Source organism: Cibotium barometz, chromosome 6, assembly GCF_041138505.1.
Source record: "Cibotium barometz isolate CiBa-2024 chromosome 6, ASM4113850v1, whole genome shotgun sequence".
NCBI classification, from domain to species: Eukaryota; Viridiplantae; Streptophyta; class Polypodiopsida; order Cyatheales; family Cibotiaceae; genus Cibotium; species Cibotium barometz.
Window position 1 is genome coordinate 54,757,969 of NC_141051.1, and position 144,179 is coordinate 54,902,147.

The window sequence follows — 144,179 nt, forward strand, 5'->3', positions numbered from 1 at the left end:
CGGTGGCTGGTGGTGCCCCGTTCGTGGTAGTTTTTCCAAGTTTGCGAGGTGGAAGAGCTATAGAGGTAGGTTCTTTCTTCTTTTTTTCACCTCACATCCTTCTGGTGCCCCCACTGAGGAGTTGCTCAGGATTTGTGTGACTGAGGAGTGGCTCTTTCCAGACATTGTTTATCTGAGGAGTTGCTCAGAGATTGTGTGACTGAGGATTGCTCAGGGATTTCTCTTACGAGGGTGTATGCCCCAGAGTGAGAGATTGAAGGAAGGTGTTTTTGGGTTTTTGCTTGGGATTGGAAGTGAAGTTTGGGGATTAAGATGATGGCTTACCCAGAGTTTTATGGTGGTCCGAATGAGGATGTGGCGGACTTCTTGGAAAGGATGGAGGTTGCATGTATAAGCAACCATATTAATGAGCAGACACAGGTGTTGCGGCTGTTGAGCATCTGTTTGAAAGGAGATGCAAGGATCTGGTACAGGGCTTATGAGGAGTCATTGAGGGATGCTGTTCCACGCATTGAGATGACTGAGGATGGACTGAAGACAGCACTTAGCAACAGGTTCAAGAAGGTAGAAGACCCCGAGAAGGTTTGGCATGAGGTGCAAGCTCTGACACAAGGTGAGTTTGAATCAATAGATGATTATATGAAGAAATTTTCTTTGCTATGGGAGACTCTATGCAGGGCTTTGGGAGAAGACCAGGTACCGCCTGATATGATGAAGAAGAACAAGTTTGTAGCTGGACTTAAGAGGAGTATTCACTGGAAAGTGGAATTGAAGAAGCCCAGGTCTTTTGAGGATGCGGTAGAAATTGCTAAATCAAAAGATTGGAAACTGCAGCGGATGAATCAGCTGGGGATGATTCCAGTTTTAGCACAGCCGGAGATTCGTAGAGTGGAAGCTACACCCATGAATGCAGTGATTGAGAGGATGAAGCCCACTGAAGCCCAAGCTATGCAGATGGTGCCTCAAGCTAGTCAGGGAGTACCTATGGTTCCTGCAGGTTCTGATGAGGGTTGCGACAGGATATGAAACAGATGGTTGATCTTATGAAGAATTTGAGCTTGAATTTGATGGGAAGTACAGGTGGTGGACGTGGTAGAGGCCGTGGTAATAATCATGAAGGGGGAGATGGACAAGCAGGGTATGGACGTGGTCGCGGTAGGGGCCGTCATTTCATTCCTACATGCTGGAACTGTGGTGAGCTTGGTCATCTGAGTACAGATTGTGATAAGCCTCAACGAATGGGTGGTGATATGTACCCATTACCTTCACAGCTACCTGACAGGTCAAATGATTATGGTATTGATATCAGGGATCAAGCAGGTCCGAGTGGAATTACAGCTGAAGAGAAGGGAAAAACTAAGGTGATAGATGTAGTCACCCTTGAGAAGATGAAGGAGGCAGAAGCTGACGTGATGCCCTTGGGAAAACGGATGCCACAGGAAAGGGAAAGCAAGGATGCTGCAGGGCCCAGCAAGAAGAAAGGTAAAGTGAAGGAAGGAGAGGATGTGAAGGTCAAGCAGAAGAGGAAGCCTCGTAAGAAGTTTCAGGTAACTGATTTTCCACTAGGGGGTGGGCAGGATAGCTATAGTTTGCAGGAGGATATGGCTGAAAGGAAGGCTAACATTACTTTTGGGCAATTGATAGAGTTAGCTCCTAATTTGAAGCGTCAGTGGAAAAGACTTGTGAACCCGAGAGAGAAGGAGCCTGCCAAAGGGATAGTGACTGTTCTATCTGTTCAGGAGTTACCTGACATATGTCCTGTGGTGAATGTGTGGTATAAAGGGAAGAATCTGGGAGAGGCATACATAGATGGTGGAGCACAGATTTGTGTGATCACATTGGCAGCTGTGGAGAGGCTTGGTCTTGACTTCACTGAAGCGTCTGGATTTCGTATTCGGCTGGCTAATCATCAGAAAGTCAAATGTTTAGGTATGGTTAAGGAATTAGAATTGGAAGCTTTTGATGTGAAGGTGCTTGTAGATTGTCATGTTATGCCTGCAGGAATGGGTGCATTCCCCATCATTCTGGGAAGACCATGGCTGAGAGCGGTGAAGGCTGTGCAGGATTGGAGAAAAGGGGTTATTACTCTGTATGACAGGAGAGGAGATAAGAAGCAGTTTAATATGGATAACCAGAAGCCTGTTCATGATGAAGAGGGAAGTGAAGCTGATTCGAGTGATGACACGACCAACACTACTAGCGAGGGAACAGAGGATACTTCATCGAGTGAGGAGGATGCAGAGATGGATGCCCTGGTTATTGATGAGGAAGTGCTTGGTGACGAGGTTGCTGAACAGGAAGAGGCTATACATGAGGAATGCGAAGAGGTACAAGTGAATCCCGAGCAAAGGTATGCCTGTGATGTGAAAGAGTTTGTTTTTAAGGCTTTGGATAATAAACCTGTGTGGGATGAGTGGGAAATAGACAGTCTACAGGATGATGAGCCTGAGTTGGAGCTGGATGACCAGATGTGTATTAATGTTAAGAAAGCCATGACCAGAATTGAGGCTATGAAGGAAGAGAAGCAACAGAAGATTTTGAATGATGCTGCTGCTATAGATGAGACTATGGATGCTGTAGTGGATGAATTTCTTGGTGGCTTTGATGAAGATGAGGATACAGGAACTGAGGTGGATGCTTTGGCAATGGTGCCTGTTGAAGGGGAGTTTGTTTTGCCTGTGGTAGCTGGTTTTGATGGTGAGGCTTCTTATATGGATGGACAGGAAAATATTATGGCACAACAGGTCTTTTTTGATGAAGCTTTCATCAGTTTTTACCCTTAGCAGGAGTTGCTGCACTGGTTCTCCGATATTGGTGTTGACCGTATCAGGGATATTGGGATTGAGATGAGGCAGGATGGTGTGTATGTCAGGAGCTTTGTCTCCAGAAGTTCTTGTGATATGTTGTGGGATATGGGATGGAAGATTATGCCTGGGGAGGATGACAGAGTTTCTTGGATCACCTGGAATAGAGATGTGTTGGTTACACTGTATGATGCTCAGAGGATTGACGGAGGGAAACGTGGTCATATGCTTTCTGCTGATCATAAATGATTCAGCAAGCTAGGGGTTGGGCAAAGTATGTCAGGCTAAAATCTGAAAGGGTTTTTTGGTCAGTGTACATATGGTGCGTGTGGTGTGCGAATAAACTTTGCCCTGAATGCCCTGGCAAGTGTACAGGCTGAGTGGTTTGGCAGAAAGTTGGTTTATGCATGTGTTTATTTTCCGGAGCAGACGCTGGAGATCTGGAGTTTTCATGGCAATAATGTGGTGTGCGGATGGTTGCTAAAAGCAGAACACCAACTGGGAAATTGACGGATTTAGTATGATGATGATGCTGATCATGGGGTTGTGGGTACCTCTCGCATTTATTTGGAAGCTGTGTGGGCACCGTATTTCCTGGAAAAGAAAGGAGAAGGAGAGTCTTTTGGCATTAGTGTGGCCATAATTATGTGGTTGGAGGCTTTTTAAAAAATAAAATAAAATAATAATCCACATGGCCAATTTGTAAAAGGCCACATGGAATAGCGAGGAGGCGGCCAGCTTGCTTCGAGAAGGTGGTGGAGAGCTGATGGGCGCTCTGAAAAAAGGAAGGGGAGGCCTATTGTAGAAGAGCAGAGTTGGGCAGAGAGAGAGGAAAAAGCTTGAGAGGCTCTGTGGAAGCCGCCTTGTGTGTATGAGGCGCTGCAGAAAAGGGGTCGAGGCCTTGCAGAAAAGAGACGCCAGTGGGCAAGGTGAGGCAGCCTGGTGTGTGTGTGAAGGGAGGTGTAGGCGAGGGCAGAGGCCTTGCAGGAAAGAGACGCCAGGAAGAACGTGGGGTTGTCGCCTTGCTGACAGTGAAGAGCGTGAGGTGCAGGCGAGTGGCTGCCTTTTGTGTGTGGGGGCCTCATATGGTTGGGCGTGAGGCGCTGCAGGTGGGAGACCAGAGGCGAGCTGGGGCCGCTGGGTGTATAGAGGTCGTGTCGCAGAGAGGGGCTGGACCACCTCAATAGGCAAGCGCTGGAGTGATAAAGAGGCGTGTGACCACACAGGCACAGAGCGAAGGACAGAGGTGCTGGCGAGTGCAGAGTCGGGAGCTGAGGGTCGCCTTTGGCTCAGAGATTGAAGCTGCGGGAGGCAGAGAGAAGGCTGCCTTGGTCGACTGGGTGCAAGCGCTTGCTGCAGGCATAAGAAGGAGAGCCAGCGCGTGTGAGCCAGCAGGCCTCCGTGTTCTGAAGCAGCTGGGACGAGTAGCAACGAAGAGAGAGCGTCCGTGTGGGTGAAGGTGACAGGGTGTTCTGCAGATGCGAGAAAGGAGAGCCGCCTAGCTTGAAAGGTGTGGTTTGTTGTGTGTATTGGCTGAAGGCGTTGAGCTGGCCGTGTGAGAGCCAGTGAAAACATTGGCGGGTCTTAAAGGTGACGGCGCCAAGTGTACGAGGGGACAGGCAAAGTGGAGGCCTTGTGAGAAAGTGATCGTCTTGTCATGGTGATTGAAGCAGCAAGGGAGGGCTGCTGTTAGGAAGGGATTGAGAAGATGTGGCTTGGGCTAGATATCTGAGGATGCTGCGGTGAGCAGTGGTTCGTGGTGAAGAGGTTGTGCAAGGCTCTGGTGGTTGGTGAAGCTGCTGGTCACGACATACAGAGAGTGGGAGCTGCTGAGTGAAGGTTAGCTGGTGTGGGCGCCTTCTGGTGAGAGTAGCTGGTCTTGTGTGGGCGGTGATTGCAGGCAATGCGTGGATGCCAACCAGAGAGGGAGCCTTGGGTTTTTGTGTGTGTTGGATGCAGAAGTGGTGCTGATGTGTGGGCTGGAGACAGTGGGGCTCGCCTACGACAATTGGCAGGTAGCAGCAGACAGAGAGTAGCCAGGCTACAGAGGAAGTGAAGAAGGGTGGCTGGTGTGGGCGCCCTCTAGAGATTACAGGGACCGGGAGACAGAGGCTTGGTCGTCAGACGCAAGGGTGTATTCCCTTGGCAGTAAATCCTGGCCAGAGTCCTGGTCTTTGGTGTATTTGCTGAGTTTGTACATGGTTCATACTGTATATGTTTTTTGCTGAATGATCATCTGTCCTTCGTGGTTCTGAGCTGTCTTATGGTGTGGGTGGGTGGCGAATGTTGAGAGAGTGTTCCAGCCGGTGGCTGGTGGTGCCCCGTTCATGGTAGTTTTTCCAAGTTTGCGAGGTGGAAGAGCTATAGAGGTAGGTTCTTTCTTCTTTTTTTCACCTCACACCATGCTCCCCAGTCGTCTTGTACTCTTCTCTCTGATGACTGGCTTTTCGCACACGTCAGCTACCTGCTGGCTTGTATGCTGTCTGCTCCAGCGCCTTCCAGGCGATTCTCCTGAGCCTCCCAGCTCTGCAGCATCTAAGCGACCTTCTGCACAAGGCCGGCTTCTCTCCTTGTCCGCTCCTCTCCACACGGCGAACTCCAGCAGCCACACTCTCCCAGCTTCACACACCCCAGTGCCTCAGAGAATCCCCCCTTCTTTCTGCAACAACACCCGGCGGCTTCCTCTTCTTTTTACTGCGCCGACTCACCAGCCTTTCTCTATGCTTTGCCAGCCTTCTGTACTGTGCGCTGGCAGCCCTCTCAAACCTCCACGCACACCACCTTTTTATGGCCACGTTATCCATCATTTTATTTATTTTATTTTGAAAAAAAAGGCCACCATGTTCCTTTCCACACCAAATGCCCAAGGTAACTTTGGCCCCTCATTACCTTTTTTCTGCCCATGCCCACATACCTCTTCAAATAGCAACCTTGAGTGCCCGCTTATCCTTGGAGACGCATACACATATCCAGACATCCGAGGAGCTGACATCATCTCCATCATCTGACCTCGCACTGGACAAGCTGTACATGCTCACATCAATACATTCACTCTGTACACCTGACAATACTCTCAAAAGCAAAACTTCACACACGCTATGTACATGTATGTACACACTATCAGCCTCTATTTTTGTCCACACATATTTAGCAACCCCCTACTTCTGCTGAGACATTCATGTCCAACAGCTGTACAAACAGGGATGAAATATTCAGATTTTCCTCTGTACCTTCCACATCCTCCTGACATGCATCACAAGCTTCCTGATCTTCTTCTTTCACGGCTAACATCAATCGAGCAAAATATTTCTTCAGTCGTAAACCATTCACTCTCCTTTTATGCTTCTTTCCATTCAAATCAGCAAGCTGATAACTCCCATTATCAAATTTTCTCTCAACTTTATACGGACCTTCCCACTTTGTCTGGAATGCAGTATGAAAAGTGCTATCCAGCTTGCTATTATACCTGAGAACCAGATCACCCTCTTCAATTTCTTTCTGCTCCACCTTCTCATTCTCTCTCTCTTGTCTTTTCAATTGCATAGCTGCATAGTGATCAAATGCTAGCTCTCTGTCCAGCTGAACTATTTGCAAAGCCAGTAATCTTTCTCTATAACAATTAATAGGCTCATGCCCTTCTTCAATCAAAAACTTCAATGCTGGAATTTCCACATCAATAGGCATGAGTGCTTCTTTCCCATAAACTAAATGAAAGGGTGAGAATTGTGTACCAGATTTTACTGCAACTCTGTATGCCCATAGTACACGATTCATCTCTGTATCCCAATTCTTGATATGGCCTTCTATCATTTTGGTTATCATCAGCTTAAATTCACCATTGAATCTTTCATTCAAGCCATTGCATTGAGGGTGATAAGGAGTGGAGTACTTGTGGTTGATATTCAATCTTCTGCATAAATGGTCAACTACCTCTCCTCTAAATTCAGGTCCATTATCTGATAGTATCTCCAGAGGAATACCAAATCTGCAGCATATATATTCATACACAAAATCAGCCACCTCTTTACTATCCACTCTCTTCACTGCCTTCACTTCTGCCCATTTTGATAAGTAATCCACTGCAGTAAGCACATAACACTTTCCTCTGGCTGTCCTGGGAAATGGTCCAACTGCATCCACTCCCCATCTTTCAAAAATGTCATATACCAGCATAATATTTCTCGGCTCCATTTTAAGATTCTCTTCCCCATTCTCTGGCACTCATGGCAAGACCTGCACCAGTGCTGAATATCCTTCTGGATGGAAGGCCATACATAACCCTCCAGTAATATCTTCTGTAAGGTGATCTTAAATGCATAATGACCCCCACATGCTCCCTCATGATTTGAAGATAGAATATAATAAATCTCTTCCCTCCAGGGAATTCTCCTCAATACCTGATCAGCTCCTTGCATGTATAATTCATCTCCAATCATGACATAATGCTTACTTTTTCTGATAAAATGATACTTTTGACCTTTTTTGAGCTCCTCAGGCAAGCGACCTGAGAGTAAGTAATCCACCACTCTCGACAGGTATTCCCTCCCTCTGTATAATGGCTCTTCGATTTTTGCAATTACTGGATCCTGATTAATTGCCTCCTGAGCCAACTCATGTGCCATATGATTGTCCTCTCGCCGCACATGTTGAATACTCCATGCTGTAAATTGATGTAACAACCTTCTAACATCAGCCAGACATTCTTTTAATCTCGGATTCTTTGCTCGCCAGCTACCCAAGACCTGCTTTACTACTAATAGAGAATCTCCCTTTATGATTAGCTTTTGAATTTTCTGCTTTAAAGCAGCCTGCAACCCTTGAAACAATGCTGTGTATTCAGCCTCATTGTTACTTTCAGCTTCCAGATGTATTCCATTCATTTAGAATCAGCACGCCTTCTGAATCCTGGATTATATATCCCCCGGTGGCCTGATGTATACTCCTTTTATACGAACCATCAAAGAATAAAACATGAGCTCCAGGAATGATAATATGTTCCTCTTTTTCTATCTTTGAATCCACTTCCTTCACCAGTATTGGGCCATCTTTGTATGTTAGAAGATCTGCCAGAGTTGCCTTGCAAGTATCTTCAATCAAAAATGAGAAATCATACTCTTGAAGCTCCACTAACCATCGCATCATACCTTTTGAGAGTGAAGTTCCATTCACCAGCTGAGGGAGTAAAGTATAATTTGTCAGCACCACAAATGGTTTCATCAGGAGATATGACCTGAATTTCCTGCAGGCATACACCAGACTTGACAAAACCAATTCAGCCTCAGTATATTTCCTCTCTGCATCTGTCTTCACTCTACTTGCATAATACACAGGCTTCATATATCTGGATTCATCTCCTCTCTGCATTAAGATTGCTCCAACTACATCCGGACCAAAAGATGGATTCACATAAAAGACCTGAGAGAAATCCGGAGCTTTTACACTGGAAATACCTCCCAATACCTCCTTCACTTTCTCAAACACTTCCTCGCATTCTTCATTCCATTGCAATGGTTCTTTCTTCATAGCCTGCTGAAGAGGATAAAGCAGTTGAGACATTAAAGGAACAAATCTTGCCATATATTTTACCTTCTGGACAAAAGTTTGCAGCTGCCTGGATGTTGATGGTGCAGATAATAAGACAAGAGCTTTTATCTTCTCTGGATCAGGCTCAATTCCATTCTGAGATATCATATGCCCCAACAGCTTCACCTTTGAATGTCCTAAATGACATTTCTTTGGATTGAGCTGTCCACCTGCATCATCCATTTTAGAAAATACTTGCTCCAATTTATTACCATGCTCTTTTTGAGAACTATACACACATATATCATCCAAAAAAGCTCTCACAAAATGATCTGTAAGAGGTGCAAGTACTCTATCAGTGTTCCTCTGATACCACGAGGGTGCATTTTTCAAACCAAATGGTACTACTCGGTAACAGAAGCAACCCCATGGTGTAATGATTGTGGTTTTAGCCTGATCTTCCTCAGCAATTGAGATCTGAAAATACCCAGAGAAACCATCGCATAGACTATACCTCTCATATCCAGCTACCCTGTCCAAAATATCATCAATGAACGGCAGAGGATAGTGATTGCTTTTTGTTGCAGCATTCAGAGGTTTGTAATCAATACAGACTCTCCAACCACCTGTATGCTTTGGAGTGAAGACCACTGGATTTGCCCAGTCTGAGTGATCTACTGGATAAATTAACCCTGCTTTTAACAACTTACTCAGCTCCTCTCTTAATACAGGCAATAGTTCTCTATTTATCCTCCTCAGTTTCTGAAACACTGGCCTCACACCCTCTTTTAATACTATAGGCATTGGCTCACATTTGAATCCTCGGATCTCTTCATATGAAGTAATGAACAAATGAGGGAATTTATGTATTACCTTCATATACTCTTCTTTCTCCACTGGCTGCAATTTAGGATTCAGCATTCCCTGTAACAGCTTCTCTTTCTCTGCACTGGGTGATGGAGGCTGCATCAGACTGTCCATATCTTCAAGCCTGCTCTCCTCTTCCTTCTTTATCTCCTCTTCAGCTTGCATGACATGCTCATTTTCTTCCTTCATTATAAATGATACCTGGCTCTCATCATCAGAAGTAGAACTCTCTTCTTCAGTTTCACTATCTGTATACTCACTGTGAGGTGAAAAAAAGAAAGAAATACCTGCCTCTATAGCTCTTCCACCTCCCAAACTTGGAAAAACTACCACGAACGGGGCACCACCAGCCACCGGCTGGAACAATTCTCTCACTCACCACCCAACCCACGCCAGACTAACAGCAAAAACAAGGGCACCGTAGACCAAGCAAACACCCAGCAATATACTCCCAGATCAAAACATTTTACAAGCTTCTCTCGACACAGAAGCCTTACTCACACAACCATAAACAAAACACTCAGGCCTGTCAGCCGAGGATACACCACATCCCTGATCACCACGAAATCCACTCGCCTGCCTGCTGTACCAATCACACCAGAATGAACCCGGCCACTCTCACTCCAGAAGGCGCCCACACCAGCTAACCCTCGAGTCCTCTGCGACCCATCACTTCTGCAATGTGTCGTCAGCAGCAGCTACACCATCATCTCTCTCTCACTGTCTCTGTGCTGACCCTCTGCCAGCTTCACAACAAACCCAGGCAGCTTATCTGCCTTGCTACCGGCCCACCACCAAGCAGCAACACTTCTCTGTCTCTGCCTCACTCGGCACCCACTCTGTCCTCTGTCCACTGTCCTAGGCGGTCCACACCAGCCGCCTTTTCAATGCAGCTTATCTGCTCCTCACTTCACAGGCTAGCAGCTCCCTTTGATGCCAGCACCCGTCTCGTTCCCACAGGCAGCGCCCCACCAGCCTCTGCCTTCTCTCCTCGCCCCTGATATCTGCACACTCCCAGCAGCATCACCTTCGAGGCGGCTCCACACTTCACACGCCCACTAGGCTCTCTCCTCTTCACACGTTGTCCACACTTCACACTCTTCTTACCTTGCGCCCATCGCCGTCTTCTCTCATACGGGAGGTCTCCTCTGTGTGTGTCCTGCAGCTGCGCCCACAGTCCATAGGCTCACCAGCCCGTCCACTCACGCTGGCAGCCTGTCAACCCACTCCAGTCACCACCACCAACCTCACCAGTTTCCTTTCATCTCTGCGCACGGGAGGGCCCCACCACTGCTGCACTGACCAGCTGCGTTCCAAAACCCACCAGCTTCTCTAGCCCGTCAGCCTTTGCCACAACGGCGTCTCCAGCTGCTGCACGATCTTCACACTGTAACGTCGGCTCACACACCAGCGTTGCCCCCCAGGTCTGTCAACTGCAGCTACGCTGCCTGAGAACCCACGCCTCTACACGATCACCTTTGCACCGCTGCAGTGCCTCTCTGCTGGCGGACCACCGGAGAGCCCCCCACACAACAATACGGCCGACGCCTTTTCTTCATCTGCAGGCTCCGCCAGCTCGACACCTTCGCCACCCTTCCAGAATGTAGCGTTGGCAGCATAGTAAAGCTCCACGCCTACTCTACTTTTTTTGGCCATTTAATATTATATATATATATTATCTTGCCTAAGATGGCCACTCCCCCATCTTTCACACCAAATGCCCAATACCTTGGCCCCATCATCAATTGTTTGCCCATGCCTTCGTACTCATTCCAAATGCAGCTTCTAGTGCCCACCTTTTTCCTTTGGGACGCCCACACACTTCAAGACGACCATCGAAGAGCTGGAACCACCTGCATACCGCTCACCGGACAAGCCTGCAACAAACCCAAATCAAATGCTGTCCACACTGAACACCTGGCCAGGCATTTCACGGCCAAATTCTTACACACGCCACGCATTTATATGTGCTAGAGCATTCATGCTCAGCAGCAAAAGACAATTCCAGTAATCATCCACCAGGATCAAAAGGGAACATCTCCTCACCATCCCATTCCCCAGCATCTGTTAAACACCATGGCTGCATCACTGCACACCAAACATCCACCATATGCATCAGAAAATCATTCACGTCCACTTCACCCACAACCAACCTCCCTGTCCTCAAAACCCGTGGCATTCCAGCATTAAGCATCCCATCCATCAACACCTGTGAAGGCCAGGTTCCAGCATCTTGACCCTTCTCCACACCAAAATGCAGATCCTCTCCATCAGCAGTGTCCACCAGCACTTCCAGCTCTTGTACTTCAGGCATCCCTTCACAACCATACACCTCAACTAGCTCAGAATCCTTGTCATCCATGCACTTTGCTTTCAGCATTTCAGCAATCCGCAAAGAAGCCTTTGCCACACTCTCAGCCATATCAGCATCCATCTCCACCTCTGGCTCCTGCTCATCCAGGCTAGCAATTTCCCAGATATCATCCTCAAGCACAACACTGACCTCACAACGCTCTTTATCAGCCAAATCTTCATGCATACCTTTTTCAGTGTTGCCAACCCCCCTGGTATCATCGTCCAAAGACTCCTCAGCACCTAATCCATCCACATCATCCATACCTTTCATTGCAGGTACCATACCATCATCCAGCTGTCCCAGAAAATCCATAATAATAAGATCTTCCTCCACGCTCTCCACATCCGCATCCATCTTCACTTCATCACAAGTCTCTACCCCATCCTCCTCCCTTGTAGAATCTGGCAAAAAATCATCCTCAAAGCACCCTGTATCCAGCTTCTCTTCTTTATCATCAGCCAATCCCAAGGCATCATCCTCTTTACTTCCCTGTGCATGCATGTCATCCAGATCCCTGTCATGAATAGTCACGCCCAAATTCAAAGAAGAATCCACTGGCAACTCCTTATCTTCACTTTTCTCCTTCACCTGCTTCTTATCCACCTGCACATGCTTTTCAAACTTTGGAAAAAAATCAGAAGGCATATAAAACATTCCCCTCTGTACCTGTATCGGCCTTTGAGGCTCCTGTCTAATCAAGCTTTGCATAGGACTCTTACCCACCTCAACCAGATTCACCTGCTTATCCCTCACAGACACAACACCTTCATGCGGATAAATTCCCATCTCCATCTGCTTCAAAACCTTGCCTTCCTTCTCCCTAGCAATCCTGACAGCATCATCAAATGACCTGGGATTCTTTAACTCAACCCTGACCCTCAAATGGGGTAGCAAACCATCAATAAACAAGCTCTTCTTCAGAAACATTGGAGGAACTTCCTGCTTCAATGTCATACACCACTTACTCCACAAACATGTAAATACCTGCACAAAATCATCCAGTGATTGCCCATGTACCTGCTTCAAGATGCTCAGCTCCTGCCAAAGTACACTAGAATCCTCCACTTGCTGAAATCGCTCCAAAAGCCCTTCTTTTAACCTGTCCAAGGTCAAAACACCAGCATCCTGTGCTTCAAAACCCTTGAGCCAGCTTCGGGCATCTCCCTTCAAGAAAATCTTCATCAATCTCAAAACCTGCTCTTCATCTGTGACATGGTTGCTAATGCATGCCAGCTCCATCTGCTCCAAAAAATCAACCACATCTTCACCCTTCCGGCCATGAAACTCCGGATAAGACCACATCATGACAACTTGTACGATCCCTGAGCTCTCCTCAGTGGAACACACGCCCTTCTAGGCAAAGAACAACGCCAGAGCCACTCCTCAGCTGACACAATCCTTGAGAAATCCTCAGTGGGGGCACCAGAAGGATGTGAGGTGAAAAAAAGAAAGAAATACCTGCCTCTATAGCTCTTCCACCTCCCAAACTTGGAAAAACTACCACGAACGGGGCACCACCAGCCACCGGCTGGAACAATTCTCTCACTCACCACCCAACCCACGCCAGACTAACAGCAAAAACAAGGGCACCGTAGACCAAGCAAACACCCAGCAATATACTCCCAGATCAAAACATTTTACAAGCTTCTCTCGACACAGAAGCCGTACTCACACAACCATAAACAAAACACTCAGGCCTGTCAGCCGAGGATACACCACATCCCTGATCACCACGAAATCCACTCGCCTGCCTGCTGTACCAATCACACCAGAATGAACCCGGCCACTCTCACTCCAGAAGGCGCCCACACCAGCTAACCCTCGAGTCCTCTGCGACCCATCACTTCTGCAATGTGTCGTCAGCAGCAGCTACACCATCATCTCTCTCTCACTGTCTCTGTGCTGACCCTCTGCCAGCTTCACAACAAACCTAGGCAGCTTATCTGCCTTGCTACCGGCCCACCACCAAGCAGCAACACTTCTCTGTCTCTGCCTCACTCGGCACCCACTCTGTCCTCTGTCCACTGTCCTAGGCGGTCCACACCAGCCGCCTTTTCAATGCAGCTTATCTGCTCCTCACTTCACAGGCTAGCAGCTCCCTTTGATGCCAGCACTTGTCTCGTTCCCACAGGCAGCGCCCCACCAGCCTCTGCCTTCTCTCCTCGCCCCTGATATCTGCACACTCCCAGCAGCATCACCTTCGAGGCGGCTCCACACTTCACACGCCCACTAGGCTCTCTCCTCTTCACACGTCCACACTTCACACTCTTCTTACCTTGCGCCCATCGCCGTCTTCTCTCATACGGGAGGTCTCCTCTGTGTGTGTCCTGCAGCTGCGCCCACAGTCCATAGGCTCACCAGCCCGTCCACTCACGCTGGCAGCCTGTCAACCCACTCCAGTCACCACCGCCAACCTCACCAGTTTCCTTTCATCTCTGCGCACGGGAGGGCCCCACCACTGCTGCACTGACCAGCTGCGTTCCAAAACCCACCAGCTTCTCTAGCCCGTCAGCCTTTGCCACAACGGCGTCTCCAGCTGCTGCACGATCTTCACACTGTAACGTCGGCTCACACACCAGCGTTGCCCCCCAGGTCTGTCAACTGCAGCTACGCTGCCTGAGAACCCACGCCTCTACACGATCACCTTTGCACAGCTGCAGTGCCTCTCTGCTGGCGGACCACCGGAGAGCCCCCCACACAACAATACGGCCGACGCCTTTTCTTCATCTGCAGGCTCCGCCAGCTCGACACCTTCGCCACCCTTCCAGAATGTAGCGTTGGCAGCATAGTAAAGCTCCACGCCTACTCTACTTTTTTTGGCCATTTAATATTATATATATATATTATCTTGCCTAAGATGGCCACTCCCCCATCTTTCACACCAAATGCCCAATCCCTTGGCCCCATCATCAATTGTTTGCCCATGCCTTCGTACTCATTCCAAATGCAGCTTCTAGTGCCCACCTTTTTCCTTTGGGACGCCCACACACTTCAAGACGACCATCGAAGAGCTGGAACCACCTGCATACCGCTCACCGGACAAGCCTGCAACAAACCCAAATCAAATGCTGTCCACACTGAACACCTGGCCAGGCATTTCACGGCCAAATTCTTACACACGCCACGCATTTATATGTACACTGACCAAAAAGACGTCTCAGAAAAACGCCTGACACTCACCAACACTTGTTTCTTCAGACTCACTCTTCATTTCCCGCTTACTACTCATATTGAACTTCCTGGCTCTTCCTCTCCTATTATGTACTGTTATAGTTCCCCTTTTCCAATTTTGGATGGCACCCACCTGTCTGAGCCAAGGTCTACCCAAAATCAGTGGATAAGCTCCTAAACCAGCAGGCATAATATGGCAATTTATATTGCAAACCACACCAAAAGCAGTCACTGGCACTTCTGTGCATATACCCAGACACTTCACTTTTGCATGATTTGCCAGACGGAGTCTAAAATTTGAACTAGCATTCAGCTTCAACCCTAATCTCTCCATACAGGACTGAGTCATCACACTGATTTGTGCACCGCCATCAACATATGCTTCTCCAACACTCACACTTCCACACCAGGCATCAACTGATGGACAAATATCAGGAAGGTCTTCCACAGACATGAGCTCCATTTCGCCTTGTGTGGGTTCCTGCTCATTTACCTTCCTTGGATTTGCCAACTTCTTCCACTCTCTCTTAAGCTTCGGACACAATCCAAGCAATTGGGCAAATGTTATATTGGCTACCCTTCCCTTTAAATCTCCCATCAATGTATACTCCTCCTGACCTTGACCAATATGCAAATCTGAAGTTTTATAATGTCTCCTTGGCTTCCTCTTCTTCTTCTCTGGTTGAGGGCTTATATCAAATTGGACATGCTTACCTTTCTTAGAAGATGGTTCAGGTTCTGCCATTGTACTCCTTGTCCTCTTTGCCACAGGCATAATCTCTGGAATGGTCTCCACTCCTATCAAGCTGAGAGCCGGTCCTTTCCCTTTATCTTTCCATTTGACTCCACTGGTAGAGGGTTGATTTGGATCTTTTACTTCAACACTATGATCCCCCGATCTATCATTAGTCCTCTGCATCACAGGATATATTCCACCACCTGCTCTGGGCGGTTTGTCACATTGAGGGCTGATATGTCCCCGCTCCCCACAGTTCCAGCATTGGACATTACTCAAATAGTAGCCCCGTCCTCTCCCTGTTCCTCCCATGTTCCCTTCACCTGTTGACATATTATCCCTTCTATTATTTGGTGCACCTCGGCTTCTTCCCTTTCCACCTGCTTCCATCCAATTCAAACTTAGAGACTTCATGAGCTCCACTGCATCATGTATGTCCCTCTTCAAAGTGTCCTCCTGTTCTGGAACAACAGCAGCTTCCCTTTTAGGATGTATACTCTCAATCTCTGGCATCTTCACAAACTTCTTCGACTCTTCCTGTATTCCCATCTGCCTCAAACACTTCACCTTCCACTCCTTTTCTCGAGCTACTCTGACAGCCTCCTCAAAGCTATCCAGGTTCTTCAGCTCCACCTTCAGACGGAGGGTTGGCTCTAGACCAGCCACAAACCGGTCTATCTTTATCATCTGCGGGGGTACTTCAGGAATCAGAGCCTCACACCATAGACTCCACAGTCTACCAAACTCTATCAGGTACTGATCCACATCCTGACCATCCTTCTGCTGAATGTTACACAACTCCTTCCACACCTCATTTGGACTCCTCACTCGGGCAAACTGTGCCAAGAATGCAGCTCTGACTACACGGTACTCAGGATCCTGCTGATGAATGTTCCTGTGTGTATTCACAAACATCTGTAACCATGTTTTCGCATCACCCTGCAAGAAATAAGCCAAAATCTGAGAAAGGATCTCCGGGGTTGCCCTGTCTTTCATCAAAGCTGTAAATTCCATCTTCTCCAGAAACCTAACTGCACTCTCCTGTGGCAATCCCCAATACTCCGGAAAATCTTGAGCCATCTTTCCAACCTTCTTCACACAGCCCTGTTCTCTTTCACAAACCAGAGGAAATCTGCTCCTCTGTGGAGGCACCAAAAAGTGATGGCACGAAAGCGGTAAAGCTCTTTACACCCTTATAGGATGCCACACTTCCACACACGCATATAAACACACCAGAACACCAGACCAAAAGCATGAACAAAATTTATATTTCAGATTTGGCTGTCACAACTCGTACCCAAACGTACAAGGAAACAAAAGAACTCTCTGGCATCACCAAACACCAGCCACAACTAATCAAGAAAATTTACAACTCTGGCCTGAGTCTCCAGAAGAAGTAGAAATCCACAAAAAAAACCACACACACACTCTCTCTCTCTGGCTCACTGTGCCTGCAGACCACCAGCCCATGTACCTTCGTTACTATCATCAGGGTGCTTCACTCGTTCACCTTCACTTCACTGTGTACATAGCTCACACTAGCCCAAGCTTTTCCTTTGTAATTAACACCTTCAGCCCCTCTCTTTGGTTACCAGCTATCACACAAGGCTTTCTCTACTATTTGTTGCTCCAGCCCTTTACCTTACAGCCGGCGCCTTCTACACTTGCAGCCTCTTCTCTCCTCGGTGTCCACTCTAACTACTCTGCAGTCGCCTGTCTGTAGCTGTCCCCCCACAAGGCGACACATTGGCTCCTTCAGCTGCTGCACCTGGGCGGCTCCCACACGCCAACGCTCTCCACCATGTATCACCAGCTGCGCCTAGTCCCTTCACGACAGTCGCCAGCTTTCATGTATAAACTCGCTCCAGAGCCGTCAGCTTGTCAGCCCAGTTGACCACAGCGGCTTCTGTGCTCTCTACACCTCTTCAGCGGGGGCTCCAGCTTCTGTACAACAGCCACATATGCAGCCCGTTGGCTCTAGTCGCTAGCCACAGCTGTGCGCAAGACATTGCTTCCACTAAACCCAGGCTGCACACGCCCCAGTGCCTCTTCCTAGCGCTATGTGCTGCTAGCCATGCTCCCCAGTCGTCTTGTACTCTTCTCTCTGATGACTGGCTTTTCGCACACGTCAGCTACCTGCTGGCTTGTATGCTGTCTGCTCCAGCGCCTTCCAAGCGATTCTCCTGAGCCTCCCAGCTCTGCAGCATCTAAGCGACCTTCTGCACAAGGCCGGCTTCTCTCCTTGTCCGCTCCTCTCCACACGGCGAACTCCAGCAGCCACACTCTCCCAGCTTCACACACCCCAGTGCCTCAGAGAATCCCCCCTTCTTTCTGCAACAACACCCGGCGGCTTCCTCTTCTTTTTACTGCGCCGACTCACCAGCCTTTCTCTATGCTTTGCCAGCCTTCTGTACTGTGCGCTGGCAGCCCTCTCAAACCTCCACGCACACCACCTTTTTATGGCCACGTTATCCATCATTTTATTTATTTTATTTTGAAAAAAAAGGCCACCATGTTCCTTTCCACACCAAATGCCCAAGGTAACTTTGGCCCCTCCTTCAAATAGCAACCTTGAGTGCCCGCTTATCCTTGGAGATGCATACACATATCCAGACATCCGAGCAGCTGACATCATCTCCATCATCTGACCTCGCACTGGACAAGCTGTACATGCTCACATCAATACATTCACTCTGTACACCTGACAATACTCTCAAAAGCAAAACTTCACACACGCTATGTACATGTATGTACACACTATCAGCCTCTATTTTTGTCCACACACCATGTCCACTTCTGCTGGAAAGATGGTATCAATTTCCTCAGGATGTAGGGACAACCCTTCACAAAAACCGGCCTCTGGAGAAGGTGGTAGAGGAAGGAGTGCTTCCTCACTAAAATATGGCATTGGTTCTATGGAAAGGTTAAGCAGACAATTTCGATTTTGGAACTACGCAATATAGGTACTCATATTGATCCAATATTGACATGTTGAGGCTTGGGGAAGGAGGGCTTGCAAGATCGGTGGTTGCAAGTCATTTAAGCTTGTATCCCTCCATTGTTGTGCTTGAACCTCCTCAGGTAATCTACGTTGATTTGGTCCTCTCTCTGGTATTCTCACATTAAGAAGATTATGGCGTTGGGGTGTAATTCCCACAATTTGCTTCATTAAGCCCGTGCCATATCGTCTAAAGTAAGAGCGGCATATCCAACAAATATGTGAAGCTTTGCCTAATACGAGTCGTGCACACTCTTGACAATGTGGAAATGGGTGATGCTGTTGATAGAATAACGTGACAAAGTGATGCCCACAGCAATTTTCACCTAAGGGAGCGTAGAAGTACCTAGAATGAGTTTGAAACAGCACTATAACCCCCGCGATGACCAGGTCGAGTACTATCAGGGTCAATGCATGGTGGACATGTATCTCGCCAAATATCCATCAGGAGTTATCTGGACGTAGAACAATGAAATTTAGAACACTCATATCCATCATTACACTTCCAATAAAAAACAAGATTATCTCAAAAAGAACACAATCCTCTAAAGGCATAAGGAACCACATTATTCAAACATTGATTTACCAAAGAGCTTCAATTGTAGTGTTAATGCCTTATCTTTGGTTTTAGGTATATTCTTTTTAAGAGGTGGGAATTTTAGCAATTGTCTTGGAATTTGAGCAAGATAAGAGGATTTAGGTATTGAAATGCTAGAATCTATGCTCAAATGAGACTCATTTGGACTTGTCTTAGGTACACAAGTTGATGGTGGAATTGTGTAACAAGGAGAAATTGGGACAACCGGTGTTTCAATACATGTTTTAGGAAGATCAATACAAGTAGATTTGTAGGTGCTATCACAGCCACCTATCCTATCTTGAAGAGTTTGTGTTGATTTCTTTTGCACCCACTGATATGGAAAATCAAGGGTGGCTCTTGGAATCTTTCTGAAACACTCTTTTATCCCTAGCAAACCATGGCATTTTGGAAGCCAAATTGCTGTTGCACCCTCATAATAGCCTTGTGCTTTAAGAACATGTTTTGGGACCCAACGAGTAACAATCTGAGGTTTAGGCTTGGAAAAGATGTGCTTCTTAAGAGGCTTAGCAACTGGACTAGATGGTACAAGTTTGTACGCATCTTTGGGTAGCCAAATTGATAATTCCTTCTTGCCTGGCCTTCTTTGAGCAGCAACTAGAGTAGTTGGAACATGCCAGCCATGGCCCTCACTTGAGTACTCATCCATTATCCACATCATTTATTTTGGAGCTTCAAGAGCAGATTTTGAGAGTGGGTTGTGTAAGGTAGAAACATTACCCTTTTGACACGATAAAGCTCGTGGAGTAGCAGATCCCAAGATGCAATCAGAATCAATTTGCAACTTGTATTGTCTATTCTTCCAATCTAATGAGCAATTGGTAGCACTTAACCACGATCGACCGAGAACAGCCTCTACTACTACCTTGGACTTACGTGCCACATAAAAGGACACTGACATCTGGTGATCCTGAATGGACATCATAATGACACATTTTCCCTCTATAGGGTTATCTTCACCTGAGAAGCTTCGTAAGTCGACAGGAATTTGCACAAGTGTTGGTTGTCCCAAGGCTTTCCATGTGTCAAACGAGAGAACATTATAATCTGCACCAGAGTCAATTAAGGCAGAGACAAAGTAGGTAGTCTCTTGAAGATGAAGGCACACTTGAATATTGAAAGGATCGACATATGGTTCATCAGTAGCCAACTGTATGGCCAACATAGAAGCTTTGCGACGCTCCTTGGCTTTTGCAACTCTAGCTTTAGCCTCCTCTTGAGCCTGACGTTTAAGTAGGTCAAGTGCTTCTTTCCGTGTTTTTGCAGCATGCATTTGTTGAAGCATGGCTTCAGTTAATGGTTCATTGTATTTCTTGAGACGACTTCCATTAATGAAGTTAGGCATTTGCTCACCTTCTAGTGTCTCTAAACGCACTGCACCACTTGGAGTCAGATCATTAATCACGAACGGTCCTAGGCCACGTTTCTTGAGCTTTCTCTTATGCTTCTTAAGTGTGTACAAGAGCACAAGGTCCACTTTTTTGAATCGGCCAGTTGTTACATTTCTATCATACCATTGCTTCTGTCTCCTCTTCTCGGCATACATCCCCATTACCGCCAATAAGCGAGTCTCATCAAGCTTTTCCAATTCGTCAACGCGTTGTGAAAGCTCATGACCAGTCCAATCCAATTGTTTAGCTACTCGTAGAGTAGGTACAAGAAATTCAATGGAAAGAATTGCATCTAGCCCAAAAGCAAGCTCAAATGGGATTGTGCCCACAGATGTTTTATAGGCTGTCCTATATGCCCAAAGAACTGAGTGTAACTTTTGCTCCCAATCAGTCCTATGTCCCTCAACAATCTTTGTTAGTGCTGTGCAGAGAACCTTGTTAGTACTCTCAGCTTGTCCATTGGTCTGGGGATGATAGGGTGCAGAACGCTTGTGAATTACCATAAATTCTTGAAGCAAAAACTCTATGGCCTCATTCACAAAGTGCACACATTGATCACTAACGATCTCAATAGGTAAGCCATAGCATGTAAACACGTACTCATACAGGAACTTGGCTGTGGTTCTGGCATCATTTTTGACTGTTGCCTTTGCCTCTACCCATTTGGTCAAATAGTCAGTTGCGATTATAATATATTCAGCATGCGTGTGACGAGCTGGAGGTTTAATGGGACCGACAAAATCAATACCCCATTTTGCAAAAGCACGTGTGCTTAACATAGGCCGCAATGGCATATTGTCCTTTGTGATGGGAGGTTTGGTCCTCTGATAATCGTCACAACGTTTTACATATTCTTCAGCATCCATTTGTAAGGTTGGCCACCAAAGCCCAGACCACCTAATCAACTTAGCTGTGGTATTGCCCGAAAAGTGTCCACCCCCAACACCTGCATGTGCATGAGTTAAGATTTTCAAATAGTCAGCTTCACATACACACATGCGTAAGTTGCCATCCTTGCCCCTCTTGTAGAGTTGGCCCTCTATCAGCATATAGTTTGCCCCTTCAACTTTAATAGCATGCTTTCGATGTTTAGGAATTTTTTGATCCGTATGACCATGCTGAAGATAGTCCACAATATACTTACTCCAACTTGGTGTAGTTGAAATTTGGAATAATGTGACATTATGAATTGGCTGTCGAATTTGACATGAAGCACAGTTACGAACAAATGTTTCAGCATCCGCATGCATGGTAGGCCACCATTGTCCATCCTGAGATATACGTCGCACACAAGTAGTAGCTGATGCATGGATTCCATTGATACCTGCATGTGCCCATTCCAAGATTTCTTCATATTGGTCAGGGTTAGGTATAAGCCGCAACACTCCATCATTACCCTGACGATATAATCTTCCTGAGATTAACTTGAACGGTCGCCATAGGTCCACATTAGGACCCGCTAGTTGTATCTGCCCACTTGTCAAAATTTCTAAAATGGATTCAGACCATCTAGGAGCTGTCTCTACAAGGAAAAGTGTTGAATCTAACATATCATCATCCACACCCACAGGAGCTTCGCCAGAGGTGATTCGAGACAAATGATCTGCCCTAAGATGAGTTGTTCCTTTTCGAACTGCCACTTCAAAATCAAACTCAAGAAGGATGATAAACCACCTCACAATCCTTCCGATTGCGCAAGGCTTATTTACCAAATATAGCATTATTCACATTGCTTACACAAATATTGCTTCTATTTTGGTCCAGTGCACTATGTTCAATGCTATATGGTGTGAAGGTAAGCATTTTCGAACACAAAGAATTGATGAAAAGAGGAATACACAAGATTGCGGTGTCATAAGTAGCTTTGAGGGAGCTAATGGAAAAACGGATGATTATTGTGGCACAATCCAAGACATATTTAGGCTTGACTTTCGTCGCTTCTTTGTGTATGTTTTGGATGTCAAATGGCAAATGAATGTGGTGGAAAAAGGGCCTTATGCAACGATAAAACGCCATGCAAGTGGCTATGTAACTATTGACTCTACAAAGTTTTGGCAAACAAAGAAAGATAGGCTCGTATTGCCACAACAATGTGAGCACGTATGCATTTTTTTACTAATGGCTCCTGTACATAGTAGGATCCTCCAAGATCTCTCCTGAATCTGCACTCAACTTGCCATTCTGATCCAATGGCACAGAAATAGGCTTACAGCCTGTCATACCATACTTGGACAACATGTCCAAGCCATACTGTCTCTGCAGTAATCCAATACCATGTGGTGACCTAATCACCTCAATGCCCAAGAAATATCTGAGCTCCCCCAGATCCTTCATCTCGAACTTCTGTCTAAGCAAGATCTTTACATCAAAGATCTCTGCATCATGGTCCCCCGTAATGATCAAGTCATCTACATAGATGACAACAAGCACAACCCCTCTATCACCATGTCTCACGTACAATGAGAAATCTGCATTGGCTACATGAAAGCCAATAGTGACAAGATATTCAGAAATCTTGTCAGACCATGCTCTTGGTGCTTGCTTTAAGCCATACAAGGCTTTCTTCAACCTGCAAACATGCTCGGGGTGACCCACATCCTCATAACCAGGTGGCTGCAACATATACACCTCTTCTTGCAAATCCCCATGCAAGAATGCATTCTTTACATCCATCTGATGTAAAGACCATTGCTTTGACGCAGCCACTGCTATCACAACTCTCACCGTTGCCATCTTGGCAACTGGGCTGAAAGTTTCCTCATAATCAATCCCATATGTCTGCGCATATCCTTTGGCTACCAATCTAGCCTTGTACCTGGTTATGCTTCCATCACTGTTATGTTTAACTTTGTACACCCACTTGCATCCAATGGCTTTCTTGCCTTCAGGCAATTGCACTAAATCCCAAGTTTCATTTCCATATAGTGCATCCATCTCCTCATCCATAGCTTTCTCCCAACACACATTTCCAACAGCCTCATCAATGCATGTGGGCTCTACAACCTGCACAACTTTTGCCATATATGCATAATGATGTGCCACATAACCATCATATGTAAATCTCTGCACAGGGTTCTTCACTCTCCCTGATCTTCGCAGCTTCTCATTCATGGCTTCCATAGCCTTCTTTACACCAGGTGTTCTCATAGCTGGGATCCCAAGCTCCTCATCAAGACTCATATCTGAGCCACTAGACTCTCCATCAACATGAGAATGCCCTGCAGAAATGTCAGGCATACCAAGGGGCTCAACCACTTTCTCTTTTCCTTTACGTGATGTACTAATCACATTTGCAGGGCTGGTATTATGACGCAGCCTGCCACTCCATGGTCTATCAATAGACCCACTAGATGAGGACTCTCCTGGTCCACTCAAAGACTGTGATTGCTGACCTGCATTCTGTGCAACCACACTTCCACTCACATCAGCCCCAATAGCTTCTTTTTCAGCAGCATACCAACTGCTCATCTCATCAAAGACAACATCCCTGCTTACCCTCAACTCACGTGTAGCAGGGTTATAACACCTGTATCCCTTTCGCTCAAGGGAATATCCAATAAACACACATTTTTCAGCTTTCGGATCCAGCTTAGTTCTCAGCTCATCTGGCACATGCACATATGCAATGCATCCAAAAACTTTCAGATGAGACAAATCTGGTTTTTTGCCAGTAAACCTCTCCTCTGGAGTTACATCATGTATGGCTGCAGTTGGAGTCCTGTTCATGATGTATACTGCTGTAGAAACAGCCTCAGCCCAATAGCAATGCGGCATATTTTTCTCTTCCATCAATGCCCGCGCAATCTCAGCAATGTGCCTGTTTTTCCGCTCAGCAACTCCATTTTGCTGCGGAGTGTATCTGCATGTATACTGTCTCCGAATTCCATTCTTCTTCAAAAATTCAGAGAACTCATTGGAGAAGTACTCTCCCCCTCCATCTGACCTTAGGCACTTTACATATTTCCCTGTTTGCTTTTCAACCAAAACTCTGAAATTCTGAAAGTGAGTGAACACCTCACTCTTCTCCTTCATGAAATATACCCATACTTTTCTTGTGTGGTCATCAATGAAAGTGACATAGTACCTGCAGCCTCCCATAGACACGGTCTTCGTAGGACCCCATACATCTGAATGCACAACATCTAGTGCATTTCTGCTCACATATCTGTTACGTGGAAACACATGCTTTGTTTGCTTCCCAAATTGGCATGCTTCACATATTTTCTGCATACCTTCCACCTTAAATTTAGGCAGCCCTTCTACGATTCCTTTTGTCTGCATAGACTTCAATCTCTGAACATTTACATGTCCAATTCTTTTATGCCATATGTCTGTGTCTGCAACAACTCCTGAACCATTTGCAAACATCGCAGCACTCATTTCAGGCATGTCTACATCCAACGTAAACATTCTGCCCACTCTGTTGCCTTTTGCAACCAACTTGCACTTGTCTTTGAAATCTTCAACATAACACCCATCAGGGTTAAACCGAACCTGCAAACCCTGCTCAATCATCTGGCCAACTGAAACCAGATTCTTTGTTATGTTCGGTACATGAAGTACATCTGCAAGGTACTTCACTTTGCCATCCTGCATAGATAATGGCACATCTCCAACGTGGGCAATTGGATGAGCAGTGTCATCCCCTGTTTCCACAAAACCTGGTCTTTCCGGGTTCTTCATCTCCTTGAACCACTCCCCATGACTCGTCATGTGGTTCGAAGCGCCTGAGTCCACATACCATACATTATCTTTTTGTGCTGCATCAACATTTTCAGACATGGCATTTACAACATGCTGCATAACAAACAACCTTTCATTGTCCTCATTATTTCTGCTTGAGGATGCATAGTTGTTTTGCTGCACTTTCCCATTTTGCATGTCAGCCTGTTTCTTATAACATTCTGATTGCACATGTCCTGGCTTACCACAATAGTAGCATTCACGTGCATCATTATATTGCCTTTGCCAATTTCCACGGCCTCTTTGACTCCCCCTGCCTCTGAATCTGCCTCTTCCACCTGCGTGTTGTTGTTGTTGTTGATTCTGGGACTGTTGTTGTTGCTGCTGCTGCTGGCCATAATTCTGATTACCTGTTCGGCCACCTCCTTGACCGCGTCCACGGCCTCCTCTACCTCGTCCTCTTCCTAAACTCGTGTAGAAGGCCTGTTGCTCTGAACTGTTTTTGCTTTGTGAAGACTTTTGATCTTCACCCAAGTTCTTCTCTTCGATAATCAGCATAGACACCAAATCTGTAAAGTTGGGAATGTTTTTCCGAGTCTGAATAGACGTCTTGAACGCCTTGTATTATGGCCCGAGACCACGTAGACAGACCTCCACCTTGTCATCATCATCTACTGACACACCAATAGATGCAAGGGATTCAACAATGCCCTTTATCTTCAACGCATAGTCATTCACAGACATGCTCTTTTTCTCCACAGTATGAAGTTCATTCTTCAACTGTATCTTACGTGCCTTGGTATTTGTTTCATACAGCTTTACCAAGGTGTCCCACGCCTCCTTGGGGGACTTGGCATCCTGAATGTGCCCAATCATGGTGTCCTGTATACTAATGGAAAGCCAATACATTACTTTCCTGGCTCCTTGATTCCAGTCTTTAAACTCTTTCACATCTGCAGCAGTCGGATTTATATCCGGTATCTCCGGTGCCTCTTCATGCTCACCTTCAATGTAGTCCCAATAGCCTTTTCCCATCAGGAAATTAGTCAGCCTGAACCTCCAAGCATGGAAGTTATTCTTGTCCAGCTTCTCAGCCACAATCTGTGTTATGCCATCATTAGACATCTTGCCAAACACACAATTTTACCAAAAACTGCACTCTGGTTTTTCTGCACAAATGCTGTATTTTCTGCACAGCGGTACTGTAGTACTCTCAAATGTCACAACCAGTGACTTCAATGCACATACATACACCCAATGGCAACTGTAGACCTCTTTGCAGCACCCACAGTGTCTGCACAGTCAATCTGTCTTCCTGCAGTTCTTAAAACAGAGTTCTGCAGAGAATCGGTGACTTACCCGCAGTGCTCGAAATCGCCTGCTTTCTGAAAAACGGAGGTCCAGACGCGCCCGAAACGCGTTTTCGGCCCGAAAATTGGAGTCCGAAGGACTGTATAGTTGCCCTGTAGCTTCACTCCCGCGAAGAAAGCTCCTCAATCGGAGATTGTTTGCCGGTGCCTCCCGTAGAGCTCCCGACAAGGGTGTAGTCACCAACACAATAGGGAAGAGTAGTTGTAGCTCTTACCCTCGTACCGCTTCTTGTGGTTCTCTTGCTTGCAGCTCAGCCCTTAGCACGAACCAGGCTCTGATACCATGAAAAGATGCAGGGGGGAAGAGAGCTTGAGCTCTTGCAAGCACACACACACACTCACAAAACCCTAATAGAGAACACACAAGGTGAGAGGCTGAAAATCTTCTTCTTCTCTACTCAACACTCAACACACCATATACAAGATAAGAGTACACACAATATGAAAGGTACTCAACCAATACATACACGGGTTCTCTATAGTGTGAACCCGACTAAATGAGCTGGCGCTATAACTATGCCAGTCTCTAGAATGGCTGTCACACAGCCTGTCATCCCACTGGCCGCATATCACCCAAGATCTCACCAACCATGCCAGTGGTGTAAGTGCGGGGCCTATCCCCCAGGCGGGTCATCAGTGTCCACCGCCTCACTAGAGCTCGATATCTCAACATAATGATATATACTGTAATGTACTATGAGATGGTTTAAAGAAAATAGTTTTTAATTTTGTAAAGGAATTTAGTTTTTCTTCATAAAGCGTGTATTGATGCGTGTATAATTGCGTGTATATACACGCGCTGGTAGATGCCAATATACATGCGAATTAAAATGCCAAAATACACGCGCTCGATACTATTCAAATACATGCACGACCATACACGCGCCCGTAATTTATCGCGTGTATGAAACGCGTGTATGGCAGCATTGTCTTGTAGTGGCCCTTCCCTCTTTCTAGAGGATTGGTGGCCACTCTTGTCTCAAACAAGAGTAGAACCCTCAAACCATCAAGCCAAAGGAAAGCTCTCAAATTATCAATGTAAGTTGGAGATTCTTCTCTTTTAAATTCTTTTTATGGTTTTTTTATGATTTTTATCTTCTCTACATTGCAAATGATGTTATGTCTCATTACAAAAGGCATTTCCCTCTCTTCTCTAGTAAATCCAACCATTCTTTATCCTAGATGAATGATTAATGAATAAAATCAAGTTTTTCATAATATTCCTCTTAAATAAGTAGAAAAATGTTACTTTAGAATGATTTAAATACTCTTGGTACATTTCTAATTAATTTAATAGACTTAAAAATTAAAAAATGGTCAGCCATACAAAGGAGGTTATGGTAAAATTTTTCAAAAATTTAGGAATAAGTATTATCTTTCATTATTCTAAAAGAGTAATCCTTATGGTTTCTATATTCTAAAGTGTCATTTTCATGCATAGAAGATATATTTTGATTATTTGTATAAAAAAAAATTAGTTTTATTATAAAAGTATTACTTTCATTATATTTGATTTTCATGCATAGAAGTATACATAAAAGATTATTTTTTTTAATTATAAAAGTGTTACCTTTATCAGTATGCATAAAAGATTTTTTTAAATTATAAAAGTGTTACTTTTATCATATTTGATTTTCATGCATAGAAGTATGCATAAAAGATTTTTTTATTATAAAAGTGTTACTTTTATCATATTTGATTTTTATGCATAAAAGTATGCATAAAAGATTTTTTTTCTTAATATAAAAGTGTTATTTTTATCATATTTGATTTTCATGCATAGAAGTATTCATAAAAGATTATTTTTTTATATAAAAGTATTACTTTTATCATATTTGCTTTTCATGCATAGAAGTATGCATAAAAGATTTTTTTATTATTATAAAAGTGTTACTTTCATCATAAGTGATTTGTATGCATAAACATATGTATAAAATATATTTTTTTATATTCAAAGTGTGATTTTCATCATAAATGGTTTAAAAGATATTTTTTTATATTAAAAGTGTGATTTTCATCATAAATGATTTTTATGCATAAATGGGTGCATAAAAGATATTTTTTTATATTAAAAGTGTGATTTTCATCACATAAATGGTTTTTATGCATAAATGGGTGCATAAAAGATAACTTTTTATTAAAAGAGTGATTTTCATCATAAATGATTTGTATGCATAAAAGAAATTCTTCATGTTAAAAGAGTGATTTTCATCATAAATGATTTTTTATGATGATAAAAGTGTGACTTTCATCAGAATCGGATTTTATACATAATTAGATGCATATAGAATTCTTTATAAATTAAATAAGGGTTCTCCTTAATCCTCTATTTAATTTTCGCAAATTAGAAAAATGAATCAGTAGATAATCTGTGAGAAGAAATTCTACCGTTTCATATTCACTAAGATGGTAATCAGAAAATTCAATTAAACTATCGAAGTCGAAGATTGAGATAAATGATTATTTTATTCCTCAATCATAAGAAATTCATGTTTTACAAATTCGTAAGTAAATATTTGTTCGAATGAAATTTAGAAAAAGAGAAATTGAAATAGTACCTTTCAAGAAAGATAGTTTAGGAAGAACCTTTCCAAACCCAAACTCTGATTCTGACTATTGACCAAGACCTAATTCCTTCGTCAATGACGATGTGCTCAGTTCAAGAAAAATGCACTCAAAACACTCACCGAATCTGAAACTAAGTTAAGACTTTTGATTTGGATCTGAGGATCAAGTTGATGAAAAATAGGTAGAGGAAGAGGAGACACACATACAGGAGCAGACCCTAATGTATTAGTCAAACCCTAACCAATAGAGGGAAGCCATGTCCCATCTCACACAATTCATAAAGCCATAATCCAAAAGCTACAACACACTACTTGTGTTGTGTCTCTTGATCCAAAAAATGGGTAGTGTTCAGGGTGCTCTGTTTCATCCCTTGTATTTCTTGATTTGTGTTTAGTTTGAAAGTGACATTTCATATATTGTTAGGATTTATGAAGAACAAGCTATATGCCAAGATTCAGGTTTGTTACAGTTGTATAGGTGTGTTTTTGAGCTTAATCAATGTGCCTATTTGCGAATTTTGTGGATTGTGGACCATTTGAGGTCTAGTTGATCTTAAGTGCTTTTGATGACCTCATTCTTTTCAACTTGGGATGAGGTAAGGTGTACATGTTCAAGGGTTGTGAAATAGAGGCTTGAATGGTTACTTGGGGGTTTAACTAAATAAGGGTCAATTATAGTGTTGAGGATAGGGAATCCTAAATTGGCCACCACTTGGTCAGGCCTTATTATATCTAGTGAGTAAGCCATACACCACGGGGAGAATCACACGATGGTTGCTTCTACTCCTAGAATTTGACTTTATGATCTTAATGAGAAAAGAAACACAACATGTCTTAGCAGATCATATGTCTAGAATTCTAAACGGAGAACCTGAATTGGCATTGACAAGACCTCCTAGATGTAGGTTTATTCAAAATTGATATGGTACCTGCATTAGGGAAATTTTGAGGTCATTTTTTTGCCCTGTAAGGAAGTTTGACCAGAATATTCTCGCAAAAATTGGGCACAAGGTAAAATTTTTACAAGTGATCTCAAAATTTGTCCGACCTTGCATTTTTAGAACCTACTCATCAAGAGCTTTCCGATGATATATGGCGTGCTTGGGTATCGAGATTGGACGGGCTAAGATTCCCACAAGATGCTTTTATGCTCTCAAAAGATTCCATCTTGTGGGAATCTTAGCCCGTCCAATCTCGATACCCAAGCACGCCATATATCATCGGAAAGCTCTTGATGAGTAGGTTCTAAAAATGCAAGGTCCGACAAATTTTGAGATCATTTGTAAAAATTTTACCTTGTGCCCAATTTTTGCGAGAATATTCTGGTCAAACCTCCTTACAAGGCAGAAAAAATGACCTCAAAATTCCCCTAATGTGTGGAGCGAGGAAATATCAGAGTACCTAGCTCATGGTTTTCCACAAGGTCACCCTTTGAAAGATAAGATACGTAGGTTTATTAAGCTGGTGGTCGCACCATATCAATTGATTATGAGAGAAACATATAAGCTGAGCAAAGATGATATCCTTTAGGAGATGTGTGCAAGAAGATGAGCTTGTCACACAATATTAGAAGAAGCACACTCGGGAATAACCAGAGTACATTTTGCTGGAATTAGCCAAAATTTTCCCAGTGTTCTCAAGAGAGAAAGGGGACGATGTAGATATACATGTAAGGAGGTTTGAGCAGTATTGGAAAGTGGCCAGACCTCAGGATGTGGAAGATCTAGAGCTGAGTGAAATTCAAAGAGATGCTTTCATGAACACCTTCAAAGACAGAGCCACAGAGTAGGTATCAAGATACCAAGAAAACCATTTCAAGACCTATGAAGACGTCATAACTGCTCTTCTAGGCATATTCCATAAGATAAAGTCTACAACTCAACTCTATGTGATAAAATGAGAGAACTCCAACAAGAAGACATGGATGTTGAAGTCTATGCAAAAAAAACTTTTGAGTTTGAGGCAGAGAGTGGCGGAACAAACCCGATCCTTAATGTAAATAGTTGCATATTGGTTGATCCAAGGGCTTAATTCGGACATCCATGTAGCGGAAACTGAAGAGGAGTTTGAGCAACTGGTCAATTCGACCAAGAAAAGTGTCACATGAACTGAGAGGATGATTCAAGAAACACCTTAGAGGACACTTTAGTGGCAGTGAAGAAAAAGAAGGACAAAAAGAAGAAAACCATGAAGGCAAAAATGAACCCCAAACAACTTGTGCTGCTGCTTGGAGGTGAAGCAATTGATGCAAGAGATGAAAAAGAGCAAAAGCTCAGAATTCCATAAAAATGTGTTCTTCTCTCAATGCAAACACGAAGGCCACCTCAAGGAGGAATGCAGAGTGCGACCAACATGTACCATTTGTAGCATGTAAAATCAAAGTACATGGAACTATAGGTACAACATAAAAAATAGAGCTCCCATGGTGAACAACATGTAAGGAGAGGAAAGAAGACCCTCAAGAATGGGAAGTTATGGGTGAAGAGGCCGTAGAAATTACTCAAGAAGAAGAAGCCACGGACATGTCGATGGTTCTACCACCTTCACATGCTACGATTGTCAATAGCTTGGGCACACTAGGGCGGAATGTGCCATGAAGAAAAACCATGATGAAGAAAGATAGGAAAAATGGATGTAACTGAAACAAAATCCACCAAGTGCTAACATGATGTAGCCGGATGACCTACAGATAGAGGTTCAACAAATCTTGGCACTCACAAGGGCTAAAGCAAATGAATATGGTGTAGTAATAACTCTACTAGATAATCAAGACTCACCCAAAGCCCGCAAGGTAGCTGTGGACTAGGAACAACAAGAGAAGGTGATGATTCAAACCACTAAGGAAATATAAAGAAGGAAATGTAAGCAAAAGGAGGATGGCTCATGTGAAGTTATCACAAATGTCCCAGAAGCGAGTAGAAATCTACACAAGATGCATGCAAAGAACAACAATGAAATATGCTTAGAAGAAAGCAAGAAGAACGCTGATTAGTTTTGCAAACCAATATAGTATCAATGCTACTGGTGGATAGATAGGTTTTGTTGAGACAAGTGCGAGACTTATGTCCAAGATTTAAGGCTAAAATCTTGATGGCAGGCATTGAAGGACTAAGCAAGGAATTGAAACACTTAGACGAAGAAGAAACCCTAGAATGCAAGCTGAGGAACCCCTAGCATCTAGAGATGATAAAGTGGCCAAAGTCATAATCCAATTGAACCACATGTTCATCAATGATGCAATAGTGGATAGTGGATCCATAGTAAATGTCATTACTGAGGAAACTGCAGTGGGATTGGGTCTCAAATGGGACCCATTCCATTCAACATAGGAATGGCAGATAATAGAATGGTGGTTCCTAAAGGAATTATAAAAAATATCCAAATGAAAATTAAACAAGTAGACTTCAAGGTCAACTTGGTGTTCATAACCACTGAAAACCACAGTGGGTCTTACCCCGTGTTATTGGAAAGGCCGTGGTTGAGACATGGCAAATTAAAGTAGGACTAGCGAAGAAACAGAATCTCTATTAGAAAGGGGAAACGAAAAGTTCATGTTGATTTTTTTGATGTAAGGGGATCAATAACACCTATCAAAGGCTAGTTAATGCAAAGACATTTAATATGTCAAAAGGCTTTAATGATGATGAAGAAGATGAATACTCCGTGAACATCCCGACCTAGTGCCCTTGTACATGTTACATGCCCTTGTACATGTTACATGTATATAAAGTGATGGGGCACTTTGCGGAAGCAAAAGATAAAAACGTGAAAGAAGCAACCAAAGAAATGAAGAAAAAATAATCAAATTCCGAAAAACCAAAGGGCTCAAGTGGAACAAAACTGAGCAAAACCATGTAAAAGAAAGCCTTGGAATTGGTCTGAATCTAGAGCAAGAGGAAGAAATGCAAGAGATTTGTGATTGGGTGCAAAAACAAAAACATAACTAAAAGGAAAATGCTGTAAAAGTTAGCTGAGGCAAAATACAAGAGGTGAATCAGGGAAATAAAAAACAAGAAAAGCCTGTGAAGATTCCCCTTAACTGGATTGGAACTATTGACTTGAGACTTTGATGACGCATCGACATTCCTTTGTTGATCGATAGGTCCATGCTCAAAGAGATTCAAACTATCAACCCTCGGATTTGAAGTTTTGTCCTCTATCCAATTGATCTACAGGCACAAGTTGACCTTACAAACCGCAAAGAGGCTAGTAAAATCTAACGCAATGCTTAGAAGGTCATAAAATCAAACCAGACTTCGCTAGAAAATGAACATGAAGTGTTAAAAGCAGTTTTCTTGGTGGCTGGCTTTGACCTTCACAATCCAAAGACAAATCTCTGGGTCCCAAAGAAAAAGCATGCATATTATCTCGCAATGCTACATATTGACTATTATTGGTGCTAGGTAAGGAGTTTCAGTTTTGGGTTGAAAGCGTCACTTTTTGAAATATCTCGATAGTCTAGAACTTGAAGAAAAATTCAAGCAAGAATTGTTGTCCTTACTGAAATAATACCAAGAACGCTTTTCTTGGTCATATGAGAACATGGAGGGGATTGACCCTAAATTCTTCTAGCACAACATTAATTTAAGAGAGAAAGAGCCATACCAGTCAGACAGCACATGTACATAATGAACCCTAACTATGCCAAACAAGTCAAAAAAGTCATAGACTACTAAGAGTAGGTTTCATTGTGCCAGTAGAGAAAGCAGTTTTTTGAATATCCCCAATTGTGGTAGTACCTAAAAAGAGCATGAAGATCAGAATATGGGTGGACTACCACAAGCTGAATGCCGCAACTACCTCGGATCCCTTTCCACTTCCAAAAGCGAGTCATGAAAATGTTAACAAGTGCAATAGGCTTTCTTGATTTTTCACTTGTCCTAAATATTGATCAATTTTACAATCTTTTGGAGACATTAAAGAGAAATGTTTTTATCACTAGTCCTAAATATTGATCAATTTTACAATCTTTTGGAGACATTAAAGAGAAATGTTTTTATAACATTTACAAAATAAGCATAGTTGTAAACTTCTTTTAAAAAATGTATATATTGCTAATTTAAAGGTGAAAAAATTTCCACTTTTCATGTCAAATAACAAAATGGAAAAAACAAGGTCAATACAAGATCTAATATTCTTTAAAACTACTAATAATTCACGCATGCCTATGTAATGTATAATACATTATTTACTTAGAATTGCAAAGTTATACTTTATCTTCTCCAAAAAATTAAGTAGCTTCATCCCAATCATTGCAATTCATCCTAATCATTAAATTAGAGCATATATTTGATGTTAAGATAAGTAGGTATATGGAGTCCATGGACATAGAAGAGGCTTATTGAAAGAAACGATTTCTCTCCATTTAGATAGAAAACCAACGATCCAAACGATCAAATTTTAAACTGTATTGAGCACTCCAATTTATCACTTTACTTTATTTTGATCTAACAGTTTGATTTAGAGTTATAATCTTTGTAAAAACATAATTTTTAGTTTGTAATAGTTAGATTTTGAGCCATAAAAATGACAACAGCTGTCGTAAATTTAATGTAATTGGCTCTGGGTAGGAGTAGACTAATAGTGCATAAACACTATTAACCTTTTACAAAGGAGGAGGCTTCTATTTATAGGAAAAAGTGAGCCTCTAACCAAGCAAATTGATTCTAGAATTTTCTAGATCAGTTTGGTCATTTTTTGACCATTTTTAGGTCTTTTTGGATCTAGTTGAAACAGGAGAGAGGAGAGATGAAAATATCTCATTATTTTTTAGTTTAAAACTCCTCCACACATGTGAAATAGGTGCCTCCTGTTGAAAAATAGGTAGAGGGAGAGAAGACACACACACAGGAGCAAACCCTAATGTATATTGCAAACCCTAACCATAGAGGGAAGCCATCTCCCTTCTCACACAATGCATAAAGCCATAATCCATAATACACACAACACACTATGAGTTGTGTCCACACACATCTAACCCTAGCTAATGTCCACTCACTATGACCAGCTGGACGTGGTCATTTATGTCTCACACATGTTCCTACCTAACATGCCAGCACATAACATAGCTGGCTCACACTGACATCGAGCTTAAATCTCAATAGCCCCTCTCAAGCTCATAATGTACTGCCATAAATAAAGATGTAGATGAGCTTGGGATATCAAAGCTCTCAACACTCCCCCTCAAGCTCATCCCATGTACTCCCAACATAGTACAGAAGTACTCAAACTTCTCCCTGCTAAGTGGCTTTGTAAAGATGTCTGCCACCTGCTCATCAGTCTTCACATATTGTAGATTAATTGTACCATCCAGCACTTTCTCTCTGACAAAATGATAATGGACCTCTACTGCTCATGTTGTCACAATGAATGACAACTTTGCCATCAATAGGCTCACCCAAATCTGCCAAGAGACTTTTCAACCATATTCCTTCACAAGTAGCAATGGCTGCACCCCTGTATTCAGCCTCTGTACTAGATAAAGCAACTGTAGGTTGCTTCTTGCTACTCCAACTCACCACGGCACTTCCAAGTGTAAAGGCATAACCACTAGTAGACCTCCTGTCATATGAGCTACCTGCCCAATCAGCATCTGTGTAGCCATGTATATCCAAGCCTTTACCACTCTCATAAATAAGACCATAATGTGCAGTGGTCTTTACATATCGCATAATGCATCTCACTGCATCCAAATGAGGTTTTCTGGGGCTCTGCATAAACTGGGTTAGTTGCCCCACAGCATAACTCGAATCCGGGCGTGTGATAGTCATGTAAATGAGACTACCAACCATCTTTCTGTACATAGATGGATCATCCAACTCCTCACCAAAATCAGCCCGCAACTTCACATTCTGCTCCAAAGGTGTACTCATAGGCTTACACCCTGTCATGCCATATTTTGCCAGCATATCCAATACATATTGGCGTTGCACTAACCATGTACCTGCATGGTCTTTGATCACTTCAATTCCAAGAAAGTATCTCAACTCACCCAAATCTTTCATGTCAAATTGCCCACTCAGAGCTTTCTTGACATGCATCACATCTGTACCATGATCACCTGTGATAATCAAGTCATCCACATAGATGACATATAGAACAATCCCGTGATCTGTTTTCTTCACATAGAGTGAAGAATCTGCTGTAGAAATCTGAAATCCAAGAGAGATAAGATATCTGATCATCTTATCACTCCAAGCACGAGGTGCTTGCTTCAAACCATATAATGCCTTTTTCAATCTGCATACATGAGTGGGATATTTTGGGTGTACATACCCTTCTGGCTGTGCCATATACACTTCTTCTTATAGATCACCATTTAGAAATGCATTTTTCACATCCATTTGATGCATTTCCCAACCATTTGCTGCAGCCATAGCAATGACTGCTCTCACTGTTCCCATCTTTGCCACTGGACTAAATGTTTCATCATAGTCCAAGCCTTGGGTTTGTGCATAACCCTTAGCTACCAATCTTGCTTTATGTCGCTCAATGGAACCATCTGCTCACTTGCACTTCACTTTGTAAACCCATTTATAACCAATGACATTTTTGTCCTGTGGTAATGCAACCAAATCCCATGTGTCATTATGAACCAATGCATTCATCTCAACATCCATTGCCGTCTCCCATACATGCTTTCCAATAGCTTCTGTAAAGCATGTAGGTTCCACATGCTTTACCAAAGAAGTCATATATGCATAATGCATAGCAAAATCTCGATATGTCAACCTGTCAACTGGATATCTGACCCTTTGGGATCTTCGCGATGCATGCGGATCACTCTGAACACCTGTCACTCTAGCATGTGGTGGCACATATCTATCCTGCCTTGCACCAGGTATGCGTAAAACGGGTATACCAAGTTCCTCATCCAAACTCTCTGAACTTGATGACTCATAACCTGTAATTCCAATTCCTTCGACCTTCTTCTTGCCTTTATCCATAGCACTACTCCCAGTGCTCACACTCTCATGCCTCAAACGTCCTGACCATGGACGTACAGTACTACTCTCAGCTTCTGCTCTGCTCTGCTGGCCCAGACATAGTAGCAGAACTAGAACTTGCTTGTGGCAAGTTCACATGCACATCAGCTTCAAGTGTCTCAATGACACCCTCATCCTTTGCTTTGTACACCAACTAGCAAGCTCATCAAACACCACATCTCGTGAGATAACAACTTGCCTAGTTTGTGGATTATAACATTTGTATGCCTTACGATCCTGTGCATATCCAACAAATACACATTTTTCTGCCTTAGGATCCAACTTCCTCCTTCTCTCGTCAGGCACATGTACATAAGCTATGCATCCAAAAACTTTGAGGTGTCCAATGTCTGGCCTAAAACCTATAAGCCGTATCTCTGGCATACTTCCATGTATGGCTGCTGTGGGTGTCTTATTCAATACATACATTGCAGTAGCACAGCAGTAGCACAAGCTTCTGCCCAATAATAATCTGGCATGCTCTTTTCATTGAGCATTGCCCTAGCCACTTCACAAATGACTCTATTCTTTCTCTCAGCCACACCATTTTGCTGAGGTGTATACCTGCAAGTCCATTGCCTTCTTATACCATGCTTCCTCAAGAAATGCTCAAAAGCATTTGAGGTGTATTCACCACCTCCATCTGTCCTCAAACATTTAATCCATGAGCCATATTGCTTTTCTGCAAAAGCTTTGAAATCCATAAACTTTTCCAACACTTCACTTTTCTCTCTGAGAAAGTATATCCATGTCATTCTGCTGAAATCATCAATGAATGTCACATAATATAAATTGCCTTTCATAGATGGGTTTTGTGCAAGACCCCATACATTACTATGTACTATCTCAAGTGGCCTGCTACTCATATTTCCTTCTCTAGGAAACTGCAACCTTTCCTGCTTTCCAAACTGATAGGCTTCACAAACATGCATATTCCCATCATACTTGAATCTAGGTAGCCCACTAACAATGTCTCTTGCCTGCATGTTCTTTAACCTTTGTATATTGACATGTCCAATCCTCTTATGCTACATATCAATGTCTTGTACCACATTTCTGCTTTTAGAGAACATGGTTGATTTTAACTCAAGAATCCTAGCATCCAGCTTAAACAACCTGCCTTCTTTCTTGCCTTTAGCAATGACTCTACATCCATGTTTGAAATCCTCAACGAAGCAACCATGCTCATTGAAACGAACCTGTAATCCCCGTTCCACCATTTGACCAACTGAGGCCAAGCTTTTTGTGATAGAAGGCACATACAATACATCTGACATAGATTTTGTTTGACCATTGTGCATAACATGTGTAATGTCATATCAACTCCATTTTTTTCGGAGGTTGTATATATAAAATCTACTCTTCAAGATCTTCCCATTCATATATAACATGACAGGGTTTGGACATGACCCATGGAAGATAGACAAAAAGTAGGTTCAAAAGTGATGATGTGGACCATTTTTATCGTAGCCTTTAAACTCGATCTTTAGGAAAATGGTATATATTGAGCTTAGCACCTCCAAATGTTTCGGAGTTTGAAACTATAAGATCTACTTTTCATGATATTTCTAATGATATGTCATATCATGGGGTTTTAACATAAGGTAAGAAATGTTCACCCGACCCCCATTTTCAAGGTAAAAAGATGACAAAAAATCCCTTAGGGGGCCCAAAAAAGAGCCCAAATTTCCCCTAATGAATCTTGGAGATCCTAAGGAAGCACCAACGCTTTACAAAGAAGAGCAAGTGCACTTTCTCTGCTGCTGCTGGCCATGTAGAATACTTGGGATTCATAGTATCTAAAGACGGGATTTCTCCTAACTCTGCAAAAATCCAAGTAGTTGTGGAGTGGTCAAAGCCCAAAACAGTGAAAGAAGTCAGAGGATTCTTGGGACTAACCGGATGGTATAGAATCTTCATACCCAAGTATGCTCAGATAGCATCCCCTTTGACTAACCTTCTCAATAAGAGCACCCTATTCTAGTGGACTGGTATGTGTCAGAGTGCTTTTGGCAAGCTAAAAATAGCTTTAGCACAACCAACCCTATTCTAAAATTGCTAGATTTTTCCTTACCCTTTGAGGTAGTGAAAGATGCTCGTGGTTTTTCCCTAGGTGGTGCACTTATGCAGGAAGGTCATGTAGTAGCCTATGAATCCAGAAAGCTGATAACACATGAGAGAAATTATGCCATCCATGACTTGGAGTTACTCTCAGTAGTTTATGCTCTGAAGTTGTGGAGACATTACTCTTGGGATAGAGATTCACCTCGGTGATGATAGATTATCAAAGTTTGAAGTGGATCTTCACCCAAAGGGATCTCAACATGCGTCAAAGAAGGTGGATGTAGACCCTGCAGGAATTTGACTTTGAGATAAAGTACCGACCAGGGAAAGAAAATGTGGTAGCCGATGCACTTAGTGGAAAGCCTCCTTATTTGCAATTACATTGGTGTCAAATCCATTGATCAGTGAAGAAAGAGAGAAAATCATGTACGACAGATTCTTTGCCCCCATTGCTACCCTACTGATGCAGGAAAGCAAGACGCCTCAAGGAATGAGTCAAGTTCTTGGTGGGTACAAAATGCATGAAGGATGCATGTATTACAATAATCGGTTGTGCATTCTTAATGATGAGGAAACAAAAGGAAAAATTTTGAGGGGAAGCCCATGATAGCCCGATAGCTGGACATCGAGGGTTCATAAAGACCTACATGTCTGAAGTGGATCTTCACCCAAAGGGATCTCAACATGCATCAAAGAAGGTGGATATAGATCGTGCAGGAATCTGACTTTAAGATAAGATACCGACCAGGGAAAGATAATGTGATAGCCGATGCACTCAGTAGGAAATCCTCCTTACTTGTAATTATATTGGTGTCAAATCCATTGATCAGTGAAGAAAGAGAGAAAATCATGCAAGACAGATTCTTTGCCCCCATTGCTACCCTACTGATGGTGGCAGGAAAGCAAGACTCCTCAGGAAATGAGTCAAGTTCTTGGGTACAAAATGGACAAAGGATGCATGTATTACAATAATTGACTGTGCATTCCTAATGATGAGGAAACAAAGGGAAAAATTCAGAGGGGAAGCCCATAATAGCCCGATAGCTGGACATCTAGGGTTCATAAAGGCCTACATGTCTGAAGAGCTTCTTCTGGTGGCCGCCGCGACTCAAAAGGGATGTACTCAATCATGTACATCAGTGCTTGACATGTCAAAGAGTCAAGGCAGAAAGGGTTAAAATGTCAGGTAAGCTGTATCCCTTAGACATTCCATAGATGAAGTGCGAATATATCAGTATGGATTTTGTTATTGGATTACCGTTAGTGAAATCAATTACAACTCCATTTTTGTGGTAGTTGACAGATTGACCAAGGTTTCTCATCTGATTCCAGTAAAAGAAACCTACTTTTGTAGTGGATGTTGCCAGAGTCTTCCACAAGGAGCTTTTTAGACTGCATGGCTTACCTAGAAGAATAGTGAGCGACAGAGATTCTAAGTTCACATCAAGCTTCTGGACTGCATTCTTTGAAGTAATAGGAACTTCCTTAGATCTTAGTACAGCTTATCATCCAGAGACCGATGGCCATACTAAAAGAGTGAACTAGGTAGTTGAAGATATTGTTTGGTCATGCTGCGGTAAAGAGCCCAACAAGTGGCTAAGCTACTTACATCTAGTGGAGTTTGCTTACAATGCCTCTTATCACCAAAGTATCAAGATGACTCCATTCAAAGCTCTGTATGACAAGATTGACTCACGCCATCAACATGGTCCGACCCATTGATCATGGTCAAAATGTCCAGACAGATGCTTGATGATATGGAGCAGCAAATGTAGGCAATCTGCAAAGATATTAAAGCTGCCCATGATAGACAAAAGCAATATGCTGACAAGAAGAGATCGGAGAGAGTGTTTGAAGAAGCAGATATGGTTTTCATTCATGTATAACCCAAGAGAAGTTCTTTATCTCTCTAGGGAAGTACAAAAATCTATCTCCAAGATACTGTGGGTCGTACGCCATCACTAAGAAAATAGGAGATCTAGCTTATGAACTTCTGCCTCCCCATCTCAAGGTACATAATGTATTCCATGTCAGTTTACTTAAAAAGTATGTACCTAGCCCAAGCCACTTGCTTGATGATGAACAATTGATTTCTCCGAGTCAAGGCCAGATGGTACTCCAACCTAAAGAAATCCTTGACGTTTGAGAGAAGGTACTCAGGAGCAAAGTCCTCAGAGAATTTTTGCTCAAGTGCAAGTTTTTCCCTTAGAGGATGCCACTTGGGAGAAAGAAGAAGAGTTAGTAAAGGATTATCCCCACTTTGCGAGATGAGGACATCTCATTTTTCAAGTGGGAGACGATGTAAGATTACCTCAGCCCTGAATAATGTATAAGCTTCAACCTCAATCGTCTGTAATCATCCCCTATTTCAGAATGCAAGAAAATATTATTTTCCCTTGTTTTGGCCCAGAGAGAGGTAATTCAGAATTGAGATATTTTTGGATACAAAATTTCTCCTAATATCTAAGATGAATTCCTGAAACAAAATTCCAAAATAAACTTTCCAATGTGCATTAGGAATTAATTGAATATGTGTATTGAGGGCCTTAGCCTAACGGGTTTAAGCATGATAGAGTGGGAATACTTTTGGCAAAACGAGTACTATACTTTTTCACTAATCCATCTTTGATATTGCAACCTTTATCTCTATAAACACTTAAATGACATGCATGTCATGGTTAAAAAAAAGGTGGGAAAGGCATTTAGTGCCTACTAGACGTTTATAGAAAATTTTCAAATTTCTTTGTGGACTCATGCACCTAGCTTCCTGCCAAGGATCAGTCGCCCGCCAAGGATCAATGACCTTAGCTCAATTGGAGTTTCACTCACAGGTGTCCTTTGTTGCATGTTTTCTTAGCCTCTCCCCAATGCCTCCCAAGAACGCACAGAGTTACCTCAGGTATGGGACACCATCGCCTACATAGTGCGATACCCGCTAGAGCTTCTCTGTGCTTTCTTATGACCCTTTTCCGGGCTTGAATCCATCTCTCCAGGTGAAATTTCTTTTTATATAACCCTTCTAAGTTGTACTTTTGCAGGTTCAATGGCACCCAAGTAGGGGAAGGAGACTGACTCGGGAAAAGTGGCAAACGACTTTGCATATTGGCTGAAGGAGAAGCCAAAATTGAATCCAAAACTTAGCAAGTGGATGGTCGAAACCTGGGGTCAGGTCTAGAAGCACAGTAGGAGGGGATATAGTGTACAGTCTTTGTGGCCTAAGTGGAGAGAATAGATTTTGGAAATCTACTTTGGCATCCACCACACATTCCATCATGAACAAGGAGGTCGGGGCTGCCTTGGTGTGTACATTTGATCGGCACAAGCACGAGGTTCGAATTGATTGGGCATCCTTTTCTTACCCACAGGGAAAGTTGGGCCCATACGTCAATGAGTGAGGAGGCAAGCATAGTCATGGAGGATGTGAAGCCTTGCATTGTGCAAGGAGCCGAGTCTTGGAAGGACATTGAAGTCGTCCCTTGTAGTTCAAAAGACAAGGCCATGGTTGCAACATGGATAGTTGCATTGAAGGAGGGCATAGCAAGAGCTAAGGGTGAGTTGGTTTCTGCTATTAAGGAGGAGAAAGAGGCCTATAAGGTTCTTCGCACACTAGAGGGCTGTCAAGCTTACATTCTTGGGAAGATTTCTCAATTGGAAGTGAAGAAACATGATATTTTTATAGATCATTAAGTGTCTAGAAAGCCTGACCCCATGGAGGTCTGCATCATCCTTTCACAGGATGATTCTTTGTGGTGAAGCTTGGCCAAAGATCTGTTGGAAATTGAGGGTCGATTTGTTGAGATCTTTGCAAGGTGCCATGGATAGATAGTTTCAAGGAGACACAAGGAAGAGGTGTTGTTCAAGGAGACACAAGGAAGAGGTGTTGTTAAAGCTCAATTCATGCATGGTCAATCTTCAGCAAGTACAACAACGCATATCTTCATCCGGAATGAGGTGCGTCAACCCCACTCCTGTCAAGCATCCTAACATAGTGGAGCTCATCACTTTGACCATGGAGAGGTATGTGCAGCAAAATCCTTATTCTGGAATTATGTTTGGTTTTTTTGATATCCAAGTTGTTTATTCCTCTAACACTAGTGTGTTGCCTTTGCCTATGTAGATGCGCTTAGAGAAGAATCTGCTAGATTTTGTGACCATGCCCTACTATCACACTTACCACATGTTTTGCACATGTATGTGCTTCAACAAAAGCAAAGCTTGCCATTGTTGCTCGGGTGGAGACAATGAGGTGTCAGAGGCATGGTTGATAGCCATGGGCTTCGGTAAACCATGTAGTAGTCCTCCCTTGAAGACAAATACTCCCTTTACCCTCCACTATATGTTAGTTATGTCCTCATTACTTTCTGTACATTATGTTATATGATTTTGGAACTACTGGTTTGCTTTTGCTTTTTGTTTGGCACAAGTAGTAGCATGTCCTCCCCTAAGCTATGTTCAGAACTCTGTTGCAGCATTAGTCTACTTGGATACTATGGTTCTATTTCCTACTCTATGTCAATAGCATGTAGTTTGTGTACTTTGCAATCTTGACCAATACTTTTGTAGCATTGGGATGCTTTTTGAATACTATGGTTCTATGTCCTACTCTATGTCAATAGCATGTAGTTTGTGTACTTTGCACTCTTAGTACTTTTGCAATATTGGGATGCTTCTTGGATACTATGGTTCTATGTCCCACTCTATGTCAATAGCATGTAGTTTGTGTACTTTGCACTCTTGGTACTTTTGAAGTATTAGTAAATCATAGGAAGTACTTGGATACTATGGTTCTATGTCCTATTCTATGTCAATAGCATGTAGTTTGTGTACTACTATGGTTCTATGTCCTATTCTATGTCAATAGCATGTAGTTTGTGTACTTTGCACTCTTGGTAATTTTGCAGTATTGAGTACTATGCATCTTGAAGTCAAGTACAGGAAGTACTTGGACATTCTTTGATCTAATGCAGTCTACTAAAGGAAGTACTTCGATACTATGGTTGTATGTCTTGTGCTATGTCACTAACATGTACTTTGTGAAGTAATTCTCTTGTACTTTGAGAGTATTGGTATGTTGTAGTATCGGCATGTGCTTAGCTCTAGTATGTTTAATACTATGTGTACTATCACACAACTACAAGAAGTACTTGGAATACTATGGTTCTATGTCCTATATATGTCAATACTATGTCCTTTTTGTACTTTAAGCTCTTTGTTATTTGGCAGTATTGGTATGCCAATGGCACTAGTTTGGTGTAGTACTTGCACGTCCTCAACTCAAGTATGTTTAGTACTACTATATGTGTACTATGTGAGTATTTTGTACACTGTGTACAGTACTGTGTGAGGACTATGTATGTACTGTGTTGTGTGGGGGGGCTCCACAAGCAAGGTAGGGTCTCTGAAGGAAATGGAGTAATGACTATTGTATTAGTACTATTCACAATACTATGTGAGTATTGTATTGTACACAGTACTGTGTGAATACTATACACAATACAATATGAGTACGGTGAGGATGTGTTCATCTCGTTAATAGCATGACCGAAAGCATGACTGATGTAAGGTAATCTGGGAAGAAAATACGGGCTTCACAAGTCAATTTGACAAGGATACCCTATTGCAACAAGTCAAGAAGCAAGCTGAGACCTACAACAAGTAGAATAAGGTGAACCAGGTTGAAGGCACCCCTTCAAAGGCTGAAGTTACCCCAACCTGGAAGTCTCGACGGTTGAGTGGGGAATCAGAGGAGTTGCAAACTCTAGGTGTGAGTCACCTTTACTTGAGTGTTTTCTTTACTATAAGTCACCTTTACTTGAGTGTTTGGTCTCTGATTCCCACATGTGTTTTCTTTGAATGTGCTTAGAAGACCTGAATAGTCTGAGGTCTAAGCACTGGTTGGTAGCGCTTAAAGAGGCACTTGCTGGTGAGAAGGTTGCTTTTGCAGGTAATGAGGATCCTAGCAAAGGTATGGTTGTGTTATTTGGGTTGACATGTTTGTGTTTTGGTAGTCTAGGTTGCAAGGGTGAAACATGTATGTGCATTGCACGTCACGCAGAAGGGGAAGGTAAAGTGTCGCCAGCCTATTGTGGATGAGGATCTTGGCAAGGGCGTTGTGGCTGTTGTCTGACATTATGAAGCTTGGGGGGGGAGATGTTGCTAACAATGACATGGAGGGCCCTGCTCTCCAGATGATGCTGACAAGGACATGGAGGGCCCTACTACAGGGGAGCATGCAGTCAATGGTATGTATCTCTTGTGTAAAGCGAACCACAGACTTGGGAATGGGTAGATAGGAGTTGCGATGTAAATATATCTTAGTCAATCATAGGAAGTGGGGTCCTCGATACCATAGTAGGGTTTAGGGAATGTGCACTGTCATTTTGCATGTGTGTGTTATCTTGATGGTCCATGTTATGTGCAATTTTGGTGGAAGAGAATAATGATGCCCCACTATAAGATTTTTTGGCAACATCGAAGAGGAGAGGGAAAAGAGCCCAATCCAATAAGCCCCATAAAAAACCAAAGCTTTAATGATTTTTGTAACCGTTTGCCAACCAACAATGCAGTTGGTCTTTTGTTGTAATCCAATTTTCTGAATGAATTTTAATTCTTTTCATGAACTTGGGAGCATGACTTCTATCTAATTGTCTTTTTGTCTATGAGCAGAGCTATGTGGGTTGTCTCCTGTATTTAGACCTTTTTTTTTCAAACTAAGATTTAGTGCCATTTTTAGCAAACTAAGACTTAGTGCCTTTTTTTTGCAAACTAAGACTTAGTGCCTTTTTTGCAAACTGAGACAGTGCTTTTTTTAGTAAGTGTTGAAAAAGCTGTCATACCAGTCATTAAACTGGCAGTTTTGGATTTGAATGGCATGTTGATTAAGCGGTGTCATTTCCATATCAACAAGGTGTCGTTCTTTGGTTGCACATGATCTAGGCAAGTATAGAGTTGTGTTGAGACCTGGAATCTGCACATTCTTGAGGGAGATATTAGGCTTGTTCTGTGTAGCCATACGGTCCTTAATAGCAAGAAATCTCTATCCTATGATTCAATTGATAGCCAAAGAATATGAACACAAGGGAGGTTTAGATGTCCCTCCATTTTCTTTTCTTTATTCACAAGAGGCATGTGTGCAGAGGTTGCCACCACGGGGGTCGCAATCTAAACCAATTTTCCTAAAGCCCTTCAGTAGGATCACTTTTTTAGGTTTTGACCCTTTTCAAATGTTGCTCATAGATGACTCTCTATAAAAAGCAGATTTGAATCCACTGATGTATTTTGCCCATGCCATGGGAAGGTGATCCAAGGGACACTACCTTGTTGCAACGACTATTGCCATATCTGAAAAGGCTTGTAGAGTTTGGTGGGATCGTTCTTGACTTTGTGCAGTGTGCTACTCACAAAAGCACGATCATGCTTAGTCCCATATGGAGTCCATGGCCATAGAAGAGGTTTATTGAAAGCAAAGATCTCTCTAGATTTAGATAGAGATCCAATGATCTAAATGGTCAAATTTTAGATGGTAGTGAGTACTAGAATTTATCACTTTACTTTATTTTGATCTAAAAGTTTCATTTTGAGTTATACTCTTTGTAAAAACATAGTTTTTAGTTTATACCAGTTAGATTTTTGAGCCATGAAAGTGACAATTGTTGCTGCTTTGGAAAATTGTTAAAAATTTAGATTCGGATTCTGGAATCCAAAATTTTGTGACAGACTAAAATTTCCAACCGAAAAAAGATAAATTTTGGTCCATAATAATTTTACTTCTATTACTCAAAAAATTTAGTCTGTTGGTGGAAAATATTTTTGTCGACGGAATTTTTTTCGTTGTGATGAAAACAATTTTCGTCGATGCGAATTTTCGTTGACACTTGGATTCTAGAATCCGAATTTTCGACGATGGATTTAAATTTCCATTGATGGGAAAAATTTCATTGTTGAGAGAATCCAAATTCTCATCAATGAAGATTTTTCTATCGATGGAAAAATTTTCATCTAAAATTCTGTCAATGGAAGTTTTTTCCATCGATGGAAAAAAATTATGTCGTTCCATCGATGAGAATTTGGAATCCAAATTCTCGTAATTTTTGTCTCAACGGATTGTAATTTCAGTCAAAATTTAGATTTGATCGATTGAAATTTTCATTGATGAAAATTTGGATTCCAGAATCCAAGTGGATTTTGGAATCCAAATTGTCATCAATGGAATTTTTTTAACATCGATGCAGATTTTTTTCCTGTCTCGATGGCTTTTTTCCCACATCGATGGACTAAATTTTTCGTCTAATAAAAGTTAAATTTATGTTCATTATGGTCAAAAATTTGTCTTTTTGGATGGAAATTTCATAGTCAGGATAGAAACGTGAGTTTTTTCGATTCCAGATTCCACTTTGCCAACAAAGAGTGGATTCTAGAATCCAAATTTTCATCAAATTTTCAGTACAACAACTGTTGTCAATTTCATGGTTCAAAATGTAACTGTTATAAATTATAAATTTTATTTTTGCAAAGATTATAACTCTAAATCGAGCTATTAGCTTTTTTAGTAGCAGAATGGGCCTAGCATCTCCCTACATTTCTAGTTATAAAAGCGCTGCTATTTTTACTACTACACCCTCATTATGTTGTAGTTATAAAAGTGCTGCTATTTTTACTACTACACCCTGATTATGTTGTAGTGCTAATTTTGGTTAAATTAGATGAGTAGAGATTGATTTCTCTAAAAAGTCTAGAGGCTATGTAGAAGCATAGGAAGGCATGGCATGATAGAAATATCAACACATGTTAGTTTAAAGAACGAGATCTAGTGTTATTCTATGATAGTAGATATTATAAGTTTCCAGGTAAGATAAAAATTAGATGGTTAATAGGATGTTTTAGAGTCTTAGAAGTGTTTTTTCATGGTTCTTTGAGCATAGATGATGATTTCCAATAAGACAATGACTCGTTTAGGCTTAATAGGTTGAGAGTGAAGCATTATGTAGCATAGGAATGGAGATAGTTAGGGTATTGATGAAAAGTGTAGGGTATTAAAGGTATAGGTTACATAGGTCATTTTACTAATTATTATACCAGTTTATTGTTGGATCTAGTTTGATAGATTTTACATGGAGTGATACCAATGCACCGGTGTTGTTGGATGGAAACAATTTAGAGGAGTATCATCAGGTATGTTTTTTGAATCCTCCTTTACAGACCCATTTTGAGTACCTATATGCATTTAGGAGTGAGAACTATTGTGGTGAGTTTTTTTCATTTGTTTTTATTGTAGTTGCATCTTGTCATGCTGCATCATATAGTGTGTTGGTGATAATGTAAGATTTGTTTTAGCTTCTATGGTACTAGTTTAATTAGGTGGATGGGAGAAGTGACACGAGCAAGACATGATGTATACATTGTTTTTAGGCCAGCTAGAGGTATTTATCTCAATATAGGATTGAGGTATGTGAGCAGGATATAGAGCACTCAAGAAATGCACAAGTTTATGAGCTCACTACTCCTTCTACTAGATTCTTCTGCCTCAGGTGTGTTTTTATGCGGGAGACTTTATAGATAGTAGAGATGAAGGTGATGTTTTAGCTGATTTGCCTCTAATTAGCATGTCTTTTCATAGTTTCGTAGTGTTAGTGCCTCTTACTTTATAGGATAGAGTGTATGCTTTGATACAAAGGCATGGCAGGAAGTGGAAGCTAAAACTCGGACCGATTTGTTTTTAGTTGATGTTGATCTCAAGATGACGTGGGTAACTACCATCTAGAGCTTACTAAGGAGGAGCTATTGAGGTGATGTAAGTTTTTTTCGGTTAATGTGTGTAAGTGGGTTTTTTTGTATTTTTAGGTTTTCTCTATTACAAAAAACACAAAAGAGAATTTTTAAAAAAATAACATTTAAAAAAACAGTCTAGGACTACCTTGTTTGGTGTAGTTGTGGCACTAATGAAACAGGTTCCAAGTTGGAAGTGTGAAGAATGTTGTGTGAGAGGAGTTGAAAGGGAAGTGAAGACGAAGAAAGGAAGTTTTGCAATGATGTAAATGATCACATGTCTGAAACCTATCTTTTATTAATAGTTTTGAATTAATGTGTTATTTTAAATGTTGATTAATTTGAGTGGTTATGCATGACTATGTGATGATTGTCATCAGTAGTTTATGTTCCTTGCTAGTTTTCTAGTTAGATGCGTGCTAGAACTTGACTCTTCTTGGGAGCTAATGGTTGGTTCAGACGAGATTGTTGTTGCTACTACGTTGTTACCTTTTTTTTCAGACGAGTGCTCATGGAATAGTCTCATTCTTTGGTTAGATTTTATTTGAGGTGTCTCTTCGGAGTACGGTAAGATATTGAGACAGTCTGGGGCGGGCAACAAGAGGAGCGGCCTCTAAGCATTCCTCAAGGCTCTCGTGTTGCTCAATGGGCTTGGAGCACAACACAAACATAAGAACCCCAAAACCACACACTCAACAAGAAAAGGAGCACCACCTAGTTATGTGTGTGAACTAGGACACCAAAGATTTTTCCTTATAGCCAATCAATACAAGCTAATCATATACATCAATCAAAAGGCACACACACCCTCAACAAACACTCATAACATATGATATTGTGTGTGGACGAGACTAGCATAACACAAATAGATGCACACCAAACTTGGAGAAGAGCTTAGAGGGAAAATATAAACTTGATTTTGTTGTCGGTATGCACATGGTCTTAAGGTTACGGGATCCCTCTCACCATACAACCCTCTTACCATGGATTGAAAGGCAACAAATCAAAAACAGGCCCTCAAGCCGCCAAGCATAAAATCACACCACAAAATACAAGGAGTAAATTTACCTTAAATCAAACATCCACCGCTTTGCTAAATAAATTTTGGAGATGTAGGAGTCGTTGCACCCAAACTACTAATCTTATTTATGCAACAAAGGCAAGATATAATTATGATAGGGAGTATGGCATCATTCAAGCCCTCACAATGACATAACTAGCTTCAAGCTTCTCTATGCAATCAAAGGTATTGATGTATAGAGAGAGCTCACAAATTCACTATCTCCTTACACACTAGAGTTGGGAGTGGTGTACAATGTATGTAATCCCCCTTCTCACAAGGAATGGAGGGGTTCTATTTATAGGTTTGAGAAGCCCCAATTAGGATTAAGCCTAATCAATTTTATTATGAGAAATCATAGATTATAGATTTTTTATTTTGGAATGAGAGTGGGCCTCTTCTTATCCCTTGAGTCACATGGATGTGGGCTCAAGGTGAGAGAATTATTGAAGATGAGAGGAAAGTGTGGTGTAGAGGTTTGAGAAAATAACTCCTAGTAATGCCTACTCAAAAAGTAGTAGAGTGGGTGCTTATTTACATATGTTAGTGGTTAGTAGTTAGTTAGTAATCACTATAAAAGATTAGTACAATGTACAAATGGGTGAGAATGGCTGAGAGGTTTAGTGAGAGGAGTAAAGATTTGGAAAGATCCTTTGTGTGTTGAAAGCTCGAAGAAGCTTGGATTCACCCATGTGTAGATCTTTAAGTTAACCACCGGTCTCCTTCTTGCATTCGACACCACAAAAGTTGATTAAGGTGAAGAACATGGGGAGTTTTGTAGATGGAAACCCCATATTTTCAGAGGTTAATATGATACATTCATGCTGAATTTTTATGTATTTTTTGATATTGAAAAAATAATTTAGTAATATGGAAGTAGTAGAGAGAGAAATGGAGATGAGGTATGGGTGTAGAGTAGATATGAGAGAAAATGGAGATGGAAGGAGAGGGCAAAGGTGGAGAGGGTGAGAGAGGACATGAAGTTTGCAGGTTTTATGGAGTCAGAAAGTAATGAGTAAGTGTGTAGGTGATGAATGTGTAAGGGAGCTGAGAAGAGACTAGGTGTACCTTGCCAAAAAGTGGGCAGACTGGGGTCCAATAAAAAATTCATATCTCACCGCCATCAGCTCCAAAAATTCTCCAAAAATTTGAGCATATTTGTGAGCTCCTGAGCTAGCTTTTGTCACTTGATGAACAGTCCAAATTTGGAGTGGAGGCAGGCGCAAAAAACTCAGCAGAATCATGTATTTTCTAAATTTTCAAAATCTTTGTGTGGGTCCCCATTGGTGGAATTTCTTGATAGCTCCAAGAGTGAGCCCCCCAATACATCATACCCTGACCTTAGAGACTCAAGTGTATGTGGACACTTACATGGAGGAGATTTTTTCCATTTTATAAAGATATAATAAGAAAAAAAACAAGCTAGTACTTTAACTAGTCAACATATCATGACAATATGGTTATTATGATAGGAAAATAAAATAAACAAAGAGATCTAATTGTGAATAAAAATACCAAAATAAAATACACAAAAATAATTGATATATGAAAAAGTATTTAATGAAAATATTTAAAATATTTAATAGTAAAAAATATATACAAAAATACTAAACTATGGAAGTCAAAAGGGAGGGAGACCCTCATATTTTAGGGTAGATGAGAGAATAAAAGATGAAATAGTCTAAGGGAAAAAGTGATTTGGATAGTAGGCTTTCTACACGGTGTGGGTAGAAATGTGAGGGCATAGGATTTACTTATGCATGGTGAAGTTGAAGCATATGTACAATGATGGTCCAAAAGTATTATGAAGAAAGAATAATAATAATAATAATTAATAAATAAAATATACTTGGGTTTTTTAATACACACACCTAATGAAGTATTTACATATTGGAGAAAATAGAGACCCCCATATTTAGGCCCTTATATGAAATGAAATATTTACACAAAATGGGCCGTAATAATTTTATTTATTTTTGATGAGTAGCTAGCAAAAAACTATTTTTTTAATAATATAAAAAATATATAGAAGATATGGGTAAAGTCCCTAACGTACACATGCCTATTTACAGTGAAAAGGTATTTATGACAAAGAGTTTATGTGATTTTCCTTGGCCGAGGTAGCTCCTTGTGGCAATGTGGATAGTCGAAAAAATGGCTATCATTTAGCCCTCCCCCTAGATGATGGTATATTCATGTACATCATCTAGTAGGCCTTCTAAAGCAAGTGGTGTAATGTGGTTCTCTTATCTTTCTTATGTTCCTCGTATTTTGCACCACAGACATTACTCAACCACAGAACTTACATGCCCTTTTATCTCCTTTTTGTGGGTGCTTTTGTGAGTCTATCGGTAGAATGGGACTCAAGTATGGCTTGAGTCTGTAGCCATTAACCTTCTTAGAATGTTCTTTGCCATCCAAATCCATGAGCTAATAATAGCTAGAGTTGAAAACCTTCTTTGACAATGTATGGTGCCTGCCATCTAGTTTCAAACTTGGCATCAAACTGGTTACAAGTCGATTGTCATACTTTAGCACAAGATCTCCTTCTTTGATGCCCTTGCCTTTGAAAGTTGCATTGAACTTCTCCGTTGCTTGTATGGCTTTTCTTCTATAACACTCGTATGCAACTTCTCTTTTCCACTCTAGCTCAACTAAAGTGAGAAGTTGATCCACCCATGCATCTTGATCTCCTAGTCCACCTTTTCCATGTAGTCGCATTGTTGGAATGTTGAGCTCAATAGGCTGCAATGCTTCTTGACCATAAACCAAGTGAAAGGACGTAAACCCCGTTGCTTCTCGGTAGGTAGTCCGGTATGCCCATAGTGCTCCATCACAAGGAACTCGTCCTCCCAAAGCCTTGTTCTCCACCATCTTCCTTATGATTCCTGCAATGACACCATTAGCCTTCTCTACTAACCCATTTGATTGGGGATAGTAGGGTGTGCTATGACGATGTGAAACATGAAGCACTTCACAAACTTCGGTGAGCAAACCTTTTCTAAAACCTGGACCATTTTCAGAAACAATCTCCAAGGGTGTGCCAAATCTGCAACATATATGAGTGTAAACAAATTTGCTTACAGTCTTTCCATTTACCCTTGCCACACTTTGAGCCTCCACCCACCTAGCCATGTAGTCTATGGCCACTAAGATGTACAATTTTCCATTTTTAGTTCTAGGTAGTAGACCCATAGCATCAATGCTCCATTTTTCAAATGGACCACTTGCAATGACTAATTGGCGTGGACCATGTAGCAACCTCTTATTACCATTGACTTGGCAGTTATGACAGCTCTTACACCAATGTTGGACATCCACATGTAAGCTTGGCCAAACATACCCAGCAAGCAAAATCTTTTTCACAATTAGTTCTTGAGCAAAATGGCCACCACATGCTTCTTCATGCAAACCTTCTAAAATGGCTGGAATCTCCTTGGTTGTTGGTACTCTTCTACACACTTGATCTTTTCCTCTTTGGTAGAGGGCACCTTCTAAGAACAAGAAAGAACTTGCCCTCTTCATGAGCCTCCTCTTTTGTGCCCTTGTGAAGTCTTGTGGTAATTCACCTTCCAAGATGTAGCTCGCTATGGGAGCCAATGTCTCCATTCCTTGGTACCGTGGTTGCTTAATAGCCACTGCAGCCAAGACTACTTGCATTTCCTTCTTAACACATGCAACAGCTTGTTGTGCAAGTAGATCAGCATCCTCATTTTGTTTCCTAGGAATATGATACAATTGCACCTCCTCAAATTGATTAAACAACCTACGGATAGCATGAACCTTTTGCCTTAATCTTTCATTCTTGCATGCCCAAATGCCTAAAATTTTTCTTACAATAAGAAGTGCATCCCCTTTTACCAGGAGATGTTGTATCCCTTGATTGATGCACACCTTCAAGCCATGAAGTAGTATGTCGTACTCTGCTTCATTGTTGGCAGTAGAACTTGGCAAGTTGACCTTCTCCTTCATAACCACCTCTCCATTTGGGTTGAGCCCTCCCCCTGCTTTACCTGTGGCTTTTCTAAAAACTCCATCAAAGAACAAAGTGAATGCATTAGGTATAGTTTTGGGTGGTGGCAATGGTAGGGTCTTTACTTCAGGCACCTTAATCTCCTTTTCATGCACTCTATAAGTGAGATCTAGAAGTGAGAATCCCTGCCAATTGTGCACGCACACTATCTTCTACCTTGAAAGAGTGTTGGAATTCTTGCAATTCCATAACCCACTTTGTGATTCTAGTGCTGATAGTCATTTGAGAAGACACCCAAGGAAACAAATTTTCTACAGTGAGAATTAAACAAGGTTTTGGTAACAAGTAGGATCAAAATTTTCTCACTGGAGATGAGAGCAAGCATCATGAGTTCCACTTCCGTGTAGCCTTTCTCCAAGACATTCATGACCTACTAACAAAGTAGATGGGCCGCATCCTAGTATTGTGGGGACCTTGCTGTAACAAAACTGCACCCACTGTTCCTTTCCAACACTAGAGCTAACAAAGAAAGTGTACTCCCAACAAGGAGGCATGAGTGTTGGTAGCTCTGACAAAATGACTTTAATGTTACAAAATTACTCCTCAAGCTCATTAGACCATGCAAACTCTACTTGTTGAGTCAATTTTTGCAAGGGGTGAAGTAACTCTGAGGCTAAGTGAATGAAGTAACTCTGAGGCTAAGTGAATGAAGCATGACATGTACTTCACCTTTTGAATGAATGAGATGGCCTCCTTGTTGAGACTCTTTGGAGGTGGTAGGTTGATAAGAGCCTTTGCCTTTGTAGGATCCACCTCAATGCCTTTGGAAGAAACCTTATGACCAAGCAAGATTACTTCATCCTCACCAATATGACATTTGTCGGGATTGAGTTGGCCCCCCATGTCATAGAGTTTCTTCAAGCCTTCTTCCACCCTCTGCACATGCAATGACTTAGAGCTATAGATGCAAAAATCATCTATGAACACTCTAATGGATTTCCCAAAGAATGCTTGAAACACCATGTTCATGAAACGTTGAAATGTCGCTAGAGCATTGGTCAAACCAAATGGCATGACTCTGAAAGCATAACAACCCCAAGGAGTGATGAAGGTTGTTTTCAATTGATCCTCCAATGCAATCCCAATTTGAAAGTAACCCGAGTAGCCATCACATATCGTATACTTCTCATGACCTGCTACCTCATTTAGGATCTCATCTTGAAATGGGAGAGGAAAGTGATCCCTTTTTGTCGTGGAGGACGATAGTCTACACACACCCTCCATTTGCTGTTCTTCTTGGGAGTGACCACGACGGGAGAGACCCACTCTAAATTTTCTACCGGATATATGAACCCCGCTGCTAGAAGCTTCCTCACCTCTTTGAGTAGTGCTTGCTCCTTGATGACTCCTAGTCTTCGTAGCTTTTGTGCCTTAGGTTTGGCTTCTGGCTTTAGCTCGTCTTGTGTTGAATGGCCTCTACGCCATGCACATCTGTGTAATCTTTAGCAAAAAACCTAGGAAATTTCCTTAGTACACATTTAAACTCCTCTCCTTCCTCCGATGTAAGCTTTTTTGAGAGCATAGCATCAAACATTTCTTCATCATGCACAATTTGGTCTTCTTGAGAGCCTACCTCCTCCAAAACTTGACAGGGTGTCTCTTTGTCTTTTGCTCTGAATCTTACCCCCATGACCTTAATGGAAGACTCCTCTTCCATAGTGCTACTGCTGCTTTCTTCCTCTGAGGTGTCATCGGTCCAATCCTCCTCTGTTTCACCTTGAGAAGATTCTTCATTTATCTCCTCTCGTCGTTGCTCCTTCATGTCAAGATAATCTTCTTACGATTTTCATTCCTACAAATTAACTTTCCATTTTCCCAATCCTGCAAAGCTCGCATTCTCATTAGCCATGGTCTACCTAGGATAAATGGATAACCACTTCCCTTGGTAGACATAACATAAAAGTCAACAACCTTCTTAATGCCAAAAACTTCCACAGAAACATTCTTACAAATCCCAAGCACTTTGCTTTGCTATTGTTTACCATTTTCACCTTAATTTTAGGTGTTTCATGAATATGCATGCCTAGTCTTTGTATAAGGTCCTCTGTCATGATGCAAATTTTTGCGCACCCCCATCTACTAGACCCTTCTTAACTAGTCTTCCCTTGATGTAGCAATCTAATATAGGTGTAATGTCCTCATCCATCTCGACTTGTGAAATTTTTACAACAGGCACATTCTCTTTTGTTTTTCTCCTAGTGCTCATCACGGACTTTGTTAATTCTCTCCTAACTTGTGGACATAAGGCTAGAAATTGAGGCCACGAGATATCAAGACCCTTACCTCTCATGTCTTCCAAAAGGTTGTATGGAGCCATACCATGTCCAAGGGGGAAATCTTGGAAGTTTATATACGACGTTGTCTCCTCTTGACTTTCTTGTTTTCCTTCACTTTCTTTCCTCGTCCATGGTCACTTTGTGATGCCACACCCTCCTTTTTCTTCTCTTTTCCACTCCTTCGTTTGACACCATTTGCTTCAATGTCTACCTCCTTGGCCTTTGTTACCTCTACCACATGTACATTTGGGTCCGGAAAGGGCAGCATTCCTTCCACTCCTCATGTAGGTGGTCTTGTTGCATTGGACCTCTGCAAAATCATCGGTTGTTGTTGACTATTGCCTTCACCTGCATTCATCACTAGATAATTCATGTTAGGCTTCCTTGGCTCCCCATGAGGCCAAGGACAATTATACATCCCATGCCCTGACTCTCTGCAATTCCAACATTGCAAGAGTCGCCTAGGTCGTGGCTCTCATTCTTCAACCCTTTTGGCTTGGCCCTTCTGTAAAGTGGATAGACAAGCTATTTAAAGACTCATTTAGCTTTTATATCACCTCGACTGTGACCTCAGGTAATTCTCTACAAGTGCAAGACTGTACCTCTTCCCTAGGCTTTGAATCATCAAAGATAAAGCCCCCCCTAGCATACACCTCATCTTTCGGCATTTCTTGGTAGCCCTAGCCTGAGCAACATCAAATGTTGTGGGCTCTCCTGACTCTACTTGCAATTTTAGTAATGGATACATCCCTGCAATAAATCTCTCCTTCTTCAAGAATTCTGCACCATCTCCAGGGTTAGGAAGACTACGCAACCAAAGAGTCCAAAGACGTAAGAATTCTTGCTTATAACTCAAGTAGTCCTCTAGATCCTTTTGCTTATGAGCACCTATTTCTTGCCATAGCTTTTGTGTGTTCAAAGGAGTGAAGTAATTGTCTCTAAAAAGTTGTATGACCCCCTTGTAATCTACTCGTGCGGGTGAAGGTAGAGATTAAAACCAAGTGGAAGCATCTCTTCGTATCACCAGCTCAAACATGTCTAAGCATTCTTGGTCTCCTACCACTCTCTTTATGTGGAGTGCCATTCTAAAGCTTGATAAGAACAACTCGGCATCCTCACTGGGCTCTCCAAAGAATAAGAGGTAGCCACTCATTTGCCTAGTGGTATCCATGGTTAAGAAGAAGAAGCACAAATATGATTGCACAAAGGTCTTCCTTCACTCTCTTTCTCTCTCACTCTTTTTTTTTTCAAAGTAGAATGAAAATGTAGACGTCAAATCTTATGTGTCATAACGAATCAAAGGCAAAATAAATGGATTAAATGAGGCATTAATGGATGCTACTTGCCTAGGTCCAAACATACGACGAATGACACGCTAAAATTGCAACTTACTACCAACAACTATGTGTATTTCTTGCCTAGCATAACGAATCAAAGGCAAAATAAATGGATTAAATGAGGTATTAATGGATGCTACTTGCCTAGGTCCAAACATACGACGAATGACACACTGAAATTGCAACTTACTACCAACAACTATGCGTATTTCTTGCCTAGCATAAGAAATTAGCCTACGGTATAAGTCTTCTTAATTCATAAAACTAAGCTAAAACAAGATGAAAATATGCACATCAAAGGAAATGGTGTAATCTACAATGGGAAGTATGACAGGATTAGGTGATGCTAAAACCTCTCTTAATCTTTCTGGACCAAAAAGAAGAACCATGCGTTGTTGGTAGAAATTTTTTCTATCAATGCAAACATTCACTCTAATGGAGCGCACCCAATGAAATTGGTTGAATTAAATCCCAAGAGGATTAGAAGGAGGTGGATTATTCATGAAAGATCACACAAAAGTACCAACTTTCCTTCTTAAAATATGATACCCAACAAGCACACAAGGAAATTTATATGTTAAAGAGATTGATGTACCTTAAATACCCATTCAAAAACTGCTCGTTCCTCAGTGGGGGCACCAAAATTGAGGCAGTCCGGTGCAACAACAAGAGCGGCCTCTAAGCATTCCTCAAGGCTCCCGTGTTGCTCAATGGGCTTGGGGCACAACGTAACACAAACATAAGAACCCCAAAACCACACACTCAACAAGAAAAGGGGTACCACCTAGTTATGTGTGTGAACTAGGACACCAAAGATCTTTCCTTGTAGCCAATCAATACAAGCTAACCATATACATCAATCAAAAGACACACACACCCTCAAAAAACACTCATAACATATAATATTGTGTGTCGAGAAGACTAGCATAACACAAATAGATGCACACCAAACTTGGAGAAGAGCTTAGAGAGACAATATAAACTTGATTTTGTTGTCAGTATATACATGGCCTTAAGGTTACGGGAGCCCTCTCACCATACAATCCTCTTACCATGGATTGAAAGGCAAACAAATCAAAAACAGGCCCTCAAGCCGCCAAGCATAAAATCACACCACAAAATACAAGGAGCGAATTTACCTTAAATCAAACATCGGACCGCTTTGCTAAATCAACTTTGGAGATGTAGGAGTCCAAGATTTTGTACACAATTGCACCCAAACTACTAATCTTATTTATGTAACAAAGGCAAGATACAATCATGATAGGGAGTATGGCATCACTCAAGCCCTCAAAATGACATAACTAGCTTCAAGCTTCTCTATACAATCAAAGGTATTGATGTATAGAGAGAGCTCACAAATTCACTATCTCCTTACGCACTAGAGTTGGGAGTGGTGTACAATGTGTGTAATCCCCATTCTCACAAGGAATGGAGGGGCTCTATTTATAGGTTTGAGAAGCCCCAATTTTAGGATTAAGCCTAATCAATTTTATTATGAGAAATCATAGATTATGGATTTTTTATTTTGGAATGAGAGTGGGCCTCTTCTTATCCCTTGAGTCACATGGATGTGGGCTCAATGTGAGAGAATTATTGAAGATGAGAGGAAAGTGTGGTGTAGAGGTTTGAGAAAATAACTCGTAGTAATGCCTACTCAAAAAGTAGTGGAGTGGGTGCTTATTTACATATGTTAGTGGTTAGTAGTTAGTAGTTAGTAATCACTATTAAAGGTTAGTAGTACAATGTACAAATGGGTGAGAAGGGCTGAGAGGTTGAGTGAGAGGAGTAAAGATTTAGAAAGATCCTTTGTGTGGTTGACAGCTCGAAGAAGCTTGCATTCACCCATGTGTAGATCTTTAAGTTAACCACTGGTCTCCTTCTTGCATTTGACACCACAAAAGTTGATTGAGGTGAAGAACATGGGGATTTTTGTAGATGGAAACCCCATATTTGCAGAGGTTAATATGATACATTCATGCTGAATTTCTATGTATTTTTTGAAATTAGAAAAATAATTTAGTAATATGGGAGTTGTAGAAAGAAAAATGGAGATGAGATATGGGTGTAGAGCGGATATGAGAGAAAATGGAGATGAAAGAAGAGGGCAAAGGTGGAGAGGGTGAGAGAGGACATGAAGTTTGCAGGTTTGATGGAGTGAGAAAGGAATGAGTAAGTGTGTAGGTGATGAATGTGTAAGGGAGGTGAGAAGAGACTAGGTGTACCTTGCCAAAAAGTGGGTAGACTGGGGTCCAATAAAAAATTCATATCTCATCGCCATTAGCTCCAAAAATTCTTCAAAAATTTGTGCATATTTCTGAGCTCCCGAGCTAGCTTTTGTCTCTTGATGACCAGTCCAAATTCGGAGTGGAGGCAAGTGCAAAAAACTCAGCAGAATCATGTATTTTCTGAATTTTCAAAATCTTCGTGTGGGTCCCCATTGGTGGAATTTCTTGATAGCTCCAAGAGTGAGCCCCCCAATACATCATACCCTGACCTTAGAGACTCAAGTGTATGTGGACACTTACATGGAGGAGATTTCTTCCATTTTATAAAGATATAATAAGAAAAAAAACAAGCTAGTACTTTAACTAGTCAACATATCATGACAATATGGTTATTATGATAGGAAAATAAAATAAACAAAGAGATCTAATTGTGAATAAAAATTCTAAAATAAAATACACAAAAAAATTTGATATATGAAAAAGTATTTAATGAAAATATTTAAAATATTTAATAGTAAAAAATATATACAAAAATACTAAATTATGGAAGTCAAAAGGGAGGGAGACCCTCATATTTTAGGGTAGATGAGAGAATAAAAGATGAAATAGTCTAAGGAAAAAAGTGATTTGGGTAGTAGGCTTTCTACACGGTGTGGGTAGAAATGTGAGGGCATAGGATTTACTTATGCATGGTGAAGTTGAAGCATATGTATAATGATGGTCCAAAAGTATTATGAAGAAATAATAATAATAATAATAAATAAATAAATAAAATATACGTGGGTTTTGTAATACACACACCTAATGAAGTATTTACATATTTGAGAAAATAAAGACCCCCATATTTAGGCCCTTATATGAAATGAAATATTTACACAAAATGGGCCGTAATAATTTTATTTATTTTTAATGAGTAGCTAGCAAACACTATTTTTTTTAATAATATAAAAAATATATAGAAGATATGGGTAAAGTCCCTAACGTATACACGCCTATTTACAGCGAAAAGGTATTTATGACAAAGAGTTTATGTGATTTTCCCTGACCGAGGTAGCTCCCTATATGTGGCAATGTGGATAGTCGAAAAAACGGCTACTATCAATATCTCGAAACTTATATTCTGATTTCATAGTTGCATTGTGAGTAAGAGAATAGTCTAGAGGAGATAAAAAAAGACGGAAGAAGAGTTTAAAAAAAATATGGGAGGAGAGTTCAAAAAAAAAGAAATAAGCAGTAAGGAAGAAGGAAGAAGGAAAAAAAACAAACTGAAAAAACGACAATGTATTTGCCCCTTTAGAAAGGTTTTCAAACTCAAACATCATGTACATTGGTTAGATTGTCCACGCACAAAGATGTGAGAATTCCTATAACCAATCTTAATGGTGTAAGGAAGGGTGTAAGGATTTTGTATTCTAACTTTGATCTACACATGTGGCTCCAACCTAGGGCCATCGTTGTCTCAAAGAAAGGGGCTGGCAAGGTACCAACAAATAACGAACCAACGTTTGATAGCATGGGCATGAACTCGCATCAACTGCAGAGATTTTAGGGGAGAGAGAGAGAGAGAGAGGAGATCAATGCTTTTTACATGGCATGGGCTTCTAATGAGACATAGATATTGTGTTCTAATGGAAAACCTACAAGTATTAAAGAGAAACTCGTGAGAAAATAGCTTTATATTTTATGAAGAAAACAACTCGAGCCTTCTTTCTAAGTAGGGGTGGGGTGGGGTGGTGGGAGTTTTTGTTGTACGGTGAATATGTCAAGCTTAAAAGGTGAGAAGCCTAAACTCCCCTGTTGCATGACGAATGAAGATCAATACAAGGATGCAACAAAAAAGACACTTAGGGCTCTTGTAAAGAGTTCCAAGTTGTAGATGAATGTGGGAGTGGGCTTGACAATAATCCCACATGGGAACTTTTGGGAGTTTTAGAGTTTTTGTATAAAAAGTGGCCCATTTGAGAGCTAGAGAGGACTCTTTGGTCATTTGGTTGAGAGGCTCATAGAGAGAGCTTGCTCCATAGCTCCTTCTCATGTGCTCTCCCAAGGCTCTCCATCTCCATTCTTGCTTCAATCTTGTACTCTCTATTCTCTACGTATTCAATGATTTGAGGTTGCGGTCTACACACTTGCTAATCTTGATTTCTTAATGATGTTTTGATGCTAAAATCTGATTTGTGAATTGTAGAGTGCATGTGATGAAGCTTGTGCATGAAATGATGTGTAGTTGAGGCTTGTGTGCTAGCTCTTTGCATGTTAGATTCTTTGCATAAGTTGCATTTTTGTGCTTAAGTGTAGCTTAATCTTGATGCGTTGATTATGTTAGATTGATTGCTTGATTGTTGAAGAAGGATTGAGTAGGACTAGAAGTCATTAGTGTGTGGTTAACTAATCTTCTCCCATTCCGGATAGTCTCTATGCGCTAACCAGGTTGCATTCACGGATTGACAAAGTGTGTGGGTTGGAGTGTAGCCTCCGCTATGCTATGATGTCCCAAACAATGGCGCCGCTACCGGGGACGCACACCTAAGTTAGTGAAGGGTGTTAACCATTACTTCTTACTAAGTGCTCCATTGATTGCAAAATCATGGATTAGGATAGATTAGAGTAGAGTTGGCAAGGGCATTGAGTGTGTGATCTCAAGGGCGCCTTGTGTGTTTTCTGTTTTTTGATTTGAAGCAAAAAAAAAATTTAAAACCCCATTGCGATAGAGTAATCCCGCCATTAATTAGTTTTAAGTGTTTTCTGTTTTTATTTTTTGAAGTGGTTTTGGTAGATGAGTCGTGGAGGCGCAGCAAAGAAAAAGAAATAAATATATATATATATATATATATATATATTTTCATTCGTTGAAGCGTGACAGCGAGCAGCTGAAGGCGGGGAGCAGAAGGCTTTCATCGGGCGCAACAGCGAGCAGCTGAAGGCGGGGAGCAGAAGGCTTTCATCGGGCGCAACAGCGAGCAGCTGAAGGCGGGGAGCAGAAGGCTGTTGGAGGCGGATAAATACACGTGAAGGAGGCGCAGCTTGCAGAAGTGTCTGCACTTGGGGGGGCGTCTGCATTGGGCGCAGCCTGCAGAGCATTGAACGTTGCGTGGGGGCCGCGTTGCAGAAGACACGTGAAGGAGGCGAACGGCGCAGAGGAGATAACGATAAGGTTAGTGATTTTTTTTGTTTTTTATTTTTTTATTATTTATTTTTTGTAACTTTCTTGTTAATTAAAAATAATAATATTAAAAACCATAAAACAATAAATTTTAAAAAAAAGAAAAGAAAAAAAAGACAAAAAGACAAAAAAACCATAAAACAATAATTTTTTTAAAAAAGAAAAATAAAAGAGAAAAATAAAAATTAGTTTTTAAAAAAAGAGAGAAAAAAAATTAAACTTTTTTTTTGTTTGTATTTTGAGTCCATTTTTCATTTCTTAACTTTTTGTAAAATTTTGCATAATTAAAGTAGCTTGAATTTTTTTTAGAATTTCTGTAAATTGTGTGCATAATTAGTAATTTTGTTAGCGTGATTCATAATTTTGTGTAATTAGTATGAAATTTATTAGTATTTAAAAAAAACAACCAAGGAGAAGAAAACAAAAGAAAAGAAATAGAAATTTAAAAAAAAACATTCTATAAATTATGTGTTTTTTTTAGGAGTCCATATTCTTTGCATATTTTGTAATTTTTTATTTTTTTTAATTTTTTGCATAATTAGGATAACTTGCATTTTTTAAAATTTTTGTAATTTTGTGCATAATTAGTATTTTTTTAGCGTGATTCATATTTTTTGTAATTAGGAAAAGAAAAAAATAAAAAATAAAAAAATATATATATAATAAAAAATAGCATAGATAGTTACACCACACATACTCATTTTAGTTGCCTTTAGTGGTTAGGTAGGGTAAAAAATATATATATATATATACATATATATATATATATATTAAAAAATAAAAAAAAACAAAACAAAAACAAAACAAAAAAGACATAAAAAAACAAAAAAATAAAAAAATAAAAAAAAATGACCTTATGCACTTGCGGTCGGGACGTCTTATAGATTCTGCCATAGGGCCTAGGGCACCTTCTAGAGTACCTATGCAGGAAAGTGGGACCCAATCGGTAGGAAATTTGGCAGATATTGCTGAAACCCTTTCCGAATCCCAATCCGACACCCTTTCCTCCAGAACAACTAGTTCATTGTCCATGGACAATCTAGGTCCGTCAAATAGTCATCCCTTAGCCCCAAATAGGACACCCGCAAGATCTTTTAATCCATTTGAAGCCGACACCATGGGGTTAACACTCAATGTGAGACTCCAATATGTCTACACAAATGCTCAAGGAGCTGAGATCTTTAGGGATCCACAACAACGGTATCTTGTTAAGATCGCAGACATTTTCTCAGAACTTGATAGAGCACCTCTAGTCAATGACTAGGGTAACATGTACATGGGTGGAGATGGTGTTCGCTACGAAGTCACCTACCATCCAGAAAATGTAGACAAATTAGGGGAGCTTTCTAAAACCGAGTTCTTAGACTTATCAAAGCTTTCCAACGCAAGGGAGTCTAGAGATGACTGGCTCATTGAGCCGGACATGCCTGGACCCTCCAATGCCCAGTCCTCAAAGCCATCCATAGATGATTTACTTCTTGTAGATCTAAATTTGGAAAGGGATAGGAAAGGCAAGAGCAAAATGAATCAGGGGGTTGAGAACCAATGGGAGTTTGTACGACAAATTCCAATGACAAAGGTCTTACAGGATGACCCACTTCAAGAGGTCTATAAGGACTCGTTAGAGGGATATTATGCCACAACTAGATTGCCACAGCTCGATCTTCCTCTAGCACTCGTGGTGGTAGTTGAGAAGCTTGCAGGACACATGAACCGAATAATTGATAAATGGGCCAATGAATACCGAACCTTAGATTGGAAAGAGATTCGGGAACTCACGTGGAAAGGACAACCATTATTCATGGAAGTGTTCTCAACAAATACAGCCAAACCAGGAGAGACAGCCTTTCTTGGAGAAACTGTTGCTCCTCCCCTACGAGAGTTCACTAGAGAGGGACCCTCAACATCAAAGTGGACCACTGCTAGTAGCCCAACTCTAGCACCAAGATATAGTCCTACACCAAATGTGCGACCACCGGTACACCACAACAACATCTTTCTCACTATGATAATCGGAGGAGAGGGGAGCCAACTCGGCCTCCCATAAATGCACCTCCTGAAATGTGGGTGACAAGATCTTTGGAGGGGTTTGGTGAGGCTGGTAATAGGGAACCCACACCAATTTTGGATGCATGTGGACCATCTTACCAAAGAGAGGAACAATTCCCACTGAGAGTGAGAGGCCGTAGGCCCTATGATGAGTATTCAAGACATGTAAGGCCATCAACTCTTCAGAAACTGGTAAAGAAGTACGAAGAGTCGGGATATCCATACGACCATGTAGCAGCATTTAGCCAAGCAGTTCGAGCTGAGCAAGTATCTGACAAGCATACTCAAATTGAAGGATTTGGACTCACTCTTGAGGGAAAGGCCCTTGCTTGGTTTCAGGCATTAGAGGCTTCAGACAAATCTTCTTTACGAGCTTTGGAAGAGAGATTCATTGCTGCTTTTTCCTTGATGGGAATTCAACATGACACAGTAGCACACATCTACTCTTTCAAGCAAGGCGAGAATGAGAGTGTTAGAGACTGTGTAAATCTAATGAAGCAGTATATTAATCGTTGCCCAGAAGATGAGAAGCCCGCCCAAAGTCGATTAATTTCTCTCTTCTTAAAAGGACTAAAAAATTCAACACTGCATACACATCTCTATGCAAAGAAGCATACAAATTTCAATGAGTGTTGCCATGATGCTATGGATTTCACCGATAACTTCAAATTCCAAGATGGTTCTGGCCCTGAGGTGAAACCTAGAGATCAGTGGGGTGATGACCAAAGTTTAGGGTCTAGCGCGCTAGTAAATCCAGACCAGATAGCTAACCTAGTACTAAGGAGATTGGGACAGACCTATCGTCCACCCATGCAGCCACAACAACAGCAGCAGAGAATGAGGAGTGTACTTCCTACAGGTCCTCATCTTTGTGGAGCATGTGGCGGTAACCATAAAACAGAGGAATGTAATACCTTTTCTCCTCTAGTCACAAACCAACCCACAAAAAAGTGGTGCCAAGCCTGTGCTTGGAACTTTACCCATACCACACAGGAATGTACTCGCATTGCAAGAATGAGACAGGAACGTGAGCAGCCAAGGGGAGGAGTGGCTCCACAAATGTATCAACAGTATACTGATTTTGAACGTAAGCCACCGATGGCACAAGAGCAAGCACGACCTGTTCTTGGTGCCCAACCTCCTGCTCCTGGGACTGCTCCTGTAAGGGTTGTGGACTACGACCACTCAAATATGTGTAGAGAATTGGTAAACCCAGGCTATGTGGAGGAGGAATATGCATCATATTCATCCAAAGAAAATCTCTTTGAAAGTCCCGCATACCCAAGCCCAGCACTGGAGATTCAACCAGGGGAACAAAACTCTTTGATGTTGCTAGGCGGCTACCAACCTAGGACTCCAGGCCCCTCAGGTCAATGGCAGCCAAGGAAAGTAGAGACCAAACCAATGGGCCCCTGTTATGAGTGCGGAGAACCCCATTGGGCTCGTGATTGTCCACATCGCTCAAGGCAAGCATCTCGATCCAATACAACAGTACAACAGTTTCCACCAATTGAAGGATATTGTCTAGGGTGTTGTGTAGAACACTTCCCAAAGGATTGTTTGCTGAAACCACATGAGGAAGGCACCTCTCAACCAAAGGTCTCACTCAACCTTGTAGGGGCAGTTCCATCACCACCTTTATCTGAGAATGAGGATGTCGTGCCACTTAGAGTCATGACTAGATCACAGACACGAAATGCCGAAATACAGACTGATGAGACACCTCGAACTAGGGATGCAAAGGCAAATCTAGTGGACAATAGAAAAAAGACCACTAGGAGGAAGAAGAACCGAAACAAGCGAACTAAAAGTGCATCCACTAGTTCTCAAGAAGCCTCTAAACAAAACATGAGGGATAAAACTTTTACATCCCAAGAAGTGCATGAGGAGCATCAACCTCAACCTGGGCCTAGTGCTAAACAAAATGAGACTAGTACGACCGAGGATAGTTCTGGGGGTTCTATTTTTGTGGATAAAGTGAATGAGACTCTAGATGCCATCATTGATGCTCATAGAAGTCACATTGCAGCTTTATCTGAGCTACCCAAGAAGCTTCAAGAATACCCAAACCCTTGTGAGGAGAAGATCAATCTAGCTGTACATCAGCAACTCATTAGGGAAGCTCAGTCAATACTTGAGGGACCACCACCACCTATTCCTCGGGGCCCAACCTCTCTTAAGCCAACATTAGAAACCATACCAGAAGTGTCATCAAGTCGGGAAATGAAAAGTGAGCTCATTTCACAAGCTCATAGCGAAAGGTCTACACCAATTGACACCCAATTGAAAGGAGGTATTCTACCACCACCTAGCCTTGTCTTCCCATGCAATGATGAAGTTATTGATGCTAATGAGGACATGGCAAATGAGATGTGGGCTGCAGTTCATGAGAAAGTTAATGAGAACATGTCCTCTATTAGTTCGCCTCCATTCTCTGAGGTGGATTTTACCAGGGGCACGGAAAACAACTTTAGACGCCCAAGCATCCAGGAGGAAGTTCAAACAATTGTTTCTCCTACAAGTAAGCATACATTGAAAACCTTACCATCATATCTGGGAGAATATGAGAACTGTTCTCAAACCTTGAGGATACCCTCCATGCATAAAAGGTTAACAAAGGAGAAGGATATGAGTATCGTGCAAGCTATTTTGTCAGCACCAGTGGCTTGTACCTTACCTTTGCTTGATTTGATAAAAATTTGACCTGAGTTGTGGAATAATATTGCCACATGTGTGTCAGAGCAGGTATTGCTACAAAAGGGTCACCATGAGTGTACTATACACCCAGAGACAAAGCATGTTATGCCAGTTCCTATCAACAAAGTAGGAAAATTTTGTGAGGACGATCAGGGAAATGCTACCCTCCCATTAGAAGTGCGAAAAGTAGCTTCAACTGCAATACTTGATAGTGGTGCAGGAGTGGGCATTGTGACAAGGTCCATTTGGGAAAAGTGGGGCAAACCAGCTATTAGGAGTACCAGGATGCGCTTGCAGCTAGCAGATGGAAGCTTAGAACATCCCCTTGGACTGCTTGAGAACATATTGGTCACCACATGTGGGATTGAATATAAGCACACCTTTGCAGTAGTGGATTTTGGAAAACATCCAAACTATGAAGTGATATTGGGTAGACCATTCATGCGACAATTTCAAATGATTCAAGATTGGGGATACAATTATTTGTACCTCCGACATGATTCTGTCATCACAAGAGTCAACCTAAGGAATCACTCATATCGTGATGTAACAAGGTCTCCAATAGATGAGTTTGATTCTGCTTCATCTGAGGGCTCAAGAGTTACATTGTCAGATGGGCGAGAAGATCTGTGGATATGTGGAGCCTCATGTAGGGATTTCAACACTAAGAGACTTAAGGGTAATCGAAGTGTATCAGACGAGGCTTACATTCTACAACCCTTCCCCTGAGCATTTAATTGATCCACTAGAATGGAGTCATGTCCTTGCAACATTATCGACATGTGCTTTACCAAAGCCAATTCAATTTTGTGACTCAGATGGATATGATATTATTCCTATACGAATGGTACAACCACGTGACCTTCTAGATGATTTGTACTATAGGAATGCATCCACAACAGCACTACATGTCGAGGAAGTCTCAGTAGAGGATTTAACACTCGAATCTGCTAATGATGCTGATAAGGAAGATGGATGGGACTCTGATTTTGATAATAATGTGATAATCCCTGAGGATGAGTTAGGAAAGGCATGCTTACTCTTGAGAGGAAGGGAGGTTCAAGTAGAGATCCCTCAAAGCCGACCTAAACGTAAATGCTGTAAAAGCCATAAAAGAATCCGTAAACAAGATGAGCGGGAACAACGTGAGAGACTACAAAAAGAAAAGGAGGAATCTAAGAGTGAACACTCTCGACCACCACCTCACTTCTCAGAAAGAACGGATATCTATACTATGTCCAAGCACAAGATAGTATCAAAGACCAAGTAAAACGATCAGATGGATTCCAAGCAGGGGAAAAGCTAACAACTGTTAGCAAAAATCGTAAAAAAAAAGAGAAACAAAAACCAAAAATCAAGTCTAAAATCGATTCAAAAGAGAGTGTCGGAAGTGCAAAGACAACGGTTGAACAAAAAAATCCGATGCAAGATGGCAAAGGAGAGCTCAAAACCGCATGGTCTTCAATGAGTGAAGACTCAAGTGGACAAGAACAAGGTCTCAATGTTCCTCCCAATTTCACACAGTACACTCTTCAAGATCGAAAGATTGTTCTTCAACAGCCCATGCGACAAAAACCAAGCATGCCACAGGGGTTTCATATGATGGTCCAGAAGATGCAAAAAAGATTGATATTGCTAAGCCAGGAGAAGAGCCTCGCTATGTGTGGATTGCCACAGACTTGTCCTTAGATGAGGAGAAGTTATTAATACAAACAATAAAGGAGTATCGCGATGTTTTTGCTTGGAGTTATAAAGACCTCAAAGGAGTTGATCCAAGCATATGTCAGCATACAATTCCATTGCGAGAGGATGCAAAGCCTTCCAAGCAACGTCCTTATACTTATAATGAAAATTTTGCACGGAAGATAAAGGAAGAAATAGACAAGCTCTTAGAGGCAGAATTTATCTATGAAATTGAACACACTGAATGGGTCTCCCCTATTGTAGTGGTGCCCAAGAAAAATGGAAAACTTCGAGTATGTGTAAACCTCAAGAAGGTAAATGCAGCTACTGTGCGTGATCATTACCCACTTCCAATCACGGATCATGTTCTGGAACGAGTTGCAGGGAAAAAGGCATATAGTTTCTTGGATGGATTCTCCGGTTACAATCAAGTGTCAATTGATCCAAAGGATCAACACAAGACAGCCTTTGCTACTGAAGATGGCATCTTTGCCTATCGTGTTATGCCATTTGGTCTAACAAATGCACCAGCAACCTTTCAGCAGTTAATGAGTCATGTATTCAAGGAGTACCTTCGGCAATTTCTTGAGATCTTCATGGATGATTTATGTGTTCACTCACAAGAGCGTGATGATCATATAGAACACCTCAGACTTGTGTTTCAAAAGTGTCAACTTTATCGTATATGCTTGAATCCTGACAAGTGCAAATTCATGGTAAGACAAGGGAAAATTTTGGGCCATATTGTTTCTCGCAATGGGATTTCAACAGATATGGATAAAATTGATGTCATTGTCTCATTACCTCGGCCTATCAACCCTAAAGGGGTACAAACATTCATGAGACATTGTGGCTATTACCGTAGATTCATCTACATGTACGCTGTCCTAGCCAGACCATTATATGCTCTTCGTGTAAAGTTTAATTGGACTGATGAGTGTGAGGAATCCTTTGAAAAGTTGAAGCAAGCATTAGTGACTGCACCCATCTTACGGGCACCAGATTGGAACCAAATCTTTCATGTCCATATTGATGCTTCAAACTTTGCAATTGGATGTATTTTGGCTCAATCGGGAGAACATAATAAGGATTTCCCAATCTCATATGCTAGTCGACAGTTGAACAATGCTGAGAAGAATTATACCACAACAGAAAGAGAAGGATTGTCCATGATATATGCAGTGAAAAAGTTTTGCCATTACCTTTTGGCAAACAAATTCATATTTTTTGTGGACCATCAAGCATTGCTATATTTGGTAAATAAGCCTTATGCAACTAGAAGGATTGTAAGGTGGTTTATCATCCTTCTTGAGTTTGATTTTGAAGTGGCAGTTTGAAAAGGAACAACTCATCTTAGGGCAGATCATTTTTTTCGAATCACCTCTGGCGAAGCTCCTGTGGGTGTGGATGATGATATGTTAGATTCAACACTTTTCCTTGTAGAGACAGCTCCTAGATGGTCTGAATCCATTTTAGAAATTTTGACAAGTGGGCAGATACAACTAGCGGGTCCTAATGTGGACCTATGGCGACCATTCAAGTTAATCTCAGGAAGATTATATCGTGAGGGTAATGATGGAGTGTTGCGGCTTATACCTAACCCCGACCAATATGAGGAGATCTTGGAATGGGCACATGCAGGTATCGGTGGAATCCATGCATCAGCTACTACTTGTGTGCGACGTATATCTCAGGATGGACAATGGTGGCCTACCATGCATGCAGATGCTGAAACATTTGTTCGTAACTGTGCTTCATGTCAAATTCAACAGCCAATTCATAATGTCACATTATTCCGAATTTCAACTACACCAAGTTGGAGTAAGTATATTGTGGACTATCTTCAGCATGGTCATACGGATCAAAAAATTCCTAAACATTGAAAGCGTGCTATTAAAGTTGAAGCGGAAAACTATATGCTGATAGAGGGCCAACTCTACAAGAGGGGCAAGGATGGCAACTTACGCATGTGTGTATGTGAAGCTGACTATTTGAAAATCTTAACTCATGCACATGCAGGTGTTGGGGATGGACACTTTTTAGGCAATACCACAGCTAAGTTGATTAGGTGGTCTGGGCTTTGGTGGCCAACCTTACAAATGGATGCCGAAGAATATGTAAAACATTATGACGATTGTCAAAGGACCAAACCTCCCATCACAAAGGACAATATGCCATTGCGGCCTATGTTAAGCACACGTGCTTTTGCAAAATGGGGTATTGATTTTGTCGGTCCCATTAAACCAGCTCGTCACACGCATGCAGAATATATTATAGTCGCAACCGACTATTTGACCAAATGGGTAGAGGCAAAGGCTACAGTAAAAAATGATGCCAGAACCACAGTCAAGTTCTTGTATGAGTACGTGTTTACATGCTATGGCTTACCTATTGAGATCGTTAGTGATCAAGGTGTGCACTTTGTAAATGAGGTCATAGAATTTTTGCTTCAAGAATTTATGGTAATTCACAAGCGTTCTGCACCCTATCATCCCCAGACCCATGGACAAGCCGAGAGTACTAACAAGATTCTCTGCACAGCACTCACAAAGATTGTTGAGGGACATAGGACTGATTGGGAGCAAAAGTTGCACTCAGTTCTTTGGGCATATAGGACAGCCTATAAAACATCTGTGGGCACAACACCATTTGAGCTTGCTTTTGGGCTAGACGCAATTCTTCCCATTGAATTTCTTGTACCTACTCTACGAGTAGCTAAACAATTGGATTGGACTGGTCATGAGCTTTCACAACGCGTTGACGAATTGGAAAAGCTTGATGAGACCCGCTTGTTGGCGGTAATGGGGATGTATGCTGAGAAGCGGAGACAGAAGCAATGGTATGATAGAAAAGTAACAACTGGCCGATTCAAAAAAGGAGACCTTGTGCTCTTGTACACACTTAAGAAGCATAAGAGAAAGCTCAAGAAACGTGGCCTAGGACCGTTTGTGATTAATGAGATTACTCCAAGTGGTGCAGTGCGTTTAGAGACACTAGAAGGTGAGCGAATGCCTAACTTCATTAATGGCAGTCGTCTCAAGAAATACAATGAACCATTAATTGAAGCCATGCTTCAACAGTTGCAGACTGCACAAACACGGAAAGAAACACTTGACCTACTTAAACGTCAGGCTCAAGAGGAGGCTAAAGCTAGAGTTGCAAAAGCCAAGGAGCGTCGCAAAGCTTCTATGTTGGCCATACAGTTGGCTACTAATGAACCATATGTCGATCCATTCAATATTCAAGTGTGCCTTCATCTTCATGAGACTACCTACTTTGTCTCTGCCTTAATTGACTCTGGTGCAGATTATAATGTTCTCTCGTTTGACACATGGATAGCCTTGGGTCAACCAACACTTGTACACATTCCTGTTGACTTACGAAGCTTCTCAGGTGAAGATAACCCTATAAAGGGAAAATGTGTCATTATGATGTCCATTCAGGATCACCAGATGTCAGTGCCCTTTTATGTGGCAAGTAAGTCCAAGGCAGTAGTAGAGGCTGTCTCGGTAGATCGTGGTTAAGTGCTACCAATTGCTCATTAGATTGGAAGAATAGACAATACAAGTTGCAAATTGATTCTGATTGCATCTTGGGATCTGTTACTCCTCGAGCTGTATCGTGTCAAAAGGGTAATATTTCTACATTACACAACCCACTCTCAAAATCTGCTCTTGAAGCTCCAAAACAAATGATGTGGATAATTGATGAGTACTCAAGTGAGGGCCATGGCTGGCATGTTCCAACTACTCTAGTTGCTGCTCAAAGAAGGCCAGGCAAGAAGGAATTATCAATTTGGCTACCCAAAGATGCGTACAAACTTGTACCATCTAGCCCAGTTGCTAAGCCTCCTAAGAAGCACATCTTTTCCAAGCCTAAACCTCAGATTGTTACTCGTTGGGTCCCAAAACATGTTCTTAAAGCACAAGGCTATTATGAGGGGGCAACAGCAATTTGGCTTCCAAAATGCCATGGTTTGCTAGGGGTAAAAGAGTGTTTCAGAAAGATTCCAAAAGCCACCCTTGATTTTCCATATCAGTGGGTGCAAAAGAAATCAACACAAACTCTTCAAGATAGGATAGGTGGCTGTGATAGCACCTACAAATCTACTTGTGTTGATCTTCCTAAAACATGTATTGAAACACCGGTTGTCCCAATTTCTCCTTGTTACACAATTCCACCATCAACTTGTGTACCTAAGACAAGTCTAAATGAGTCTCATTTGAGCATAGATTCTAGCATTTCAATACCTAAATCCTCTTATCTTGCTCAAATTCCAAGACAATTACTAAAATTTCCACCTCTTAAAAAGGATATACCTAAAACCAAAGATAAGGCATTAACACTACAATTGAAGCTCTTTGGTAAATCAATGTTTGAATAATGTGGTTCCTTATGCCTTTAGAGGATTGTGTTCTTTTTGAGATAATCTTGTTTTTTATTGAAAGTGTAATGATGGATATGAGTGTTCTAAATTTCATTGTTCTACATCCAGATAACTCTTGATGGATATTTGGCGAGATACATGTCCACCATGTATTGACCTTGATAGTACTCGACCTGATCATCGCGGGGGTTATAGTGCTCCTCCGTTTCAAACTCATTCTAGGTACTTCTATGCTCCCTTAGGTGAAAATTGCTGTGGGCATCACTTTGTCACGTTATTCTATCAACAGCATCACCCATTTCCACATTGTCAAGAGTGTGCACGACTCGTATTAGGAGAAGCTTCACATATTTGTTGGATATGCCGCTCTTACTTTAGACGATATGGCACGGGCTTAATGAAACAAATTGTGGGAATTACACCCCAATGCCATAATCTTCTTAATGTGAGAATACCAGAGAGAGGACCAAATCAACGTAGATTACCTGAGGAGATTCAAGCACAACAATGGAGGGATACAAGCTTAAATGACTTGCAACCACCTATCTTGCAAGCCCTCCTTCCCCAAGCCTCAACATGTCAATATTGGATCAATATGAGTACCTATATTGTGCAGTTCCAAAATCGAAATTGTCTGCTTAACCTTCCCATAGAACCAATGCCATAGAAGCACTCCTTCCTCTACCACCTTCTCCAGAGGCCGGTTTTTGTGAGGGGTTGTCTCTGCATCCTGAGGAAATTGATACCATCTTTCCAGCAGACATGGACACGGATCCACCACCAGCGCAAGGGTAAGCTCAGCGACTCCACAATAAGATCGACAAGCCAGGGCACTTTTCTCCCACTGGGTTTTTTCCCTCGGCTGTATTCGGTGATTGGCACCAATAGCAAATTTTATTCTTTTCTTTTCTTTTCTTGTTTGTTAATAACCATTTTGCAGAGATCTCAGCTAAACAAGAGCATCAAAACACGCCCCAATAGTCCACCTACCGTGCCCACAAATTAGGAAGGGGGGAGACACGCTATGCCTACAAAGACCAAGGAGGAGCAATCTGCACAAAATCAGCAATGCATCAATGCAAACGAACAACATTAACGGGCACTACAACAGGTGTATTCAAATCTTAATCTTTTGTTCTTTATGTGCTTTAATCTTTTGGATATATGGTTTGCATGTTCACACAATGTTGGCTGGTTTAAGTTTTTGATTAGTTGTTAAAATATGGTGAGTGAATTCTAGATTCTTGGAGAACTTCGTAAAAGATATTTCTATCTACAGACAGTGTAGGATATATACCACTGGAGTTAACCAAGTTCTTATGCTTTCAAGGTATATTAGTTATCCCTAGTGGTAGCTACCTCTTAGATATGAGCTAGGTGCTAGGATTAATAAAAAATTTATGAAAATATACCCTTAAAAAAATATATACAAAGTGAATTGAGACATGACGTGTCTACAGCCATGTGAAATGCTTGGTAGGACCTGAGGTTGTCTTAGCACCTTGGGGCCGATGCCTTGGTTTCCATGGGGTGAACACTGACGTCTAAAAACTTCAGAAAAAGACCTTCAAGGAATCTATCGCCTTGATAGATGTTGGTAGGACTCTGGGGTACACTATGGGCCCTCGAGACCGATGCCCTCATCTTCATGGGGTACTCCTTATGTCATAAAAGAAAGAAAAAGGGTCTGTCGCCCTTGAGATACTTAGCGGCTTTTAGATTCTCTTGGCGGAGGTCTATTGGCCATTGCTTGGGTCTCATTGGGATGGAACCTTAATCTTTATCACCTTCTACACACACATTTAAAAAAAAAAAGTTTCAATCACCTTTGCTCATATTTAGGAGTAGGTTTGCCACTTAGGAATAACTTAAAATACTTGTAGGACATTGAGACTGCGGTCATAACCGGCGGTGTACAAGCACACTTGCCTTTGTATAGCACTATCTACTACTTAGTCTCAATTTGACTAGTCTTTACTCACCTATTTTAGTACTCATTAAAACTCTAATCAGCCTTTCACTTGTATGCTCACATGTGAAATTGTCATTGCTATTTTTTCTTTTCTTCTTTTCTTTTCTTTTTTTCAATAAAAGGCTTTACTTGTGTCCATTGTTTTTTTGCAGCTCGTGCTCCTACCGCGCTCGAGGACGTGCGCAAAATAGGAAGGGGGGAGTGTTGCATAAGATCAATACAAGGATGCAACAAAAAAGACACTTAGGGCTCTTGTAAAGAGTTCCAAGTTGTAGATGAATGTGGGAGTGGGCTTGACAATAATCCCACATGGGAACTTTTGGGAGTTTTAGAGTTTTTGTATAAAAAGTGGCCCATTTGAGAGCTAGAGAGGACTCTTTGGTCATTTGGTTGAGAGGCTCATAGAGAGAGCTTGCTCCATAGCTCCTTCTCATGTGCTCTCCCAAGGCTCTCCATCTCCATTCTTGCTTCAATCTTGTACTCTCTATTCTCTACGTATTCAATGATTTGAGGTTGCGGTCTACACACTTGCTAATCTAGATTTCTTAATGATATTTTGATGCTAAAATCTGATTTGTGAATTGTAGAGTGCATGTGATGAAGCTTGTGCATGAAATGATGTGTAGTTGAGGCTTGTGTGATAGCTCTTTGCATGTTAGATTCTTTGCATAAGTTGCATTTTTGTGCTTAAGTGTAGCTTAATCTTGATGCGTTGATTATGTTAGATTGATTGCTTGATTGTTGAAGAAGGATTGAGTAGGACTAGAAGTCATTAGTGTGTAGGATAGTCTCTATGCGCTAACCGGGTTGCATTCACGGATTGACAAAGTGTGTGGGTTGGAGTGTAGCCTCCGCTATGCTATGATGTCCCAAACATCCCCCAAGCTGGTGTAAACCACCATGAGTAAGAGCTACGCGCACTTGAATGGTCATTAAAAATAACTTTATAAGAAGTAATTAAGCTACTCTTGACATCATAGTAGCCATGGATATTTTGTTGAGGGAGGGTATTCGAAATACACAAAATTATGTGACATTGGGGATACGGGCATCCAGTGTGAACATCCTCTTAGTTAGAGTCAAAAGATAGGGTTTAATGCCTACAAAAGGGTATTGTACTTGGTGGTGTAATCATCTCTCATATCATTCATAATACAATCACCTTGTGTTGTGCCCAATTTGCCCTCTCTTGCTCTCTGTTTTCTCTCTTCTTCTTCATCCTCAACCATGGAGAGATTTCATCCTCCATAGCTCCATGATTGGACTTGTGATTCGCCAACAAAAATAAGAGATAGAAAATACCAACGCACATTAAGCATGCTCACAAAAAGGAGAAAGGGAAGAAGCTAAAGCAAGTTTAATACTCCAAGATTTAACCCTAATCTCATTATGTACTCTATCAATCATTATATTTAAGCATAATAGAAGAAAACCTTCATAAAGTCACATCATAACCATGTAGTGGTGATAAATAAGAAGAAAGAGAAAGAGCAAGAGGAAGAGTAAGATGAAGGAAGTACGAGTGCATTACATTTACGAATAAAAGAAAAAAACCATTAGGTTACACCATAGCCATGTCATGAATAAGGAGAAAAAGAAAGAGAAAGAGGAAGAGGAAGGAAGTACAAATGCATGGGATAGAGGTTGGTGCAGTCCTGCAAAGAAAGGTGTGCAGGGAATATTTTGGAGGATCAAGAATTGTGTCAGCGGGGCACCACATGTTTGAAAAGTAATTTTTTGAGCACTTCTATAAATGATGCCCAACATGGTATGATGGTATGGGGAAGGCCCGGATTTTCCATGGCCTCTTAAGCACCACGAAACTTGAAAAATCTGCCTTGGGCGCTAATTACTCACCCACACGTAATCCGATCATTACCAAACCTTGCAAGCATGTGGGGGTGGGTCCCCCCCACCTGCTTACAAAGTTTGGTCCCCATCGGCGCATGTTTTTGGGAACGATGGTATGGGGAAGGCCCAGATTTTCCATGGCCTCTTAAGTACCAAGAGACTTCAAAAATCTGCACTGGGTGCTAAATACCAACTTAAACATGCTTCGATCATGACCAAAACTTGCAAGCATGTGAGGGTGGGGCCCCCCCACATGCTTGCAAAGACTAGTCCCCATTGGAGCATGTTTGGGTATGATGGTATGAGGAAGGCCCGAATTTTCCATGGCCTCAAGCACCAAGAGACTTGAAAACTCCACACTAGGCGCTAATTACTAACCCAAAAATGCTCGAATCATATGACCAAACCCTGCAAGCATGTAGGGGTGGGTCCCCCCACATGCTTGCAAAGTTTGGTCCCCATCGGAGCATGTTCGGGTACGATGGTATGGGGAAGATCCGAATTTTCCATGGCCTCTTAAGTAGCAAAAGAGACTTGAAAAATCCACACTGGGCGCTAATTACTAATCAAAACATGCTTCGATCCTAACCAAACTTTGCAAGCATGTGGGGGTGAGTTCCCCCCACATGTTAGTTCGGTCCTCATAGGAGCATTTTTGGGTACGATGGTATGGGGAAGGCCCGGATTTTCCATGGCCTCTTAAGAACCAAGAGACTTGACACTGGGCACTAATTAGGAACCCCAACATGCTCCAATCATGACCAAACTTTGCAAGCATGTGGGGGTGGGCCCCTCCACATCCTTGCAATTGTTTAGTCCACATCGGAGCATGTTTGGGGTACGATGGTATGGGGAAGGCCCCGGATTTTCCATGGCCTCTTAAGCAGTAAGAGACTTGAAAAATCCGCACTGGGCACTAATTACCAATCCAAACATGCTCCGATGGGGACCAACCTTTGCAAGCATAGTGAGGTGGGGGCCCCCCACATGCTTGCAAAGTTTGGTCCCCATCAGCATGGTTGGGTACAATGGTATAGGGAAGGCCCGGATTTTCCATGGCCTCTTAAGCGGAAAGAGACTTGAAAAATACGCATTGGGTGCTAATTACCAACCCAAACAAGCTTCGATCATTGTGTGGGTGGGTCCCCCCCACATGCTTGCAAAGTTTGGTCCCCATCAGAGCATGTTTGGGTACGTTGGTATGGGAAAGGCCTGGATAAACACCAAGAGACTTGAAAACTCAAAACTGGGTGCTAATTACTAACCCAAACAGACCCTGCAAACATGTGAGGGTTGGTGCCCCCCACATGCTTGCAAAGTTTGGTCCCCATCAGAGCATGTTTGGGTACGATGGTGTGGGGAAGACCCGGATTTTCCATGGCCTCTTAAGCACCAAGAGACTTGAGGTGCTAATTACGAACCCAAACATGCTCCGATCATGACCAATTTTGTAAGCATGTGGGGGTGCCCCCCCACATGTCTTTGTAAAGTTTGGTCCACATTGGAGCATGTTTGGGTACTATGGTTTGTGAAAGGCCCGCATATTCCATGGCCTCTTAAGCAGCAAGAGACTTGCAAAATCCGCACTGGGCGCTAATTGCCAACCCAAACATGCTCTGATCATCACCAAACTTTGCAGGCATATGGGGGTTGGTCCCCCCCACATGCTTGCAAAGTTTGGTTCCCATCGGAGCATGTTTGGGTACGATGGTATGGGGAAGACTCGGATTTTCCATGACCTCTTAAGCACCAAGAGACTTGAAACATCTGCACTGGCCGTTAATTACCAACCTAAACATGCTCCGATCATGACCAAACTTTGCAAGCATGTCTGGGTGGGTTCCACCCACATGGTTTGCAAAGTGTGTGTCCCATCGGAGCATGTTTGGGTACGATGGTATGCAGAAGGCCTGGATTTTCCATGGCCTCTTAAGCACCAAGAGACTTGAAAAATCCACATTGGGTTCTAATTACTAACCAAAACATGCTCCAATCTTGACGAGACCTTGCAAGCATGAGGGGGTGGGCACCCCCCACATGCTTGCAAAGTTTGGTCCCCATCGAAGCATGTTTAGTACGATGGTATGGGGAAGACCCAGATTTCCATGGCCTCTTAAGCACCAAGAGATTTGCAAAATCGGCACTGGGCACTAATTACTAACGTAAACATACTCCGATCATGACCAAACTTTGCAAGCAACTAGGCGTGGGATCCCCTCACATGCTTACAAAGCTTGGGCCCCATCGGAGTATGTTTGAATACGGTGGTATGGGGAAGGACCGGATTTTGGATGGCCTCTTAAGCAGTAAGAGACTTGAAAAATCCGCTTTGGGTTTCAATTACCAACCCAAAAATTCTCTGATCATGACCAAACTTTGCAAGCATGTGGGGGTGGGCCCCCCCATATCCTTGCAAAGTTTGGTCTCCGTCAGAGCATGTTTGGGTACGATGGTATAGGGAAGCTCGGATTTTGCATGGCCTCTTAAGGAGCAACAGATTTAAAAAATCCACACTGGGTGCTAATTACCAATCCAAGCATGCTTTGATCATGACCAAACCTTGCAAGCATGTGTAGGTGGGTTTCCCCCACATGCTTGCAAATTTTGGTTCCCATCGGAGCATGTTTGGGTACGATGGTATGGGGAAGACCCGGATTTTCCATGACCTCTTAAGCACCAAGAGACTTGAAACATCTGCACTGGCCGTTAATTACCAACCTAAACATGCTCCGATCATGACCAAACTTTGCAAGCATGTGTGGGTGGGTTCCACCCACATGGTTTGCAAAGTGTGTGTCCCATCGGAGCATGTTTGGGTACGATGGTATGCAGAAGGCCCGGATTTTCCATGGCCTCTTAAGCACCAAGAGACTTGAAAAATCCACATTGCATGCTAATTACTAACCAAAACATGCTCCAATCTTGACGAGACCTTGCAAGCATGAGGGGGTGGGCACCCCCCACATGCTTGCAAAGTTTGGTCCCCATCGGAGCATGTTTGGGTACGATGGTATGGGGAAGACCCGGATTTCCATGGCCTCTTAAGCACCAAGAGATTTCCAAAATCGGCACTAGGCACTAAACTAACGTAAACATGCTCCGATCATGACCAAACTTTTCAAGCAACTAGGCGTGGGATCCCCTCACATGCTTGCAAAGCTTGGGCCCCATCGGAGTATGTTTGAATACGGTGGTATGGGCAAGGACCGGATTTTGGATGGCCTCTTAACCAGTAAGAGACTTGAGAAATCCGCTTTGGGTTTCAATTACCAACCCAAAAATGCTCTGATCATGACCAAACTTTGCAAGCATGTGGGGGTGGGCCCCCCCATATCCTTGCAAAGTTTGGTCCCCGTTAGAGCATGTTTGGGTACGATGGTATAGGGAAGCTCGGATTTTGCATGGCCTCTTAAGGAGCAAGAGATTTAAAAAATCCACACTGGGTGCTAATTACCAATCCAAGCATGCTTTGATCATGACCAAACCTTGCAAGCATGTGTAGGTGGGTTCCCCCACATGGTTGCAAATTTTGGTTCCCATCGGAGCATGTTTGGGTACGATGGTATGGGTTTGATGGTATGGGGAAGACCCGGATTTTTCATGGCCTATTAAGCACCAAGAGACTTGAAACATCGGCACTAGGTGCCAATTACCAACCCAAACATACTCCGATCATGACCAACAAACATTGCAAGCATGTGGGGGTTGGGCCCACTCCACATGCTTGCAAAGTTTGGTCCCTATCGGAGCATATTTGGGTACGATGTATCAGGAAGGCCCGGATTTTCCATGTCCTCTTAAGCACCAAGAGACTTGAAAAAACCACATTGGGTGCTAATTATTAACCAACACACGCTCTGATCTTATGACCGAATCTTGCAAGCATGAGGGGTGGACACCCCCCACATGCTTGTAAAGTTTGGTCCCCATCGGATCATGTTTGGGTACGACGGTATGGGGAACGCCCAGATTGTCCATGGCCTCTTAAGCACCAAGAGATTTGTAAAATCCGCACAGGGCACGAATTACTAATGCAAACATACTACGATCATGACCAAACTTTGCAAGAAGCTAGGTGTGTAACCCCCTCACATGCTTGCAAAGCTTGGTCCCCATCGAAGCATGTTTGAGTACAATGGTATGGAGAAGGACCGGATTTTTCATGGCCTCTTAAGCACCGAGAGACTTGCAAAATCCACACTGGGTGCTAATTACCAACCCAAACATGCTCAGATCAATGACCAAACTATGCAAGGATGTGGGGGTGGGCCCCCCACATCCTTGTAAAGTTTGGTCCCCATCGGAGCATGTTTGGGTACGATGGTATAGGGAAGACCCGGATTTTCCATGACCTCTTAAGCACCAAGAGACTTGAAACATCTGCACTGGCCGTTAAATACCAACCTAAACATGCTCCGATCATGACTAAACTTTGCAAGCATGTGTGGGTGGGTTCCACCCGCATGGTTTGCAAGTGTGTGTCCCATCGGAGCATGTTTGGGTACGATGGTATGCGGAAGGCCCGGATTTTCCATGGCCTCTTAAGCACCAAGAGACTTGAAAAATCCACATTGCGTGCTAATTACTAACCAAAACATGCTCCAATCGTGACGAGACCTTGCAAGCATGAGGAGGTGGGCACCCCCCACATGCTTGCAAAGTTTGGTCCCCATCGGAGCATGTTTGGGTACGATGGTATGGGGAAGACCCGGATTTCCATGGCCTCTTAAGCACCAAGAGATTTGCAAAATTGGCACTAGGCACTAATTACTAACGTAAACATGCTCCGATCATGACCAAACTTTGCAAGCAACTAGGTGTGGGATCCCCTCACATGCTTGCAAAGCTTGGGCCCCATCGGAGTATGTTTGAATACGGTGGTATGGGGAAGGACCGGATTTTGGATGGCCTCTTAAGCAGCAAGAGACTTGAAAAATCCGCTTTGGGTTTCAATTACAAACCCAAAAATGCTCTGATCATGACCAAACTTTGCAAGCATGTGGAGGTGGATTTTCCATGGCCTCTTAAACACCAAGAGACTTGAAAAATCCACACTCGGTGCTAATTACTAACACAAAAATAACTCGATTATGACCAAACCTTGCAAGCATGTGGGGGTGGGTCCCCCACACATGCTTGCAAAGTTTGGTCCCCATTGGAGCATGTTTGGGTATGATGGTATAGGGAAGGCCCGGATTTTGCATGGCCTCTTAAGGACCAAGAGACTTGAAAAATCCACACTAGGTGCTAATTACCAACCAAAACATGTTCGGATCATGACCAAACCTTGCAAGCATGTGTGGGTGGGTCCCCCCCACATGCTTGCAAAGTTTGGTTCCCATTGGATCATGTTTGGGTACGATGGTATGGGGAAGGCCCGGATTTTCCATGGCCTCTTAAGCACTAAGAGACTTGAAACATCCACACTGGGCGCTAATTACTAACCCAAACATAAACCTTGCACGCATGTGGGGGTGGGTCCCCCCCACATGCTTTCAAAGTTTAGTCCCCATTAGCTCATGTTTGGGTTTGATGGTATGGGAAAGACCCGGATTTTTCATGGCCTATTAAGCACCAAGAGACTTGAAACATCCGCACTAGGTGCCAATTACCAACCCAAACATGCTCCGATCATGACCAAACATTGCAAGCATGTGGGGGTTGGGCCCACTCCACATGCTTGCAAAGTTTGGTCCCCATCGGAGCATATTTGGGTACGATGTATCAGGAAGGCCCGGATTTTCCATGTCCTCTTAAGCACCAAGAGACTTGAAAAATCCACATTGGGTGCTAATTATTAACCAACACATGCTCCGATCTTATGACCAAATCTTGCAAGCATGAGGGGTGGACACCCCCCACATGCTTGCAAAGTTTGGTCCCCATCGGAGCATGTTTGGGTACGACGGTATGGGGAACGCCCGGATTGTCCATGGCCTCTTAAGCACCAAGAGATTTGTAAAATCCGCACAGGGCACTAATTACTAATGTAAACATGCTACAATCATGACCAAACTTTGTAAGAAGCTAGGTGTGTAACCCCCTCACATGCTTGCAAAGCTTGGTCCCCATCGAAGCATGTTTGAGTACGATGGTATGGAGAAGGACCGGATTTTTCATGGCCTCAGGCAGCAAGGGACTTGCAAAATCCACACTGGGTGCTAACTACCAACCCAAACATGCTCAGATAAATGACCAAACTATGCAAGGATGTGGGGGTGGACCCCCCACATCCTTGTAAAGTTTGGTCCCCATCAGAGCATGTTTGGGTACGATGGTATAGGGAAGGCCTGGATTTCCCATGGCCTCTTAAGCACTAAGAGACTTGAAAAATCCACACTGGGCGCTAATTACTAACCCAAACATAATCCTATCATGACCAAACCTTGCATGAATATGGGGGTAGATCCCCCCCCCACATGCTTTCAAAGTTTGGTCCCCATTATCGCATGTTTGGGTACGATGGTATGGAGAAGACCCGGATTTTCCAGGGCCTTTAAAGCACCAAGAGACTTGAAACATCCGCACTGGGTGCTAATTACCAACCCAAACATGCTCCGATCATGACCAAACTTTGCAAGCATGTGGGGGTTGCGCCCACTCCATATGCTTGCAAAGTTTGGTCCCCATCAAAGCATGTTTGGGTATGCTGGTATCAGGAAGGCCCGGATTTTCCATGGCCTCAAGCACCAAGAGACTTGAAAAATCCACAGTGGGTACTAATTACTTACCCAAAAATGCTTCGATCATGACCAAACCTTGCAAGCATGTGCAAAAAGGGCCCCCTTCCACTTGCTTGCAAAGTTTGGTCCCGATCGGAGTATGTTTGGGTACGATGGTATGGGGAAGGCCCGGATATTCCATGGCCTCTCAAACATCAAGAGACTTGAAAAATCCGCACTGTGGCGGTAATTACTAACCCAAACATGCTTCGATCATGATGTGACCAAACCTTGCAAGCATGTGGGGGTACGCCCCCCTCACATGCTTGCAAGCATGTGGGGGTGGGCCCCCCTCACATGTTTGCAAGGTTTGGTCCCCATCGGAGCATGTTTGGGTACGATGGTATGGGGAAGGCCCAGATTTTCCATGGCCTCTTAAACACCAAGAGACTTGAAAAATCAAAACTGGTCACTAATTACTAACCCAAACATAGTCCGATCAAGCATGTGGGGGTTGGTCCCCCCCACATGCTTGCAAAGTTTGGTCCCCATCAGAGCATATTGGGTATGATGGTATGGGGAAGACCCAGATTTTCCATGGCCTCTTAAGCACCAAGAGACTTGAAACAGCCACAGTGGGTGCTAATTACCAACCCAAAGATGCTCTGATCATGACCAAACTTTGCAAGCATGTGGGGGTGGGTCCCCCCCACATGTCTTTGTAAAGTTTGCTCCGCATCGGAGCATGTTTGGGTACGATGGTGGAAGGCCTGAATTTTCCATGGCCTCTTAAGCAGCAAGAGACTTGAAAAATACACAGTGGGTGCTAATTACCAACCCAAACATGTTGTGATCATGACCAAACCTTGCAAGCATGTGTGGGTGGGTCCCCCCCACATGCTTGCAAAGTTTGGTCCCCACACCATCGGAGCATGTTTGCGTATGATGGTATGGGCAAGGCCCAGATTTTCCATGGCCTATTAAACACCAAGAGACTTGAAAAATTAAAATTGGGCTTGCAAAGTTTGGTCCCCATCACAGCATGTTTGTGTACGATGGTATGGGGAAGACTCGGATTTTCCATGGCCTCTTAAGCACCAAGAGACTTGAAACATACGTATTAGGTGCTAATTACCAACCCAAACATGCTCCGATCATGACCAAACTTTGCAAGCATGTGGGGGTGGGCCCCCCCACATGTCTTGGTAAAGTTTGGTCCGCATCGGAGCATGTTTGGGTACGATGGTTTAGGGAAGGCCCGAATTTTCCATGGCCTCTTAAGGAGCGAGCATCCACACTGGGCGGTAATTAATAACCCAAGCATGTGGGGGTGGGTCCCCCACACATGCTTACAAAGTTTGGTCCACATTGGAGCATGTTTGGGTAAGATGGTATAGGAAAGACTCGAATTTTGCATGGCCTCTTTAAGAAGCAAGAGACTTAAAAAATCCATGCTGGGTGCTGATTTACAACATTAACATGCTCGAATCATGACCAAACCTTGTAAGCATGTCTGGGCGGGTCCCCCTCACATGCTTCCAAAGTTTGGTCCGCATCAGAGCATGTTTGGGTACGATGGTATGGGGAAGGCCCGGATTTTCCATGGCCTCTTAAACACCAAGAGACTTGAAAAATCAAAACTGGGTGGTAATTACTAACCCAAACATAGTCCACCCCAAACCTTGCAAGCATGTGGGGGTTGGTCCCCCCCACATGCTTGCAAAGTTTGGTCCCCATCGGGTACGATGGTATGGGGAAGACCCGGATTTTCCATGGCCTCTTAAGCACCAAGAGACTTGAAATAGCCACACTGGGTGCTAATTACCAACCGAAACATGCTCTGATCATGACCAAACTTTGCAAGCATGTGGGGGTGGGTCCCCCCCACATGTCTTTGCAAAGTTTGCTCCGCAATCGGAGCATGTTTGGGTGCGATGGTGGAAGGCCCTAATTTTCCATGGCCTCTTTAGAGACTTGAAAAATACACACTGGTGCTAATTACCAACCCAAACATGCTCTGATCACATGACCAAACCTTGTAAACATGTGTGGGTGGGTCCCCCCCACATGCTTGCAAAGTTTGGTCCCTATGGGTAAGGCCCAGATTTTCCATGGCCTATTAAACACCAAGAGACTTGAAAAATTAAAACTGGGCTTGCAAAGTTTGGTCCCCATCAGAGCATGTTTGTGTACGATGGTATGGGGAAGACTCGGATTTTCCATGGCCTCTTGAGCACCAAGAGACTTGAAACATCCGCACTGGGTGCTAATTACCAACCCAAACATGCTTTGATCATCATGACCAAACTTTGCAAGCATGTGGGAGTGGACCTCCCCACATGTCTTTCTAAAGTATGGTCTGCATCGGAGCATGTTTAGGTACGATGGTTTGGGGAAGGCCCGAATTTTTCATGGCCTCTTAAGGAGCAAGCGACTTGAAAAAAATCCACACTGGGCACTAACTACCAACCCAAACATGCTCCGATCATAACCAAACTTTGCAGCAGGCATGTGGGGGTTGGTCCCTCCCACATGCTTGAAAAGTTTGGTTCCCATCGGAGCATGTTTGGGTACGATTGTATAGGGAAGACCCGGATTTTCCATGGCCTCTTAAGCACGAAGAGACTTGAAACATCTGCACTGGGCATTAATCACCAACCTGAAAATGCTCCGATCATGACCAAACTTTGCAAGCATGTGTTGGTGCGTTCTGCGCACACGGTTGCAAAGTGTGTGCCCCAACGGAGCATGTTTGGGTATGATGGTATGCGGAAAGCCCGGACTTTCCATGGCCTCTTAAGCACCAAGAGACTTGAAAAATCCACATTGGGTGCTAATTACTAACCAAAACATGCTATGATCATGACTAAACCTTGCAAGCATGAGGGGGTGGGAACCCCCCACATGCTTACAAAGTTTGGTCCCCATCCGAGCATGTTTGGGTACGATGGTATGGGGAAGGCCCGGATTTTCCATGGCCTCTTAAGCACTAAGAGACTTGAAGAATCCACACTGGGCACTAATTACTAACCCAAACATAATCCAAACCTTGCACGCATGTGGGGGTGGGTCCCCCCCACATGCTTTCTAAGTTTGATCCCCATTAGCATATGTTTGGAGCATATGTTTGGGTGCGATGGTATGGGAAGACCCGGATTTTCCATGGCCTTTTAAGCACCAAGAGACTTGAAACATCTGCACTGGGTATGGTCTCCATCGGAGCATGTTTGGGTACGATGGTATCAGGAAGGCTCTGATTTTCCATGGCCTCAAGCACCAAGAGACTTGAAAAATCCACACTGGGCACTAATTACTAACTCAAAAATGCTCCGATCATGACCAAACCTTGCAAGAATATGCAAAAAGTCCCCCCTCCCACATGCTTGCAAATTTTGGTCCCCATCGGAGCATGTTTGGGTACGATGGTATGGGGAAGGCCTGGATATTCCATGGCCTCTCAAGTATCAAGAGACTTGAAAAATCCACACTGGGCGCGATAATTACTAACCCAAACATGCTCCAATCATGACCAAACTTTGCAAGCATGTGGGGGTGGGCCCTCTCACATGCTTGCAAGGTTTGGTCCCCATCCGACCATGTTTGGGTACGATGGTATGGGGAAGGCCAGGATTTTCCATGGCCTCTTCAGCACCAAGAGACTTGAAAAATCCACACTCGGTGGTAGTTACTAACCCAAACTTAATCTGATCATGAATAAAACCTTGCAAGCATGTGGGGGTGGGTCCCCCACACATGCTTGCAAAGTGTGGTCCACATTGGAGCATGTTTGGGTATGATGGTATAGGGAAGACTTGGATTTTGCATGGCCTCTTTAAGCAGCAGCAAAACTTGAAAAATCCACACTGGGTGCTAATTTCCAACCTAAACATGCTCCAATCATGACCAAACCTTGCAAGCATGTCTGGCTGGGTCCCCCTCACATTCTTGTAAAGTTTGGTCCGCATCGGAGCATGTTTGGGTACGATGGTATGGGGAAGGCCCAAATTTTCCATGGCCTCTTAAGCACTAAGAGACTTGAAAAATCCACACTGGGTACTAATTACTAACCCAAACATAATCCAATCATGACCAAACCTTGCAAGCATGAAGGGAGGGTCCCCCCCCACATGCTTGCAAAGTTTGGTCCCCATCGGCGCATGTTTGGGTACGGTGGTATAGGGAAGAACCAGATTTTCCATGGCCTCTTAAGCACCAACAGACTTGAAAAATCCGCACTAGGCACTAATTACTAACCCAAAAATGCTTCAATCATGACCAAACTTTGCAAGCATGTGGAGGTGGGCTCCCCCCACATGCTTGCGAAGTTTGGTCCCCATCGGAGCATGTTTGGGTACAATGGTATAGGAAGGGCCCGGATTTTCCATGGCCTCTTAAGCAGCAAGTGACTTGAAAAATACGCATTGAGTGCTAATTACCATACCAAACCTTGCGAGCATGTGTGGGTGGGTCCCCTCCACATGCTTGTAAAGTTTGGTCCCCATCCGAGCATGTTTGGGTACGTTGGTATGTGGAAGGCCCGGATTTTCCATGGCCTATTAAACACCAAGAGACTTGAAAACTCAAAACTGGGCACTAATTACTAGCCCAAACATAGTCCAAACCTTGCAAACATGTGGGGGTTGGTCCCCCCCACATGCTTGCAAAGTTTGGTCCCCATCAGAGCATGTTTGGGTACGATGGTGTGGGGAAGCCCTGGTTTTTCCATGGCCTCTTAAGCACCAAGAGACTTGAAACATCCCCACTAGGTGCTAATTACCAACCCAAACATGCTCCGATCATGACCAAACTTTGCATGCATGTGGGGGTGCCCTCCCCCCCACATGTCTTTGCAAAGTTTGGTCTGCATCGGAGCATGTTTGGGTACGATGGTTTGGGGAAGGCCCGAATTTTCCATGGCCTCTTAGGTAGCAAGAGACTTGAAAAATCCACGCTGGGCACTAATTACCAACCCAAACATGCTTCGATCATCACCAAACCTTGCAGGCATGTGGGGGTTGGTTCCCCTCACATGCTTGCAAAGTTTGGTTCCCATCGGAGCACGTTTGGGTACCATGATATAGAGAAGACCCGGATTTTTCATGGCCTCTTAAGCACCAAGAGACTTGAAACATCTGCACTGGCCGTTAATTACCAACCTGAACATGCTCCGATCATGACCAAACTTTGCAAGCATGTGTGGGTGGGTTCCACCCACATGGTTGCAAAGTGTGTGCCCCATCGGAGCATGGTTGGGTACGATGGTATGTGGAAGGCCCGGATTTTCCATGGCCTCTTAAGCACCAAGAGTCCACATTGGGTGCTAATTACTAACCAAAACATGCTCCGATCATGACCAAACCTTGCCAACATTTCGGGGTTGGCACCCCCCACATGCTTGCAAAGTTTGGTCCCCATGTGAGCATGTTTGGATACGATGGTATGGGGAAGGCCCGGATTGTCCATGGCCTCTTAAGCACCAAGAGATTTGCAAAATCTGCACTGGGTGCTGATTACTAACATAAACATGCTTTGATCATGACCAAACTTTGCAAGCAACTAGGTGTGGGACCCCCTCACATGCTTGCAAAGCTTGGTTCCCATCAGAGCATGTTTGAATACGATGATATGGGGAAGGACCGGATTTTGCATGGCCTCTTAAGTAGCAAGAGACTTAAAAAATCTGCACTAGGTGCTAATTACCAACCTAAACATGCTCTAATCATCATGATCAAACTTTGCAAGCATATGGGGGTGGGCCCCCCAACATCCTTGCAAAGTTTGGTTCCCATCCGAACATGTTTGAGTATGACGGATTTTGCATGGCCTCTTAAGGAGCAAGAGATTTGAAAAATCCGCACTGGGTGCTAATTACCAACTTAAACATGCTCCGATGGGGATCAACCTTTGCAAGCATGTGGGGGTGGGGCACCCCCACATGCTTGCAAAGTTTGGTCCCCATCAGAGCATGTTTGGGGAGGGGGATTTTTTTTTGCGAGCTTTTTTTGCCGAGCTTTTTGGAGCAATGAACAAGGAGTCCGAGCTTTGCAAAGGACCATGAACTTACTATGAGCTTTGTAAAGGACCAAGAACTTACTTACATATAAATAACAAGCTTTGAAAGATCAACATACAAAATATACATATACATATACCTATCTAAATTCATGCACCTCATACATATACACATACAAAATATACATATACATAGATACATGCAAGAGGTACCTACATACTAACATATATACATACATACATACATACATACTTTCTTACTTACTTAAATATAAAAAATAATCCTTTAAAGATAAAAAATGTATATATCGATCTTTAAAGTTCCAAACCATGAAAATCTCGATTACAAAGTCTTTTGATTCACATCATACTTATTGATATAATTATATATATACATATATCTACCTAAATTCATACACCTCGTACAAATACATATACATACATACATACAAGAGCTACCTACGCATCACTAACATATATACATACATTATATACATACTTTCTTACTTACTTAAATATATAACACAATCTTTTAAAGATAAAAAATGTATATATCGATCTTTAAACTTCCAAACCATGACAATCTCAATTAGAAAGTCTTTTGATCCACAAATTATAGCATTCTTCTACGTGTCATCTCGACCTAATGAGAAATCTCCCAGACATGCTTTGGCTACCTCCATATCATTCTCTATCCCCATATAGTGCCTTTTTAACTCTTGGCATGCATGTCCCAAGCCTCCACATCCCGCAAAAACGTCCAAGACACCATCTCCTTCACTTGAGAAGGTCTCCACTAGCCACCTACAATGAAATGCAATCATAAATGTACATCTACGTATTTTGAAAAAGTAGCTATGAAAATGAACAGAATAAAAATTGTCTCACCTAAAGAACATAGGAGATCTTTCTACACCACCTCGAATGTAGCACTCCAAGACCATCGTGCGTTGGAATGGATGCTTCTTATTCTTCTCAAAAATGAAATTTCGTTGAGCGTTGAATAACTTCTTTGAAACATTTTGCCTAGCCTCACGATCAATAATAGGGACATGGCAATTTACTTGATAGAACATACTAAGCGCCAATGTATCCACCTACCATAACGAGAAAACATTATGTTTGGATATCCATACCACATAACATGTATACATAAAGGGAAATATTTGAGAGATTATGACTTACCCGTTCTCCATTCTCATACAAATAACTTGATTCCACATGAACAGACATTGTTCGATGCATGACCAATCCAACTTTCTTTCCCATGGAATATATTTTAGGAAGTTGATCCATTAGACTCAAACACACAAACCAACCCTCATCAGCCACACAAACAAACCAACAAAACTAAGTGTGGCACGTATCAATGATGAAGAAACTTGATTCCATGAGGGACACCCATCTGTATCTACATCAACAACCTGTAAACTTGTAGGAAAGTCAGCCCATACGAGGCGAGCCACTGTATCTGAGGGAGCACCTCTATGAGATAGAGCCTTGGGAATCTTCATCAAGAATTCTTCCACACTATACAAAAAAGATTTATGATGTTTGGTTTTGGTAAGTATAACTTGGAAAACTAATTATATGGTGAAATTATTCTTTTTACCTATCTGAGCCCTCCAAAAGAGTGTGGACGTCTACCAGCAATATGTGTGAAGAACATCTCTCACCTGCAAGTAAACAAGACAAAAAATGAGATGCATTTCGAAAGCACACTCTTCTCAAAATAAATTTGCGATGGAAAGTACTCTTACTAGTCATGTCCATGATGTCATGTTTTCCTGACACCTCCCCCTCTTGAAGATGCTCTGGAGGGTCTCTCTCTTGAAGATGCTCTGGACGATGATTGCCATCCCAAACAAGAAACTTCTTACCACTGAGATCCTCCCACTCAGTTCCTCTGATTTCATACTCAAATCTGTCATGTTGTACCACCCAGTATGGTCCCCATTCTTGCAAGTCTATTTGTGTGACTGCGAAATACATAGAGCTTCTGGGACGTGTAAGTGAAACTAAAAAAGGAGGAGATGCTTCGACATAGCCATGGCAGTCAAAGGAATCACGAAACACCTCAAGTTGGCTAGAAACTGTACGGATGGCTTCATTTGGAATCAGCCTGCATAAAGGGACCAATGGGGTAGAGGAATTGCGTTGCACAAAAAACTTACTGAATACATCACCAAGCAATCCCAATTCAATAGATTTTCCAAGAAGCCTTTTATGGGTCTCCCCTTGACCAGTACTAGATTCAGGCATCTCCGTGTGAGTCGGAGGAGGTGAGCTCATTGAGCCAATTTCGTTCTCCAACACAAACGCTACCTCATAAACAAGAGAATTATGCGCTTCTGTTTCCTCTCTAATAGGAGAGATACATGTGAGGACATAGGTGTCCGTGATTGAGCTTCCCTCTCTAATAGGAGAGATACATGTGAGGACATAGGTGTCTGTGATTGAGCTTCCTCGCTAAGAGTCAAACAAACACGCCCAGATCTAAGTGAGTATCCCCCCTGTTGTCTGTAAGACACACACACCAAGCCCAAGTAAGCATATCTAAAAACATTAAAACATAATCTCATTAGAATCTTGGCTATTCATATCATATACCTTTCTTAGTCTTTGCCTATTGTTTTCCTGCTTTTCTTGGAGCCATCTGTCTCTCTTTTGCCCTGAATATGAGTAGCAAACAATTTGAGCTGAATGACAGATAGAGATGATCAACCTCACACATAAACCCTACTTCATGTCTATAGGAAAACATCAACCTCACACACAAACCTTACTACATGTCTAAGAAAACATTCACGATGGTGAAAGCTCTAGAGGCTAGCACACAACTTCAAAGAGTAGATCAGTAAGCTCACAAGGCATGATACCAAAACCAAGATCGGGCCATAACTATAGGCCCTATTCAAAGAAACCTCTAGGAAAGAAACACTCACCCATCATCAACTAATGGGCCCCACTGTGTTGGATCCACCATGCCCAAACCAGCCCCAAAAGTGCCAGGCCCATCTAGTTTTTTATGTAGGGAGTATTAGATTACTTGAATAAATGCATGACAAATGTCCCCAAAAATAAATGTCCAAACTACAAACAATCATAAGGAAAAAAGATGTGGCATGTTCTTAGAGCACAAAGTCACAGAAGAATTGAGGAGCTAGCAAGAACCACCATAGGAAGAACTGCACAATCTTGAAGAGAGCATAAGCCAATCAAGTGGAAAACCTACAAAGGTAGCTAACAGAGATCCAAGAGGCCAAGAAAGGGCTAGGACAAGAGGCCTCCTCCCCCTCACCATCGCCTCATCTCCATCCTCCACCTATAGTAGCCGAGGGATACTACCAAGGGAAGAGTCAAATATGGGTACCAAGGAAGGGGGGTGACATTCATTTTTAAAGGTATCCTTATAAGCTTAAATAGGGGCCTATTAGTGAATCCCTCGGGATCTCATCAGATCAGTCTTGAGTGAAATTGTCCAAAAGTAGGGTTGTTAAGCTGAGTGGAATCATTGAGTTGAGTGGGATTGTCATGATTTGAGTTCACAGAGTGCTACGATCCTAGAAAATAGAATCTTTATGGAGCTTATATTTACAATCATTTTATATCCATACATGCACATTGGGATTACATTGGGATTAGTTGTATTGATGATTACCTTGTGAGAATAAGAAAAAAACATAGAGTTTGAAGAATATACACATGCTTGCAAGCTTAGTATCTGAATTGAATTCGACAACTATACACATGATGCCTTAAAACACATATAAAAGACTACACATCTCCCCCCTTGCCCCTGTTGCTCCAGCCACCAGGCTCCCGGCGGCAGAGCCTGGGGATGGTCTGCGCTAGCCATCCCCAGGCTCTGCTGGGAGCCTGGAGTGGCTGGAGTGATAATTAACTAGATGGACAGAAGGCTTGCAACCCAGCCACCATAGTGCGTTTGCCAGGCCAGCCAGATGTGGAGTTCGAACAGTTCGCGGGCTACGTGAGCATCGCCGACGATGCAGACACTGCCAAAGAGGGCGGACGGGCACTCTTCTATTGGCTCACGGAGGCAGCCACTAATGCGGCCTCAAAACCTCTCATTATGTGGCTCAATGGAGGTGATTATGTGCAATTGATGAATGATCGTTAGTCTTTAGGATGAGTAAATACGGCATTTTACGGCATGCTCTGCGGTGTGAGTGCAGGTCCCGGGTGCTCCTCGCTAGCGTTCGGAGCGATGGGCCATTCCACATCAATTCAGACTCTAGTTCCCTCTACATGAACGGTTTCTCGTGGAACAAACGTGATCACAAGCTTGGTTCATGACCTACCATTCGCTGACACCGTAAGCATGCTTTATTTTACGCACGAGAAAAACACATCTTACGATCCTTTTTGTTCTGCCCTGCAGTCGCTAACGTGCTCTTCTTGGAGGCTCCTGCTGGTGTGGCTGCCTCCGTGAGCCAGTAGTAGAAGAGTGCCCGTCCGCCCTCTCCGACAGTGTCTACGTCGTCGGCGATGCTCACGTAGCCCGCGAACTGCTCGAACTCCACATCTGGCTGGCCTACGCACTAGTCCTCCACCAGCCTTAGCGTCGCCGAATGTCTCAGAGCTGTTGTTAGTGTAAGAGAAACCCACACCGGCACGAGCCACCCCAGGCTCCCGGTAGGCTCTGCTGGGAGCCTGGGGTGGCTGGCCACAGGCTGCTTGCCATGCTTTATTTTACGCACGAGAAAAACACATCCTACGATCCTTTTTGTTCTGCCCTGCAGTCGCTAACGTGCTCTTCTTGGAGGCTCCTGCTGGTGTGGCTGCCTCCGTGAGCCAGTAGTAGAAGAGTGCCCGTCCGCCTCTCCGGCAGTGTCTACGTCGTCGGCGATGCTCACGTAGCCCGCGAACTGCTTGAACTCCACATCTGGCTGGCCTACGCACTAGTCCTCCACCAGCCTTAGCGTCGCCGAATGTCTCAGAGCTGTTGTTAGTGTAAGAGAAACCCACACCAGCAGGAGCCACCCCAAGCTCCCGGCAGGCTCTGCTGGGAGCCTGGGGTGGCTGGCCACAGGCTGCTTGCCATGCTTTATTTTACGCACGAGAAAAACACATCCTACGATCCTTTTTGTTCTGCCCTGCAGTCGCTAACGTGCTCTTCTTGGAGGCTCCTGCTGGTGTGGCTGCCTCCGTGAGCCAGTAGTAGAAGAGTGCCCGTCCGCCCTCTCCGGTAGTGTCTAGTCGTCGGCGATGCTCACGTAGCCCGCGAACTGCTCGAACTCCACATCTAGCTGGCCTACGCACTAGTCCCCACCAGCCTTAGCGTCGCCGAACGTCTCAGAGCTGTTGTTAGTGTAAGAGAAACCCACACCAGCACGAGCCACCCCAGGCTCCCGGCAGACCCTGGGGATGGTCTACGCTAGCGCAGACCATCGCCAGGCTCTGCCGGGAGCCTGGGGTGGCTGGCCACGTGCAGCTTTGATTCTCAACAAAACCCTTTGTTTGATATGACAAAGCCTTAGAAAGCTTTACAGGGTATGCAAAAAAAAAAATGTTGATTATTGCTCAAAAGAAAATGCCAAAGCATGCGTTTGTTGGACTCTGCGTTTTCTTTTTCTCTTTTTTTTTTCTTAAGAAGTCGAGATGATGATGGCCTTCAATGCAAGGTGGTGATGATAGGCACCGACGACTGTGTGGTTGAGGCCAAAAATACGAGTCTACACGGCTGATTGGGCATAGGAATCGGTGGCAGGCAGAGCTAGGCGAATGTGGTGCTTGTTGAGAATCAAAGCTGCACGTGGCCAGCCACCCCAGATGGTCTGCGCTAGCCTGGGGTGGCTGGCCACGTGCAGCTTTGATTCTCTGTCAGGGGTTCGATGGCAACAAGATTAACTCCCCTCGACGGTCCTGGGGCTGCTGCTATCTCCTCCACTTTCTCTTTGCCCTTGGAGAGTATTCGCAGGGGCGCCTCCGGCGATCAGCCTCTCTCGGTTATTATGAATAAAGTCAAGCACTTCAGTGTCTATACAAAACGCCTGTCGGGAGCCTGGGGTGGCTGGCCACGTGCAGCTTTGATTCTCAACAAGCACCACATTCGCCTCGCTCTGCCTGCCACCGACTCCTTCTTAGCCCAGTCAGCCGTGTAGACTCGTATTTTTGGCCTCAACCACACAGTCGTCGGTGCCTATCATCACTACCAGCTTGCATTGAAGGCCATCATCATCTCGACTTCTTGAGAAAAAAAAAGAGAAAAAGAAAACGCAGAGTCCAACAAACGCATGCTTTGGCATTTTCTTTTGAGCAATAATCAACATTTTTTTTGCATACCCTGTAAAGCTTTCTAAGTCTTTGTCATATCAAACAAATGGTTTTCTACATCATCAAACATCGGCGTCTACATCATTATCATCATGTGCATTAACCTTCAGATGATCTTTGGGTAGTCGCCAAAGGCCAATGCTCCCTTTTCCATGGTATTCACCAAAGGCTGACCTCACGTATGTCCATGGCTGCTGTAGGTATTCACCTCCTACAAGTTCCCAAGACTGTAGAGACCACTCCTTCCGCTAGCATAACACCCAATACGTGAAGGCCCACTACTATGACTTCTACTGGAACTACCGTAAATCTCCCCTTGCCCATGTTGCTCCAGCCACCCCCAGGCTCCCGGGGCAGAGCCTGGCGATGCTAGCGTAGACCATCGCCAGGCTCTGCCGGGAGCCAAGGCGCTCCCTTTTCCATGTTATTCACCAAAGGCTGGCCTCACGTATGTCCATGGTTGCTGTAGGTATTCACCTCCTGCAAGTTCCCAAGACTGTAGAGACCACTCCTTCCGCTAGCATAACACACAATACGTGAAGGCCCACTACTATGACTTCTACTGGAACTACCGTAAATCTCCCCTTGCCCCCGTTGCTCTAGCCACCCCAGGCTCCCCAGGGCAGAGCCTGGGGTGGCTAGAGCAACGGGAGCAAGGGAGGCATCATGACCGGTTAAGCCGGTCTCCTCCTCCACCTCCACCTCCACCTCACCCTCTCCCTCACCATCGCCGCCGCCACCAACATAGCCGCTACCTCCAACATAGCCGCAATCTTCTCCATCGCCACCTCTAACATAGCCGTCGGCTCTCAATTTAACAGAAAAAGAACAGCAGAGAGAACAGTACCTCTTTTCACAGATGCGTTCGCCCGTTGGCCCGTTTGCCTGCTGAGTTGAGAGTACCCTAAAATATATGTACCATATATGTGTGTGTGTGGCCTAAAATATATATAGCCTAAAGATAGATACATACATATACACACATATATATGGCTAAAAATATATTAAGCTATAGATAGACATACATATACATACATATACACACATATATATGGCTAAAAATATATTAAGCTATAGATAGACACACACACACACACATTTTTCAATGGTTCAATATGTGTTTTTTAAACATTTAGGCTCAAAAGAGAGAGAGAATATAGTTTAGTCTAGGTATTTATATATTGATGTATATATATATATATTAGTCTAGGTATTTATTAGGTTACACACACACACACACACACACATATTAAGCTATATGTATTTTAATAAATGTGTGTGTGTGTGTGTGTAGCCTAATAGATATATAGTCTAATATATCTATATATCCTAAAATAGATAAAAGGCTAGTCTCTTTGTAAATACACACACACACACATGTCTATATTTATATATTATATTGTATATATTTTAGGCTAAGAATCTATTAGGATATATATATTTTAATGTGTGTGTGTGTGTATTTACAAAGAGACTAGGCTAAGAATCTATTAGGATATATATATTTTAGTGTGTGTGTGTGTGTATTTACAAAGAGACTAGCCTTTTATAAAAATAATACTTACCAATAAATGTATATATTTGTATATTTTTTTATATATTTGTAGATACATATATATTTGTATATTTTTTATTAAAAAAAATTTATCATGACCATTCTCAATTGTGATTGCTCTACCTTGTATTATCATTTCAACCGCCTTCATTCTCAATCGTGATTGCTCCACCTAGATACCTGATCTTCTATTTTTGTTTCATAAAGTCCCACCTGTTCCTTCGTTTTTATATTTTCATTTCACATTTTTGTCTCTCCTGTCCTTTCTGCATCTTCGTATTGCCTTCTCTATGGAGCCACACTGTCACCTTTGAGTGGGAGCTTGATGGCTACAGCAAAAAATCTTAAACTTTAATACTTCTCCACCAGACCACGCTCCTATGGACACGTCCAGTAACATCAAACATGTCTGTAAGTTGTACCATGCGTATTAGATATTGTGTTGGTACTTTGGAGTGCCATAGGCTCAGGTGTCCTTTTTACTTGAACAATAAAAGATATAACAACACCTTCTTTCATGGACATCTGACAAAAAAGATTGCAGTTGGACTTCTGACAGAGGATGAGAAAACTAAAATAGTTTGTCACTTTTGTCGCAAAACTGCACACTGTGTGCAAGTGTGTAGATGTGTTGCGTATTACGTAATGCCTCGTGACACAACTATTACAAGAATGATGCTCCACACCGGGCTGCATGAACATCCAATTCAGCCAGGAACTTCAAGGTCAATGTTGAAGCGCGTGAAAATGTTTGTTTCTCAAGTGTTGAAAGCCCAGAGAAGTGCAGGTCCTCAAAAAATACAGATGGATATTGTGAAGGATATGCTGTTTTCCTCTATGATGAATCAAAATGATGAGCTACCTATAAGTACTGGGGATCATGAGCTCTGTAATTTTTTGGAGGAGTTGAGTCCTCTTGTGGAAAACCAGAGGTGAGTATCCATTCTGTAACTTAATTATATTTGGATGTATTATCAGATGGGGAAGCACAAAAGTGAGGGACCAAGCTTGAGCAAGTTGCTGGACAGGGTGGCAGTAAGGTCAAGACCAACACCACCACAAGTGCCTCACATGGCCCATGAAACAGTAGCTAATACTCCTATGTATGAGGAATCAAGGCCTCTACATGGAGATAAGGAGACTATTCAACGGAAGAGGGTGAGGACAACGGAAGTAGACCAATGCTCACATCGTCCAGGTTATGTCATGCAGAGCAGACATCGTCAAAATTGGGGAACAGCAAGAAGAGTAAGTTTTGGAGATAGATCTCTAGAACAAACAGTGCAACAAGTCATGCTTCAAGGGGAGGACCAAAAAGTCCAATGACTGGAGGAAACAAAGATGTCGGATATGAAGAGCCTAAACAACATTATGGCACAATGAGCGGAGGACAAATGCATATAAAGGAAGAGGCCGTTGGGACGCACAATGTGGGCCATTAGACGAACCCCATTGAACTCAAAAGTCAAATGTTTGGGTGGTATTGATGGAAGACTTAAGTGCAACTCATACATACAGGGAAGCTCTACAGGGAAGCTCTATTGGAGTTGTTGCCCCTAGCTTCTACTCAGAGCGACGACATCATGGTCCAGGAGGGCCAAAGGCTCAAATGATGTGGTTTTGTCCTCAGATGTTTCACACATGGCATGTAGATCCAAACATAATATACAAGCCATCATACCCAGATATGTGGAAAGTGGATGTTGGGACCAACATAACCAGCCAAGAGGTAGAGAAATTAGTAAAGGCAGGGTTCAAGTTAGATGTTACTCATGAAGAACCTTTTGTGTCAAGGGTGGGAGAAACGTCCACACAAGCAGCGGGCAACAAAGAAAGTGACAAGAGGCCACATCATGCTACAGAGAATACAAAGAGATCAACCAAGTGGCGGCATTGCATTTCCAAAGAAGCAGAAAAGAAGATTGGTAGTGCCGAGGCCATGACAGCGACAGTCCTTAATGAGAGTGCAATGCAGCCGTCCCCCTACTCTATTTTTCATTTGGCATGTGAGAGTGGAGAGGACTATTTTATACACATCAAGGTACAACCTTGGTGTACATGTCCTGTTTTCATGATGCAAAGAGAATCTAGAGGAAAGTCTTATGTTGCATGTAAGCATATCTATTTTGTCTTCTTGCGAGTTTTGGGATTACATAAGAATGAGGATATGGTAATGCATCAACCGACACTATCATCAGAGGAAGTAGGCAATATACTATCACGTCCTCGAAGCAAGGATGTTTGTGCCTATACTTAAGCTTTAATCAAGCCTCTCATGTTCGTGCCTACTTAAGCTTATAAGGAAATGTGAAGTCAATCTTTTTATAAGAAAATTTGAACCCAATATTTTTGTCTTACTTTGGGATGGAGTATACTGTCACGTACTCTAAAGTCTTATTATAGGTAGCTTGTAACGCTATGGTTGTACCAACCATATATCTTCTTGTAAGGAAATGTGAACTCAATCTTTTTGTAAGAAAATATGAGCCGGGTATACTTGTTTTTACTTGTGTTGAAATAAATATTGGAAGAAAGGTACATAGATAGGTATGTTTGTGCCTACATTTAAGTTTCTTTGACATAAAATGTGTGTTTATATATAGGAAGGTAGGTAGGTAGGTATGTAGGTATGTATGTATGCATGCATGTATATGTTTGGGAGTATGCATGCATGCATGTATGTATGTATTGTACAAATGTGTGTATATATGTATGTATATATGTAGGAAGGTAGGTAGGTAGGTAGGTAGGTGTGTTTGAGAATATGCATGTATTTATGTATGTATGTATGTGAATGTATTTATTTCTCTTTCATAAATACTTACTATATAAAAGCTCACCAAAATGTACCATTTTTCTTACAAGCTCGCATAAAACTATCTTATCTCCAAAAAGCTCGCCAAATAAAGCTCGCAAAAAAATCAAACCCGGGGAGGGGACAATGGTATAGGGAAGGCCTGGATTTTCCATGGCCTCTTAAGCAGCAAGAGACTTGAAAAATACGCACTGGGTGCTAATTACCAACCCAAACATGCTCCGCTCATAACCAAACCTTGCTAGCATGTGTGGGTGGGTCCCCCCCACATGCTTGCAAAGTTTGGTCCCCATCGGAGCATGTTTGGGTATAATGGTATGGGAAAGGCCCGAATTTTTCATGGCCTATTAAACACCAAGAGACTTGAAAATTTAAAATTGGGCTTGCAAAGTTTGGTCCCCATCAAAGCATGTTTGTGTACAATAGTATGGGGAAGACGCGGATTTTCCATGGCCTCTTAAGCACCAAGAGACTTGAAACATCGGCACTGGGTGCTAATTACCAACCCAAACATGCTCCGATCATGACCAAACTTTGCAAGCATGTAGGAGTGGGCCCCCCCACATGTCTTAATAAAGTATGGTCTACATCGGAGCATGTTTGGGTATGATGGTTTGGGGAAGGCTCGAATTTTTCATTGCCTCTTAAGCAAAAAGCGACTTGAAAAATCCGCACTGGGCGCTAATTACCAACTTAAATATGCTCCGATCATCACCAAACTTTGTAGGCATGTGGGGGTTGGTCCCCCCCACACGCTTGTAAAGTTTGGTTCCCATCGGACATGTTTGGGTACGATGGTAAGTGGAAGACCCAGATTTTCCATGGCCTCTTAAGCACTAAGAGACTTGAAACATTTTCCATGGCCTCTTAAGCACTAAGAGACTTGAAACATTTGCAACACTGGCCGTTAATTACCAACCTGAACATGCTCCGATCATGACTAAACTTTGCAAGCATGTGTGGGTGGGTTCCACCCACATGGTTACAAAGTGTGTGTCCCATCGGAGCATAATTGGGTACGATGGTAGGCGGAAGGCCCGGATTTTCCATGGCCTCTTAAGCACCAAGAGACTTGAAAAATCCACATTGGGCACTAATTACTAACCAAAACATGCTCCGATCATAACCAGACCTTGCAAGCATGAGGGGGTGGGCATCCCCCACATGATTGCAAGGTTTGGTTCCCATCGGAGCATGTTTGGGTACGATGGTATGGGGAAGGCCCGGATTGTCCATGGCCTCTTAAGCACCAAGAGATTTGCAAAATCCGCACTGGGCACTAATTACTAACGTAAACATGCTCCGATCATGACCAAACTTTGCAAGCAACTAAGCGTGGGATCCCCCTCACATGCTTGCAAGCTTGGTCCCCATTGGAGCATGTTTGAATACGATGGTATGGGAAAGGACCAGATTTTGCATGGCCTCTTAAGCACCAAGAGACTTAAGAAATCCGCATTGGGTGCTGATTACCAACCCAAAAATGCTCTGATCATGACCAAACCTTGCAAGCATGTGGGGGTTGGTCCCCCCCACATGCGTGCAAAGTTTGGTCCCCATCAGAGCATATTGGGTATGATGGTATAGTGGAGACCCGGATTTTCCATGGCCTCTTAAGCACCAAGAGACTTGAAACAGCCGCACTGGGTGCTAATTACCAACTGAAACATGCTTTGATCATGACCAAACTTTGCAATCATGTGGGGGTAGGTCCCCCCCCACATGTCTTTGCAAAGTTTGGTCTGCATCGGAGCATGTTCGAGTACGATGGTGGACGGCCCAAATTTTTCAAGGCCTCTTAAGCAGCAAGAGACTTGAAAAATACGCACTGGATGCCAACCCAAATATGCTCCGATCATGACCAAACCTTGCAAGCATGTGTGGGTGGGTCCCCCCCACATGCTTGTTGCAAAGTTTGGTCCCCACACCATTAGAGCATGTTTGCGTATGATGGTATGGGGAAGGCCTCTTAAGCACAGCAAGAGACTTGAAAAATCCGCGCTGGGTGCTAATTACCAACCCAAACATGCTCTAATTATCACCAAACTTTGTAGGGGCTGGTTCCCCCCACATGCTTGCAAAGTTTGGTTCCCATCGGAGCATGTTTGGGTACGATGGGAGAAGACCCAGATTTTCCATGGCCTCTTAAGCACCAAGAGACTGCACTGCCCGTTAATTACCAACTTGAACATGCTCTGATCATGACCAAACTTTGCAAGCATGTGTGGGTGGGTTCCACCCACCCACATGGTCAAAGTGTGTGCCCCATCGGAGCATGTTTGGTACGATGGTATGTGGAAGGCCCATATTTTCAATGGCCTCTTAAGCACCAAGAGACTTGAAAAGTCCACATTGGACGCTAATTACTAACCAAAACATGCTCGGATCATGACCAAACCTTGCAAGCATTAGGGGGTGGGCACCCCCCACATCCTTGCAAAGTTTGGTCCCCATCGGAGCATGTTTGGGTACGATGGTATGGGAAAGGCCCAGATTATCCAAGGCCCGGATTGTCCATGGCCTCTTAAGCACCAAGAGGTTTGCAAAATCCGCACTGGGTGCTAATTACTAACGTAAACATGCTCCGATCATGACCAGACTTTGCAAGCAACTAGGCGTGGGACCCCCTCACATGCTTGCAAAGCTTGGTTCCCATCGGAGCATGTTTGAATACGATGGTATGGGGAAGGACCGGATTTTGCATGGACTCTTAAGCACCAAGAGACTTGAAAAATCCACACTGGGTGCTAATTACCAACCCAACCATGCTCTGATCATGACTAAACTTTGCAACATGTGGGGGTGGGCCCCCCCACATCCTTGCAAAGTTTGGTCTACATCGGAGCATGTTTGGGTACGATGGTATAGGGAAGGCCCGGATTTTGCATGGCCTCTTAAGGAGCAAGAGATTTGAAAAATCGGCATTGGGTGCTAATTACCAACCCAAACATGCTCTGATCATGACCAAACCTTGCAAGCATGTGTAGGTGGGCCCCCCCCACATGCTTGAAATATTTGGTCCCCATCGGAGCATGTTTGGGTACGATGGTATGGGGAAGGCCCGGATTATCCATGGCCTCTTAAGCACCAAGAGACTTGAAAAATTCACACTGGGCACTAATTACTAACCCAAAAATAACCCGATTACGACCAAACCTTGCAAGCATGTGGGGTTGGGTCCCCCACACATGCTTGTAAAGTTTGATCCCCATCGGAGCATCTTTGGGTTCGATGGTATAGGGAAGGCCCGGATTTTGCATGGCCACTTAAGGAGCAAGAGATTTCAAAAATCCGCACTGGGTGCTGATTACCAACCCAAACATGCTATGATCATGATCAAACCTTGTAAGCATGTGTAGGTGGGTCCCCCCTACATACTTGCAATACTTGGTCCCCATCGGAGCATGTTTGGGTACGATGGTATAGGGAAGGCCCAGATTTTCCATGGCCTCTAAGTACCAAGAGACTTGAAAAATCCACACTGGGCTAATTACTAACCCAAAAATAACCTGATTATGACCAAACCTTGCAAGCATGTGGGGTTGGTCCCCACACATGCTTGCAAAGCTTGGTCCCCATCGGAATATGTTTGGGTACGATGGTATAAGGAAGGCCCGGATTTTCCATGGCCTCTTAACCCACTAAGAGACTTGATAAATCAACACTGGGCGATAATTACTAACCCAAACATAATCCGATCACGACCAAACTTTGCAAGCATGTGGGGGTTGGGCCCACTCCACATGCTTGCAAAGTTTGGTCCCCACCATCAGAGCATATTTGGGTATGATGGTATCAGGAAAGGAAGGCTTGGATTTTCCAGTGACCGAACCACCAAGAGACTTGAAAACTTAATCTTTATCACCTTCTACACACACATTTAAAAAAAAAAGAGTTCCAATCACCTTTGCTCATATTTAGGAGTAGGTTTGCCACTTAAAAATAACTTAAAATGGAGCTATGCTATGATGTCCCAAACATCCCCCAAGCTGGTGTAAACCACCATGAGTAAGAGCTACGCGCACTTGAATGGTCATTAAAAATAACTTTATAAGAAGTAATTGAGCTACTCTTGACATCATAGTAGCCATGGATATTTTGTTGAGGGAGGGTATTCGAAATACACAAAATTATCATGTGACATTGGGGATACGGGCATCCAGTGTGAACATCCTCTTAGTTAGAGTCAAAAGATAGGGTTTAATGCCTACAAAAAGGTATTGTACTTGGTGGTGTAATCATCTCTCATATCATTCATAATACAATCACCTTGTGTTGTGCCCAATTTGCCCTCTCTTGCTCTCTGTTTTCTCTCTTCTTCTTCATCCTCAACCATGGAGAGATTTCATCCTCCATAGCTCCATGATTGGACTTGTGATTCGCCAACAAAAATAAGAGATAGAAAATACCAACGCACATTAAGCATGCTCACAAAAAGGAGAAAGGGAAGAAGCTAAAGCAAGTTTAATACTCCAAGATTTAACCCTAATCTCATTATGTACTCTATCAATCATTATATTTAAGCATAATAGAAGAAAACCTTCATAAAGTCACATCATAACCATGTAGTGGTGATAAATAAGAAGAAAGAGAAAGAGCAAGAGAAAGAGTAAGATGAAGGAAGTACGAGTGCATTACATTTACGAATAAAAGAAAAAAACCATTACGTTACACCATAGCCATGTCATGAATAAGGAGAAAAAGAAAGAGAAAGAGGACGAGGAAGGAAGTACAAATGCATGGGATAGAGGTTGGTGCAGTCCTGCAAAGAAAGGTGTGCAGGGAATATTTTGGAGGATCAAGAATTGTGTCAGCAGGGCACCACATGTTTGAAAAGTAATTTTTTGAGCACTTCTATAAATGATGCCCAACATGGTATGATGGTATGGGGAAGGCCCGGATTTTCCATGGCCTCTTAAGCACCACGAAACTTGAAAAATCTGCCTTGGGCGCTAATTACTCACCCACACGTAATCCGATCATTACCAACCGATCATTACCAAACCTTGCAAGCATGTGGGGGTGGGTCCCCCCCACATGCTTACAAAGTTTGGTCCCCATCGGCGTATGTTTTTGGGAACGATGGTATGGGGAAGGCCCAGATTTTCCATGGCCTCTTAAGTACCAAGAGACTTCAAAAATCTGCACTGGGTGCTAAATACCAACTTAAACATGCTTCGATCATGACCAAACTTTGCAAGCATGTGAGGGTAGGGCCCCCCCACATGCTTGCAAAGACTAGTCCCCATTGGAGCATGTTGGGTATGATGGTATGAGGAAGGCCCGAATTTTCCATGGCCTCAAGCACCAAGAGACTTGAAAACTCCACACTAGGCGCTAATTACTAACCCAAAAATGCTCCAATCATATGACCAAACCCTGCAAGCATGTAGGGGTGGGTCCCCCCACATGCTTGCAAAGTTTGGTCCCCATCGGAGCATGTTCGGGTACGATGGTATGGGGAATATCCAAATTTTCCATGGCCTCTTAAGTAGCAAAAGAGACTTGAAAAATCCACACTGGGCGCTAATTACTAATCAAAACATGCTTCGATCCTAACCAAACTTTACAAGCATGTGGGGGTGAGTTCCCCCCACATGTTAGTTCGGTCCTCATAGGAGCATTTTTAGGTACGATGGTATGGGGAAGGCCCGGATTTTCCATGGCCTCTTAAGAACCAAGAGACTTGACACTGGGCACTAATTAGGAACCCCAACATGCTCCAATCATGACCAAACTTTGCAAGCATGTGGGGGTGGGCCCCCCCACATCCTTGCAATTGTTTAGTCCACATCGGAGCATGTTTGGGGTACGATGGTATGGGGAAGGCCCCGGATTTTCCATGGCCTCTTAAGCAGTAAGAGACTTGAAAAATCTGCACTGGGCACTAATTACCAATCCAAACATGCTCCGATGGGGACCAACCTTTGCAAGCATAGTGAGGTGGGGGCCCCCCACATGCTTGCAAAGTTTGGTCCCCATCAGCATGGTTGGGTACAATGGTATAGGGAAGGCCCGGATTTTCCATGGCCTCTTAAGCGGCAAGAGACTTGAAAAATACGCATTGGGTGCTAATTACCAACCCAAACAAGCTTCGATCATTGTGTGGGTGGGTCCCCCCCACATGCTTGCAAAGTTTGGTGCCCATCAGAGCATGTTTGGGTACGTTGGTATGGAAAAGGCCTGGATAAACACCAAGAGACTTGAAAACTCAAAACTGGGTGCTAATTACTAACCCAAACAGACCCTGCAAACATTTGAGGGTTGGTGCCCTCCACATGCTTGCAAAGTTTGGTCCCCATCAGAGCATGTTTGGGTACGATGGTGTGGGGAAGACCCGGATTTTCCATGGCCTCTTAAGCACCAAGAGACTTGAGGTGCTAATTATGAACCCAAACATGCTCCGATCATGACCAATTTTGCAAGCATGTGGGGGTGCCCCCCCCACATGTCTTTGTAAAGTTTGGTCCACATTGGAGCATGTTTGGGTACTATGGTTTGTGGGAAGGCCCGCATATTGCATGGCCCCTTAAGCAGCAAGAGACTTGCAAAATCCGCACTGGGCGCTAATTGCCAACCCAAACATGCTCTGATCATCACCAAACTTTGCAGGCATTTGGGGGTTGGTCCCCCCCGCATGCTTGCAAAGTTTGGTTCCCATCGGAGCATGTTTGGGTACGATGGTATGGGGAAGACCCGGATTTTCCATGACCTCTTAAGCACCAAGAGACTTGAAACATCTGCACTGGCCATTAATTACCAACCTAAACATGCTCCGATCATGACCAAACTTTGCAAACATGTCTGGGTGGGTTCCACCCACATGGTTTGCAAAGTGTGTGTCCCATCGGAGCATGTTTGGGTATGATGGTATACAGAAGGCCCGGATTTTCCATGGCATCTTAAGCACCAAGAGACTTGAAAAATCCACATTGGGTGCTAATTACTAACCAAAACATGCTCCAATCTTGACGAGACCTTGCAAGCATGAGGGGGTGGGCACCCCCCACATGCTTGCAAAGTTTGGTCCCCATCGAAGCATGTTTGGGTACGATGGTATGGGGAAGACCCGGATTTCCATGGCCTCTTAAGCACCAAGAGATTTGCAAAATCGGCACTGGGCACTAATTACTAACGTAAACATACTCCGATCATGACCAAACTTTGCAAGCAACTAGGCGTGGGATCCCCTCACATGCTTGCAAAGCTTGGGCCCCATCGGAGTATGTTTGAATATGGTGGTATGGGGAAGGACCGGATTTTGGATGGCCTCTTAAGCAGCAAGAGACTTGAAAAATCCGCTTTGGGTTTCAATTACCAACCCAAAAATGCTCTGATCATGACCAAACTTTGCAAGCATGTGGGGGTGGGCCCCCCCATACCCTTGCAAAGTTTGGTCCCCTGTCAGAGCATGTTTGGGTAGATGGTATAGGGAAGCTCGGATTTTGCATGGCCTCTTAAGGAGCAAGAGATTTAAAAAATCCACACTAGGTGCTAATTACCAATCCAAGAATGCTCTGATCATGACCAAACCTTGCAAGCATGTGTAGGTGGGTTCCCCCCACATGCTTGCAAATTTTGGTTCCCATCGGAGCATGTTTGGGTACGATGGTATGGGGAAGGCCCGGATTTTCCATGGCCTCTTAAACACCAAGAGACTTGAAAAATCCACACTCGGTGCTAATTACTAACACAAAAATAACTCGATTATGACCAAACCTTGCAAGCATGTGGGGGTGGGTCCCCCACACATGCTTGCAAAGTTTGGTCCCCATTGGAGCATGTTTGGGTATGATGGTATAGGGAAGGCCCGGATTTTGCATGGCCTCTTAAGGACCAAGAGACTTGAAAAATCCACACTAGGTGCTAATTACCAACCAAAACATGTTCGGATCATGACCAAACCTTGCAAGCATGTGTGGGTGGGGCCCCCCCACATGCTTGCAAAGTTTGATTCCCATTGGAGCATATTTGGGTACGATGGTATGGGGAAGGCCCGGATTTTCCATGGCCTCTTAAGCACTAAGAGACTTGAAACATCCACACTGGGCGCTAATTACTAACCCAAACATAAACCTTGCACGCATGTGGGGGTGGGTCCCCCCCACATGCTTTCAAAGTTTAGTCCCCATTAGCGCATGTTTGGGTTTGATGGTATGGGAAAGACCCGGATTTTTCATGGCCTATTAAGCACCAAGAGACTTGAAACATCCACACTAGGTGCCAATTACCAACCCAAACATGCTCCGATCATGACCAAACATTGCAAGCATGTGGGGGTTGGGCCCACTTCACATGCTTGCAAAGTTTGGTCCCCATCGGAGCATATTTGGGTACGATGTATCAGGAAGGCCCGGATTTTCCATGTCCTCTTAAGCACCAAGAGACTTGAAAAATCCACATTGGGTGCTAATTATTAACCAAAACATGCTCAGATCTTATGACCAAATCTTGCAAGCATTAGGGGTGGACACCCCCCACATGCTTGCAAAGTTTGGTCCCCATCGGAGCATGTTTGGGTACGACGGTATGGGGAACGCCCGGATTGTCCATGGCCTCTTAAGCACCAAGAGATTTGTAAAATCCGCACAGGGGACTAATTACTAATGTAAACATGCTACGATCATGACAAAACTTTGCAAGAAGCTAGGTGTGTAACCCCCTCACATGCTTGCAAAGCTTGGTCCCCATCGAAGCATGTTTGAGTACGATGGTATGGAGAAGGACCGGATTTTTCATGGCCTCAGCAGCAAGGGACTTGCAAAATCCACACTGGGTGCTAATTACCAACCCAAACATGCTCAGATCAATGACCAAACTATGCAAGGATGTGGGGGTGGGCCCCCCACATCCTTGTAAAGTTTGGTCCCCATCAGAGCATGTTTGGGTACGATGGTATAGGGAAGGCCTGGATTTCCCATGGCCTCTTAAGCACTAAGAGACTTGAAAAATCCACACTGGGCACTAATTACTAACCCAAACATAATCCTATCATGACTAAACCTTGCATGAATATGGGGGTAGATCCCCCCCCACATGCTTTCAAAGTTTGGTCCCCATTATCGCATGTTTGGGTACGATGGTATGGAGAAGACTCGGATTTTCCATGGCCTTTAAAGCACCAAGAGACTTGAAACATCCGCACTGGGTGCTAATTACCAACTTAAACATTCTCCGATCATGACCAAACTTTGCAAGCATGTGGGGGTTGCGCCCACTCCATATGCTTGCAAAGTTTGGTCCCCATCAAAGCATGTTTGGGTATGATGGTATCAGGAAGGCCCGGATTTTCCATGGCCTCAAGCACCAAGAGACTTGAAAAATCCACAGTGGGTACTAATTACTTACCCAAAAATGCTTCGATCATGACCAAACCTTGCAAGCATGTGCAAAAAGGGCCCCCTCCACTTGCTTGCAAAGTTTGGTCCCGATTGGAGTATGTTTGGGTACGATGGTATGGGGAAGGCCCGGATATTCCATGGCCTCTCAAACATCAAGAGACTTGAAAAATCCGCACTGTGGCGGTAATTACTAACCCAAACATGCTCCGATCATGATGTGACCAAACCTTGCAAGCATGTGGGGGTGCGCCCCCCTCACATGCTTGCAAGCAGGTGGGGGTGGGACCCCCTCACATGTTTGCAAGGTTTGGTCCCCATCGGAGCATGTTTGGGTACGATGGTATGGGGAAGGCCCAGATTTTCCATGGCCTCTTAAACACCAAGAGACTTGAAAAATCAAAACTGGTCACTAATTACTAACCCAAACATAGTCCGATCAAGCATGTGGGGGTTGGTCCCCCCCACATGCTTGCAAAGTTTGGTCCCCATCATCAGAGCATATTGGGTATGATGGTATGGGGAAGACCCGGATTTTCCATGGCCTCTTAAGCACCAAGAGACTTGAAACAGCCACAGTGGGTGCTAATTACCAACCCAAAGATGCTCTGATCATGACCAAACTTTGCAAGCATGTGGGGGTGGGTCCCCCCCACATGTCTTTGCAACGTTTGCTCCGCATCGGAGCATGTTTGGGTACGATGGTGGAAGGCCCGAATTTTCCATGGCCTCTTAAGCAGCAAGAGACTTGAAAAATACACAGTGGGTGCTAATTACCAACCCAAACATGTTGTGATCATGACCAAACCTTGCAAGCATGTGTGGGTGGGTCCCCCCCACATGCTTGCAAAGTTTGGTCCCCACACCATCGGAGCATGTTTGCGTATGATGGTATGGGCAAGGCCCAGATTTTCCATGGCCTATTAAACACCAAGAGACTTGAAAAATTAAAATTGGGCTTGCAAAGTTTGGTCCCCATCACAGCATGTTTGTGTACGATGGTATGGGGAAGACTCGGATTTTCCATGGCCTCTTAAGCACCAAGAGACTTGAAACATCCGTACTAGGTGCTAATTACCAACCCAAACATGCTCCGATCATGACCAAACTTTGCAAGCATGTGGGGGTGGGCCCCCCCACATGTCTTGGTAAAGTTTGGTCCGCATCGGAGCATGTTTGGGTACGATGGTTTAGGGAAGGCCCGAATTTTCCATGGCCTCTTAAGGAGCGAGCATCCACACTGGGCGGTAATTAATAACCCAAACTTAATCTGATCATGAATAAAACCTTGCAAGCATGTGGGGGTGGGTCCCCCACACATGCTTACAAAGTTTGGTCCACATTGGAGCATGTTTGGGTAAGATGGTATAGGGAAGACTCGGATTTTGCATGGCCTCTTTAAGAAGCAAGAGACTTAAAAAATCCACGCTGGGTGCTGATTTACAACATTAACATGCTCGAATCATGACCAAACCTTGCAAGCATGTGTGGGCGGGTCCCCCTCACATGCTTCCAAAGTTTGGTCCGCATCAGAGCATGTTTGGGTACGATGGTATGGGGAAGGCCCGGATTTTCCATGGCCTCTTAAACACCAAGAGACTTGAAAAATCAAAACTGGGTGGTAATTACTAACCCAAACATAGTTCGCCCCAAACCTTGCAAGCATGTGGGGGTTGGTCCCCCCCACATGCTTGCAAAGTTTGGTCCCCATCAGAGCATATTGGGTACGATGGTATGGGGAAGACCCGGATTTTCCATGGCCTCTTAAGCACCAAGAGACTTGAAATAGCCACACTGGTTACTAATTACCAACCGAAACATGCTCTGATCATGACCAAACTTTGCAAGCATGTGGGGGTGGGTCCCCCCCACATGTCTTTGCAAAGTTTGCTCCGCAATCGGAGCATGTTTGGGTGCGATGGTGGAAGGCCCTAATTTTCCATGGCCTCTTAAGAGACTTGAAAAATACACACTGGGTGCTAATTACCAACCCAAACATGCTCTGATCACATGACCAAACCTTGTAAACATGTGTGGGTGGGTCCCCACCACATGCTTGCAAAGTTTGGTCCCTATGGGTAAGGCCCAGATTTTCCATGGCCTATTAAACACCAAGAGACTTGAAAAATTAAAACTGGGCTTGCAAAGTTTGGTCCCCATCAGAGCATGTTTGTGTACGATGGTATGGGGAAGACTCGGATTTTCCATGGCCTCTTGAGCACCAAGAGACTTGAAACATCCGCACTGGGTGCTAATTACAAACCCAAACATGCTTTGATCATGACCAAACTTTGCAAGCATGTGGGAGTGAACCTCCCCACATGTCTTTGTAAAGTATGGTCTGCATCGGAGCATGTTTAGGTACGATGGTTTGGGGAAGGCGCGAATTTTCCATGGCCTCTTAAGGAGCAAGCAACTTGAAAAAAATCCGCACTGGGCACTAATTACCAACCCAAACATGCTCCGATCATAACCAAACTTTGCAGCAGGCATGTGGGGGTTGGTCCCCCCCACATGCTTGAAAAGTTTGGTTCCCATCGGAGCATGTTTGGGTACGATTGTATGGGGAAGACCCGGATTTTCCATGGCCTCTTAAGCACCAAGAGACTTGAAACATCTGCACTGGGCATTAATCACCAACCTGAAAATGCTCCGATCATGACCAAACTTTGCAAGCATGTGTTGGTGCGTTCTGCGCACACGGTTGCAAAGTGTGTGCCCCAACGGAGCATGTTTGGGTACGATGGTATGTGGAAAGCCCGGACTTTCCATGGCCTCTTAAGCACCAAGAGACTTGAAAAATCCACATTGGGTGCTAATTACTAACCAAAACATGCTATGATCATGACTAAACCTTGCAAGCATGAGGGGGTGGGAACCCCCCACATGCTTACAAAGTTTGGTCCCCATCCGAGCATGTTTGGGTACGATGGTATGGGGAAGGCCCGGATTTTCCATGGCCTCTTAAGCACTAAGAGAATTGAAAAATCCACACTGGGCACTAATTACTAACCCAAACATAATCCGAACCTTGCACGCATGTGGGGGTGGGTCTCCCCCACATGCTTTCTAAGTTTGATCCCCATTAGCATATGTTTGGAGCATATGTTTGGGTGCGATGGTATGGGAAGACCCGGATTTTCCATGGCCTTTTAAGCACCAAGAGACTTGAAACATCTGCACTGGTGGGTGCTAATTACCAACCCAAACATGCTCCGATCATGACCAAACTTTGCAAGCATGTGGGGGTTAGACTCACTTCACATGCTTGCAAAGTTTGGTCTCCATCGGAGCATGTTTGGGTACGATGGTATCAGGAAGGCTCTGATTTTCCATGGCCTCAAGCACCAAGAGACTTGAAAAATCCACACTGGGCACTAATTACTAACTCAAAAATGCTCCGATCATGACCAAACCTTGCAAGAATGTGCAAAAAGTCCCCCCTCCCACATGCTTGCAAATTTTGGTCCCCATCAGAGCATGTTTGGGTACGATGGTATGGGGAAGGCCTGGATATTCCATGGCCTCTCAAGCATCAAGAGACTTGAAAAATCCACACTGGGCGCGATAATTACTAACCCAAACATGCTCCAATCATGACCAAACTTTGCAAGCATGTGGGGGTGGGCCCTCTCACATGCTTGCAAGGTTTGGTCCCCATCGGAGCATGTTTGGGTACGATGGTATGGGGAAGGCCAGGATTTTCCATGGCCTCTTCAGCACCAAGAGACTTGAAAAATCCACACTCGGTGGTAATTACTAACCCAAACTTAATCTGATCATGAATAAAACCTTGCAAGCATGTGGGGGTGGGTCCCCCACACATGCTTGCAAAGTGTGGTCCACATTGGAGCATGTTTGGGTACAATGGTATAGGGAAGACTTGGATTTTGCATGGCCTCTTTAAGCAGCAGCAAAACTTGAAAAATCCACGCTGGGTGCTAATTTCCAACCTAAACATGCTCCAATCATGACCAAACCTTGCAAGCATGTCTGGCTGGGTCCCCCTCACATTCTTGTAAAGTTTGGTCCGCATCGGAGCATGTTTGGGTACGATGGTATGGGGAAGGCCCAAATTTTCCATGGCCTCTTAAGCACTAAGAGACTTGAAAAATCCACACTGGGCACTAATTACTAACCCAAACATAATCTAATCATGACCAAACCTTGCAAGCGTGAAGGGAGGGTCCCCCCCACATGCTTGCAAAGTTTGGTCCCCATCGGCGCATGTTTGGGTACGGTGGTATAGGGAAGAACCAGATTTTCCATGGCCTCTTAAGCACCAATAGACTTGAAAAATCCGCACTAGGCACTAATTACTAACCCAAACATGCTCCAATCATGACCAAACTTTGCAAGCATGTGGAGGTGGGCTCCCCCCACATGCTTGCGAAGTTTGGTCCCCATCGGAGCATGTTTGGGTACAATGGTATAGGAAGGGCCCGGATTTTCCATGGCCTCTTAATCAGCAAGTGACTTGAAAAATACGCATTGAGTGCTAATTACCATACCAAACCTTGCGAGCATGTGTGGGTGGGTCCCCCCCATATGCTTGTAAAGTTTGGTCCCCATCCGAGCATGTTTGGGTACGTTGGTATGTGGAAGGCCCGGATTTTCCATGGCCTATTAAACACCAAGAGACTTGAAAACTCAAAACTGGGCACTAATTACTAGCCCAAACATAGTCCAAACATTGCAAACATGTGGGGGTTTGTCCCCCCCACATGCTTGCAAAGTTTGGTCCCCATCAGAGCATGTTTGGGTATGATGGTGTGGGGAAGCCCTGGTTTTTCCATGGCCTCTTAAGCACCAAGAGACTTGAAACATCCGCACTAGGTGCTAATTACCAACCCAAACATGCTCCGATCATGACCAAACTTTGCATGCATGTGGGGGTGCCCTCCCCCCCACATGTCTTTGCAAAGTTTGGTCCGCATCGGAGCATGTTTGGGTACGATGGTTTGGGGAAGGCCCGAATTTTCCATGGCCTCTTAGGCAGCAAGACACTTGAAAAATCCATGCTGGGCACTAATTACCAACCCAAACATGCTCCGATCATCACCAAACCTTCCAAGCATGTGGGGGTTGGTTCCCCTCACATGCTTGCAAAGTTTGGTTCCCATCGGAGCACGTTTGGGTACCATGATATAGAGAAGACCCGGATTTTTCATGGCCTCTTAAGCACCAAGAGACTTGAAACATCTGCACTGGCCATTAATTACCAACCTGAACATGCTCCGATCATGACCAAACTTTGCAAGCATGTGTGGGTGGGTTCCACCCACATGGTTGCAAAGTGTGTGCCCCATCGGAGCATGGTTGGGTACGATGGTATGTGGAAGGCCCGGATTTTCCATGGCCTCTTAAGCACCAAGAGTCCACATTGGGCGCTAATTACTAACCAAAACATGCTCCGATCATGACCAAACCTTGCCAACATTTCGGGGTTGGCATCCCCCACATGCTTGCAAAGTTTGGTCCCCATCGGAGCATGTTTGGATACGATGGTATGGGGAAGGCCCGGATTGTCCATGGCCTCTTAAGCACCAAGAGATTTGCAAAATCCGCACTGGGTGCTGATTACTAACATAAACATGCTTTGATCATGACCAAACTTTGCAAGCAACTAGGTGTGGGACCCCCTCACACGCTTGCAAAGCTTGGTTCCCATCGGAGCATGTTTGAATACGATGATATGGGGAAGGACCGGATTTTGCATGGCCTCTTAAGACTTGAAAAATCTGCACTGGGTGCTAATTACCAACCTAAACATGCTCTAATCATCATGACCAAACTTTGCAAGCATATGGGGGTGGGCCCCCCATATGCTCTAATCATCATGACCAAACTTTGCAAGCATGTTGGGGGTGGGCCCCCCAACATCCTTGCAAAGTTTGGTCCCCATCCGAACATGTTTGAGTATGACGGATTTTGCATGGCCTCTTAAGGAGCAAGAGATTTGAAAAATCCGCACTGGGTGCTAATTACCAACTTAAGCATGCTCCGATGGGGACCAACCTTTGCAAGCATGTGGGGGTGGGGCACCCCCACATGCTTGCAAAGTTTGGTCCCCATCAGAGCATGTTTGGGGACAATGGTATAGGGAAGGCCTGGATTTTCCATGGCCTCTTAAGCGACAAGAGACTTGTGGTCCTTTGCAAGCATGTGGGGGTGGGGCACCCCCACATGCTTGCAAAGTTTGGTCCCCATCATGTTTGGGGACAATGGTATAGGGAAGGCCTGGATTTTCCATGGCCTCTTAAGCGACAAGAGACTTGAAAAATACGCACTGGTGGGTGCTAATTACCAACCCAAACATGCTCCGCTCATGACCAAACCTTGCTAGCATGTGTGGGTGGGTCCCCCCACATGCTTGCAAAGTTTGGTCCCCATCGGAGCATGTTTGGGTATGATGGTATGGGAAAGGCCCGAATTTTTCATGACCTATTAAACACCAAGAGACTTGAAAATTTAAAATTGGGCTTGCAAAGTTTGGTCCCCATCAGAGCATGTTTGTGTACAATAGTATGGGGAAGACGCGGATTTTCCATGGCCTCTTAAGCACCAAGAGACTTGAAACATCGGCACTGGGTGCTAATTACCAACCCAAACATGCTCCGATCATGACCAAACTTTGCAAGCATGTAGGAGTGGGCCCCCCCACATGTCTTAATAAAGTATGGTCTGCATCGGAGCATGTTTGGGTATGATGGTTTGGGGAAGGCTCGAATTTTCCATTGCCTCTTAAGCAGAAAGCGACTTGAAAAATCCGCACTGGGCGCTAATTACCAACTTAAATATGCTCCGATCATCACCAAACTTTGCAGGCATGTGGGGGTTGGTCCCCCCCACATGCTTCCAAAGTTTGGTTCCCATCGGACATGTTTGGGTACGATGGTAAGGGGAAGACCCAGATTTTCCATGGCCTCTTAAGCACTAAGAGACTTGAAACATTTGCAACACTGGCCGTTAATTACCAACCTGAACATGCTCCGATCATGACTAAACTTTGCAAGCATGTGTGGGTGGGTTCCACCCACATGGTTACAAAGTGTGTGCCCCATCGGAGCATAATTGGGTACGATGGTAGGCGGGAGGCCCGGATTTTCCATGGCCTCTTAAGCACCAAGAGACTTGAAAAATCCACATTGGGCACTAATTACTAACCAAAACATGCTCTGATCATAACCAGACCTTGCAAGCATGAGGGAGTGGGCACCCCCCACATGATTGCAAGGTTTGGTTCCCATCGGAGCATGTTTGGGTACGATGGTATGGGGAAGGCCCGGATTGTCCATGGCCTCTTAAACACCAAGAGATTTGCAAAATCCGCACTGGGCACTAATTACTAACGTAAACATGCTCCGATCATGACCAAACTTTGCAAGCAACTAAGCGTGGGATCCCCCTCACATGCTTGCAAGCTTGGTCCCCATTGGAGCATGTTTGAATACGATGGTATGGGAAAGGACCGGATTTTGCATGGCCTCTTAAGCACCAAGAGACTTAAGAAATCCGCATTGGGTGCTAATTACCAACCCAAAAATGCTCTGATCATGACCAAACTTTGCAAGCATGTGGGAGTGGCCTCCCCACATCCTTGCAAAGTTTGGTTCCCATCGGAGCATGTTTGGGTACGATGGTATAGGGAAGGCCCGGATTTTACATGGTCTCTTAAGGAGCAAGAGATTTGAAAAATCCGCACAGGGTGCTAATTACCAACCCAAACATGCTCCACATGCTTGCAAATTTTGGTCCCCATCGGAGCATGTTTGGGTATGATGGTATGGGGAAGGCACGGATTTTCCATGGTCTCTTAAGCACCAAGAGACTTGAAAAATCCACACTGGCGCTAATTACTAACCCAAAAATAACCCGATTATGACCAAACCTTGCAAGCATGTGGGGGTGGGTCCCCCACTTAGGGAAGGCCCAGCTTTCCCATGGCCTCTTAAGCACCAAGAGACTTGAAAAATCCACATTGGGCGCTAATTACTAACCAAAAAATAACCGGATTATGACCAAACCTTGCAAGCATGTGGGGGTGGGTCCCCCACACATGCTTGCAAAGTTGGGTCCCCATCGCAGTATGTTTGGGTACGATGGTATAAGAAAGGCCCGGATTTTGCATGGCCTCTTAAGGAGCAACAGACTTGAAAAATCTGCATTGGGTGCTAATTACCAACCAAAACATGCTGAGATCATGACCAAACCTTGCAAACATGTGTGGGCGAGTCCCCCCCACATGCTTGCAAAGTTTGGTCCCCGTCGGAGCATGTTTGGGTACGATGGTATGGGGAAGGCATGGATTTTCCATGGCCTCTTAAGCACTAAGAGACTTGAAAAATCCACACTGGGTGCTAATTACTAACCCAAACATAATCCGATCATGACCAAACCTTGCACGCATGTGGGGGTGGGTCCCCCCCACATGCTTTCAAAGTTTAGTCCCCATTAGCACATGTTTGGGTACGATGCTATGGGGAAGACCTGGATTTTTCATGGCCTATTAAGCACCAAGAGACTTGAAACATCCGCACTGGGTGCTAATTACCAACCCAATTTACTCCGCTCCGATCATGACCAAACTTTGCAAGCATGTGGGGGTTGGACCCACTCCACATGCTTGCAAAGTTTGGTCCCCATCAGAGCATATTTGGGTACGATGGTGTCAGGAAGGCTCGGATTTTCCATGTCCTCTTAAGCACCAAGAGACTTGAAAAATCCACATTAGGCACTAATTATTAACCAAAACATGCTCCGATCTTATGACCAAATCTTCAAGCATGAGGGGTGGGCACCCCCCACATGCTTGCAAAGTTTGGTCCCCATCGGAGCATGTTTGGTACAATGGTATGGGGAAGGCCCGGATTGTCCATGGCCTCTTAGGCACCAAGAGATTTGCCAAATCCACACTGGGAACTAATTACTAATGTAAACATGCTCCGATCATGACCAAACTTTGCAAGCAACTAGGCGTGGGACCCCCTCACATGCTTGCAAAGCTTGGTCCCCATCGGAGCATGTTTGAATACGATGGTATGGAGAAGGACCGGATTTTGCATGGCCTCTAAAGCAGCAAGAGACTTGCAAAATCCACACTCGGTGCTAATTACCGACCCAAACATGCTCTGATGAATGACCAAACTGTGCAAGCATGTGGGGGTGGGCTCCCCCACATCCTTTACAAAGTTTGGTCCCCATCGGAGCATGTTTGGGTACGATGGTATGGGGAAGGCCCGGATTTTCCATGGCCTAAGCACTAACTTAAGCACTAAGAGACTCTTGAAAAATCCACACTGGGTGCTAATTACCAACCCAAACATAATCCGATCATGACCAAACCATGCACGCATGTGGGGGTGGGTCCCCCCCACATGCTTTCAAAGTTTGGTCCCCATTAACGCATGTTTGGGTACAATGGTATGGGGAAGACCCGGATTTTCCATGGCCTTTTAAGCACCAAGAGACTTGAAACATCCATGTTGGGTGCTAATTATCAACCCAAACATGCTCCGATCATGACAAAACTTCGCAAGCATGTGGGGGTTGGGCCCACTCCACATGCTTGCAAAGTTTGGTCCCCATCGGAGCATGCTTGGGTACGATGGTATCAGGAAGGCCCGGATTTCCCATAGCCTCAAGCACCAAGAGACTTGAGAAAAATCCACACTCGGCACTAATTATTAACCCAAAAATGCTCCGATCATGACCAAACCTTGCAAGCATGTGCAAAAAGGTCCCCCCCACATGCTTGCAAAGTTTAGTCCTTATCGGAGCATGTTTGGATATGATGGTATGGGGAAGGCCCGGATATTCCATGGCCTCTCAAGCATCAAGAAACTTGAAAAATCGGTACTGGGCGGTAATTAATAACCCAAACATGCTCCGGGCCCCCCTCACATGCTTACAAGGTTTGGTCCCCATCGGAGTATGTTTGGGTACGATGGTATGGGGAAGGCCCGGATTTTCCATGGCCCAAGAGACTTGAAAAATCCACACTGGGCGCTAATTACCAACCCAAACATAATCCAATCATGACCAAACTTTGCAAATGTATGGGGGTGGGCCCCTCCCCCATAAGTTTGGCCCCCATCGGAGCATAGGGAAGGTATAGGAAGTCCCGGATTTTCCATGGTCTCTTAAGCAGCAAGGGACTTGCAAAATACGCACTGGGTGCTAATTACCAATTCAAACATGCTCCGATCATGAACAAACCTTGCAAGCATGTGTGGGTGGGTCCCCCCCCACATGCTTGCAAAGTTTGGACCCCATCAGAGCATGTTTGGGTACGATGGTATGGGGAAGACCCGGATTTTCCATGGCCTCTTAAACACCAAGACACTTGAAAAATCAAAACTGGACGCTAATTACTAACCCAAACATAGTCCGTCCCAAACCTTGCAAGCATGTGGGGGTTGGTCCCCCCCACATGCGTGCAAAGTTTGGTCCCCATCAGAGCATATTGGGTATGATGGTATAGTGGAGACCCGGATTTTCCATGGCCTCTTAAGCACCAAGAGACTTGAAACAGCCGCACTGGGTGCTAATTACCAACTGAAACATGCTTTGATCATGACCAAACTTTGCAATCATGTGGGGGTAGGTCCCCCCCCACATGTCTTTGCAAAGTTTGGTCTGCATCGGAGCATGTTCGGGTACGATGGTGGACGGCCCAAATTTTTCAAGGCCTCTTAAGCAGCAAGAGACTTGAAAAATACGCACTGGATGCCAACCCAAATATGCTCCGATCATGACCAAACCTTGCAAGCATGTGTGGGTGGGTCCCCCCCACATGCTTGTTACAAAGTTTGGTCCCCACACCATTAGAGCATGTTTGCGTATGATGGTATGGGGAAGGCCTCTTAAGCACAGCAAGAGACTTGAAAAATCCGCGCTGGGTGCTAATTACCAACCCAAACATGCTCTAATTATCACCAAACTTTGTAGGGGCTGGTCCCCCCCACATGCTTGCAAAGTTTGGTTCCCATCGGAGCATGTTTGGGTATGATGGGAGAAGACCCAGATTTTCCATGGCCTCTTAAGCACCAAGAGACGGCACTGCCCATTAATTACCAACTTGAACATGCTCTGATCATGACCAAACTTTGCAAGCATGTGTGGGTGGGTTCCACCCACCCACATGGTCAAAGTGTGTGCCCCATCGGAGCATGTTTGGTACGATGGTATGTGGAAGGCCCATATTTTCAATGGCCTCTTAAGCACCAAGAGACTTGAAAAGTCCACATTGGATGCTAATTACTAACCAAAACATGCTCGGATCATGACCAAACCTTGCAAGCATTAGGGGGTGGGCACCCCCCACATCCTTGCAAAGTTTGGTCCCCATCGGAGCATGTTTGGGTACGATGGTATGGGAAAGGCCCAGATTATCCAAGGCCCGGATTGTCCATGGCCTCTTAAGCACCAAGAGGTTTGCAAAATCTGCACTGGGCGCTAATTACTAACGTAAACATGCTCCGATCATGACCAAAATTTGCAAGCAACTAGGCGTGGGACCCCCTCACATGCTTGCAAAGCTTGGTTCCCATCCGAGCATGTTTGAATACGATGGTATGGGGAAGGACCGGATTTTGCATGGACTCTTAAGCACCAAGAGACTTGAAAAATCCACACTGGGTGCTAATTACCAACCCAACCATGCTCTGATCATGACTAAACTTTGCAACATGTGGGGGTGGGCCCCCCCACATCCTTGTAAAGTTTGGTCTACATCGGAGCATGTTTGGGTACGATGGTATAGGGAAGGCCCGGATTTTGCATGGCCTCTTAAGGAGCAAGAGATTTGAAAAATCGGCATTGGGTGCTAATTACCAACCCAAACATGCTCTGATCATGACCAAACCTTGCAAGCATGTGTAGGTGGGCCCCCCCCACATGCTTGAAATATTTGGTCCCCATCGGAGCATGTTTGGGTACGATGGTATGGGGAAGGCCCGGATTATCCATGGCCTCAAGCACCAAGAGACTTGAAAAATTCACACTGGGCACTAATTACTAACCCAATAATAACCCGATTACGACCAAACCTTGCAAGCATGTGGGGTTGGGTCCCCCACACATGCTTGTAAAGTTTGATCCCCATCGGAGCATCTTTGGGTTCGATGGTATAGGGAAGGCCCGGATTTTGCATGGCCTCTTAAGGAGCAAGAGATTTGAAAAATCCGCACTGGGTGCTGATTACCAACCCAAACATGCTATGATCATGATCAAACCTTGTAAGCATGTGTAGGTGGGGGTCCCCCCCACCTACACATGTGGGGGTCCCCCCCACATGCTTGCAATACTTAGTCCCCATCGGAGCATGTTTGGGTACGATGGTATAGGGAAGGCCCGGATTTTCCATGGCCTCTAAGTACCAAGAGACTTGAAAAATCCACACTGGGCTAATTACTAACCCAAAAATAACCTGATTATGACCAAACCTTGCAAGCATGTGGGGTTGGTCCCCACACATGCTTGCAAAGCTTGGTCCCCATCGGAATATGTTTAGGTACGATGGTATAAGGAAGGCCCGGATTTTCCATGGCCTCTTAACCCACTAAGAGACTTGATAAATCAACACTAGGCGATAATTACTAACCCAAACATAATCCGATCATGACCAAACTTTGTAAGCATGTGGGGGTTGGGCCCACTCCACATGCTTGCAAAGTTTGGTCCCCACCATCAGAGCATATTTGGGTATGATGGTATCAAGAAAGGAAGGCTTGGATTTTCCATTGCCCGAACCACCAAGAGACTTGAAAAATCCACACTGGGTGCTAATTACTAACTCAAAAATACTTCGATCATGTGACCAAACCTTACAAGCATGTGCAAATAGGTCCCCCCCTACATGCTTGCAAAGTTTGGTCCCCATTGGAGCCTTTTTGGGTACGATGGTATAGGGAAGGCCCGGATTTTCCATGGCCTCTTAAGCACCAAGAGACTTGAAAAATCTGCACTGGTGGGTGGTAATTACATACCCAAACATACTCCGATCATGACCAAATTTTGTAAGCATGTGGGTGTGGCCTCCCCTCACATGCTTGCAAGGTTTGGTCCCCATTGGAGTATGTTTGGGTATGATGGTATAGGGAAGGCCAGGACTTTTCATGGCCTCTTAAGCACCACGAGACTTGAAAAATCCACACTAAGCATTAATTACTAACCCAAACATATTCTGATCATAGCCAAACCTTGCAACCATGTAGGGGTGTATTCCCCACACATGCTTGCAAAGTTTGGTCCCCATCGGAGCATGTTTGGGTACGATGGTATAGGAAGGGCCCAGATTTTCTATGGCCTCTTAAGCGGGAGACTTGAAAAATCTACACTGGGCGCTAATTACTAACCCAAACATAATCTGATCATAGCCAAACCTTGCAGCCATGTAGGGTTGTATTCCCCACACATGCTTGCAAAGTTTGGTCCCCATCGGAGCATGTTTGGGTACGATGGTATAGGGAAGGCCCGGATTTTGCATGGCCTCTTAAGCAGCAAGAGACTTGAAAAAATCCGCACTGGTGGATGCTAATTTTCAACCTAAAAATGCTCTAATCATGACCAAACCTTGCAAGCATATTTGGGTGGGACCCTCCCACATGCTTACAAAGTTTGGTCCACATCGGAGCATGTTTGGGTACGATGGTATGGGGAAGGCCCGGAAGCACCGAGACTTGAAAAATCCACAGTGGGCACTAATTGCTAACCCAAACATAATCCAATCATGACCTAACCTTGCAAACGTGTAGGGGTGGGTCCTCCCCACATGCTTGCAAAGTTTGGTCCCCATCGGAGCATGTTTGGGTACAATGGTATAGGGAAGGCCCGGATTTTCCATGGCCTCTTAAGCAGCAAGAGACTTGAAAAATACGCACTGGATGCTAATTACCAACACAAACATGCTCTGATCATGATCAAACCTTGCAAGCATGTGTGGGTGGGTCCCCCCCACATGCTTGGAAAGTTTGGTCCCCATCGAAGCATGTTTGGGTACGATGGTATGGGGAATGCCCGGATTTTTCCTAGCTTCTAAAGCACTAGAAGACTTGAAAAATCCACACTCGGTGCTAATTACCAACCTAAACGTGCTCCGATGGATACAAAACTTTGCAAGCATGTGGGGGTGCCCCCCCCAACATGCTTGCAAAGTTTGGTCCCCATCGGAGCATGTTTGGGTACAATGGTTCAGGGAAGGCCCAGATTTTCCATGGCCTCTTAAGCAGCAAGAGACTTGAAAAATATGCACTGGGTGCTAATTACCAACCCAAATATGCTCCGCTCATGAACAAACCTTACAAGCATGTGTGGGTGTGTCCCCCCCAACATGCTTGCAAAGTTTGGTCCCCATCGGAGCATGTTTGGATACGATGGTATGGGGAAGGCCCGGATTTTCCATGGCCTCTTAAATACCAAGAGACTTGAAAAATCAAAACTGGGCACTAACTACTAAACCAAACATAGTCCAAACCTGGCAAGCATGTGGGGGTTGGTCCCCCCAACATGCTTTGCAAAGTTTGGTCCCCATCAGAGCATATTGGGTACGATGGTATAGGCAAGACCCGGATTTTTCATGGCCTCTTAAGCACCAAGAGACTTGAAACAGCCGCACCGGGTGCTAATTACCAATGCCAACATGCTCTAATCCCATGACCAAACTTTGCAAGCATGTGGGGGTGCCCCCCCCCCCACATGCCTTTGCAAAGTTTGGTCCGCATTGGAGCATGTTCGGGTACGATGGTATGCGGAAGGCCCAGATTTTCCATGGCCTCTAAAGCACCAAGAGACTTGAAAAATCCACGTTGGGTGCTAATTACTAACCAAAACATGCTCCGATCATGACTAAACCTTGCAAGCATGAGGGGGTGGGCACCCCCCAAATGCTTGCAAAGTTTGGTCCCCATCGGAGCATGTTTGGGTACGATGGTGTGGGGAAGGTCCGGATTTTCCATGGCCTCTTAAGCACTAAGAGACTTGCAAAATCCACACTCGGCGCTAATTACTAACCCAAACATAATTTGATCATCACCAAACCTTGCACGCATGTGGGGTGGGCCCCCACATGCTTTCAAAGTTTGGTCCCCACCATTAGCGCATGTTTGGGTACGATGGTATGGGGAAGACCCGGATTTTCCATGGCCTTTTAAGCACCAAGAGACTTGAAACATCCGCACTGGGTGCTAATTAGCAACCCAAACATGCTCCGATCATGACAAAACTTTTCAAGCATGCGGGAGTTGGGCCCACTCCACATGCTTGCAAAGTTTGGTCCCCATCGGAGCATGTTTGGGTACGATGGTATCAGGAAGGCCCAGATTTTCCATGGCCTCAAGCACCAAGAGACTTGAAAAATCCACACTGGGCACTAATTACCAACCCAAAAATGCTCTGATCATGACCAAACCTTGCAAGCATGTGCGAAAAGGTCCCCCCCACATGCTTGCGAAGTTTGGTCCCCATCGGAGCATTTTTGGGTACGATGGTATGGGGAAGGCTCGGATATTCCATGACCTCTCACGCATCAAGAGACTTGAAAAATTCGCACTGGGCGCGGTAATTACTAACCCAAACATGCTCCGATCATGACCAAGCTTTGTAAGCATGTGGGAGTGGGCCCCCCTCACATGCTTGTTAGGTTTGGTCCCCATCGGAGCATGTTTGGGTACGATGGTATGGGGAAGGCCAGGATTTTCCATGGCCTCTTCAGCACTTTGAAAGACCCCGAAGCCCGCTGTTCTCCCTTGGCTGGAAGTGCTGACGGCCCGCACAGGATCCAGTTTCATGGTTCTCTGCTTAGCTCTTGCCAACGTCGCATGTTGGACTTGCCGGGACCTCACCTTGCTTGGAACCCATCTGACCACAGGCCCCAAAAACTGACATGTCGACCGACTTTGGAATTTCTTCGAATGGACTGCGTAGCTGTTATGAGACTTGAAAAATCCACACTGGATTCTAATAACTAACTTAAACTTAATCCGATCATGAATAAAACCTTGCAAGCATGTGGGGGTGGGTCCCCCACACATGCTTGCAAAGTTTGGTCCTCATTGGAGCATGTTTGGGTATGATGGTATAGGGAAGATTCGAATTTTGCATGGCTTCTTTAAGCAGCAAGAAACTTGAAAAATCTACGCTGGGTGCTGATTTTCAACCTAAACATGCTCCAATCATGACCAAACCTTGCAAGCATGTTTGGGTCGGTCCCCCCCACATGCTTGCAAAGTTTGGTCCACATCGGAGCATGTTTGGGTATGATGGTATGGGGAAGGCCCAGATTTTCCATCGCCTCTTAAGCACCAAGAGACTTGAAAAATCCACACTGGGCACTAATTACTAACCCAAACATAATCTAATCATGACCAAACCCTGCAAGCGTAAAGGGTGGGTCCCACCACATGCTTGCAAAGTTTGGTCATGATGCTAATTACAAACCCAAACATGCTCTGATCATCAGGTCCAAACTTTGCAGGCATGTGGGGGTTGGTTCCCCCCACATGCTTGCAAAGTTTGGTTCCCATCAGAGCATGTTACGGTACACTGGTATGGAGAAGACCCGGATTTTCCATGGCCTCTTAAGCACCAAGAGACTTGAAACCTCTGCACTGGCCGTTAAATACCAACCTGAACATGCTTACATGACCAAACTTTGCAAGCATGTGTGGGTGGGTTCCACCCACATGCTTGCCAAGTGTGTGCCCCATCGGAGCATGTTTGGGTACGATGGTATGCGGAAGGCCCGAATTTTCAATGGCCTCTTAAGTACCAAGAGACTTGAAAAATCCACATTGGGCGCTAAGTACTAACCAAAACATGCTCGGATCATGACCAAACCTTGTTCAAAGTGGGCTTGCAAAGTTTGGTCCCCATCAGAACATGTTTGTGTACGATGGTATGGGGAAGACCCGGATTTTTCATGGCCTCGTAAGCACCAAGAGACTTGAAACATCCTCACTGGGTGCTAATTACCAACCCAAACATGCTCCGATCATGACCAAACTTTGCAAGATTATGGGGGTGGGCCCCCCCACATGTCTTTGTAAAGTTTGGTCCGCATCGGAGCATGTTTAGGTACGATGGTTTAGGGAAGGCCCAAATTTTCCATGGCCTCTTACGCAGCAACAAGCGACTTGAAAAATTAACACTGGGCACTAATTACCAACCCAAACATACACCGATCATCACCAAACTTTGGAGGCATGTGGGGGTTGGTCCCCCCACATGCTTGAAAAGTTTGGTTCCCATCGGAGCATGTTTGGGTACGATGGTATGGGGAAGACCCAGATTTTCCATGGCCTCTTAAGCACCAAAAAACTTGAAACATCCACACTGGGCATTAATTACCAACCTGAACATGCTCCGTGACCAAACTTTGCAAGCATGTGTGCATGCGTTCTGTCCACATGGTTACAAAGTGTGTGCCCCATCGGAGCATGTTTGGGTACGATGGTATGGGGAAGGCCCGGATTTTCCATGGCCTCTTAAGCACCAAGAGACTTGAAAAATCCACATTGGGTGCTAATTACTAACCAACACATGCTCCAATCATGACTAAACCTTGCAAGCATGAGAGGGTGGGAACCCCCCACATGCTTGCAAAGTTTGGTCCCCATCGGAGCATGTTTGGGTACGATGGTATGGAGAGGCCCGGATTTTCCATGGCCTCTTAATAAGCACTAAGAGACTTGAAAAATCCACACTGGGCGCTAATTACTAACCCAAACATAATCTGAACCTTGCAGGCATGGGTCCCCCCCACATGCTTTCAAAGTTTGGTCCCCATTAGCGCATGTTTGGGTACGATGGTATGGGGAGGACTCAGATTTTCCATGGTCTTTTAAGCACCAAGAGACTTGAAACATCTTTACTGGGTGCTAATTGCCAACCCAAACATGCTCCGATCATGACCAAACTTTGCAAGCATATGGGGGTTGGGCCCACTCCACATGCTTGCAAAGTTTAGTCCTTATCGGAGCATGTTTGGGTACGATGGTATCAGGAAGGCTCGGATTTTCCATGGCCTCAAGCACCAAGAGACTTGAAAAATCCACACTGGGCACTAATTACTAACCCAAAAATGCTCCGATCATGACCAAACCTTGCAAGCATGTGCGAAAACGTCCCCCCCACATGCTTGCAAAGTTTGGTCCCCATCGGAGCATGTTTGGGTACGATGGTATGGGGAAGGCGTGGATATTCCATGGCCTCTCAAGCATCAAGAGACTTGAAAAATCCACACTGGGTGCGATAATTACTTACCCAAACATGCTCCAATCATGACCAAACTTTGCAAGCATGTGGGGGTAGGCCCCCTCACATGCTTGCAAGGTTTGGTCCCCATCCGAGCATGTTTGAGTACAATGGTATGGGGAAGGCTAGGATTTTCCATGGCTTCTTCAGCACCAAGAGACTCGAAAAATCCACACTAGGCGCTAATTACTAACCCAAACTTAATCTGATCATGAATAAAACCTTGCAAGCATATCAGCTCGCTGAAGCTTCTGCTCCCCCCTGCTCGCGTTGCTGCTTGCACGCCCTCCCCCCTTCCCGCCCTTGCGTCTGTTCTCCCCTCGCCTTCCCTGTGTTTCTGCCGCCCTCGCGTATGCTCCCCACCGCCTGGTTTTCTTGCGCCCCTTGCCCTAGCGTTGTAGTGCTCGTCGCCCCTTGCTCCTCTCCTTCGCGCCCCCCTCCCTTCTTTAGCGCCCGCCCCCTTCGGCTAGCCTCCGCCCTCTCTTCCCCCCACCCCCCCTTTCGCGTTGCTTCCGCCCCCCCTGGTTTTTTCTTCACCGTCGCCATACCCCCCTCCCCTTCTTTCTGCTTTTTTTCCATCCCTTGGGGGTTTTTTGCCTTCCGCCTTCCCCCTCCGTCCTTTGTGTGCAGCTTGGTTCTTGTTGCAAGACTCTCCACATTCGCTCCGCCTTCGACATAGCTTCAGACTCTGATGGAGGCTTCTCCCGCCCCACCTCAGAGGGACTCTGAGGCAGCCCCCTCGCCCGCCCTGATACCCCCATCAGGCTTTCTCTTTCGCCAGAATAGGAAGCGAGCCTCGCCGCAGAGGTGGAATGCCTCCAGGCACATTCCACCATCTGCCATATAGTCGGCACTCGCCCTAGCAGAGGGGAGATCCGGGATCTTCTCCAGGCCCACCTTCTTGCAGATGTGGGCAAGATCCTGGACGTTCACGGTGGACACTACCAAATTGAGTTCGAGACAGCCCAGAGCATGGCCCAGGTCCTAGCCATGAGTCCCCTAGACATCAGGGGTGCTTGGGCATTCTTCAGACCTTGGCAGCATGGCTTTGACCCAGCACGGCGGCGGTCAAGCAGGGAGAGCACCTATTTCATGTTACAGTTTGCTTCCCTGGACTCCACCGTGAGTACCTTCCGCTCCTTTCTAGGCTAGGAGCATTGGTGGGCTTGGTGCTTGAGACTGGCCCCACAGTAGCTTCAGTGGTGGCTAGAGCACCTTCGGAGTTTTGGTTCTTGACATCTCCTCCCTTTCGAAGGTCATTCAGCTACCTAGGATAGGGGGGGATGGATCGATCAGAGAGTGGAGTTTTTGGGGCTCCCAAACCAGTGTCTTATCTGCAGGCATGTCAGCCACATGGCCAAGGCCTACCCTCATAGGAGACCCTGACCTTCACTATAGTAGCAGGCCCCGGATGGCCCGCCGCCCACAGATGCGGCTCGGTAGGCCTCCGAGACACCTGCTCAACCCACAGAGACCTTGGAGTGGCAGCCTGGACAGGGGCACCGTCGAGCGAGATAGCCACAGCAGCACACCCACCAGAGATCGATGCAGCAGCCCACAGTCTCAGCATCACTAGGTTCCCGTGAGGAACAGCTTTGCTCCCCTATAGGAGGAGACCCCAGCGTTGACGGAGGACCAGGAGATGCCAGCACCGCCTCCTTCTCCCCCTCCCCCCTCCCCCGTCTCCCCCTCTCGCCTCGCTTCCACCTTCACCTCCTCCCGTTCTCGCTCCGGTTTTGGCAGCGGCTCCTTCTCCACCCCTTTCTCCCCCCCGCTCGCCTTAGCTCCCCGGGAGGCCCTGGCGGTCGCCTACTCTGCAGTCCGACAGACACTAAGCACCGACCTTGCTTGAGCACCGCAGAGGAGACTTACCATGCCAATTTGGGCTTCACAGATATCCTCTATCTGTAGTCGGCTGAGTTGTCTCGACACTAGACAACGCTCGGAGGCTTTTGATTACTCCTTCACACAGCTTTTTGGAGCGGAGGGCTAAGACAGCCTCCACCTCAGACCATGAGGATCATCTTAGGGAATGTACAGGGCCTTAGTGATGCACACTATATACGTTATCATGGTAGCTTGAGGCAGGAGCTTCAGAGATGCCTGGTTGGGGGAAGTATTGATATTCTGATGATGCAGGAGCACCATTTGGGTGAGAGCAGGATCCAGAGATACGGTTCGGTGATGCCTGGTAGATGGGACACATTTTGGTCTGCAGGGTTTGGCCCCTTGGGTGGGCAGGGAGGAGTATGTATGGTCATTGTGGATGTATGGCGGCAGGCCATTGTGGATCGCGGGATCATTGTGCCTGCTGGTAGAGCACAGTGTGTCATTTTGAGGATGCATGATGAGCTCTTTGGCGTGCTCAATGTCTATGCGCCCAACCATGCTAGTGCCAGAGGAGTAGAGTTCTGGAGCCTGGTTTATGGATGTTACAGTGCACGGCATGGAGCTTGCAGCTTGGGAGCAATTTTGCATGACACTGAGGAGGATCACTGATGCATGGCAGCATGAGGCTTTCTCCCACTCTCAGGATAGTCTTAGTTTCTCTCGCTCTAGATCGCCGCAGGGAGGGACTAATCTATCTCACGGATTGATCGCTTCTATGTGGGCGACATGTTAGGGGAGCGTGGGGGCTCCATTGGCATTCTCGCTGGCACCTCTTTTTTAGACCATGCGCCAATTATTTTGACACTTGAGGAGAGGACACGGGAGACCAGCTTGCAGTTGAGGATCCCAGAGAGGGTACTTACAGATCCTAGTCTCGCTGGACATTGAGAGGATATGGCATGACAGCCAGAGTTTTGACCAGGATGCAGCAGGCCAGTGTGCCCAGGGACTCATCAACCTCAGCACTTTTTTGCACGCTGCAGCCTTGACACGGCTGGGAGAGACTCGCGAGCGGGAGCATCGAACGTAGCCTTGCTTTGCTTCAGTGCCTTCAGGAGCAGCAGCCTACATGTGAGTGGGTGGCGTCCCAGCTGAGCCAGGCATGCTAGGAGGTTAGAGAGGCAGAGGAGCAGAGACATGAGTTCTACTATTGTCGCTAGGCCTCTCAGTGGACGCAGCTTGGTGATAGAGTGACTGGGGAGTTTTTTAAGATTACTGGACCCTCGCCACATGCTCGAGTAGGAGTCCGCCAGCTCAGGAGGCAGGACAGATTGGTAGCCATTGAGCCTGGGGAGATCAGAGCCATTGCCACTGAGTTCTATAGAGACCTGCTTTCAGCGGAGCCAACCACTGAGGCTCGGGATGCTTGCAGACAGACTGTGTGGGTCCATGTGCAGAGGAGGGTCACAGATCGTATGCGCATAGTTCTGGGTGAGGCTCTTTCAGAGGTTGAGCTTGCTGAGGCCTTGAGGGTCCTTCCGCGCCACAGTTGCCCTGGGGGAGGACGGATTGATGCCTGCCTTTTTTATGCGCTATTGGGACCTTTTAGGGCCAGGCCTCAGTATGTTTTGGACACTGGAGTGATGCCACAAAGCTTTTCAGAGGGCTTGATCTTTCTTATCCCCAAGGGGGAGGGGGTATCAGATGATATTCGGCATTGGAGACCTATTACGATCCTCAATAGTCTTAGAGCAAAGGCCTTGAGTTTGAGGATCCAGCCCTTCCTAGGGGAGTTGATTCATGCTACCTAGGCAGGATTCGTCAAGGTGCGCAGTATCTTTAACAACATTTTCACCTTCTGGGAGGTGACGGCCTGAGCTAGATTTCTCGGTGAGGACCTGGTCGTGATGCTTCTCGATTTTGAGAAGGCATATGATAGGGTCGATTGGGCTTTCTTAGAGGGCACTATGCTTCGTCTGGGCTTTGAGCCAGTTTGGATTCCAGGAGTGGCAGCTCTATATTCCACAGCTCGTAGCCAGGTGCTGATGGCAAGAGGACGGGGGCCGAGTTTTGAGTTGACCAGATCAGTCCGTCTCACAGGGGTGTCCTCTCACCCCTTTTCTTTTTCTCTTCTTGCTGAGGCTATGAGCATGACGGCAGAGGAGGTTGGTTTGAGAGGACTCCAGCTCCCAGTCCGGGCAGAGGAGGTTGGTTTGAGCTCCCAGTCCGGGGAGAGGACCTGCTTGATGTTGAGTTTGCTGATGACACGGGTTTATTTTTGCATGGCTAGGAGGCCAATCTTCGACGGGCAGAGCAGTCGCTTCAAGTTTTTAGTGCAGCTTTGGGAGCATTGATCAATTGGTGCAAGACAGGTGCAAGACAGTGGCCTTTTGGATCAGTAGCGCTCCCACTCCGGCATGGAGCCTAGACCCGGGTTTTAGATGGATTCCTCCTGGCACAGCAGTGCGGTATTTGGGATGCTAGATTGGACTAGATTTGTCACGTGAGCAGCAGATTGCCCCGCTTCTTTTGAGCATTCGGAAGAAGCTTTTGTATTGGAGTACAGCTCGGCTATCCTTGGCTGTGGGAGGGTGGTGGTGGCAAATCAGGTGCTTTTAGTGACCATGTGGTACATCACGTCTTACTGGATCTTCTCGAGCTCTTGCATCAGCTAGGTACAGAGGCTGATCAGGAACTTTCTTTAGTCTAGGCGGGATGGTCAGCCAGACTGGGATAAGGCTGCTTGGGCAGTTATTACACTTCCGTTGGCCCAGGGGGGCTTGGGCATTATAGATCCAGTTGAGCAGAGTAGAGCCTTATTAGGGAAGCTGATTGTTCGGGGGCTGCTTCCAGGCCCTGAGCCTTAGAAAGAGCTTCTTTTTCAGCGGCGGCTCTGCAGGCTAGGCTAGGAGGGGGCACTTGGGCACCAGAGATACGATGGATCTTCATAGAGATGAGGAGGATAGGCCTCAGTAGAGGATGGGAGGACAGATTTGCCTTGAGCATCCTACGAGCTTGGGAGTTGTTGGAGATCGGGACTCTCCCAGAGACCTCTTTCTTGTGATGAGGAGCGGGCCAGACAGCCGCTCATCTGGAGCCCAGCGGTACGCATAGAGCAGGGTCATATGCTAGGTTCTCAGCCTCGTCTAGCCTGGGGACCATTGGCGGTAGGCCCAGCATGTAGTTTTGGAGACTAACAGGCCTTCTGCAGTCTCCCAGAGGAGATCCAGGTGGAGAGGTTGAGTCACTTCAGAGGGGGGCTGATTATGAGGGATGACATTCAGGAGACACTCACAAAGGAGTGGTTCACGCCTCTTGAGCCAGTGGCCCCATGGTGGATGCCACGGTGGATGGGAGCCTTTACACAATTGGAGATCCTGATTGCTGTCAGAGCTTGCACCACTGAGGATGGTAGATGCCTCTACTATGAGATCCACGATGGGGGCAGACTTCAGAGAGTGGAGGCGGAGTCGCCTTTGGTTGCAAAGTGCATCTTGCAGAGGATACGGGTAGTGGCCGTCGCTTCCCGGAAGTGGCATATTGATCCAGACCCTACAGATGTGGACTCTGATTGGCACATATGGGCATATGCAGCGCGCCCCTTGGCCTGCGGCTCCAGTGGGACCCTGGCGAGTACGAGTGGCATGATCCTTATGCATCCCCCGAGGCCACAGAGATCACCTTTTTCTAGTACACAGTTCGGTTAGGGAGACATATTTTGACGGCGGTGAGGAGGATGGTCTCTCCAGCTACATCGGAGCATTGGCGGCTACAAAGACTCTCACAGGAGTTCCTGGAGGATTTTTGGACCAGCTAGTCGACAAGCATGCAGGATCTTGACTTTCCAGTGCTGGTCGCCCACAGGGGCTCTGCAGTTGGCACCTGGCTTGTCTACAATGGTCTTCCGGCGGCCTGCGTTCGATGCGACCACCCTTTGGAGACACAGAGGCATTGCCTATGGGATTGTCCTTAGGTGCAGCAGATTTGGCTGCGGATGCTGTGCATTCTGGCCCCCTCTCTCCAGAGGGCATGTATACGTGGGGTGCCGCTGCTTGGTCGACTTCATCTCAGGGCCTGCTACTATAGGCTATGAGACGGAGCAGGACAACCAGGCCATCAGATTCATTAGGGGACAGCCTCGCCTTCTTCCTTCATCGGATTTCTCGCATCTGCTAGCTGGACACAGGAGAGGGATCTATGATGGGAGCTCCTCAGCAGCCTCACCATCTAGTTCACCTGGAGAGCCCGGTGTTTCAGGGCCTTTGAGGGGAGACTGGAGCCACCAGCGACTGTCTGGGGGATTTGGCAGGAGTTGATCCACACCCTGCGAGGACAGTATGATCGCATCCCGGGGCGGATGAGGTAATCTTGCAGCACCAGGCCTTTCACACCACGGCGCGCAACGGCCCCTTCTATACCCTACATGACGCAGGTTTCCCCCGCTGGCACTACAAGCCACCTGTTTGACTTTTCCTCCCTCCTATTGTATGATATAGCCCCTCAGTTCTTTGTACTGAAATTTGTACTTTTCTGCACCTAGGGAGAGTCTCCCTAGCTGCCTTGCTTGGATCTCTACTCTATTTTCTTATGAACAGGAGAGGGTCTTTTATAGCCCTACGGGCATTTTTTATATAACTAATGAAAGGATCTTTTCTCGGGAAAAAAAAAAACCTTGCAAGCATGTGGGGGTGGGTCCCCCACACATGCTTGCAAAGTTTGGTCCACATTGGAGCATGTTTGGGTATGTTTGGGTATGATGGTTTGGGAAAGGATTGAATTTTCCATGGCCTCTTAAGCAGCAAGTGACTCGAAAAATCTGCACTCGGCACTAATTACCAACCCAAACATGCTCCGATCATCACCAAACTTTGCAGGCATGTGGGGGTTGGTCCCCCCCACATGCTTGAAATGTTTGTTCCCATCGGAGCATGTTTGGGTATGATGGTATAGGGAAGACATGCATTTTCCATGGCCTCTTAAGCACCAAGATACTTGAAACATCCGCATTGGACATTAATTACCAACCTAAACATGCTCCAATCATGACCAAACTTTGCAAGCATGTGTGGGTGCGTTTTGCCCACATGGTTGCAAAGTGTGTGCTTCATCGGAGCATGTTTGGGTATGATGGTATGCTCCGATCATGACCAAACTTTGCAAGCATGTGTGGGTGCGTTTTTCCCACATGGTTGCAAAGTGTGTGCTTCATCGGAGCATGTTTGGGTACGATGGTATGCAGAAGACCCGGATTTTCCATGGCCTCTTAAGCACTAAGAGACTTGAAAAATCCACATTGGGTGCTAATTACTAACCAAAACATGCTCCGATCATGACTAAACCTTGCAAGCATGAGGGGGTGGGCACCCCTCCCATGCTTGTAAAGTTTGGTCCCCATCGGAGCATGTTTGGGTATGATGGTATGGGGAAGGCCCGGATTTGCCATGGCCTCTTAAGCACTAAGAGACTTGAAAAATCAACACTGGGTGCTAAATACCAACCCAAACATAATTCGAACCTTGCATGCATGTGGGGGTGGGTCCCCCCCACATGCTTTCAAAGTTTGGTCCCCATTAGCGCATGTTTGGGTACAATGGTATGGGAAAGACCCGGATTTTCCATGGCCTTTTAAGCACCAAGAGACTTGAAATATCCGCACTAGGTGCTAATTACAAACCCAAACATGCTCCGATCATGACCAAACTTTGCAAGCATGTGGGAGTTGGGCCCACTCCACATGCTTGCAAAGTTTGGTCCCCATCGGAGCATGTTTGGGTACGATGGTATCAGGAAGGCCCAGATTTTCCATGGCCTCAAGCAGCAAGAGACTTGAAAAATCCACATTGGGCACTAATTACTAACCCAAAAATGCTTCGATCATGACCAAACCTTGCAAGCATGTGTGAAAAGGTCCCCTCCACATTCTTGCAAAGTTTGGTCCCCATCGGAGCATGTTTGGGTACGATGGTATGGGGAAGGCCCGGATATTCCATGGCCTCTCAAGCATCAAGAGACTTGAAAAATCCACACGGGGCACGGTAATTACTAACCCAAACATTCTCCGATCATCAAACCTTGCAAGCATGTGTGGGTGGGTCCCCCCCACATGCTTGCAAAGTTTGGTCCCCATCGGAGCATGTTTGGTGGGTACGTACGTATTGGGAAGGCCCGGATTTTCCATGGCCTATTAAACACCAAGAGACTTGAAAACTCAAAACTGGGTGCTAATTACTAACCCAAACATAGTTTGATCATGACCAAACCTTGCAAACATGTGGGGGTTGGTCCCCCCCACATGCTTGCAAAGGTTGGTCCCCATCAGATGGTGTGGGGAAGACCTGGATTTTCCATGGCCTCTTAAGCACCAAGAGACTTGAAACATCCGCACTCGGTGCTGATTACCAACCCAAACATGCTCCAATCATGACCAAACTTTGCAAGCATGTGGGGGTGGGCCTCGCCCACATGTGTTTGCAAAGTTTGGTCCGCATCGTAGCATGTTTGGGTATGATGGTTTGGGGAAGGCCCGAATTTTCCATGGCCTCTTAAGCAGCAAGAGACTTGACAAATTCGGGTGCTAATTACCAACCCAAACATGCTCCAATCATCACCAAACTGTGCAGGCATGTGTGGTCCCCCCCACATTCTTGCAAAGTTTGGTTCCCATCGGAGCATGTTTGGGTATGATGGTATGGAGAAGACCCAGATTTTCCATGGCCTCTTAAGCACCAAGAGACTTGTGAAACATCTGCACTGGCTGTTAATTACCAACCTGAACATGCTCCGATCATGACCAAACTTTGCAAGCATGTGTCGGTGGGTTCCACCCACATGGTTGCAAAGTGTGTGCCCCATCGGAGCATGTTTGGGTATGATGGTATGTGGAAGGCTCGGGTTTCCATGGCCTCTTAAGCACCGAGACTTAAAAAGTGGGTGCTAAATACTAACCAAAACATGCTCGGATCATGACCAAACCTTGCAAGCATTAGGTGGTTGGCACTCCCCACATGCTTGCAAAGTTTGGTCCCCATCAGAGCATGTTTGGGTGCGATGGTATAAGCACCAAGAGATTTGCAAAATCCGCATGTTTGGGTGCTAATTACTATTGTAAACATGCTCCAATCATGACACCAAACTTTGCAAGCAACTAGGCATGGGACCTCCTCACATGATTGCAAAGCTTGGTTCCCATCGGAGCATGTTTGATTATGATGGTATGGGGAAGGACTGGATTTTGCATGGCCTCTTAAGCAACAAGAGACTTGAAAAATCCACACTAGGTGTTAATTACCAACCCAAACATGCTCTGATCATCATGACCAAACTTTGCAAGCACGTGGGGGTGGACCCCCTTACATCTTTTGCAAAGTTTGGTCCCCATGGGAGCATGTTTGGGTACGATGGTATAGGGAAGGCCCAGATTTTGCATGGTATCTTAACGAGCAAGAGATTTGAAAAATCTGCACTGGGTGCTAATTACCAACCCAAACATGCTCCGATGGTGGGGACCAACCTTTGCAAGCATGTTGGGGTGGGGCCCTTCCATATGCTTGCAAAGTTTGGTCCCCATCAGAGCATGTTTGGGTACAATGGTATAGGGAAGGCTCGGATTTTCCATGGCCTCTTAAGCGGCAAGAGACTTGAAAAATACGCACTGGGTGCTAATTACTAACCCAAACATGCTCCGATCATGATCAAACCTTGCTAGCATGTGTGGGTGGGTCTCCCCCACATGCTTGCAAAGTTTGGTCCCCATCGGAGCATGTTTGAATACGTTTGTATGGGAAAGGCCCGGATTTTTCATGGCCTATTAAACACCAAGAGACTTGAAAACTCAAACTTAGGCGCTAATTACTAACCCGAACAGAGTCCGATCATGACCAAACCTTGCAAATATATGGGGGTTGGTCCCCCTGCTTGCTTGCAAAGTTTGGTCCCCATCAGAGCATGTTTGGGTATGATGGTGTGGGGAAGACCCGGATTTTCCATGGCCTCTTAAGCACCAAGAGACTTGAAACATCCGCACTGGGTGCTTATTACCAACCCAAACATGCTCCGATCATGACCAAACTTTGCAAGCATGTGGGAGTGCCCCCCCCACATGTCTTTGTAAAGTTTGGTCTGCATCGGAGCATGTTTGGGTACGATGGTTTGGGGAAGTCCCGAATTTTCCATGGCCTCTTAAGCAGAAAGAGACTTGCAAAATCCGCACCCAAACATGCTTCGATCATCACCAAACTTTGCACGCATGTGGGGGTTGGTCCCCCCCAGATGCTTGCAAAGTTTGGTTCCCATCGGAGCATGTTTGGGTACGATGGTAAGGGGAAGACCTAGATTTTCCATGGCCTCTTAAGCACCAAGAGACTTGAAACATCTGCAGCACTGGCCGTTAATTACCAACCTGAACATGCTCCAATCATGACCAAACTTTGCAACCATGTGTGGGTGGGTTCCACCCACATGGTTGCAAGGTGTGTGCCCCATCGGAGCATGTTTGGGTACGATGGTATGCGGAAGGCCCAGATTTTCTATCGCTTCTTAAGCACCAAGAGACTTAAAAAATCCACGTTGGGCGCTAATTACTAACCAAAACATGCTTCGATCATGACCAGACCTTGCAAGCATGAGGGGATAAGCACCCTCCACATTCTTGCAAAGTTTGGTCCTCATCGAAGCATGTTTGGGTACGATGGTATGGGGAAGGCCCGGATTGTCCATGGCCTCTTAAGCACCAAGAGATTTGCAAAATCCGCACTGGGTGCTAATTACTAACGTAAACATGCTCCGATCATGACCAAACTTTGCAAGCAACTAGGTGCGGGACCCCCTCGCATGCTTGCAAAGCTTGGTCCCCATCGGAGCATGTTTGAATACGATGGTATGGGGAAGAACCGAATTTTGCATGGCCTCTTAAGCAGCAAGAGACTTGAAAAATCTACACTAGGTGCTAATTACCAACCCAAAAATGCTCTGATCATGACCAAACTTTGCAAGCATGTGAGGGTGGGTCCCGCCACATCCTTGCAAAGTTTGGTCCCCATCGGAGCATGTTTGGGTACAATGGTATAGGGAAGGCCCCAATTTTGCATGGCCTCTTAAGGAGCAAGTGTGGATTTTTCAAGTCTCTTGGTGCTTGAGGCCATGGAAAATCCGAGCCTTCCTGATACCATCGTACCCAAACATGCTCCGATGGGGACCAAACTTTGCATGTGGAGTGGGCCCGTGGAGTGGGCCCAACCCCCACATGCTTTTAAAGTTTGGTCATCATCGAAGCATGTTTGGGTTGGTAATTAGCACCCAGTGCAGATGTTTCAAGTCTCTTGGTGCTTAAAAGGCCATGGAAAATCGGGGTCTTCCCCATCCCATCGTACCCAAACATGTGCTAATGGGGACCAAACTTTGAAAGCATGTGGGGGAACCCACCCCCACCTGCGTGCAAGGTTTGGATTATGTTTAAGTTAGTAATTAGCACCCAGTGTGGATTTTTCAAGTCTCTTAGTGCTTAAGAGGCCATGGAAAATCCGGGCCTTCCCCATACCATCGTACCCAAACATGCTCTGATGGGGACCAAACTTTGCAAGCATGTGCGGGGTTCCAACCCCCTCATGCTTGAAAGGTTTGGTCATGATCAGAGCATGAGATTTTTCAAGTCTCTTGCTGCTTAAGAGGCCATGCAAAATGCGGTCCTTCCCCATACCATCATATTCAAACATGCTCCGATGGGAACCAAGCTTTGCAAGCATGTAAGGGAGTCCCACGCCTAGTTGCTTGCAAAGTTTGGGCATGATCGGAGCATGTTTACGTTAGTAATTAGCGTCCAGTGCGGATTTTGCAAATCTCTTGGTGCTTAAGAGACCATCGAAAATCCGGGCCTTCCCCATAGCATTGTACCCAAACATGCTCCGATGGGGAACAAACTTTGCAAGCATGTGGGGGGTGCCCACCCCCTAATGCTTGCAAGGTTTGGTCATGATCCGAGCATGTTTTGGTTAGTAATTAGCGCCCAATGTCGATTTCTCAAGTCTCTTGGTGCTTTAGAGGACATGGAAAATTTAGGGCCTTCCGCATACCATCATACCCAAACATGCTCCAATGGGGCACACACTTTGTAACCATGTGGGTGGAACCCACCCACACATGCTTGCAAAGTTTGGTCATGATCGGAGCATGATCAGGTTGGTAATTAATGGCCAGTGCAGATGTTTCAAGTCTCTTGGTGCTTAAGAGGCCATGGAAAATCCGGGTCTTCTCCATACCAGCGTACCCAAACATGCTCCGATGGGAACCAAACTTTGCAAGCATGTGGGGGGAACCAACCCCCACATGCCTGCAAAGTTTGGTGATGATCGGAGCATGTTTGGGTTGATAATTAGCATCATGACCAAACTTTGCAAGCATGTGGGGGGGACCCACCTTTCACGCTTGCAAGGTTTGGTCATGATTGGATTATGTTTGGGTTAGTAATTAGCGCCCAGTGTGGATTTTTCAAGTCTCTTGGTGCTTAAGAGGCCATGGAAAATCCGGGCCTTCCCCATACCATCGTACCCAAACATGCTTCGATGCGGACCAAACTTTGCAAGCATGTGGGGGGGACCCACTCAAACATGCTTGCAAGGTCTGGTCATGATTGGAGCATGTTTAGGTTGAAAATTAGCACCCTGTGCAGATTTTTTAAGTCTCTTACTGCTTAAAGAGGCCATGCAAAATCCGAGTCTTCCATATACCATCGTACCCAAACATGCTTCAATGTGGACCAAACTTTGCAAGCGTGTGTGGGGGACGCACCCCCACATGCTTGCAAGGTTTTATTCATGATTGAGTTAAGTTTGGGTTAGTAATTAGCACCCAGTATGGATTTTTTAAGTCTCTTGGTGTTAAAGAGGCCATGGAAAATCCTGGCCTTCCCCATACCATCGTACCCAAACATGCTCCGATAGGGACCAAACCTAGCAAGCATGTGAGGGGGGCCCACTCCCACATCCTTGCAAAGTTTGGTCATGATCCGAGCATGTTTGGGTTAGTAGTTACCACACCCAGTGCAGATTTTTCATCAAGTCTCTTGATGCGTGAGAGGCCATGGAATATCCGGGCCTTCCCCATACCATCGTACCCAAACATGCTCCGATGGGGACCAAACTTTGCAAGCATGTGGGGGGGAACCTTTTCACACATGCTTTGCAAGGTTTGGTCATGATCAGGGCATTTTTGGGTTAGTAATTAGTGCCTAGTGTGGATTTTTGAAGTCTCTTGGTGCTTGAGGCCATGGAAAATTCGGGCCTTCTTATACCATCGTACCCAAACATGCTCCGATCGAGACCAAACTTTGCAAGCATGTGGAGTGGGCCCAACCCCCACATGCTTGCAAAGTTTAGTTATGATCGGAGCATGTTTGGGTTGCTAATTATCACCCAGTGCAGATGTTTCAAGTCTCTTGGTGCTTAAAAGGCCATGGAAAATCGGGGTCTTCCCCATACTATCGACGAACCCAAACATGCGCTAATGGGGACCAAACTTTGAAAGCGTGTGGGGGGGACCCACCCCCACATGCGTGCAAGGTTTGGTGATGATCGGATTATGTTTGCATTAGTAAATAGCACTGAGTGTGGATTTTTCAAGTCTCTTAGTGCTTAAGAGGCCATGGAAAATCCGGACCTTCCCCATACCATCGTACCCCCAAACATGCTCCGATGGGGACCAAACTTTGCAAGCATGTGGGGGGTGACCACCCCCTCGTACTTGCAAGGTTTAGTCATGATCGGAGCATGTTTTGGTTAGTAATTAGCACCCAACGTGGATTTTTCAAGTCTCTTGGTGCTTAAGAGGCCATGGAAAATCTGGGCCTTCCGCATACCATCGTACCCAAACATGCTCCAATGTGGACGAAACTTTCCAGACATGTGGGGGGGGCCACCCCCACATGCTTACAAAGTTTGGTCATGTGATCAGAGCATATTGGTGTTGGTAATTAGCACCCAGTGCGGCTGTTTCAAGTCTCTTGGTGCTTAAGAGGCCATGAAAAATCCGGGTCTTTCCCATACCATCGTACCCAATATGCTCTGATGAAGACCAAACTTTGCAAAGCATGTTGGGGGGACCAACCCCCACATGCTTGCAAGGTTTGGTCATGATCAGACTATGTTTGGATTAGTAATTAGTGCCTAGTTTTGTTTTTTTCAAGTCTCTTGGTGTTTAAGAGGCCATGGAAAATCCGGGTCTTCCTCCCCATACCATCGTATTCAAACATGCTCCGATGGGGACCAAACTTTGCAAGCATGTGGGGGTGACACACCCACACATGCTTGCAAGGTTCATTCATGATTGGAGCATATTTGGGTTGATAATTAGCACCCAGTGCGTATTTTTCAAGTCTCTTGCTACTTAAGAGACCATGGAAAATCCGGGCCTTCCCTATACCATTGTACCCAAACATGCTCCGATGGGGACCAAACTTTGCAAGCATGTTGGGGGGGGCACCCCCACATTCTTGCAAAGTTTGGTCCCCATCAAAGCACGTTTAGGTTGGTAATTAGCACCGAGTGTGGATTTTTCAAGTCTTCTAGTGCTTTAGAAGCCAGGGAAAATCCGAGCATTTGCCATACCATCGTACCAAAATATGCTTTGATGGGGACCAAACTTTCCAAGCAGGTGGGGGAGACCCACCCACACATGCTTGCAAGGTTTGATCATGATCGGAGCATGTTTGGGTTGGTAATTAGCACCCAGAGCGTATTTTTCAAGTCTCTTGCTGCTTAAGAGGCCATGGAAAATCCGGGCATTCCCTATACCATTGTCCCCAAACATGCTCCGATGGGGATCAAACTCTGCAAGCATGTGGGGGGACCCACCCCCACATGTTTGCAAGGTTAGGTCATGATTGGAATATGTTTGGGTTAGTAATTAGTGCCCAGTGTGTGCAGATTTTTCAAGTCTCGAGGCCATGCAAAATCCGGTCCTTCCCCATACCATCGTATTCAAACATGCTTCGATGGGAACCAAGCTTTGCAAGGTTGTGAGGGGGTCCCACGCCTAGTTGCTTGCAAAGTTTGGTTATGATCGGAGCATGTTTTTGTTAGTAATTAGTGCCCAGTGCGGATTTTGTAGCAAATCTCTTGGTGCTTAAGAGGCCATGGAAATCCGGGCCTTTCCCATGGCATCGTACCCAAAAATGCTCCGATGGGGACCAAACTTTGCAAGCATGTGGGGGGTGCCCACCCCCTAATGATTGCAAGGTTTGGTCATGATCCGAGCATGTTTTGGTTAGTAATTAGCACCCAATGTGGACTTTTCAAGTCTCTTGCTGCTTAAGAGGCCATGAAAAATCCGGGCCTTCCACATACCATCGTACCAAACATGCTCCGATGGGGCACACACTTTGCAACCATGTGGATGGAACCCACCCACACATGCTTGCAAAGTTTGGTCATGATCGGAGCATGTTCAGGTTGGTAATTAACGGCCAGTGCAGATGTTTCAAGTAGTTTGGTGCTTAAGAGGCCATGGAAAATCTGGGTCTTCTCCATACCATCATACCCAAACATGCTCCGATGGGAACGAAACTTTGCAAACATGTGGGGGGGACCAGCCCCCACATGCCTGCAAAGTTTGGTGATGATCGGAGCATGTTTGGGTTTGTAATTAGTGCCCACTAGCACAGATTTTTCAAGTCTCTTGCTGTGCTTAAGAAGCCTTCCCCATACCATCATACGCAAACATGCTCCGATGGTGTGGGGACCAAACTTTGCAAGCATGTGGGGGGGACTCACGCACACATGCTTGCAAGGTTTGGTCATGATCAGAGCATGTTTGG

The 144,179-nt window shown here is 44.5% G+C and overlaps 1 protein-coding gene across 1 annotated transcript; it reads right to left on the reverse strand.

The window, feature by feature from the left end:
• Nucleotides 1–14,541: 14,541 nt before the first annotated feature.
• On the reverse strand, nt 14,542–92,063 carry LOC147637875 (uncharacterized). The gene is made up of 5 exons (XM_086799069.1): nt 91,901–92,063; nt 91,713–91,818; nt 91,177–91,385; nt 90,966–91,092; nt 14,542–14,595 (listed from the first exon to the last, which is right to left on the reverse strand). The coding sequence occupies exons 1-5, from the start codon at nt 92,059–92,061 to the stop codon at nt 14,542–14,544; spliced, it is 657 nt and encodes a 218-aa protein (XP_086655195.1). The 5' UTR covers nt 92,062–92,063.
• Nucleotides 92,064–144,179: the final 52,116 nt, after the last annotated feature.

Bases quoted from the DNA above. Each gene is read 5' to 3' on its own strand.
- LOC147637875 (XM_086799069.1), bottom strand. From the start codon at position 92,061: ATGGACATGACTAGTAAGAGTACTTTCCATCGCAAATTTATTTTGAGA. The intron at 91,819-91,900 runs GTAAAAAGAATA...TTTTTTGTATAG, and splicing joins CTTTTGGAGGGCTCAGATAG to TGTGGAAGAATTCTTGATGA. The intron at 91,093-91,176 runs GTGAGACAATTT...ATTTCATTGTAG, and splicing joins AGATCTCCTATGTTCTTTAG to GTGGCTAGTGGAGACCTTCT.